At 40.5% G+C, this 124,469-nt stretch overlaps 4 protein-coding genes and 1 long non-coding RNA gene across 19 annotated transcripts in view; 2 read left to right on the top strand and 3 right to left on the bottom strand.

The window, feature by feature from the left end:
• The first annotated feature begins 5,451 nt into the window (after positions 1–5,451).
• On the top strand, positions 5,452–69,211 carry LOC111253257 (uncharacterized). 7 transcript variants are annotated; one of them, XM_086992479.1, is made up of 32 exons: positions 5,452–6,182; positions 22,823–22,945; positions 28,273–28,378; positions 29,769–29,864; positions 31,499–31,555; positions 31,714–31,890; positions 32,657–32,827; positions 33,891–34,089; positions 34,812–34,936; positions 36,453–36,625; positions 37,443–37,579; positions 38,643–38,943; positions 39,250–39,479; positions 41,465–41,648; positions 42,528–42,659; positions 45,959–46,138; positions 47,032–47,303; positions 47,760–48,156; positions 48,436–48,560; positions 48,866–49,036; positions 49,179–49,895; positions 50,120–50,306; positions 50,753–50,894; positions 51,076–51,393; positions 51,535–51,622; positions 52,218–52,291; positions 57,233–57,907; positions 59,031–59,104; positions 61,356–61,580; positions 61,724–61,937; positions 62,569–62,729; positions 63,401–69,211. In XM_086992479.1, the coding sequence occupies exons 1-32, from the start codon at positions 6,180–6,182 to the stop codon at positions 63,686–63,688; spliced, it is 6,522 nt and encodes a 2,173-aa protein (XP_086848605.1). In that variant the 5' UTR covers positions 5,452–6,179; the 3' UTR covers positions 63,689–69,211. The 7 variants fall into 7 exon arrangements, with proteins under 7 accessions (XP_086848605.1, XP_086848608.1, XP_086848607.1 ...); XM_086992482.1 differs by having other exon boundaries at positions 51,076–51,417; positions 57,413–57,907; XM_086992481.1 differs by having other exon boundaries at positions 51,076–51,417; positions 57,410–57,907.
• Positions 61,919–66,950, bottom strand: LOC147754987 (uncharacterized). Its single transcript, XR_015329933.1, has 3 exons — positions 66,819–66,950; positions 62,556–62,795; positions 61,919–62,067 (listed from the first exon to the last, which is right to left on the bottom strand). It is a non-coding gene; the product is annotated as an uncharacterized LOC147754987 (long non-coding RNA).
• Positions 69,212–83,987: 14,776 nt separating the features above from the next.
• LOC111252365 (uncharacterized) lies at positions 83,988–120,500 on the top strand. 2 transcript variants are annotated; one of them, XM_022810105.2, is made up of 12 exons: positions 83,988–85,179; positions 95,290–95,436; positions 96,490–96,614; positions 99,517–99,705; positions 99,848–100,045; positions 100,790–101,035; positions 105,700–105,848; positions 116,769–116,850; positions 117,176–117,283; positions 117,855–118,004; positions 118,366–118,490; positions 118,734–120,500. In XM_022810105.2, exons 1-12 carry the CDS (start codon positions 84,870–84,872, stop codon positions 118,822–118,824), a joined length of 1,920 nt encoding a protein of 639 aa, XP_022665840.1. In that variant the 5' UTR covers positions 83,988–84,869; the 3' UTR covers positions 118,825–120,500. The 2 variants fall into 2 exon arrangements, with proteins under 2 accessions (XP_022665840.1, XP_086849606.1); XM_086993480.1 differs by lacking the exon at positions 83,988–85,179 and adding an exon at positions 87,275–87,689.
• Maf1 (repressor of RNA polymerase III transcription Maf1) lies at positions 106,349–114,051 on the bottom strand. The gene is made up of 5 exons (XM_022810121.2): positions 113,334–114,051; positions 109,505–109,850; positions 109,052–109,308; positions 108,656–108,850; positions 106,349–108,396 (listed from the first exon to the last, which is right to left on the bottom strand). The coding sequence occupies exons 1-4, from the start codon at positions 113,414–113,416 to the stop codon at positions 108,757–108,759; spliced, it is 780 nt and encodes a 259-aa protein (XP_022665856.1). The 5' UTR covers positions 113,417–114,051; the 3' UTR covers positions 106,349–108,396; positions 108,656–108,756.
• A 723-nt stretch (positions 120,501–121,223) lies between the features above and the next one.
• LOC111252366 (lysine-specific demethylase 8-like) overlaps positions 121,224–124,469 on the bottom strand; it is a 19,262-nt gene continuing 16,016 nt past the window's right edge. For 6 of the 8 annotated variants that reach the window (XR_015330546.1, XR_015330541.1, XR_015330545.1 and 3 more), the window contains one exon: positions 124,136–124,469. This exon is cut by the window's right edge. The gene's annotated coding sequence lies outside the window, so the exon portion shown is untranslated. Of the gene's footprint in view, positions 121,363–124,135 lie in introns of those variants that run through there. The other 2 variants (XR_015330544.1, XR_015330547.1) reach the window with 1 other exon arrangement.

The raw sequence follows: 124,469 nt of genomic DNA, 5'->3' as shown, positions 1-124,469 counted from the left end.
TATATATGGTAATACTCTAGTTGCAGTAGAGGATGCCGAGATAATTACAAAATAATTATGAAGTTTCACATTATATCAAGCGTCTTATTTGCCACCAAATTAGTCCTGAAGGTTCTGCTTACGTACTGAGGCACGTTAAGTACCATTAATTTTTTCTTTTCTCGCTAATAATAATATATTGGGGTAATCTTCCATTTTCGTCATACAATGCGCGCTGCTAAAGCAGGTAAGCCTATTCGCAACACGTCCATCTCGTTTAGGCACCCATAGAATTCAACCAAGCTGCTACTTTAGTTAAGAAAAAGCATAATAGCGAAAATACATATATAATTTATAATGTATATATAGACATGTATATATACACTCAACGAGCATCAATTTTAATGTCATCCGAGGTCTGAGGAAGGTGTTCTAAGGAGCCTACACGTGGTCCTGTCGTCCGTAATGTATCACATATTTTGCAGAAGATCACATCTGTTCCTAAGGAGCAATCAACGCTCTTGTAGTTTTGTTGTGTTGTCTTTTTATAATTGTTCTTAAGCACCAGAAAGATTGGAAGTTTTCAGTAATCGAAGGCACAAGGTGGCGTGTGCTGTGTGGAAGTACTGTAGGATCAGTATATTACTCCGTCCTCAATTTCTGCAGTCAGATATTTTAAGGGTTTTTTTTAAGGCAGAATCGCTCTGTACTAAATAATCTGATTTGACATTAATAATAACGGTAATTATACAGAGGTAAACAGAGTTTTACATGGAATCAATGTATACGCCTCCAATACGTTATGAAGCAATCTACGCTTATGTTAAGTCGCATTTAGGAATTAAAAATTCATTTAATAGCGGCTAGTGTAGGGTATATCTATAACTGTAGAGTGCTTAGTTGATTATTGCGTTTCACCTGATTTCTGATCAATCTGGTTTGTAGCTACTAACATATATATATATATATATATATATACAAATAAAGCAAGATAATCCCTCGTATTCAAATTTTAGCGGGCCATATATTTGTGTTATTCTACCGGGACCAGTCTAAACAGAGTAATGTCGCGATTCGCGTAACAAGGAATAATTACGAAATGTGATAAATAAACATCCTTGGATTCATTAAGGACCACTTTAGCTATAATCTGACAAAGTCGATTTTAAGCGATATATGCGCATAGCAAGGAGTCTTGCTTAGGCCAGGTAGTAAAGATGTACATGCCACAATAGCACCCTTAAGGCCGTATTTAAGACCCGGAGTAATAACTACTCGTGACAATGGAAGCAATTGTGTACGTAAACAGGACGTTAACACATGTAGATTATTCAAGGCCAGACTAAGCGTTCATTCGATATGGCGCTGGGTACAATAGCGCGTGCTGAAACCTAGTGACGCAAGCCAAGGATTTCTAAAATTCATATATTGAACGATGATCGACGCTTATCCGCATCGTGTGTTTTCCGATCTGGTAGGACTTATCAGGTTACTTAAATGGCCCTCGATTCAACTAAGTTCTGAAGAAACGTTTACATACGATGTATTGTCATCAGTGAGTAATTAAGAATAATTGAATATTCTGGAGAATTACGACCCGATATGGGAATGAGGGACAATATCAGTGCGAGTACTAGTGCATGTTTGCTTCTGATAGCCTTGCACCGTAATAATGGATACTTCGTATCTAAAGGAAGTTCATCCGTCGCTAGGAGGATTGCTTTTTACGTTCGTGTATGTGTCTTTACTTAAGTACAATTGGCCCTGGCCAACGCTATACATTGTACTGAATAGCGTTGGCCAGGGATCCCTAATCTTTCTCAGCCAGAGCTAAAGCCGTCCAGGCCACCGTGCCATCGCGAACGTTAGGTCAGTCAAGACTTTTCTACGACTGTGTAACAAGTTAGGTAGAGTTCCTGCAGGCAGCCTTTGACACTCTCCTGGAAAAGTTCTTTCCAAATAGTTCAACTGAAGCCTTACCTGAACCCGATTGCGGATGCCTTGAGCAAATTTTTTTTTACTTACAAACACACTAACTGTCTGATCTAATTCTAAATTCAACAATTTATATTGTGTGATGTTATTTGTATGTTAACGCATTGTTGGCCGTTAACGGTAATCGAAAGGTACGATAAGCGGATTGAAAATGGCCAAGGTACAGTTAGGCACAAACACGATCAATGCGAACACAGGCTGTATGATTAAATAAAGTGATTCGTTTGGTGTTATTGCGTTAAAATAACACTGATACATGTAAATAAAAAGGGAAGTAGATGAGACGCTTTTCAGGCTACATCAGGAAAGCGTGAGACGAGGAAGCGCTGCGTGGCATTATGGCAGGTCCTCCGTGTCGACGAAAAGGCAAAGATCAACCTCACACTTCCAATAATAGAAGGTTTTGTATTCCAGAAGCCGGAAAATTTGGGTGTCAATATGGCATCAGTCTGTTCAGATTTTCTAAACGGGAAATCTATCCATTAACAATAGTAAGTAGTTTTTCACTCTAACCCGTAAGTTTATGTTTCAGCTGTATATAAAAGAAAAACAATTTTACTAGCGCATAAAGCTATAGTGAGAACATAAGAATTCGGTCTATGAACTCCTGAATGTCCAAAGTGGCCTCACCCAGTAGAACGGTTTCGAGTAGTCTTCAAACGTTTTTCTAGACATCTCTTCCATCTATTTGAATGTCTCAGCAACAAATGAATCGGAATTGATTGTTATATACGTACCAACGGAAAATTAATATCTTACAGAACAAGACTTTTACCTAATTTTTTTTCCGTTTGCGTCACTTAACATACGCACCACCGTTTTTAAGGAAAATATTTATTCAATTAGAGAAATCACAAACTAGCATCCTGAAAAACATTTTAATGGCGCGTAATTTGAATAAGGGTATAACAACGACAACAAGAATAAGAGCACATAATAAGAAGCCCGCCGCTAAAACAAGGTGTATTTTTTGCTTCATTTTCGAGTAAATTTTATGTAGTCACAACTAAATAACGAGCAGAAGGCGGCTTGAAGCTGTCGATTCGTTTGCTGTATTGAAGGATTATCCTTTCTTAGCGCATAGTCGACCTGTGCCATATTCATGACGCGGAACAGCCCGATAAACCGATGCTGATCGACATCGCGCATCGCTATAAGTGGGTCTTAACTAAACAGCTCTCCAGGGCCGATTTACGACCTTTGCCATTTTATTTGTTCGAATTCAACGTAGCGGCGATCCTGAGCCATCGCTATAGCAGATAGCTCGACGGTATTCGGGCGTGGAATGATTTAAATAGACTTACGTTTGCGGGTAAAATGATCATCTCTGAATTCGTCTAATAGAACCTCGTTGAGCTTTACGTAAATCGTCTATAACGTATACATTTCTTTACTGTAACAACAGACCGAATTCATTTAACGTCAAACAATCAATGATGAGCAACAACAGGGTCCATCATTGATCTCCTATCATATTTGCAGGAAGTTGACAGGCGTTATAATCAACAATTGTATGTAAAATTGCACAAGTTGAAAGTTTTTCTCAGACGTCCTTTTTCGGTCGGCATCATTTAGTAGTTACAGCTGACAATCCTAGGTATGGAACAATACTATCAGATTTTACTTCTTGAGCTCAAGTAAACGATCAACTATAAATTTCAACACAACACTAAGTAAGCTTTATGTTGCAGTGTTGACTGGTTGGGCCGCAAGTACGCAAGCGTTTACCTAGGAACAAAATTCTTCGCAAATATTAACTCAGCCAAACGATATAATCTTTTCATACTCTCAAAAAACACAACCATTTCGAAGTTCAAAGAAAAAAAATAAAGTTTTCGTTTTTTGAATCCAGCTTACGATTTGTAAAAAGAACCCCTCGGCGATCTGTGAATTCCGTCGATGGCGGACGATATGCTCCGTTCTACACCTTGCTGTTAACCAAAGTCGACTCGTCCGAAGACCAACATAATATGGCATATGAAAAGGTGGCTATCCGGCAATTGTCATTGCTATCCTTTCAACATCCGATTTAGGTAAATCTTGCTTTCATAATAACATCGTGGTAAATGACGTACGAAGCTAAGCGTCTGATCGCGCCAGAATAAATAGGTCTAGCCAGCGCCTTACCAGGTGTTGTACCTCGTCCATAAAATGGGCGCAGACGCACTTTGCAGATGATTCCCTTCGCCATAGATAGACAAAATTTACCCAATGTACCTGCTAGCACCCACGACGTGGCAAACAAACAGGTTCGTATTCGCAGCCTCGTACGGCCTTAAGTAGGACCGCGTGGCCTCTCAAAACTGGGTCATCGCTGGGGTTGTTTCTGCGCAACCCCCTTTGTAACGATAGATGTTCCATGGTGCACCGGCCTGGACTGGAGAGGGTGCCCCGGGCACGACGTACGTGACGCCTTATCGAGTTTGGTGTTTATGATTAGAGTAAACGGCCTGGTTGCAGTGCATTTCGACCGTATATGATACGTTAACGCTGTGAGAGACCTCGTTCTTACCGTTATAGGCTGTTTTAGGGTCGATAGCCAAATCTCTAACTGTAGACAATCCTTCCATGTTTCGTCACCCCCTCTAGCTAAGCGTATCACTGAGGTACGGATCTAGTTATTCGTCTTGAAAAGGTAACGCTTGACAGAGTATCTATTATAAAGTTAAGCTTGAGTTGCATTAGGTCTAGCGGGAAACAGATCAGCTTGATCCAAAGGAATAATCTCTTAGTACAAGCAGCGGGCGAAGCACACTCTAGGGTGCAGCCAGACCAAGGCACGACCTTCATCAAATTAGGTTTTCTTTTTTGTTTTATCTTTTGCTTCACCACAGGGGCTAAATCGGTCGATCTAACGTTAGAAACTGATCAAAGATTAGATTAAAAAAATTTAGCGATAATCTCTCTTTAGTGTGCTTAGAAATGATGGCACGGTACGCTCAGGTGGTCCGGTCGCCTCTACCTAACTCCTTTATAGGTTCCAAGCCTTAAGTGACAATGAAGATTCTTATCCGTTGGATGTGTGTATATTTTCGAGACGCATTAATGATGAATTAACGAAAAACGAAAAAAACTTTCCTTGTAACCCTACTTTGTAATGACGCTTACTACTAGCAGAGCTTTTGCGGCATCATGTGCCTATCAAAGCACGTATATATCACAAAAAAACCACTGACGAATTTTCAGGGAGCAAGCGTTTTTCACCAAGACGCAATGCAATTATTGAATATGTTTGTTTTGGCAGTATCGCCCCTTCCGGAATCGCTGCACTCCTGTGCCCGCGCTTCACAGAAAAGGACCCCAGAGCAATTTATCGTATAGGATTAGAATAAAGGGGGATCCGTGTGCAGCGAGCCCCAGGGGAGTCACGCTGGATGATTGCCCCGGTAGCCATAGCAACGCGTGTCGGCTAGCTGTGCCACATCCGTCGTACGCACCGCCAATAGAGACCTATTATTGGAGCTGGCAAACCGTGGTCTAGCCTGCGTTTCAGCTGGCGCTGGACCTCACTGGCCAACGCTCAAACTGTGGACAACACGAACATGATGTCTGTTCCAAACGGTCGCTGCGCGACAAACACAGAACCAAGAGCTTCGACAAGCAGCGCTATTCTGTTGAGCAGAGGTGTGCTTCGCTCTGAACACGTGGATCGCTGTTGCGGATTTTACTGGTTGGTCAAGCAGTCGTTATCAATAGAAAAGACGCAGAAACCAACAAAAACTATCAATAATATCAACGATTTCGTGTTAGTTGGCTAATCGGATAACATTTTAAAGGCATGCGTATTTGTAAAAGCACATCCAGCAAAACGGTGACTGTAATGCTGAAAAAATAGTGCAGCAGCAGCAATTGAACTTCTGTGAAGTGGTAGCTATGAGGACCCAGCGTAGGGGTAACTTGGTTTCTTTACAATGCTACACTTGGGCGCTTAGCAACATTGAGTAGTTCGTAATCAACGGTGGATTTTATACGCAGTAATAGAGTTGTGATTTTATTGGAAATATACTGCCGATTATGCGGTCGGGTATTGTGAGTTGACGCTATCGGTCACTGGGGGTCACTCCTAGTGGACACTGAACCCATGGTAATATAGTAACAGCCTTGTCACTTCGAAAAGCAAATACGTCGCAGTACCTTCGGGAACAGACAGCAGGGTGTTAGCACGCCACGTCATCGTGCCGCAATAACCGAACCAGACGTATGAGATGGTACGTATCTTATGTAGGTATATGGACAATGTTTTCCGTTTAGCGTTTTCTCCAATATGAGATGAAGCTACGTTACGCACAGAAAGCAATGTTGAAGTAACGCAATATGAACTCAGTCAATGAGCTGATGTTATATTCGTAGCTAGAGTCACTTGACAACGGAACGACAAAAAAGATGGCAGCTAAAGGTGCTAATTCAAGTCAGTGCTCAAGCTTGTCTACGCCTGCGAAGATCTGATTAATAGCCGAGCATCAACGCGAATGGCACGGCAACTTGGTGTTTATGTGACACAGTCGACATTTTATAGTTCGGGTTCCTCCTGAATCAGGAATTTGAGGAACATGGGTGACTTCCTTTTTCTCCGTGGCCACAAATCGGGTACCCACTTTTTGCAAGAGTAAAAGGGCATTTGTTAGCACGTAAGAAAACATTTATTGCGAGTTGTTTTTGAAAAAAACGTCTATTTCGTAAATCCGATATTTCTGTCTCGCGTTTCGCGCCTGCGCGTTTCAACTGTGCTATCAGTGTTACATTGTTGAGAGAGCAAATATTAAAGTAATTTGTAACGGTCGTATTAGAATAATCTATTTTACCCAGGGAATAGAAAATTGGTTTATACGTTTTTATTTTTTGGCATACATCTACCTAACTGAACCGTTTCCACTAATTACTGTGTAAACTAGATGCTGTGACACCGAAGCAATGTGTTCTCATTCTTGTCACGTTTCTCTCCCTCTACATACAAACACAACTATAATATAAGATGATAAAAAAAAAACCGTATCCGAATCCTATCCAGTTACTCTTCCCGAATATTAGAAGCCTGCTGCTGGGCCTTCCGCACCGCGACCCGCCGACCTGACATCCCAACGCTCGTCATAATACACCATAACACCGAGCATATCTTCTGATTGCGGCGACTAGCAATTAAGCTTGAATCAGATGCGGCATCTCGCCACTCTCGTCGTTTGAATCTTTTCAAAACAAGTACGCGTCTACCTGAGCCGAAAGCAAAAGTTCAGGTGATCGCGAATTGAACGATCGCCACGACAGCGACGTCACTGATCGCTCGACGTGATCTCACCTCTATGCACAGGATATCCAGATCGAAGACATGTCGTCTTGTGAGTCGCGAGACTCAATCAACAATCGCTCTTATTCCGGCATGACCTCAGAAGGTCATCAGTCAGCTTTGCAAATTAAACAATATGCAGCCACAGAGCCCATGCCGATGAATTAAGAAAGCCTATAGCCAATCGCCAAACGGAAATTAATCCCAAACACGACGCCAAGCGAGGATCACCGCCGTCTTCCCTAACCGGTTTAACGTTCTCCGCCATTAGCGCCTTGGGCGTATCATCGAAACACGACGACTTTTTTTAAACAAATCTGCTAAGAAAATGTTTGTATTGGCATTCCCAAACAGTATTGCGAATCACCACTCGTGATCCTGAAATCCCTTTCATGCTGGATAATGGTATTTAGTGTAGACTGTTCGCCCACCGGGACTTTTCTCCTTTGTCGATAGAATATACAGCCGCTTTCAGCCAGAGCGCAACTACCAAGCACCTTTTCAGCTTTTGATAATAATTATAATGTAGTTTTTTTTATTAACGATCTTGTAAGTACAAAATCGCATTAATTTGGACGTGTCTAACCATATTGGAACTGGCGACCTTTTCCAAATTAGACCAAGCCCCGGCGCTATCCTCGCGGAATAGAATAGCGTAAGTAGTGCTTGCACTTGTCGGTAAAAACATATTCACCTAGCATACTATCTGACCCATCCGTTTAACGTTCGGCCTGTTCTAGGCAGGTTTGCCCTTTGCGATCTTCATGGGGAAACGCCGTTTTGATGTCGATCTACTGCAGATATAATCGTTTCCCCGCAAATTCAGAAGGCTTTTTTGCCCCCCTCCGAAAGCTACCGCCTTCTCTTAGATATGTTTCGATGGTCTAGGCGTCCCGCACATCCATTTTGAGTTGGACAAAATGCAGCCGACGGAACCTCTCTGTTCCAGTTCCACCTACTAGCTCTCGAACGGCATCATTTGCAAAGTGGAAACTATCAGCGGACCGTAGTGGTTTTGAGCTGTTTCAAATGGTGTTCAAAATTTGTGCCTACTCCATGCTAGTGTTTGAAGTAGTGTATCTTTCGAAAGCGAGTATATTTGTCGATGAAACACGAATTGCTTGGCATATCCGTGAGTCAGCTCTAATAAAATACAAAACTGTATAAATCTGCGTACGCTACTAAAACTGATCTCTGTGCATTAATTTTCCTGCTCTTGTAGAGGTCGCTTGATGTCTACACACGCTAGACATTGATTCTTTTCATTCGTGACCTCTAGGCCTTCCCGGTTCTGTCTTTTCGCAGCCTTATTCAACAGACAGTAGTACTAGTTTAGTGTCGCAGCTTCCAGAAGCTCAGCTTTTTTTCGCCAGGTTCGTCTTCAGAATATGCTGGTTTTTTTTTTTATCTCTGTGCCTGGTAAGCATTGTTCCGCGAGTCTGTACAATCTGTGACTTTTCAACCGACATCGTTTAACCATTATCAGCAGCTCTTGCTCTGCACAAAATGTAGCTTTTCATTTATGGCACATATAAAGTGTATTTAAAAAAGTATTTACTGTTCCTACCTCGGTAGCGATGATATTTAGTGCAGCTGCCCCAGAGCCTGCAGATTTGTAGCGCTGAGCGCCGCTAGCTGTCAGGCCAATCGGCTCATCGAGCCAATCGCGATTACTCGGGGTACGCTGGACGGTTCGTAAGTCTACTGCCTACTTGTGGTTCAAGATCGACCCGGCACCGTAATTCGCCGTGAACACGTACGTTCTTGAAGTTTGTTTTTTTTGTTGTGGTAAAGTGAACCAAAAGAAAGAAAAAGCAATTTACTTTTTGTCTGCTGTCTATGCTTTTCATTAGAGAGAGCCTTAACGTTTGGCAACGTCTTGCATTACCACAAGCATAGCAAGACCTATCCTTCAAATTCGTGCGTTGCTCTTCTTGTTTATAAGAAAGACCGGTTGATGTCCTCGGCGGGAACCGATATCGAGCTGGTATTGTCAGTACAAGGTTTCTCTCAGCTCGATGCCCTTGTGAGATCGCTCAATCGTCTCGGCTTCGACCTAGATTTTCCTAGGACACCCTTTGAGTCTCGGCTCCCTAGATCTGCTCGAAGGCAGACCAACTCTTCTAACTTTGAGACCATCAGTTACGATCATTGCCGCTTTGATTCGTCTCAGGCATCACGGCCTGTATGTGGCCGACATTTATCCTGTCGTTAGTTAATCGACGAGTAGGTTAACGTGTTCACTTCGCTCTTAGGGCGTTGCTCATTCTGTTTTTGTCAGTAATAGAAATGCATGTTATTATATATATATATATATATATATAAACCCAAAATTGGCTATGTTACATATATTAGAAAATAATTATAATATGATCTACAATGTCATATACTTAATAGAAGGCAAAGACAAAGACAGCTCAATTGCATTTGTAGCTGAATCGGAAGAATTAAGATTCTTGGCAGTTTGACCTGCGAGACAGTGACGTGCGTATCCTACTAAGAGCGATTTATGATTATATATACAGAAACCATAAATCGTAGCTTTTCCGTACTTCTTCGTCGAGTCGAGTTCGGTCATCAGGTCGGAAGACGTAATTAGCTTGGAAGTTTCTGGTATACTTATTTTTTCAAAGATTTTTTCCTAAGAGAGCTGCTTCGTCGATAGTTACGTACGTACGTACGTACGTACGTACGTACGCAGTTCCCATTGAAGAATGTTTGTAATGGTGTTATCATTAAGCCTTAAAACAGGCACTTACATTTTTCAAATGAACCGGTCAAATACCGCCTATCTGATTGCACGGGTGTCTCCTCGTTGCCGCAGTTCTTTGGGTGTTGTGTAGAAGCAAAAGTTGCGTCAAAATCAATTCTATCTGAAATGTCAACGCCGTTCACACCCTCCAGCAACTACTTACAAAGTACGGCCACGCTTTCACTGTGGACAAGCACGTTGGTTCGAAGTCCCGACTTTCTTTTTCAAAAAAGAAAAAACTCCAAAACCCAGTTTGCCAGCAAAAAAAGGACAGTTTTTTACGAGAAAGGCATCGATACATCAATCGTAAGCGGGATGTGTTTTGCATGACAGTGACCTGGTTAAACAACGAACCTGAGGCTTCAAAAAGTCATATATTGCATGTACACGTATAGAAGAATACAGAGTTAAGTATTAAACCGGCACGTGCAGCAAGGCTTGTGGGGGTGGCAGTTAGAAAGCAGGCTCCTCAAGTAGCCGTGCGCATACAATACATCCGCCTTATTAACAAAAAAATCACGTTTCATAATCGCTTCCGCTGTTATTTTTTTCGAACTAGACAAAGCCAACATGTTCGTTAAAATTCAGCCGGGCCCATGACGACCAGTACGAACTGCTGCCAGAGTCTTTGTATTTTTGATAGAGAAACATGTATAGACTCAGAACCATAGATTGGTATTAGTGGCGTAATACTTTACTAATAATAATTTACATAATAATGATAATAGTGATAATTTCTTAGAATTTTCCTTGGAATATATTTTAGGAAAACGAAAATTCGGCTAAAAGTTGCCATCGAAGATATTTACTACTAACACTCGTATGAAGCTCACCTAGAAAGCACTACGCTAAGATTCAATACGTTTTTGCCCGGTTTACCAAAATATGTTAATTCAGATATAACAATGCCTATTGTACGACTTACTTGAACTTACCAGTGCCCGATGGTCTATTAAGGTCCATATATAAGGTCTTATAACATATTTACAAAGAAAAACTATTTGTAATTGAGGTCAATGCTGCTCGCTTCCACAGATGAAATCCTGTTTGTCCAGCTGTTCACCGTTTGTATTGAATCCCAGTGAAATAGGTGAAGAAAAACAAAAACTAATATTAGTAACATTATTGAATGATCATGTTTAAATGTTCCCTATAGTAGCTCTTAAAATTAAACAATGTATCTATCTAACTGATGATCGTTTGGGAATGATTTGGGTGATTGACGCGTATTTCTTAATACGCTACCATCATAACGTTAACCATACGGCCATTGTTGACTGAAAGTTCGTCTTATAAATTGATTACTATAGTACATTGTTACCGTGTTGCTTCCTTATTTCTGTTGAAGCAAAGCCCTGATAAAGTAAGCAGCAAAGCTCGTCTGAGGTAACGCTTAATAGCTTGAGTATAAATAGACGTATAAAACAAAGAACCCAGCTGTTGAGGTTGGACCGCTCTTTCCGAAACCTTCAGATGATTAGCTGAAACGGATCATCATACGCATAGCATCGTAAACAATATCTTCTTTTCGAAGCTAAGTACGTCCCGGCATAAGACGCCAACTTCGGCGACTTATAATTGTGTGATATTCAGTGCTTAGGTATGTAACCTTTTAAGTAAAACGATGTGCTCAATCAATATATGTAAGATCTTAATGAAGCTACACAAACTTCATACGATCATTATTGTCGTGTACACATACTCGCATCATCTGAAGGAATAAATATAACCTCTACACTTTATCGACCTGATGTCCGGCCTCGTGTACGCGATCTGTCAGGTCGCGAAGAGGCTCCCCCATGATACGAAAGGTCAGTCACCTTTCGAATCAAAGAGATATTGGGAAGCACATATACGATTCATTGGCTCGACCCCCGTTATCTATACACATAAATTCCATGCGATTTATTAAACAGCACGTAATTATCCGCAAACGACACAATTTTAATTGCTAATTGTTACGGTGAAAGCACATAATTGAAACCTTCCAGTTTTTCTGATCTGACACACGCCTACGGAACTACCATCGGTTCCTTGAAATGCTAACCTCGCGCAGGAAATGGCTAAATAACAGATTCCAAACCAACGGGACCATGGCTCCGATCCTGACTAGTACGTTAAGGTCCATAATTTTGCTTTCGCGGACCTACACCCGCTGTACGAGATGGTCTCATAAAATGGCGAAAATTGAATTCCCAAAAGGCAATTCAACGAGTGCGGCCCTTACTATACACTTAGCGAAATAGTTTCAAACATTTCAGCTACCACCGGAAAAAAACATTCTATAATATTACACCATCGTGGAGCACTTCAGCAAACTAACCTGATCTCCAAATTGGAGCCACATTGAAAAGCTTATAGCCTGCACAATACGGCGACTTGTCACCATTTTGTTTGAAACATTTTCTGGATTTCAGACAGGAACGTACGTAGGTAAGACGTGTGTGATATCGCAAACAACGGCCGACAGTTTGACCGGTGGCACGCGCATCTGTAACTCCTGTATCTTAACTATAACACCAGACATGCTAGCTGATCGACGCTGTACACGACTGCATTGAAATATATTAGTTTTTCATTTTTATTACCACTAATAAAAATTAACAACTTTATTATATGATGTAATGCACCAGTCTGAACAGGTTCAGACATCATAGTTACATTTTGCTTAATTATTACATATAATAATTATAACCTTCATTGCCTAACCTCAAAAACATCGACTGGATATTAGCCTATTTAATAAAAGCAGCATTTTAGGAAACTTCCTGTAAACCGCAGCGTATTAGGTGCACAGCAGTCAGCGAATCCAGGATGACACAATTAGTACTATACAAGCTGGTGGTAGGAAAGTATCTGTTACATAATCTTCCGGGCAAAAACTTGTACAAATCGTATCCAAATAGGGCCAATTTAAAATATTACTCGCACTTCGGAAAATGCGTCACCCAAAATTTTATTCGCCTCCTACTCCGACGGCCTGTTCCTGTTCGTGGACTTTCGGGCCATTTTCGGTTTAAATTATGTTTAAGGGCAACGTCCTAAATGCACCGTTCGAGACGCTGTATGCTGTTTACTTGAAAAATACAGATTATAACTATGCAGAGCGCAGGATATCTAACCACAGCTGACCGTCATCAAAGTGATTTGCTAGATTCAAGCGAACTCTTTTTTCGGGGGGGGGGGGGGGGGGTAATTCGATTAAACTTACCGATCAATTGCGAATAACTTAACAAAAAGTTTCAAGCAATACACAGACACTTGGTATGAGGGTATAAATAGGCCAGAAAAGTAGGTCCCGCATGCACTGAATCTACAAGCAATAGCTTCGCTTATCAAATCCTATAGTTTTCGTACCAACCGTTTATTTGGATCTTTCATTCCAGTCGGGCAAGGCTTCGTATTGAAAGAACGAACAGCTTTTTAATCCTATTGGATAAACCATACAGGTGTTTCCTCATAGAACAGTTGGTGTTTATTTAAAATTATGCGAACGCTACCGAGCTACCTGCTCGATTTCAAACGAGCTTCTTCCAGCAATAATTACTCTAGCGATAATATGATTGACCTACGTGTACTAAATTCGTATTTAAAATCGTTACGTATAAGAAGATTCTCTTAACAAGCTCGTCTTCCTCTACAAAGCATCTGCGTTTATTATAAACGATATTACTAATTGTGAAAGCTTTCAATATGTAATATAAAAAGCCGGGATTACTGGGGTCATCCGCTCCATCGCTGTTTTTCTAATAACAACGACCTGTGCCTCTGTTTCCTTCCCTCTGTGCCTGTTCCACTACCAGTGGGACAATGGCGTGCACCGCCGCTGGCTTACCGATGCTCATTGCTGTTCGTTTGCTAAATGACACGAGAAGTTGTCGTAATCAGAATCCTGTAATCACCTGGAATATCTCATGGTCGGTCCCACTGGTTAGACGCGGCGTCTCTGTCAAAGAAGAAGGTGCGCGCCCCATACCGCTCGAGGGCCTAACCGGCCATCAGGGCCTAACCGGCCATCAGGGCCAAGCTATCCTCGGTCACGCGAAACAACATGAAACCAGAAAACCTTCGTGTATACGATGTACGATGAACACATAAGAGCACATGCACACACACAGGCGCTCCTATGCAAGGGCATTCGTATAGGCCGGTCTCTGGCGTATCTACCAATTCGAAGTAACGCTAGCAGTCGCACTACCAGGAGCGTTAATAAGTGCGCCGCAAACCTCAGAGAGAGAGAGGGAGAGGGGGAGGGCCAAGGGGAGCAAGTGTGGTGCAAACTGAAGTTGTACCTACTTGATGAATAGGGCAATGGTTCTGAGCGGTGTTTACAACTATTCTATTGTGTTGCAATGCAAGTATAGAACATTATCATAATGGTCTGAAGATGTTCAGAGCAGGAAGTCGTCGCCTACGAAAATTATTGTTATGTATATCTGTTACAAAGTTCGTATAGAAATGGCGTCGTCACCGACGCAAACAGAATAAAATAATGAAGTTGTTACTAGATAAGGATTGTACTATCGCCTACGTAAAGCAACAATATAGCACAACAAGTGGTCAGCGATTCCCTTACTTCGTTCACGTTATGGTTTAGTAAAACAGCGAAGATTTAAATGAAAATTGATGAGTCACCTACTGAGTACCCGAAAAAAGGCCAGGCATTGCGAAATGTCATGAAGCTTTTTCTCGACTCTTAGGGAAAAGTCAAATATGTCCAAAGGATGAAGCTTTTTCAACAAGACTGGCGATGATCAATGGTGAGCCAAAAAGCGCTCCTTTTTAATGGACTTTGGCTGACGGTCCGTTTCGGGTTGTGCAATTGGCTGTTCACCTATATCAATCCGCAGATTTTTCTAATTCGTGTTCAACTACGGATAGTTAGTTCTCTCACAAATGCACGTTATTTCTGAGATTCTAAAACGATCGTATTAGATCAATAAGTATATATGCCATAATCACGGACCTGCCTAGCGCTTGTGTCTATCTTGAATCATCTACTACTTCAAGCACGATCTGTTCATTGTTAAGTGACGGAGCGGAAATTTTTTTCTATCCGAGTCAGATAAAGGTGCCCACCAGCATACCATTATAATTAGATATGCATATACGAGACGCTGAAAGTCCGCCACAAAGAGTAACGTTATTGTCGAACTGGCATATTCCAAAAGTTGCTTCGTGTTCTTTGGACCAAAAAAAGATCATATTAAAGACCTACCCATCCGACATTGCACAAAAGGAAACGTTCAGATGACGATTAGACCAATGCCTCAGCGCTTTCTACGTGTCGTATTTGATCGCTTCGAAACGATACTGTGCGGATGATTGGCGATAGCCGCCGACGGAAAATCGGATCTTTTAGTTATTACTTGGCTATTGGCCCGCTGCCGTTCGCCCAATTGTGTCTTCCTTGATTCAGCTGTGATTTTCGGTAGGCCACAGTTTTGATGGGAAGCACGGCAAAGCACTGGCAGAGACACGAGCTTAATTTGGCCAGTGTCCTGTCTGGCTGGTTTACCTTAAATAGCAAGTCCGACTGCTACCCACTAGTGATAAATGCTCGTATACTACCAAAAACATATAGTCAGCCCAACACATATAGCAGAGAATTCGAGCTAATGTTTCGTATGTAGATCTCCTATACGGAGAGCAAATATCAGTTCAGAACCGTGGGATTTAAGCCAGCGTTTGTGAGCTCCGTCAGTCCCCATTAAATTCAAACCTTTCTCGCATCGTTGAAGCTTCGTTCTTAAAATGACCAAAATCAAAGGTCCATCAACCGTAGCCACCATGTTGCCCGTTATGGAGTTTCCAACAACCATTGAATTATTCCGTAAATAATATTGCTGAAACATGGTTACATCATTTTTTTTTGTCTATTTATTTATTTACTTACTGTAATGGTCACAATTCGAGCCGAGACTCCGTGTTGATCAAGGCTCAGCCACTTTCACCGGTAAGAAGCCGGTAGATCGATGTAACCAAAGGCTGTAGCTTCTATCGACTCTGAAAGTTATGCCGGCTAGTTTAGCATTATTTTTGTTGATCCTCTATGGGGTTATTGATTAGTATCTAGTAATAGAGCATGTAAATAATCGCCTTTTCAATTTCCTTGACGTTTAACCGCGCGTGCAAAAAGCATCATCACATAAAGCTTAAACGCGTTGACGTCAAACCAGGGGGTCTATTCCGCCGCTGTTCTACATACGCTGGTATCATAGTACCACTGGCGTCTGATACGGCATAGCAGTCAGCCATGTTGCCATCAGAACAATCTGTAAATGGTATAGCAACGAAAATTTAAAATAGTGAAGTTTTTTTTTCCATTCTTTCCAAGGCGCATAGCTGCTTCAAAAGGATAATTATAAGATTTAAGATAATTAAGTAAGTTACCCGTATCGATCTAAACTGGGACAGTTTCTGTTATCTTGTTTCTAATACTGCATCTAGAAAAGAACTTATTTTAAATATAGCCCTAGGGACTAATCTTAAAAATTTACTTCAACGGGCAATCGATATTTTTTCTATTCGAAACGAAATTATTACCCTCTGTGCAAAAAAAAATCCAGATTTTTATAGCCGTATTTATGATTTCTAGCCCATGGAAATCCTCCTTAAACGTTTCAAAAGCCGCGTGAAAACCGACAACAACGTAGACTGCCGATTCAAAGAAAAAAAAAAAAGCATTACTCTCAAACCAAATTTTCGTCTTAGGTGAGGTTTTTTAGCGCGACTGAACGATAACTCATGTTTGATCGAACTGCGAAAGCCATGCGCTGCTCTCCGTCACAACGAGTGTGTTTATTCGTTCCACGAAAAGTCCGGTACCGAAAATACCGGATTAACGCACGCTCGCTACGGAAATCAATCCAAATTTAGCTTATATATATATATATTTTTTTGTGAGCATACGCCTGGTGCAAGAATCTGTCTTAACTACTGTATTATAAACAATGATAAGTAACACTTATTACACAACAACAAACATTATTGAACTCGTAAAGATAGCATAAAATGTTACTCGATTGCAAGGTTAGTTAATGTACGTAAAAGCACGTTCTTGCTTGCGTATTCTAGCGAAAATAGTGTTCCTAGTAACGTACGAGCCAACTAGCCTAGATCAAACGGTCTGCACCAAATTCACTCCCCCTACAAAGTTACGGTGGCAAGGGTAGGGGCCAAACATACAGCCCTCTCTTCCCATATTGGTGTTTTTTTCTTGTAGAAAAGAAAAGGAAGCAGAAAATGGTTTTTCTACGTGTGGTGATTATACGCAGCAAATTCGATCGTGGCACCGTGACAAGTGTAAAGAGTTGTTACAATCGAAACGACTCCTCTGGCCACAAAAAGGGTTTTCTTTTTTTTCGCGAAATGGGTACTTTTCATTTTGTCTTTTTCTTTCTTTCTTTTGAACAGTAGAAATAAGTAGCATTTTGAATTTAACAGAATCGAAGCGATTTGCCGAATCTCAATTTCGAACGAGCAGTTACGCTGAACTGCTATACAATCTCAAACACTAACAGTTAGAACGAAGGGTAGATAGGTGATTTTGAAAAAATGCAAATTTTCATATGCCTACGTTAGTGAAGTTCGATCTGTCTGAGTGAGACGAGTGTCTCCTGATTACTCCGAGTACGTAAAGGTACGTTTTTGAACGTGGCTCAAATTTCACGCCCGATCTTCTTAGCTTCGGAATAATTTTTCTTCTAACGCAGTTCTACGGTAACGGCTAGGTTAAGACAGCTCCATCGTAGTCAGTAGTCTGTAGCTCGACCTCGACCTATCGGCAGAAACAATTAGCAAACCTTTCAGTTTTCCGTCATCGTAAATAATACTTATCTAAAATGAGATCATAATCTTCCTTAGTTTGCAACTGCAGTTCCTGAATAACATTCTTCTTTACTTCTTCTATTATTCTATACTTCCAACTATTATTATTATTCTTGCTGCTTGCCTTTGATATATCAAAAGGGTGAATAGCCCCTCTCTTAGTGATAATAATGACAGGGGCTATTCACCCCCTTGCTATATTAAAAGTGAGCACTAGGCGACTAGTTAACGTAATGAAGCGGACAAAAGAACAATGAGATGCTTGCGGATAAGTGGCCCACCAAAGCGGGGGTACGTACAAATATTTGGGACATCGGCACCAAACTGCAGCCATAGCTATGATGTGGTGCACGGACAAGCGACAGGATGTTTCTGGGGGCAAAAATATCCACATAACAAAAATTGTAGTGGCCGAAACGTCTCTGAAGACCCGCCCCAAGGCAATTGACCCTAAAAACTAGGACGAGCAACCGCTAGTGACCCCGCTAGTGACCTAGAAAAACAGCGGCTAACTCATGGGCCAAAAGTTAGATCCACGGCTGACGTTTGGATCAAACGTCTGGGCACGTATCTGAATACAAATGAGTATATTTTAGTCAGGTAGGTATTAGTTTGGTTTCATTAAATTATATATATATATATATATATATATATATATATATAATTTTTTTTCTAAATCTAGCTTCCTGTGATATTCGACCTGGCCGCATGTTATGATACGATGTTTTTGTCAGTTTTTGCCCTGTCAGAACAGGGCATTTTAGAAAATACTACATAAAACGATATTGCATATTAAAGACTAACCAACGACTGGTTCGATGTGAGAAGGCACCTTTTTAAAACGTAATTACCAGATTACTCTACGCGCTTTATTTTACTACCCGATAAATTTTCGACATAAAATGCAGCTTTTGACAAGCTTCAGCTGCCGATAACCGTCAGTGCGTATCTGTCAGATGCTGTGTTTTTCATAACGCTTTATACCAAAGGACAATTATAATACTAAAGATTGTATTGGATTTATAGGTGTGGCAGACCCTGTGAACAGACTCTTGTAGAACAGCGCATCTTACTCGCAGGCCAACTGACGCCATTTCCCACCATTGTGGACAACGCTGCCTGTTGCCTGGCAGATATTTATGTGTTAATTATCCGCAGAGTCAATTGTCATTTGTTCCACGGGAGTACCCCGTGGAACTCCCCTTAAAAGCTCGTTTCGCCAAACTTTCGTACACATAGCTTGGTGTCATTGCTTGCTCGCCGCATAAACATATTGATGGTGCAGTTTATAATAAATATAGGAAAAGAGAAAAATTTGACTCGGATAGAATAGCAGATCCGTTGTACGAAGGATTACTAAAACGGTAAATTTTGCAAATTTTCTTATGTGAAACACGGAAATGTGTGAGCTAGACACGATTTATTATTATTTTTTTTTTTATTTAAGAAGCACGCTACGGAATAGCACATTAATAAATAGAAGAACGAACTGGGAATGACCTTCGACCGCAGAGCTGCGTTGGTTTCTATTTATATACTCGTTCGACGTTACGTGCGCTGTATGTAGTACACGTGTAGCAAAGAGCGGATCTTCGACGTGAGTCTATAACGTGTTGATAGGACTTTAGGACATATTTTAGCGCTGGCTCGTCGTAGAATTCAGCTTAAATATCATAGCAGTCGGCCAAAGGCATGGATTTATTCGTATATCTGTATGGGGTTACCACTGTGGATGCGATTGCGGCACCTGTTTATGATGTACGCAACGATACGATTTCATCCGTACGAGAAAATGAAGTACATCTTCCTGAGCTCTGTTTGATCTCGCTGACGGTAGATTACATTGGAGTTCCGAATATGTACTGCCCCCTCTAGTCCATAGGTTCTCTGCACATCTCTAACTGCATTCACTTATGAAACCTCGATCAGTCAGTTGTAATTACGAAATATTCAATCTGCCCAGACTAATATTTCTCAAGGAGCTCGCAATACGAAACAAGTTGGTCAATATGTTCAAGGATTCCGATCAACGGTAGAAAACACGACAAAATTTAGCTTTTACTCTGTTAATAAAATATCATCACATTGTATCATACTAAAAATATGGCTATCCTTAGTTTGTTAAGTCTATGACGAGGAAATGGCCTCTGTGTGGGTATCTCGCAGCTACGAAATCCAGCAAGCTCAGTCAGAGCTCAATAACTCACCATTGTTGTGGCGGGCACATAGAGCCAAATTTACTGTTAATAGCATTACGAACGGAATATGACAGCGATGGAACTTGAGCCGAAAACTCCGGCTTTTGCAAGCTGAGAGGCACGGCGATCTGGGCGCGTTGCCCCATATTTGCGCTCATATGCGACCTTTTTTAGCATTAGACAGCTCCGGCACTCACTCGTTAAGCGCTATTTCGGACGGCTCACTCGGAGCACAAAACAACGAAGAGTCTCTGCGTCCTCATTTGAACCTAAGCCACTGCATATCCTATAAATTTAGCAGGTAGACACGTCGCCCACTGTGTTATATCGCATCCTTCCGGCGCTAAATGTCTTCAATTTTTGAAATTGTATTGTAGAATAATAATAATTCATGCATGGACGCCCTAACAATTGGACAAGGCCGCGCCGATGCTACAGTGACACTTTAGGTTTTCACAAATACCGTGATACGGAAGAAACGGCTTCAAAAAATGATAGAATTCAGATAAAATGAACACTTACTGTACAGCAGCAGCATATATGTCAGATAGGTTGCTATAAAATAGAGCTAAATAAAATTTGACAGTATTAAACAAAGGAAAGCGTTTGGCACCCGGTTACCGATGCGATGGTTCACTGAATTCCATAACATTAAATAGCCTGCTGTTACATACACGCGATGATCCACTAGGCTTATGAATAATATAACCTCTTAAAGCCTAACCCTAGTAGTGCAGACGTTGTAATACGAATATGAGAATATCGTATCAGGGCTTGGCGGAAGGCGGATAGTCCTCTGAGGACAGACATCTCAAACTATTGGCAGGAGACGTGGGCGGACTATAAACAAAGTATGGTTGGTGAATACCACAAAATAGCTTGTTGCAGATGGATGATGATGTGACACTTTACCGATACATATTGCAAAGAACATTCTATATGTAGGATTTGCCATATCAAGATAAGCGAAATTTAGACTTCTATAACACGTGAGTATCCATCAAAAATCAGTACGAACATATACATTACATTGATACGCTCTCTCTACAAAGCGACGACGGCTCTAAATGTCTTTCGCATACCCTAAACGCTCCTGGAGACCCCACAAAAAACAGGCTGAAGTTAAATTTGTTGTTTAACTATCGACTTCATAACTTCGTGTGTGACTTCGGCTAAGACATCACGCATGCTGCACCTGACGATGCTGAATATGTATCAACAGGGATTGTCATGTACAAATATACTTCGTCTATTTAAGTAAACTATCTACCGAAAAAATAATGCCAATACGAAGCGAGCTTTATTTAATTACGCATTTCGGTCGGGGCCGTAAGGGTCAGTCTTCAATGTATGGTTACAAATAAATAAGTTGACTAGATAAAATGCCATCCAGCAAAATTTGGCGTTTATCCCATGGGTGAAATAAAGGCCACACCACAAAATACATCATTCGAATAGCTTCATTTGTCAAAGTCGTTTGCTCAGATCGATGCACCCATATCTTGTAGGCTTGTCTAGTTTTCAGAATACTCTATACACTATGCCATTTAGCTGAGCCTTTTTTTTTTCTTGTAAAAGTTATTGTAGTACGCGCTGCAGAAGTTGTATTGCGGATTTGACACCGGAGTGAATCGCTGATAGCAGCCAGGCCCTCCATACGCTTTGGTTTAGGCTACGCATATATCATATGCGTTGACATTTAGGTTTCCAGAAGCTTTTACTTGGACAACGATAACCGTCGACTATAGACTATCTAGCTTCTAGATCTACCTACATAGTTAATAATGATGATCATTAGCCAAAGTTTTTTAGTTTCTTTTTTTTTTTTTTTGTTTTAAGTTACTGAATCGGGTGGGTACTTGTTGTGGTAATGAATTATAGTTAGACACGGTGCAAGGAGCAGGTTGAACCCAAGCAAAAGTGAACACCCGATGCACTTTTCTGATATCTTCTGTCATAGGTATACTACGCGACCTATGTGTGAAAAAAGTTACTTCTGCCAATGAAAATATATTTGGAATTACTGGGCTAAAGGAAATCCATATTTTGCTATTAGTTTCGATAGCAGTTTTTCTTACACGACATTCTGACTGAAACTTCTTCTTCTTTCAAAAAAAAATTGTTTTTATTATAAGGTATGGCAGTCCTGTTTACAGACACGGAGCCGCACTATTGAGTACACCCCATTGACACCTTTGAACGAGATAATATTTGCTTCTGAAATATCGACGACGGCTTAATAAAGTATAAATGTAAATTTCGTCCTGTTTTTGAACAAAGAAAAAAAAAGCTAGTTTGGGTAGAAGCTAGCTGGAATATATAAATGTTTCGTGAACAATTTTTACAATTAGCCGTTTCTACGGTGATGATGGTTCTACAAAGTTTCGCAAGGACATGCTACTGCGGACTGGTCACTTGAGGTAGCTACCTCATAGTTTGCTTTACCTCTTTTAAAACGTCGTCGAATTTTTATTATTTATTCATTTTTAAATCTAATCAGCTATAGTTAAAATAACATTCAATAAAATTTAATAATCAATAAAATGGCATCTGAAGTCTGCAAGATATATATTGACGACAACTATTTGGTAGTAGCGTCCGCTTTTTCTAGCAATGTATTCGTAAGGAGCTTGTAATACTTATTACACAGTGATAGTGCGTAAGCTAAGAATAAGGGCTGATTAGAATTATAGCCTAGGAAACGCTGACGGCCTATCGGATATATCGTGGAAACCTTTCCATATAAGAACGCTAGCAAATAACGAAGCATTTTTATTGATTTTTCAGGATCGCAGTGCACGACTTGGCGGTGGGACCTCCGTTAGCTCGGTGAACTCCGGAGTAACCCCGCTCATGATTTCATGCCAAAATGCTAATGAGCTGGAGGTAAAGGCCATCTTACAACGCAAGGTTCGAACCCAAATACACGTACGAATATATAACATTATACAAACGTATCTTTCTTTACCACTTACAGCTTCAAGATATTTCACCCGTGAGTTGATTATGTCAGTCGCCAGATCGCATAGTAATAGACAGGGGGAGTATAAACTAACTATCTTTTGTACATTGATTCACATAGGGTAAGATGCAGTAGCTCGTAAAGATTTACGAAGACTGCGCAATAATACTAATACGTATCTCTTTCTAGAAGCTAACGGCTAACGGCAGAAATCACTATTTAGTAATTATAATCAAGACATAAAAGCAGGGAGCGTTCAGTGAAATTTTTCTGGCTTTTTAGGAAAAAAGAAAAACGGCTACGGATGACTTACCTTGATATGTATGGAATTTGACTAATAATACCATAATAATGAGCAAATATGGTGAAAGGAAACGCCAAATTTTGATCAGGAGCCACGTTCCTAGTAAAACTCTAACTAATCTCATAAGCTCTAAACAAAATGACACACGCATATAATAGTTGAAGAAAAATTGTGTGAAAGTGTCGTACAGAGCTCTCTAGGCAGAGCTGTCGGGACAGCGTTACACAATATCTAACGTAACTCTTGGCCAACGAAGACAATGAAGGGTAGTTCTGCGTAACAATGCTCGATGTAAAGGGAACACTGTTTATCTCCAGACGTTCATTTTTCTTTAGTGAAGAATGTTCCTTATAGATCGTGTTTTGAAGAACTTCGGCCATTCAAATTATATTGAATAGTCAGGCCTAATTAATTAATCGTTTGCATATAACTCTTCAGACGAGAAGCTACGCTAACAAAAACAACGTCAACGTTATATCTGCACAGGGATATGTAAGCTCAGAAGCTCTTTAAGGAGAAACTCTAATGCACCTTACACGCTTTAAATGCCAGTCTCCTTAGGCTCGAAGCGAAAATCTGTGCTGTCGCCAGTTAATACGAGGCTATATAGAGAGCGTTAGTAGAACAAGCGAAGCCCCATTCAGCATCTCCGTACCTTTCGGTGGGAGCCTGACTGTAAGGCGCCTATGATCAAGGCATTAGCCTCGAACTATCCAAAAAACGATATGGCCGTGTCCGTGATAACGCGTTCACCTTGCCACATGTCCTTTTTGGATTCAATGAAGAAAAGAAAACAATCAATATAGCAAGTCCTCATTATGGTCGATTCAACTACGCCGATTGTACGGGCACTAAAGCCTGTTTGTAGAAACATGGATCATGCACATTCATTCAAGGTTCTTCAGACACACACACACACCCTAAGTCACTTATAGTTCTAGTCTTATATAGAGATATAGGTGGCCACACTTTCACCAAGTCTTTTAGGGTATGCGAGGCGCTCAACTATCACCTAACTACAAGAAAAACAACGACACAGGCTATTACTTTCGACAGATGGCTTGCCAAAGTATGAATCTTTATTTTTATCCACTTCTGTATTTACTCATGCACTTTTAATGGTCTCCAGTTGTCTAAAACAAAGAGGTTGCGCAAATGTTTGCTTCATTGAGGAACTCTCGAAGCGACTTTTATTTAAATAAATAAAAAGATTATTTTAATTTTTTTTTTTTTAATGCAAGACGATTAACTAGGTCGCCTGTTCTTACCAATAACTGTTTTGCGTTGGCAAAAATACGAATCTTCTGGCAAATACGTACTTAGCATTTTCTAGCCAATTTTCCATAACGGGAGTATATTTTAATATTGGTATATTACATATATTTACATAGGTACAAAAATATGTTTTAAGGATTTGCATTGCCTTATTGCTAGCGGTACAATTCTACACGTTTTTTTTTTCAAAGAGGCTTTACCTTTTGGCCGAATGTCAGTTGCACAGATTTTTCTTCGGAAAAATCGTGGACGTTTTCAGTGTCTCTATAAGGGCATTCCCTCCGGGGGTGATCTCATTTCTAAACAACGTATTGTTCTTCGTGCTGTTCGAGAACTTGAAGTCTTGTATTGTACTTAGATGTTTTTTCCTTCTATGGGTGTGTGAAGTGCGAGTAGGATGCTCTGAACATGGGATCATTGTATTGCCAAAAACTGCTGTTTCAAGGAGCGAATTTTGCGATGAGTCAGTCATTGCCCCCTGGTGACAACAATAAGTGTCCAAAACTGTGTGCTATGCCTTCTCGATAGTTTGAATTTCACGGTTTATCGATGGCGACGATTTGCTAACGCATATTTACGTAGTGTTCAAGTATCATATATATGCAAACATATGAAAGCGACTCAATTCCATAGCAGTATATACCGACCGAGAACCTTGGGAAAGTAGGGTAAAACTTAAGTTTATTGAGTTGCAAGCTTCGTAGTAGGCTTCAGCAGCCATTTCCGAAGCCTTGCAAAAAAAAGAATGCCTGTAAGTTAGTCTGTTGAGCCGATGGGGCGAAATGGCCACACGGGTAAAAGCCGGTACCTGCGTTCGGAAATACCACCAATCCTTTGCAAGTACGCTTTTCCTAAATTGACGAACAATTTTTTAATAATGGAGCTAACGAATGGGAAAAATCGTGACTGGTACGGAATAGCAGAGCCTCGCTCAAATACTGAACAAGTCTCTGCCTTAGCTAAATTTTTGGTTTTATTTTAAAAAGAAGTGACTTTTTTAGTACCAAAAACTCTAGTACAATTCTACCAAAATATGCCTTAACACATCCTGCATTGTAACCTTCTTTAGGTAGCTAATTAGACTAAAAAAGGCTCCAACTGTGAATAACTAATCAAATCAGTTTTTATCTTTACCCGCACACAAACGTGTGCGCAGTGTTTTTATCATCTAGCCTGGCTCATATTTAGGTAATTCAACTAGCGGCGCTATGTGCGACGTGCTCTCAAGAATCTTTCGGCTGTTTACAGATTCGAAGTTAATAGGCAACAATCTTAGCGCAAGGCTATCGTTGGTGGCCAAAATGTATAAAGCCTGTCAAAAAAATGTCCGCGCAAGTTTTTTTTTTGGCATTTATTTGCAACTTGAATTAATTGCCAACCAAGATAAACGGCACCAAGGGGACAGTATTCATGGCTAAACCCCTAATGATTCATCCCTATGAAGCGGCATCTGGGACGTGTTCAGTCAAGATCGTTCGAACCGTTCCATCGTTTTCCACGCTGCTCTTCTTCGTAAAGAGTCTCACAAACTACCTCTCAGTACTGTAGTTGCTAGCTTGCTTACAACTAGTATGTGTTTGTAATTTCTATAGCTGCGAAGAATTTGTGTTTCGTGAGCTGTAGCGTCCTTAATCGACAGTACGACCTAGTCTCACATGCAACGATTGCGTCGTTTACTGTCGTCCACGGCGTTCCGTGCCTGCTCCCTCCTTCAACCAACAGCCAGATGCAGCAAACGGTCAACGCCCAGCATCTTACGGTGTTCTATACTCGACCTGATAAATGAGCAGGAGTTGTCCGACTCAGCTAGATTTTGTTATTCCAGGAGCAAACAGGTATCCGACCAGCTTACTCTGTGACTAATCGCCATCGTTGCTGCTGGAAAGGAGCCGTAAGAAAAACGCACTCTCGATTTCTTCATTCATGTCTGCTAGGACGCCTTAATGTCCGCGGAGCCTTATAATAAGATCTAGCATGTCGCCTGTTTCGGAAGTGTGATCGCCAGAGCAGTTCCTTGCGTCTTTTACAACTCAGATAACATATACTCGGGTGTCGCAACTGCAGGTAACGAAAGACAACGCTTGTCAGTTTCTCCCATTTTTTGCGCTGCTGCGAAATCACTAGCAGTTTCCTAAGGCAAGGGGCGGGCGAAGGCGGCTGGGAGGTCGATCACAAGGTTTACTTTGGCTTGCTCTCGGCAAACTTGGCGTTACTGACGACTAAAGAGAAATGACCTTGTGACACTGCCGCTCAACAAACACGACAGCGGCGCCGCTGACGTTCCTCTCGTAGAGGATAGATGGAAGGCTGCGTAAAACGTTCATGACTACGCCGACACATTATGGTAATATCGCGTAAAGTAACGAAGTTGAAACAGGATATTCATGGAGACGTTGTGCCAGGGTTATAGCTACGAGAATATTGTAGATGAGAAGGCAAACCAATTAAGGCTAAGTTATACGCTACAGCAGCTGGTGGTCATACACTTGTTTCTATTTGGTAAATATGCCAAATATATCGAATTATCCTCACCAACACCGATCTTTGTACCTAATATCCGTGGCCCACATTTTAAACTAATTTCCGCGCACATCCTCAAAGGGCATCGGGCGTGCTCCGTTTACTCAGTTGCTCTCATGGGATGATTTACATGTGGAACACTTCACACTGAGGTATTAGAGAATATTCCAATTGAAGTATTGAACATCTACCGCTGATACTGGAGTACCATATTTAATCTGTAAAATTGTGACCCTTCAAGCATTCCGTACAGCCGATGTCATAGTAATTTCAGCTACATCTGCGCCCACTCGCAGACCCAAGTTTATCAGAGTCCCAGGGTTCTACAGTACACAATTCGAGTCACGTTATCAAAGCCGGTCAATTTAATTAATTGAAGCTGTCCCGGCAGTTCGCTCAGCAGTAAACAGTGCCTCTGTATTGTCTGCTAATCTCAAAGCATCAGGCGCTAACGTAGAAAAGCAAGCAGGACTGGCGTAATGTTACTGTAAGTATTTTTCATTCTCTGCCGTATCTCAGCGTACACCTTAGCCTGATCCTGGTATATATTGACGCTATTACACTTTTAATCTTCTATTGTAAGTTAGAAGTGGTCGGGTGTAACACGTTCGGGAAATCTAAACTCCATCAAAGAGATTATTTTGTTTTTTTTTTTTGTTTCCTGATAAGAAAAAGGTCTAAGACGTCCTCAATGGTATCCTTATAATATAGCGACGTATCCAAGAGCCTCTACTAAATATAAGGGACAACCTAGTCATTTTTGCGTCGTGATTTTTAAAGCTATGGGACGGGATTTCACTTCGTCAATGTGTCAAAAAACTACGTATTTTAGCTGATCTTTAGCAAACATTTGTTTCGAAGCACGGGGAAAATTTGAAGATCAGCAGACAGTTATTACTATGGCAAGAGATAGTTGGTTAATTGTTTGCCCCCTACGACCGTCTCATATCGCCGTGTTGAATGAGCATAGTAATCTAGTGGCATAATTAACTAGGCCAATTTTGTTAATTTACAGTTACGAAGAAAATCTATGAAACTTCATGAGGAATTCTCATCTCGACCAAAAGGAACTGACATTTACCGCTATTACAAAAGTGAGCGCTGATTGAAGTCGTTTACAAAGGTCACTATCCAGTTGTCTAACTAATGACATTATGTTTATGTGTCAATTTCTAGTCGGAAGCAGCATCCGTACGAGATAGGACAGGCAAAACGGCGCTTCATTATTGTGCCGAAAATCTTACCACTGCGTGCGCAGAGCTTCTTCTACATTATGATCCAGGTAAAGAAAAATTGCTGGAATTGTAAGTTTGAAATTGTCATTAATTAAATTCGGTATCTCTTGGCGACACAAGGATTGCTCTCTGAGATGGGAGAAGCCTCCAAGGTCGCTCAGCTTTACGTCTGTGTCGTGCCTTGACGTATGTCGAGATGGGCACTTCTTTGTATCCAATATCCGTAATTTCAATCATGTAGTTACCTACCGCAGCAGTTTTTTTGACCTATTGAGAGCTAACCCTGAAAGCCTCCGTGCGAATGAATTTCAGCTAATTCTGACTAAAATATAGTTGCGTGTTACGGTTCCACTACTTGTTGAGCGTTTTCGTTATAATAAGGCTATGAAAAAGTGGTAGATCGTTTTGCGTCAGTGGTACATTGTAATTTTCGCATAAGTTAGCTAATGACAGGTCTCCTCAATGCGCCTAACCACAAATAACCTTCATTTGCTCAAAGTAAAGAAAAAAACACGGTCTCACTCGAATCGTACATTACGTTTGATTTCCGCACACGTTGAATTTGTTCACACACGAAGTAGACAGCACCCCCTGACATCAAGGTATCGCATAAACAAATGTATTCAAACCAGATCTGACTACCCTTAGACAGTTCCCATGTGTACGCCGTCGAAATTTTCCAATCAAGCTTACCTACGCATCTGCGTCCATAATACGAATCTGACACGTGTGGCAGTAAAGTAGAATTTCTCAAATCGTTCGAGCGAAGTGATGTTCCTATCTATTCGTATGTTTTTTTTCCCTGTTCACCCAGGCCCTCTTCATTGTTACTACCAAATCTCCATGGTTATTTTTCTCCAAAAATTATTTACTACTTTTTCGCTGCTTCCTTCGATTGTTAGCCTTATAAATGAACAAAATCTTCTGTAAGGTCAAATCTGAAACCGAATGTTTCGTGAATTGAAATTAATTTTTTTCCGTTTCGTGTGATGTCTATGGCAATTGCTGCTGGCGTCCACACGAACACAGACCCCTATATATCGCAGTATGCGAGACGCTATGGGCAGTTCCTCTACACCTGCGTAAAGATGTCACCTGAATTAGTAATAACGCCACGTGTTTTACAGAGTTCGAGATAAATGAACTATGTAGGACTTCAATACTGGAATACGTGTATACGAACTATTGAAAACTGTTCGACCTATAATACGTTGTTCGCTCAGTGCATGGATCAGAAGTAGGGGATCGAAGCGGAACTAAGCTTTCCCCACCTGACAAATTATTTAGATCCTGTCGTTCTGTGATCTATATGCTGTTTGTTCTTCATTACGACTGTGAACTTGACAGAGGAAACCTCGTAAACTATAGATCGTACAGAATAGAGATGTAATTACAACTTAATTCTAATTAATGTTGTGTTGTTCCTTCTTATGTTAGGGTTACTGAATGTTCAGGATGAAGACGGTTATACGGCCCTGCACTTCGCCGTAATCAGTGGGAACAGAACGATCACGATGTACCTTATTGACAAAGGTTAGCAGGGAAGCAAACCACAACGCTTGTTTACTGTGGCTTGCGACCAGAGGATGATACAGGGGCATCGCATATTTTTTCCTGGCATCCTTCAATTTCATTCAAGTTAGAAGTCGTTAGCATAACGCCGTTGACATTTAGCAGGCACTCATGTAAAAGAACAGCTTTCCCTGTCTTTCTATACGGCGTATAATCGATCACTATCACATACCCTGAGGTCTAAGCAATATGACTGATATTTATCTAGTAAGTGTTAGCTATGTAAGTGTTTTTTCCGAGTTCAAAGGATTGTCAAAACTAGGCTGTAACTACAACACTGTTTTTCAACTAGACGTTATTATTCGATATGTACTACATGAGAGCACTATTGTGCAGCACGAGAGTAACAGTTAACCAGCATCACTGAGATGTAACCGAACCTAAAAGAACCAAAGCAGTACAAAAAAAGGTGTAGCTGACCCTATTTTTCTGTGTTCTACTTTCGAATTATGATTCTCGGGGTTTGCTGCCTGCTATTATCATCCTTCGCTCCCCCCCGAGTTTTTGGTCACTACGAAAAAGTCCGCCGTCTCGGCCAAATGAAACGCTACCTATCCTAAGCTGACTCTCGATACCAATCATAGCAAATCATAACAACTCGCACACCAAATAGTACACGGGCTTTTACCTTTTTGGTCCTCTCCGGAAGCCCAATTGAATGAACAGAATAGAATCAATTTTCAAAGAGCGGTTTGCAAAAGTGAGCGAGTTCTACAGCGGAATAGATATAGTTGTCATCTCTACTGATAAACGATAAGTTTTAATTACTTGTACGCTGCCCAAAGGCAGCTTTTTCGTGCATTGATCCTATTGTCGTCACGTCAAGTACGCACATTCATCGTATCCCCAATACGCCGCTTGATCTAACATTGAGATCACCGGTGTAGGACACTGGGTTCTCCACCGCAAAAGAACTCTAAGGCTTGTTTGGGCTGAACCGAAGGAGCAAATGCTAGAAATATGAACCTACGCTGAAGCGGGCCGCTGGTCTTTTTTTTTTCGCTAAAAATAGACCTCGAAAAAGTATCTTAGAGCGTTTGGCAGCAACTCTAGCCTAATTCCCCACGCACCGTTGCAGTTACTTTACCGTAACAGCAGGTCGGTCGGTTTCAAACTTCTATATATGGCTGTACACTGCTAATAGACATTAACTTAAAATGTACGTAGCCATGCTCAATCGCTATGATGCCGAAGTAGCAACGTCTCTGTTCAGTAGACTGAGTTATATGTCAGGTGGAACTTTTCGCTGAAAGAAATAAGCCGCAATGCCAAGCATTTGAAACATTAACTTTGTACAAATTGTTAATAACTTAACAACTAGAGCAAAATAGTAGGAGAAGTTATCAAGCGAGAAATTGTCTCGTTTATCTTATCTAGCTACGATTCAAAATCACCGCCTCATCGTATACAGATTTATTCTATAAGTACAATACGTTACACAACTTACGTGCCCAATACTTACGTAGCTAACACTTATTTGTAAATCCCTAACGCAAAGCAATTGAAGATAGTATGTTACATAGTTATAGCCGATTGGATCGTTCCAATGGACTCGGCTTCATAAAATCTATAATATATCATTGTGATTCATTAAGGAGCTGATATCAACTGCGTCGACAATGAGCGGCATACGTGTATTCACTGGGCGACGGGTACGTAATCAACAGCATTACTTAGAACAGTGTGCTTAACATCAATGGCGATATTTTTCAATATTTCAATAGTGTACCTTGCGACCTGATTACCCATGAACGGTAACCGATGGTTGCGTGTTTTGCCCTATCCTAACCTGCGTCATTTACGTGCTCAGTGTGCGGTGAGCTGGAATTGTTGAATATGCTCGTCGAACTGGGTGCTGATCCATCTACAGCGGACGTCAATGGTGCACATCCGATTCATTACGCGGCTCAAATGTGCGCGCCAAACTCCGAAATGGCAAACGATGTCCGCGCATCTCTACACGTCTTACGTAAGCTTATCTCGCTTGGTAAGTGAGCATCCGGCATCTGAGGGAGCGAAGAAATTGTATCAGGATACCACAGGCTATAATGTAAATCTGGTGTCTAAATTATAGAAGCTTCCACCAAAAGCAATCATACATCATCCATTGGAAACCCAGTCAGTTACCTTTGTCAATAAATACATACAATTTCTAATGGCGATTTTTCGAACGAACGAATAACTATGAGTGTGGGCGTTAAGATTTAGTCTCTATGACTTATAAATGTAATTTCAATATTACGAGGGCCTGCTATAGTAAAAGCATGAACATAATTAGTACGTATATATTATCGATGATGACAAAAATGCCGGCCAGAAATACGAACGCGAAGTTCAGGTTTCCGCCTCGTGATTTTGGCAGTCGCCAGACCTATGACGCGCTCACTGATTGGACTGGAAATATATCTGTGCTTTTTCCAATCTAACTTCTCATAGGAGATAACGCACATGTGTGCGCGATGACGAGAACACAACATGAACCGACCCTTTCATGTAATTATATCCCGTTAATTTCTAGCACTTATCCTATGGCACAGATATCTTTATTTAGCATCCGAACTATGGCAGGTCGCTTAACGCATTGATACTTTGCTACCTGCTCATTAGAAACAAATGACAGAGCTCGGGAAGATGTTCCAGATCTAGTTTAGCTGTGGCCTGGATTAGTTAAATCCCACCTAACGTTTCTCTACGTTTACTCTTCTTTACTGTTCGTCTGGATGCGCGCACACATTCGCTTTGTCCTGTGGCAGGAGTGAGTGTATCCGCTGAAGACGCCGACGGTCGTGGCCCCCTGCTCTGGGCTGCGTCAGGTGAGACGCTTCCGTCGAAGACGTATTGTGCCAGCGCCTCAGCAGACGCGATTCTAGAGCTAATCAATGCCGGCGCCGATGTGCATTCGGCCGACAAGGACGGCCTTACTGGTTAGTAATTAGGACAGGAAGACGATCTATTAGTCATATTTACATTCGGTAAACACGTATAGATGAAAATAGTATCGGGCGTCTCAGGCTACTTTTACAGACGTGCTTTAGCAATACGCTTTCTTTAAGAGTTAGATATTTAGGGTCGGAATTGCGTATGGTCTAATCGTCTCGTTGATCAGCGTGTAAAAATCATTTAAGAAATAAATAGTCTTAAATAGTCGATCCCTTAAAGCGTCACCCACGCGCGATCCTGTTTATCTTATTGCCGCAATTAAACACTGATATGTAGATGCAGTTGGACGTCGCGCTAGGCGGTAGTCAGTTGTGCGTATTAGACTTCTCACAATAAAACCGCATCGGCGGACTTTATGCATCAAGGTAGTTCCTGCGGGTCTATCCTGTTTTGTTCCTGTGAAGACACTGCCCCAGGACATCGGAGTGAACTTTCTGAGCTGTTAAGTTCGCGGTGTGTCGAATACGTTTACCCCTTCCGTAACTAGTAAACAATTCACTAGACACGGTTGGTTTCATCAACGACGATAGCGTTTCAACTGATTAGGTTGACAGTTGAAGAGGATTTCATACATGACTAAGTTCTGGCACGGTGATTCGAATCTAACTTTATTGCGCTTGAAGTTTAAAAATATAGGCCCAGAGCCACGAGTTACGCCGTAAACGCGAATCACAAAGAAACTTAAATGTCACGCGCAGCGATTCTGGGCCCAGTGGGCTCGTCGAGTAATACACATAGGAGTAAATTAATAAATCGCCGTGTTATATAATGCAGACAGACCGCAAGACAGCCTATTGTAGAGTGAAATTTCCTGCTGAAAATAGGACACTGTTTTTATGAATTCTAGAAAAAAAAAAACAAAAAACCAAAAGATGCACATTTTATGTAAGACGAATGTCAGCAGCCAAAGCATTTGGAGCTAAGCGCGCCTTAAACTCCTCCTCTTATAATAGTTATCTTAGATTCTTTAGAGCCTTATATGCCCTGTTGTGCTTATCGTGATAGTTGTCGTCATAAGCTTGAATTGTCACGCTTCCTCATTTGCAGCTCTCCATTGTGCGGCGAGCCGCGGTCAGGCCGAATGCTGCGAGACGCTGTTGGCCCTCTGTTCAGCAGCTGTTGATGTTCCAGACCTGAACGGTTGTTCTCCACTCTTCTACGCCGTTAGTTTAGGACATGCTGATTGCGCAGCCCTTCTTCTCAAACACGGCGCACAGCCTAATCTGCAAGACAAGAAAGGCAGAACGTAAGATTTTTCAAAAAATATTACTTTATGTATATATAAGGGTGGGGATGCAGCAACCCATGCTGAGTTGGTTTGCTTAAAGAATAATTACGGCTATTATTTTTAATATCCAAAGACCATTATTATCGGAGATAGGTTTTACCAACAATTTAAAACGAGCGAGGAAAAGTGTCGAGAATTCGCGTTTCTGTTACATTTAAGCTGAAGTTTAATAGCTCTGTCCTCTGAGTCCGTTTGTCGTCTATCGTATACGGCTTGTATTCAGTTTGTTGGATTTTTTGTACTTCAAAGAAATCAAAGTGGAATAAATTATCGTATAATGGTATTAAAAACAGCCCTCTCTGTAATGAAGCTGCGTATTCAGGTACTCATGCTTCATAGCCCTGATAGCATCCCTGGTTGAACTTGAACAGATATCGATACTTCACCACAACGCTGTATACTGTACAATAATTAGTGAATTAGAATCTTTTAAGCTCATTCAAAAGATCAGTTTGATTTGTACTATGGAATTCAACTCCACTTCTAGAGCCAAGTAACAAGTATTTGTTAGAAAGGCAATGTATTTTAAAAGCGTGCGTAGATATAAAATTTTCAACGAACAATAGTTGTTTGATTTTTATTGCTACTGTCGACTATATTTGCTGCATCGATTTACTAACGCTATTTAGCTTTACTTCACCCTCTTCGTCTGCTCTAACCTTCATTTATTTACCTCGTAGAGCATCACACTGCGGTGCATCGAAGGGACAACTCGAAACGCTCAAGATACTCTTCCATAATGGCGCCAACTTATGGATACGCAATGCGAAGGGCGATCTGCCATTGCATGACGCTGTTTATTCAGGTACAGATGAAAATGTTAAGCTGATTCAACAAACTGTGACGAAATGTCGTATTGAAGATAAAGAAAAAAAAAATGCACAATTTATGAAAGTTTGCAAGTATTCCTATATAGATGTATAGCAAAATGTAACTACGCTTGTCATTGAAAAGTTCTGTTTCACTGATGTGCGAACTGATGTTATATATACATGTATACATTTGTTGAGGTTTGCGCAACTTCACGAATACCTCGAAGCGTTACATATTCCTGTACCTAGGTTTGAAACCAGGCGTAAGCACACGGTTTGTGTTTTGCTGGCAAGGTCCAGCAGCCGTCTAAGGTAGCGCTTGACAAGGACAGTAGCATCAGAGATAAACGTTCAAGTTTTTATTTTATTGTGGCAACCATACAAATTATTTCGGTACGCGAACCTTTCTTTTGGGTAGCTAATAGATATAACAGAAATTATTGACAGCCAAAGAGAAAAAGAAATTTCGCGACGACCCACAAAGCTGCTTTCAATAACCAGCGGCCATCGTGCTGCTATCGTTGTTTACGCTATCCAGCCATAGTTGGGCTTGCGTAACGAGTTCACTGGCGAAGAAACATTTCTCCATATGTCCGATTTCGCCCTGCCCCAGGCGCCAGCCCTTTTTCCCCTCTAACTCTATACATATATTTATAAGGTTACGTCCTAACGCAGGGGAAGGCTGGCCGCCAACTCAAAATCCTCAGTCGATCCTTCCTGGGAGAGCTACCCGGTTTCCATAAAAAAATAGTTTTCGCCGAGCTGATCTTATTCACAATTAGTCTTCGTGGACCAGTCAAGTTCTTACTTGAATACAAATTTACATAGCGATTTAAGCGATTCTAGTTCTGGTAACGTGCATTAGCGCAGCAGACTGGTGAGTTAAAAAGTGCATGTCGGTGGTGAAGCACGCACAACGGTAGATATTCAATATACGCCTACGTGGCGGGGAACAGTGCACGCTCTGAGACCCTGGTCGATTACAGGAGCTGAATCTCGTTAAGGCTTCGGGTGACCGAGAAACTTTTACTCACCGTCAACTTCACTCTAATCCACCCCTATAGTCACACAAGTTAGTTTAGAGACTAAGTACAATCGCGTTCCTGCCCATTTAGCCCAAACTGAAAATTTGAACCTCATTTATAATACATCGTCGGCTCTCATATATACGTATTTGCACTAGCATAGAATAGTAGATATTAAGTGAATAACATATAGTAAAGAAGTTGGTATCCTGTATGTCATGTCGAAGAACTGTACCCCCTCCCCCCCACCCCACCCACCCAGAACTGCATTCAGCTGTAAATATTTTCTGTTTTGAGTACATAAGCTAATAGTCAAGCAGTAATAGTTTGCAGAAGCATCGCATAATCCAAAACATTCTCAGAGGCTCAAACAGGATTCAGTCAGCGGGCTACAGGATCACAACACATTTCGGTGCACGTATAGACGCGCGTTGAACTAAGATATGTAACCTCGTAGTGACTCGTGCACTCTAATTTTTTGCAGGTCGTCGCGAATTAGTCCATTGGATGCTCGACCATCAAGCGTCATCTGTCAATGCGGCCAATTCTAGTGGCAAGACGGCGTTACATATCGCTGCGCTTGGCGACTCCATCGAGATGTGCAAAGTCCTCATGGACTTCCGCGCCACCGTGAATCCTGTTATGAGGACTAATAAGGTATACTAAATCCTCCTACTACTACCGTGATTATGAATATTTTACCACAAGCTGGCAACACTGAAAACAATGCGGAGTTTACGTGAACGAAACTATTGCAAAGACGCAATTAGTGTAACGTTAATAATATTGAACCTGTCGCCTGAGTTCCTGAACCTGCACTAGAATAGCGTTCGATGATTTTTCGAGTCAGGATCAAGATGTTCCGAAATCCTAGGTAGGTAGCTGTCCGAGATTGTATAGTGGGAGTAATGCTAGATTGTTTTCGTAATAATTCTGCATATTATGAAGTAAATGTTGGCCGTGCCTTTTGTCTTAACTCCGTATTTAGCTGTTACTGAAAACGTACAAATCTTGCTCTTATGCTAGATGCTGATGAAGATATGATACTAAAATAGAGATGTACTTGTTATTTTAGCAATTTCCAAAGAATTTTATTCTATTAAGTTACTACTACTACTACTACTATAAAGTTACGTGGAGTAAGTTGGTTACAAAACTAGTCGTTTCAGTACTCGGAGAAGTCACGGATTGTCTCAGTCGGTAGCCTATAGACCTGACTTTGAAACGCTCTAATTTGTTAGGAAATTACGCGGAGCGATGGAAGCTGCGTATTTTGCTTTACCAGTTCTACTAGCTACTAGAGTTCGATTTCCGTTATTTACCATAGGTTTACTCTAGTTGAACACTTTATTAGCCAAGATGATCTAAGATATATTCAGATAGAATATAACATACAAAGTGGATTTTCTTTGCAGTAGAATTCTCTTGAATTTCTTCAAGTTCCTGCTCTAACTCTGTTATATCTCGTTTACAGAGTGTCCTCATGACTCCACTTGATGCGGCCCTATCACGGGGGAACTCATCCGTGGCCAAATATCTTGTCCTTCATGGAGCCTTGCCTTTTTCCAAGATCACCGATGTTCATGATGTGGACAGCTGGTTACAACATAAGTAAGTTCGAGTTACGCGTGGATGATTTGCTCACACAGCCAGACTTATTAGTAATATGAATTTCAAATACCGGACCTATTCTTGATGAGAAACGTCAAAGCAAATCAGCATCTTTATACATCTCTTATGGAGTATAGTTTAGACATACCCAGCAAACAAAATCAATACCAGCATACATCTAAACCTCTCCGTATGCTTCGAACTAAAGTTATACATATATAATAAGCAGTTTTGTCATCCTCTATTAGCATCTTTCAAATAAAATTAGCTGGTTATTATACTGGAAAAATCGACTTTGGCAGGACGAATGATGAGAGCTCTGCTGTTTCGGGTTGAACCTACTCGAATTGGCCATGCTGTATAGCCCGCCCACTACGTTTATATATAGGTAGAAACAGCAAAAGTTATTTTTTTACTGTTATTCGTTTTGCCTTCAGCGAAGATTCCTTGCTGGCTTCATCTGCACCAGCATGAGCCAACGACCTACGAGTGGGGATGGAGGACGTCTTTCTTATTATTCATGAGAATCTGCGTGCAGTAGTAGCACCACAAGAGGCTCTTCCGTTGGGCAAGACTTGGCCGACACTCGGTCCTTTTTTTTTTCTATTCGTAAAAATAGGCGCAAAGCTCTGGGTGCAGCGAAAGCTTCATTTCATTTTAGCTGGCTAGACAAAATTGTGTTTGTCAGATCATAGAGGACTCAAACTAGGGCTGTACATGACGCGCGAGCAAATATGAACGGCTGCCAATCGATCTATTCTTGCAGTACACGCTAGATGTTCGGTTTACATTTTATATATATATATATATTATTATTATTGTTTATGTGAATTGTTCGATTATTTACATATCAGAAGAATAATAAGTTTTTTGACTAGAGGATTCCGCCTTCTTCCGTGGACCATCTCGTTTGTTTAGTCTGCCTTTACCTACGTACTTAACAGCAAGTACGCACTTATTAATACTATGAATACGATTGGTAGACGTTAAAAGGTACGAATAATTTTTGATCCTCTATCTAGACGATCTGTGATAACTCTCAATAATTTTATTCTGATCGCAGTTTTATCCAGAGCGATCCTGACGATAGTGGGGACAAAGACAATACCTCAGCTGTTCATGATAGCACATTGCCCCCGGGAAACGTCCCGCGAGAGAGTCAATTTGGTCCACGCACCGGCGCAAGCGGTGCAGTTCATAATCGGCCACGTTTGGGAGCTACGCAGAGTGATGAAAGGGGCACCTTTGTGGGAACCACTGGAGGTGGCAAATCTGTCCTGGATGCTTCTCTAGCTGGGCATACTGACTCGGGTTATTATGACACATCCAAGGATAACAATAACCCGAACGTTACCAACGTACAGGTACGACTGAAGATAATTAATTATTCTATGACACTTCAGTGCAGTGAAATCGATTCTGAATCAAAGCTTCAAATAAGTTCCGCAAAAAAATATTCACGTTGTATATAAAACGCGTTATATATATTATAAACAGAATCAAAATGGTATAATAAAGCATTGAGACCCGCTCAAATCACTATTCGGTGTATTGAAATAATTATAGCACTACCAAATACTGTTCCTATTATATAAGCATGAGCAATGTCAGCGCTTTTTAGTCTCGTGCAATATCTTCACAACATTCAATCGGTTTCTTTTGTATTTAAGGTTCTATTAAACTCGCCACAGTTTGTCCGGAAGGCGGATCAGCTGGCTCAACAGCAGCAGCAAACACAACAGGTACTCGTCTCAAAGAGTATCCAAGACCCTGTTGGAGTCGGTGGCCGAAATATCATCACGAATGTGTACCTTGGCGGAATAGGTCCTGGAATAGTCGACTATCTGCCCGTACCGGGTAACCCCGACGACGAAGCGTCGATTGTCACCAGCGCTAAAATGTAATTTCTATTTACTAAATTAGACAACAATTGGCAAACCAGGGTTTTTGTTACTTGTTTCATGCGTGTTTGAAATGATGTTTGTGAAAAATACCTTAATGTTGTGTGGAAAGATGAACATTTGCCAAGGCTTAATAGAGTATGTTGTTTCACGGAAAACGGCGCAAGTTATAGCTGCTAGACAACAGATGTACTCTCGTGTCATACGAGATTAGACCTAAGTTATAAGAAGGTCTTCAAACGAAAGCAGACTCTGTCTAATGGGCGGGGATGGCGCACGAGCTTGCGAATGAAATACGTAAGCTAAGCAAAATGCGCTTCGGTGAGTCAGGGGCGTCTTCTTACGCCCAGATCGTACAACATGGACCTGGTAGGCCGCAGTAGGTCTGCCATATATGTGACATGAGAAAGAGGGAACCGTGGCATTGTTGTCACTCAAAGCAATGACTTACGTTCCACTGTGGGAATCTGCTGAGTCTGACTTGAAACATTTGCCTAAGTAAAGATTTTACTGAGAACCTACCGTCTTCGAAGCTACCCGTGGCGTTGAGGGATGAAGCTATTGAAGACGAGCTTCGAAACGATATTGGATTATAAAATATACTTACATAATGCACAGTGTTCTATAAGCTTGCTTATATTGCGTTTCTGAAACATGCGTCTCTTCTTCAGGGCCAAAACTGACAATCGATCAGTGAAAAGATTGATTAGAGTAATATCTCTAATTGAGGGTAGTTAGGAAAAAAAAACAAGATTTCATTCAATACAGACAAACTTGTTGCAACGCTGTTGTAATGACCTGAAATCAATTTGATCTCGTAGATTAATTGGCTAAAATGGTCTAGAAAAACACTGATCAATAGACGGAGGCAAACATTCGAACATTTCCATAAGGTCGCACACTTACCAATCTGACTCTACCTAAAAGCCTTAGAAATGCTAATTTCCAACAAATAAATTTTTTGTCAACTATCGCTAATCTGGTAACATGGCCATATCTGAACCACGTTTGTTCATTGCTGCTTATGCGTCTTGAGATCGATTTTACGCATTTGATTAACAATTAAAAAAAAACGTATAAAAAAAATACGTCTCCGCCCTGCATTCACTAAAGACATGTTCAAAAATCCATGTATCATAGCAACTATAATAACTAACATACAAACTAAGGAAGGCGATGCACAATAGAGAAGCCTCAATACCAGCCATTTTTAACCAGCAAACGTCGATCAAGGATGTCAACTTCGAATCCGATCAAGGGCCGGTTTGTCTGCGCAGTTTGTTCCCATATTGGCCAGATGAAGCGGATTTTTATAAATATTGACAACACGAATACTGATTTTGTTTAGGAGTAAACAGCAGAGAAAAGCATTCAAAATGAAATATAAAATATATTGAAACCCTTTTCAATTGTAACGCATCTTGTTTGGTTTCCATTTTCCACGTTTACCTTAATGGGGCCTTGATCAACCAACGACAAGCGTCCATGGGAAAATCGGGTATGTATTATATCCGTGTGTGAGTTCCTCGGTCATTTACTTTTCTGTGGCCGAAGAACTTCACAGAAGGCTGAATCGGTTATTACTCGTTACGGTTTTCAGAGACTGTTTACATAGGACTCGCTAGTACCTTGAAGCAGGTCTTGTCGCTTTTGCTTTGGAATACCTGTCCGATGTGGAACTTGATATTAACAGGACGTTTAAATATATAGCATCCACCATGTACGTGTAACTGGTTGCTGTGCCATGTTTCAATATCAGTTTTCTTAAAAATAAACAAAATCACTTGGAGCATTTGAAAACGTATCACGATCGCTAACATTTCGTGCGAATATAAAGATTTCCTAAATATGAACATGCCGCGTCCGAAGATCACTATGTCCATTGCAATCGGAAGCCGCATCCCAATGAAGAAGTAATTTTCTTCAGCATCGTTGGTAGTAATTTTAGCCAAACCGTTTTCATTTTGGCGCCTTTCTCTTTCAGCAACGTTGTACAAGATGAGAACGAAAACAATGTTCTACTGACATCGAATATTGGGTCTGGTGTAGACCCCGTGGACGGAAGCAACCTACAGGTATACCCTGACGATGAAACTGATGCTTCAAGGACGGACAGCCGAGCGCGGAAGATGTCGACGGCGGAAACTGTGGACGTTGCTATAACAGGTGTAAGGGAATCAATATTGTTTGCCGTTAATGTTGAATCTCTTGAAGTAACACAAATGAGACATCAACGAAGTTTAGTTGAAAAAAACAGTTCGATGATATGCTTGCTTGTACATCAGAATCAGCTTGTCGCAATCGTTACGTACACAGAGCATGGAGCAAAGCGATAACATCGTATAGGAATTCGTCTCAATGACAAGATTAAAATATGTTTGTAGAACTCATCAGCGTCGAATAAAGCCAAATATGATCGTGACTAGGGATGGGGAGTTTACTGCAATATGGTTGCCTATTGGCAGATGTATGAGATTAAGAAAGAAGACAGAATTTTGGTCATTCACAGATAAAAATTGATCTTCCTTCTTCAAGTAGCTGAGCTAATTTCATATGCTAACCTATATAAAGCATCGCACCTTACATGTCGATGCTAATCGACGGTAAAATTGTTCACAGTACGAGAGAAAATGGTTGAAAAGCTACTCAACGGGCTATCCACATGCTGAGCCATTATGAGTTAGCCTGTGCTTTGAGATGTACATTCGATATTTTACTGTGCCATAGGCCCATGAAGTGGGTTCGGAAAAAGGCTAGAGCTGTAAGCAGATTTCAAATGGTATGCGATCCTTACCGTGTCTTCATTCATCATTTCAAATTGCGGATAGCATCATATCATTGAAAAATTATAAATGCATCTTTTCTAATGCATTGGATGAATAAGCTTATCATAATCAATCAGCGTCGTTTTGTATGTACCTGTCACATCCTGAAAAAACAAGCGTGCTTCTTCGTACTGTTTTGTGTTTGCTGATAACCACTGTTCAGTAGTATTTTCACTATTTAGTGCAGTTTCATTGCCCTTGACCTATCTGTTTGGCTATTAGTTAGAGGCTAGTGAGGGTCTGAGTGGAGGAGGTGGACCTCCGCCACCGCGGGCAACTTCATCGCCTAAAGGACAGCAGCAGACATCGGGGCAACAGCCGCTGGATGAACTCGACACAGTCGAGGCAGTTCAGGTTTGTCCTTCTAATACATTGTCCTTTTTTAAGCTATCTTCGTACGCACTTTACTGTTGTCCATCCAATTACGTGTGTGTGCAAAGCACAAAGTGTAAACATATACAAACGATAGCTGTATAAACGGCAGCTTTTCGTCGTTCTCACTCATGTCGAATGCGATAAAGTTCACCGTTCACTATATTTGATATTAACACTATATTTTTTCTTATTATTATTATAAACGTAAGTATATTTGTGTAACGCCAATCTACGCTTGGTGTGCGGTGTCAGTGTTAAACATGGTCACCACCGACGTGTACCCGTCCATGTGCGATAGTTGCATTTTTCCCTTAGGCAAAAGGTGAACTTAGAAGTGCGTTCAGTTTCAATGAAGTTGAGATAGGCATCAACAAACGAGTCAGCTTAAACTTACTCAAGCTACGATTGCGGGCGATCTTAGAGCGCCAGAAGGTGAGACGCGAACGTACTAGCTGTTTCCGTTCATACTGTTGATAATAATTAAGCAAGAGATGTTACTTAGATGAGGTTCGACGATTACTGAAGCACTTGTGAGACAATGGAGATAACGAAACTTGTTTAGCTAGGTTAACAGGCGTATGGTACACGTACGTAGAGCGTACGGCACCTAAACTGGGACAGCCTTTGGCAGCGTGCTCGTCATACTAGACACAGATACCAGAAGCCAGTCCTTTCTAGAACAAGAAAGCGGACTTGGCGGAAAATCATGCGTCGTTTTTGCAATGCAATCTCTCCTCGCTGAAGAAACACCATCCAGTATTAAAAAAAAATATACATCCTTGCCTGAAATGCACTGTCTTCGTTAATGGTAACGAGAGTTCTAAAAAGTCCGGGAAAATCTTCCATGAAAAATTCGGAAAGATACTGGATAGAGTTTAGATTCAGAGGGCTAAAGATCACTGAAACCGTTCTAAAGCAATTGTTGAAACATCTGAATTTTTTTTTGTACAAAAACTAATGGCCACTTTCTAGAGAGAGAGTTTTATCGTTTAGATAAACCCCAATGGTTAGTTTTTTTTTTGGTACTTTTTGCATGGCCATTAATGGAACTGTTGCATTTCTAGATCTTTTAGTCCGTTATCACGCCTAAAGGGAATTCTCTATAGCAGCGTGCGAACTGCATTTCCATCAGTTTAAATTTACCTATATTTCTCGGTACATGGTAATCATTGGAAAGTTACTTGCGGATTAAAAAGAGAATATTTAAAAGACTACTGAGCAGTATCGAGCTGAAGTTGTAATCGCGGTACATGGTGGTTATATTAAATATACATGATTATGAGGAGTGACACTTTTCGTAATTGTATGCAAAAAAATTTAGCTAAATTTTTTTTCTGCTTTAGATACGGTACAAACAAAAAAAAATTTTTAAAAATCCTAATTTAGATGCCGTATCCTGTACATGTATGATAGAACATCTATATCAGAATGAGTCGTTTCTTAATCTGTCTTTAAATGAACGAAATGTTTTGTATGTGTTAGAGGTGTCACTCCTAAAGGTCACGTGTATCTAATTAAATCACCTCTATTCATCGTTTCTACATTATACGTAACTTAAATAATTTTAAAAATATTCTCCCTTAAATTCAGAACTAACTCCGACTAGTATAAGCCGTGGATCTGCTTGAACTTGTTTAAGCATCGCTCAAATACACTGTCTATGCAAAGCTCCGCACGAATTAAATTCTGAGCGGATAGGGCACCAAGGGTCCTAAAAATGCATAAACAAAGAGGTGCAGAAGATCTCAAGAAGAGCCAACCATTAGGGTTTTTCTGGACGATCAAGTTGGCAATCAATATTCTGCTTATCAAAACGGCCGTTCGATTCTATATAAAGGTCCAGATGTGGATTTTTAAGCCCTTTGCGAAGCTTCGGGCTCTTTTCCTGGAAATTTTGCTCAGATCTTTTAAAGGCTTTTAAAGGTTTTTATAACTGGCAACAAAACAGGCTGTCAATTTCGGAAAAAAAAGGTTTTTAATAACCGTTTGGTTTCGTCTGGAACGAAAAAGATGGATAACTACCACTATTCGCTGAAATTCCAGAAACGATGTACTGTTCTAATGAGTTTTTAGTTGTTATATCAAAATATGGCTCTTTTCGGGTATCTAGGATAAAGAACAATGCGTATCCGCGAAGATAAGCAGTTTGCCAAAACTTGTCCGAATTTGGATCCTCCCAAATTTGAATATAGAAATTGGATTAAATGGCAATACCAACTAGAAAATCTAGTTTCCAAGTTCGTTGTATAGGATTTAAAATACCGCGCGCTAGAGTGGCTCAACTAAAGTTCGGGATCGTCGGCACAGATTACTTGCTCCCAGCGCAAAAAAGTGTGTCTATATCGTATTCGGACCTATACCACAACGCACCCCTAATACTACCACGCAAATGCGTCACCCACTACGCTATCACGGAAACATCTGCCAGCTGAGACACCCGAAAAAAGGACCCTATCAGATATTAAGCAAAGCTTAGCGGTTCCGAAAGCCGCCTGCGCGTAACGTCCTCTTGTTTATATATATATATATATATATATATCTATATAGGTCTAAACAATAGCATGTATATATTGTGAGGCAAAAATTTAGGTCCGGAAAAGTTTCCTTAGGGGACAGCAGACTTTGCTTGTAATTTCAATAGCGCTCCAACGTTTTAGCTCAAGTTCGACGTTTTTAAGATAAATATTTATAGAAATGTTTTCTTAACCTTTTATTTTCAGATACATACTATTATGTACATACGCATAATTGAACGGGGGTTACCTATAAAACTAGACAATTTAAGTTTGTTCTCTGCAGGATTATGTAACCACAACCCGTCGTACTCGCTTCTCGCCGTAGTTACTTCATTTAATTGATTATTTTCAATGTATATTATATAATAAAATGAATAAGTAAGTTTTAATGCCGAATCAATATTTACTCAGTAAGTGGCACAGTTTACACACCAAAATCGTCTATCTGAGCTACGGCTCTTTCGGCATTGGCACAAGGAACAATTCAATCTCTGCACCTATATGAGATACAATTCACTGGGTGCAGGAAAAGCCTAAACTAGAGACTAAACGAGACTTTATAGACAATACGTTATTCAGTATATTTTCATAGACATTCATTACAAATATTTCAACATAGAAATATTTATTACTATATTACATCCTAACAGTTAACGGAAAGCGCTCAGATCGATCGAAGACAAATACAGATCTTCCAAATTACTCATGTAGGTACAGTCTTTATGAGCGTGGTTCGTTACTTCGGCCTTGTTCCCTTTGCAGGAGCCTGCCTTTGCTCGAAAAGTCATGGATGCTGAGTTGCTGCCCGGCGTTGATTATTTCCTCATCGGCGAAACAGTTTCTGACACTGCTGTTTCGGCGATGCCCTTCGTAGAATTGAGAGATTCAAGTACAAGCCCTATTGCATGGCTCAATACGCAAATTGAAACTATCGCGACGTCGGTAAGAGATTATCGAATAGTGATAGAGTATGAGGTCAGACTTTTGTTTTTGTTAGGAAATTTTACGGGTAGAAAAGGCGTCATAGCACTTTCTCAAGTGCCTACTTAGTAATCCTAGCTATATCGTTCGAACGGTAGCCATGTGTAAAACTTAGTAAAGCTACAACAATACAATATATGCAACAACCTACCGCGCACAAACTATGTTAAGCCTTTATTGTTTTCGTAAGTTTTACCGCTCGTTAGTACAATTATTTCCGTATATTTTCTGCTACATTAATGGATATCAAACGGACAATCAATTAACCTAGTGAGGAAAACATGTTAAATGTAAACTTCTTTGAATTGTAATCGTATCTACCCATATCAGTATTTTTTCTGAGCTACCGCATTCCGTCGCAGAAATGTTACATACGTATATTATAAGAAGTAACATGGCGTAGAAAGCCGAAATTTTCCTTATAGGTTTCGAAATAGTCTTTCTTTTACTTCTTTAGAAATGTTCCGTGATTTAGAAATAGATTTGATAAATGTACGGGTTTATTGCAGTGTAATGTTCATACATTATGCTGATCCATACACAAATTTGTGCTGGTGGAACCTAATGTTAGGTTACGCAACGATACAAAAATCGAGTTTAGGTAGCTTGGTTGGACGCTCCATTTGAAAAGGTGACGTACTAGAGCGAAAGGCGAAGGCTCGAGTAAGCGAATCAGGCTCATCTTCCACCATGACACTTTTGATAATTATGTCCGTAGTCATCATTATGGATGTTATTACACCTTGACCTATAGGCTCCTAAATGACTTCTTACACCAAAAATGTCGTCAAAACAGGTGTAATACATGGGTATGATGTGTATTGAATATTTTGTTCTGCGTTTCCGTTTCATAGGACGTAGCTGTCGGCGGCGCGGATGATGCTGCCGTCCTTGACACCGAGGATACGGCCTCCTCCCCCATGGCCACTCTCGCACACGAATCACAGGGCGTCCAAACAATACCACCACCCCCAACTGAGGACACGCCTTGTAGTCCCATTGTTATCTCACCCCTTGAGAGACATGCGGACATGACTGACGGAGAAGCAATGACCGACCTAACTATGGATGCTATTAATGATACCGTGAGTGGTGCTTCTACCTCCGACAGGCCGAAACCAATCAGGTTAGTTATAACAAACATCGACCTTGTTCGTATCAGGTTCAATTTTTGGCTTTAAAAAGGTACGCAGTGAATATATACAAATTGTCGAAATCATCATTCTTCCGCTAGCAAATGTAAATAAGTGCCGACCATATTGGTATAGTTAAGAAATTTTGTTATATGCATATATTATGTGACGTGCACTTAAAGCAGATAGCACGCGGTACACTTAGTGCTGCCAACATTCATTGCCCGATACACACAACTTAAAATATTCCAAACTATCAGCATCGTTCATCAATCGTCTATAGTCCATCGGAGTTTCGATGCGGATTCGGGCGTCTATTGGGTGAGCCGTTTTGCAGCACACATCAAAAATTAATGGCAAGATACAGTTATTATATGGTACAGTTTATCGCAACCCATCGATGCAAACTTGTACAGTGTGCCTCATTGATTATTACTATGATTCTGCAGTACGTCAACGGCCGTGGGCACGCCGGTAGAATGTGTTGATGCCCACGTCGGCAGCTCGCGTCCAGTATCGAGAAAGACCATAAAGTTTGATCGATCCACTAGTCCGATTAAGATAGCAGCCTATAGCACTCCTCCAAGTGAACACGCTAACGAACGGGAAGAATCTGATCCCCGATCAAGGTCCGACCGAAATCTACAGGAAAATAGTCGTCCTTCGGATGATGCCGCTGCTGCGACAGGAGACGCAGATGCTGAAAGTCGCACTTCAAGTTCAGTTGATCTGGGCGTCGAGCTGGACGCGGGTACACCTGTTTCATTAGGAGAGCAACCAATGCCTGACATCACCAGAGGTGATATTACCAGCGACATGGTAGCCGACATCGAGAGACAGCTGATTGTGAGTGCTAGCGCAGACTGTTTGGACGAAAAAGCGTAGTTGAAGCAATATTCCGTTATTACTTCATTCTACTAATAATACATACTTCTATATTATTCTTGCAACTTCTAACACCATATCATACGTTTAATGAAATCTACGAGAAAGTACGTCGTATTAAAAACAATTTACGTTTCCTCGAATTCAGTTACCTGAAATTTATGGGACTACCAAATTTTCTTACACTAATACAATTATTAATTACATTGTATTACAAACATTAATTTCTATCAATTTCAGCGGACCGAAACGAATCTTGGAAGTCCACATAGTGCTATGCCCGAAAGCAATCAAAGCTCGGAAATACAACGAAAATATGCGAACGCTATGGCCGCCGTAGGTGAACAGTTACCCCAATATCACAGGTAGGATTTTTCATTATAATGTAGTGAAATATTAATTATTCATGAATTATAGCATACACTACTAAAACTGTTATCGTGAGCAGACCATATACGTTTTCTTACCTTATTAAAATTATTTATTATATTATCGATGAGAACCCGTTTTTTTTCCTATAATATTAGACTTCGCAGATTTTTTCGATGGCTGTATTCTACAGTAATATAAGCTTATGAGGCGTACATTGCTACAGCAGTCATCTACCTCGAAATAACATATACACAGATTTCCTCCAGTGCTTCGCTTTCTGCTTCGGCTTGCATGTTAGGCCAGGTACAATGGCCGATGATTCTGACCTCACCCGGCCTCGAAAGGTGCAGCGAAAACAACCACATCATCTCGAACACCACCTCGACTCCCTCGCCGGAGCAGGATTTCGAGGGCATACCCAAAATGTCAACGAAGATATCGTCAAGACGGTTGGCGATAGCATTCGCAGGTAAGCGCGTTTTAAATCTGTTAACTTTTATTTTTGAGTGAAATCCTATCAAAAATCGAAAAAACCCACAGGCAAATGACTACCTGCCGTCAGCAGTCAACTACTTTCAACAGAAGCGTGCCACGATTGTTTTCTCGCAAAGGTACCGACTCGAGCATAAGCTGTTCAGCGAACTCCAAGAATTGAAACGGCACCAGATCCGTTCCAAGCAGACAAATGAAAACGTTCTGGTAAAGCGAATGGTTGATCATTTTCGCTTGGAGGTTCTGGCGCCCGGTATGCGTGACTATGCTGGCTCTTACACCTTCCGAGAGTTCGAACGTTACCTCTATGGACAACTGCGAGATGTAGCAACAGCGGCTGATCCGGAGACGGCTGGCGGGTCATCGGCTCCCTCTTCAACCGCCTCTCCACTTGACCCGTCATTTGGTCACGTAACAACCGCAGGCTCAAGTGGCCCTTCATCCTTTCAGACAGTTACGCTTCCACCGCCGCCGTCGACGTCAACGGCGCTGTCACGACCAGTGGGTGTGGCGAGTCAAAGGACTCCATCCCCAAGCAAGCAGGCAATCGGCCGAAAGGCGAACGTTAACAATATGAAACCAGCCGAAAGACGCATATTGGACGACACTCCTGTAAAATTGCCGGGCGAACGTGAGGCCGTGAGTGGTGCTAAGGGGCTCAGTACCACTGGCGCTCAAAAACGAGTGTTACCCAGAATTGGAAACCGGGAAGAGGGTCAAGCGGGGATACAACTCGGTGGAGGTGGAGAGGAACGACTTTTTGAAGAAGGACCTATGCCTTCGCGTACGAGACGTGCTATAGGCCTGCGGCCGCCCACGAAGCCGACACTTCCAAGGTGACACATTTCAAACCACATTTGACATGTCGGAAATTTGTTGAAAAAGCTCAATATATATATCGAGTTGAGAGAAAGGCTTAGCGCAGGCTTGCTGTGCTAACTTCACTTTTGCATGCATTATCACAGAACAAGCCTGGCTTACTCTAACAACGTGAGACATTGCGCGGGAATTCTTATACAATACAAAATACATATAGTAATTGAGCATATAATAATTAAAGGCATCGATCGCCATCGGTGGGGAAACACGGTACTGCCGAATCTAGTATCGAAGGTGCCGAAGACAAAGACCGAGTTCAGCAAAGTATGCGCGAACAAGAGCGTGATATTAGCAACAGTGAACACCAGACAGGGGTGTCGAGCTCCTTTAAAGACGTCTCGACTCCCAAAAAAGATGTTGTAACTAAAGTGAGTTACCACGCTGTTTCTTAATGAATCGACAGCGCCTTGGCTGCTTCTACTTCATTGTTTACTTGTTTGTATAAATATTTCTTATGCTTAATGTTTGAATGGTAGATCTTTAAAAACCATTTTTGTAAAAAAAACTTCCTTTGAACCTGATAAGTTCTCAGATACGAGTATTTGGTTTCCATTTAGTTCAAATATTTACCCTAGTGTTCCTAAAAAAAATCACGAGATTTACATTGATAAAATGTCAACACGCCCTTAAAACTGAGGCCTTCAGACGATTGTGAGGCTCTTACTGTAGGTAACTTGCTATCCAATACACAAATATGGCAAGATAGCTAACTAAATAAATATTTCGAGTTGTACGTCCTATACAGCTTTGGTAGCAAGGTAACTGGAAACTACCGGTGAACGATATTCTGATGTATTTTTTTCTTCTGAAATAGGAAAGTGCTGTCCCTCTAAGTGACAGAGGGGTAACTTTCGGCTTAGCAGATCAACCAGTAAGATCACAAAAGATCACGCTCGTCGACAAAATGTCAGGAAGGCTGCAGCAGACTTCGACTACAACTAAGCTGTCGGAAAAAGGTGCATTTAAATTTACATGCCACTCTGAAAAACGACTGTGCTAAGGGCAAACCTTATAGGGGTCTTTCTTGCCAACTAGTTTGTTATATTGTAATATACAGTGCAAGAATGACTAGTAGTTGGCAGTGTGATGTTCAGGTTATCACACCACAAATACCAACTTATTTGCTTTGACTATTAGGCGGGGAAACGGAGACTTTTGACACCGCTGTCAAGGACGGCAAAGAAGTTAGCAAGGATAAAAGTACACGAAAACGTCGAGCAGAGTTGCCCTCACGTAAAGCCCGAAGCCTTAGTCGGAAACGAAGTCCGGGTGAAGGTGAACCCCAGTTTGCCACTGCTACCGGACCAAATCGAGGTAGCGACACACCGAAAGCGCGAAGCGAGGAACGGGACCGGCGACCGTTTTCGTACCTAAAAAAGAACGGAGGAAAGCAAAGCTATAGCAGCAAAAAGATTGCAGATGAACATAAACAACCCACGATACAGCCGCTCCGAAGTAAGACATTGTCTGCAGCACCAGGTTAGAACCAAAGCTTGCATATCTTGTATAGAATCGAAACTGGTATAAAAACACATGTCCTTTCAAATTCTGTCTATGCGGTATTAACCCTTGAACATGTAATCTTTTTCTTTAAAGGACAACACGTCAAAGACTCAATTGGAGCAACGTCCTTTCCAAGTGGAATGGAAAATGTCGCCGGGGGTAAAAATCTTCCACCTTCGGGGTACGAGACCCTTTATAATCTCAGCTCCGCTTGATCGACACTGTCTCGACTATTAGCATTAGAACAAACACCCGAAACTAATCAATGTACATTTGTTCAGATTCTCTTGGTAGAAGACAGACTTGTGTTCCAGTTCATTCAATCATGTTTACATCTCTAACGAACAACACTTTTTGTTTTTTTTTTTTTTTTTTTTTTGTATCCATTCCCGTGTCGCGTTGTTAACATTGAAATATTTACGAAAGAGTAACCACTAACAAATGCCATTTGCGCGACGCTCGTCTTCTTGTTCGATTTTAATATGTAGCTAGGGTGACGACGCATCTGTTTGACTGGTGGATAGTTTTGTATCAGTGTGAAGAACTGACGATATCCAGTAAACAGTAATTGTTATGTGAGTTATTATGAGATAAAACGGTATCGTCACAGTCGGCCTCTTGTTACTTACTAATCGAAAACACTTCTATGCCTTTTGGATCTCCCACTGCCACGCGGTTTGATTGAACAGTGTTTACCCTTTAGCCCGGCACTAAATAGTTAGTTGGGTCGGTTCTTACAAAAGTTCTTACTGCAATTTACCTACAATTGCTTACAGTGCTGCGTTGAAAGCGCCCAAACAGGAAGTTTCATCTTCAAATGAGTCCGACCCTGCCGGAGCTGATTCTAATGGTATGTCTAATTATTTTGTCTGTATAATTTGTCTCTTTGGCTATCGTAAGCCATCAGTAAAATTTTACATAGGCAACTTTATAACTCGAAAGGTAAGAAAACGTTGGACGTAATTCGTTCAAGCTTAGAAATAAGATAAGCTATAACGCTCTACGCTTCAATTACCTGCGATAGCGCGTACTCGTCGAAACTTTAGTTATATCGACTAAAACATATATTGACGACACAGAAACATAGTGTTTTATGTACATGCAAGCTGATATTTGGGTTAGCCTGATACTATAATTCCGTCACATGGGCAAGCAGAATCAACTGGCCCCATTGATAAGACAAGAAGCTTCGGACCTGGCCAATCGAACGGATCATGTTTGGTTAGGCCGATGGTTCCTTGCGAAGAGTCAAATACAAGCTTCACCTATTAGACGATGTCCTATTAGCTGTAATAGGAGAGAATGCAGTTTCAAACAATCACGGAAAGGGCTCTCTTATCGGTAGGTTGTGAAAGTTGCCTTTTTGAAGTCCTCTTAGTGGCTTCTCGACAGAGAAGGGGTTTTGAAATGCCAGAAGCGCATTGTGACTCTAAGCAGGTTTTGTGCACGTGAACCGGTCTGTTAAATTCAAAAGGTCGCGATAAAGTCATACCATTATCACCAAGTAATCAGATTGCCCGCTTTTAATTGTCCTACCTAAATATTCATGAGTCCCTTGAAGAACTCGATATAACGGACTCGATTTATTTTTGACTAGTGTCTCGTATTAGTAGACGTTACGTCATTACGTCCGTTGCATATACTACTATTACGTTATGCTTGAGCCTACCCGACACTGTCACCGAACACAATTTTTCTACAGAACGACACCATGCATTTATCTGGTTCTTCTCTGTCTGGCAATAGCTATTTAATCATACCTCGTCCGTGCAACCGGGCAACCGTGTGGTCCGCGTAGGTTTTTGTTGAGTGAAGCTTCCTAAATTGCACGTGGAATACACCTCATCAATTTTCAACTGGCCTGCAGTCAATATACAAAACCCATTTTCTACCCAGTCTCCGTAATTTTAATATTCGGGTTACGCCTCCGTAACATGTTATATGTGAAATTCCACTTTTGGCCGATAGAGCCCTTAGATTTCAAGTTCTGCTTTTGTGAAAAGCCTTTTCGATTACTGCAATGCATTCTTATCTGTTGAGTTCCTATGTGTATGTTTACCTCCTCACTGGTCTTCAATACTCCAGGCTCCATTGTTGAAATGTTTACACCTGCGCTTTTACTGCGCTTTTGTTTTCGCGCCTTTTTGTCTGATGTCTTCACCAATCTTCAATATACTTCCGCACCGCTGTGGCCTTTGGAGGAACAAACTTGTTTGCTGAGTGGTAATGTTTGAAACTACAAGGTGTTTTTTCTTTTGAACTCATTTCCTCTGGACTTTACTTTGATCAATTTTCACCAACAAATTTCTAGACAGGGGTATTTACCAGCCAGTTGCGCTTCCTAGCGGCGCGTAGCTAAAATATTACTTAATCTCTAAATCTGTCGGATACAGTTCGATATTACGGCCACAAACAACCGTCCTGTATCAAAGTTGATTTGGTTAACTTTTGAGTACGCTGGACTACAAGCTGCCCTTCGATCTAATTCTGCAGCAAGGCTTGAAAACTTCAAGGTGTCGAACTGGCATTATTTATTTAACCACCCGCGAGTAAGTTTTTTTTTAGCTTGAAGATTTGACAAACTACTAACTTGGCAATTCTTGGTTTTGTGTAGTACAATGTAGAGTTTCCCAGATAAAGAGAGAGATAACAAGTTTATATAAAACTTGCGTATTTCCCTCTTTGATTATAATGGAATCCGTTTGTTTACTTCTGCTAACAACTAATACTCTGGGGTAGCGGATTTGTACGATTCAAAAAGGCCGCTCAACGTAGATGGATTAGGCTAATATTTTTAGGGTTAGTGTTGTTTTGCACTGGGATGAGCTAGCCTTAATATGGGCCGAAGCCGACACATTCTTACCTTTCTGCACGAGTCACTTTCTTAGACACCTATTATGCTATGCGGTTCCACTAAATACGACATAAGCTAGGGTTAGACGTGTAGTTCACGATAGCCCGGAACATTATCTACATGTTCCGGGCGATCGTGAACGAGACGCAATACTGGTAAGGCTGCTACGCTACACAGGTGGCTGTGTCCACTTTGTGCTTCAATTGAATACGTGCAAGGAAACTGTGCTACAGCTGCGCTCCGTCCTAAAGTTTCCTGAAGGTTGATCGGTGACCAACCCATGAAGTGTGTACTGTCCATTTGGGTTGGTAGATCTACAAAACACCATTCCAAGCCGCTTAAAAAAGTCATCCGGACTGTTCTAGCTATGCTAAATTCTTACAGGGGGTATACTTCTTGGACTATCCATAGATTCTGTACCACAGAATAGCATTAAAGATGTACGACACGCTCGCATCATTATTGATCCTAGCCAACGACCACAAGGCGAATGCGAAGAATATATAACACGCAGGCGGCGCACAAGATGAAAGTTATGACAATGAGTCCTATGAGAAAAAGGATATAACTGTTATTAGGGGATTAGGGGGTTTACCTTATATAAAGTCTCATATTAAGCTCGTGAACCGTAATGCGCATAAGTTGAGTGTAAGATTTGTGCGTTTTTCTATTTATTATTGTCAAAAGCAGATCATAAAATATTTCTTCAGGTAGCAGGATACGTGGAGTGTGTTAGCGGATTTGAATCGATCTTTTAAATTATAGACTAGCGAGGTTTTTGGAATATTCCAATAGGAAGGCGGCATCCATCACTACAGCAGACTAACTAATTACTGCCGCAATAGGATGATAGAACATGATGTTCTAACTGGAAACCTGCAACGGGTACAGAGAGGTCATCCAACACAGCCTCACGAGAACTCAAACAGAATAACTGTAAAAGTGTAGGTAAATTGTCGGGTACTGCTTTCTACTACGTTGAATATAACCCGTGTCTAAAATTAAAGCAGACTAATAACGTAACTGCACGGTGGCAATGGGGCTGTTAAAACATCGCAACGTAAGAGCGCGATACGTAGAGAAAAGTCACTGCGGGGGTAACTATTGCTAATAGAACTAGGGGGAAAGATTTAATGTAATGGGAGAACGCAAAGGGTACTACAGGATTTCAGCAGATTTGGAAATGAATGATGTCGGTCTGCAACAGGTTTTGTTATGGCAAATGTCCCACAAACCAAAATCCATTTATATTAGAACAGTTTGCATTAGGCTGGCTGTTCTATCAACGATTCAATTTCGCTGAATCTCCAGCAGAACGGCCAGTCCAGCTTAGCCCACATGAAATTTATTTCACGGTGCGGAACGAAGCCCATCGGGCTTCTGGGCTACATTACAAAGTCTATGTATCTGTTTGTGGGTTTATTTGGCGAACCCAAATCGATCTCTTGGAGTGATTAGATTTAATTTTGATTTGAAGCAAATCGCCAGAGATTGATTTTTTTTTGAGAAGAGCTGCCCGCAAGATATAGCCAGTTGCATGAATACGTTCTTCTGAAGAGTTCAGTTTCTTTTTCCTTATAGATCATGCTATCAATTTGAAAATACTGGTCGCTTTTTACGATTTCATTGAAAACCGTTAAGAATCTGTGAAAGACTTGTATTGAAAAATTGTGTGTCAAAGTTGTACCGAATGGGCCAAAAATTTGATCATTGCATAGTTTTTGAAAAAATATGTGACTTTTTACTTTTTTTTTATTTGTAACTTAGTGGTAAATCAATAAATTATTTTTTATCATTCGCCAAAAAATTCGCAATTGATGAAATATGAAATATTTCGATTTATTTTTCAGATGTGCCTCCACTTTTCTGGGATGGGCAGTTTTTTCCCCCACAAAGTCGCGTAATGCCAATTGATTAATCTGCAAAATTATTGATAAAATCCTTTATAGATGTTAGATTTGGAACTTGTATGGTCTGTGGTAGATTATATTTAAGTGGGATTTTGGGCAAAAGAATGTTCTCCTAATAAGCTGGCTGTTTACGTAGAGGTCCTTGTAGGGGGATTGTTTTTCGTAGTACCTAAGGCCCTTGCCGGGCTCGGTCAAAGAGCTATCTATACACGTTGCTATACGTATATATCAGTTGTAAACAAACGTCGTTCGAAGTAAATGATGCTTCACGTACGGGGAACGGCGGGAATCTTTCGGTCACCAACTGATAAGTAGCCAGCGAACTGGGTAAAATTGGAATACATGTCTTCGTGCCTAAAGTGGGCGTTTCGGTGTGAAATAAGCAGAAAGCCGAATGTTACATTTATTACACGAATCAAATCTGCCCATATTAGAACAGGCTGTATATGTACTCATATAAAAATAAAGTGATAACGTGAAGCCAACTAACTAACTGCATGATCTTCCGCTGTGCGTGGCATATCCTATTGGCTCAGGATCTAACTAAAAACTATAAAATGTGTGAAAAAGTAATACAGAATAACAATTATTATTCTCACTGACTCCGGATGTTTTCACTATGTAACAACAAACATTACACAGGAAGTTTATATAATAAAAACTACAATAACTCGATGTAGGCTGTTGATTTATTAATATTCACATAGAGATTAGATGTAAAACATCAACGAATACGCTATGTTGAACATTAGTCGATTTCATCTGAGGATCTGACGGAGATAACGTGAAATCGTTACCTTTCCGGATCGAATATCATGGATTATATACATATGATCTGCATCTGGTTGGAATGATTCTAGTAATTAAGATGATGACATGGGTTGAGTTATCTTGAAACTGTATGTTGCGTGGCCTGTTGTACGGATGTCGCGTCACTATCCAATAATAAATTGACCAAGAATCATACAAACGTTCTGCTGCATACTAAGTTTGAAATCCATGTTCGACTTCCATGGCCGACGAAAAGCTCGCGGTTTCCTTATAGATATCGCTGTCTTTTTACTGCCTCGGTACCCACGAGTGCGACCCACCTTTTTCCGTCAAAACCTGGCACGCTTTAGACCTGATGCACCCGCTGTACTGTTGTTTGATGCTTATGCCACACCCAAAACTTCTACAGTGAGATTAGCACATGGTGTCACAGCAGGTAAATCGCCACCTAGATCATCAAAGTCCCCGCGCCGTCGTCAGGTTATAACCAGATCATCCCGTGAATCGCCGAGGTCATCAGCCATGTTTCCGTATATGGTGTCTGGGGACAAGAACGTTGATCCAGAAGAACGAAGCAAGGCAGATCAAGAAAGCGATAGTAAAACCTGCCGTGCCTCCGCGGACGAAAAACATATTGTTGATGATAAAACTGTGTCGGTGCTTAATGGCAAAATGGTCACCGAAACAGCTGTCTCTGGGACAGTAAAAGGCGTCAGCTCTGCTAAAGCGGCGAGGGACTCTCGGCAAAGCCCGACGATGTCCAAAGCTAAGATTGTTACGTCAACTCAAACAGAAGAGTGCAAAGAACGAATTACAGAAGTTCACGTTAAAGAAGTAGAAACCTTCAGCAGTGTAAAGACCCATGAACAGACCCGCGAAGAAATTGTCACTGTAGAGTGGAAGCCTCAGGGGCTCGGTCGCTCGAAACCATGTAAGTAACTGACCATAAGTTCCATTCTTAAATTAGTTACCGTATCTGTACGATATCTAGAATAGTAAGCAGACGTGCTAGCCAGGGCTAAAATTTGTATGGAATATTATTTAACACAGCGAAATGTACATAACCTTCAAGAATTAGAAACGTATGCAAGTAAATAAACATTGTACTTTATAGTTTCACCATAGTTGTAACGGACCTTTAGCAGTTCTGTAACTTCTCTGCAAATCCATTTAGTATGAGATTTACCTGTTGTTTTTCTGTTCGCTATCGTAAATGAAAATCCCAATTGGCCTTTGTTTCAAGGTGGCAAAAGGTGGTGCGATACGAACAAACTGCCGTGTACAGTCTAGCTTGATCAGAACATCCTTTAAGGTAACGATGCTTTGGCCTTTTTATCTTTTCCAAAAATGTCGCAAAAAAACTCGGATCTGCACAGGCGTCACTCTAGACTACCTCTGAGTCTACAGATTCGATACAACTGTAGCCCTTGGACCCATACGGTGAAGCAATCGGACGCTGAGTCAGTTTAAACCCGAAAAAAAAGTACTTAAACGGCAGCTTTACGAAATTATTTAGATCTATTCTATCTCTATTGTAGACGAATACGTAGCAAAAGGAATATACCCAATGAACTCGCATATACTGTCCGCAACTGGACCAAGATATAGAAACCTTTTAAGACAATTTCTTAGCGTTATTGAGCAAGGTCATAGAACAACTGGCGATCAATTCATGCAGAAGTGCAATACCGATCTAGCAGCTGTGGGCTCTCGCACCACCTTCACCGTCTAATTCTCACAGTCGTATTAATGTATTCACTCTTTCTTGGACAATTGCTGTTTTGACCGTTGGGGCTAGAAATTCGGAAAGCACATAACAATTTTATTTCGTATGAAAATATTTGAATGAAGATTTAACTTACCGTTGCAACTTCAGTGGCATAGATGTAAGTTAGGACTGTCCAATATTAACCAGTTGAAAAGGCGAAGCACTGAGCGTAACAGATAGAACTATGAGTACAACGGCTGGTTGAAGAAGAGTGACTTTTTTGACAAAATATCCCACCTAATTTTATACGTGTTGTTATTGTTGTCGATTTTTGTCGCGATTCCAGCCGACATCGAACGGACTGTTAACAGGGAACAGGGAAATAATGAAAAAACATCAAGTACTGAACACGAACCTCATGTAAGACCTTTACTTTAGTTAGAATAAATGTTTCCACACACTTCATATGTACATGACACTCTGCTAGCTACGGCCTCGACCGTTGCGAGCCTATCGTCTTTCTCGTTCGCATAATATAATGATCCGTCACTCAGATGATCTCTTCCGCCTTTTTGCTACGTGGTCCAACGGAAGTTGCTGTAGATAGAGACGAAAGAGACGAGAGATTGGTGACGAATACCCTTTCGTTGGTCTTCGCCATCGCATATTATCCAACAGCTTACCTAGCGTAAGGTGTTTTCATCTCGAGTCGCTTGCAGTGGTCCGTTGCAGGCTACTCAAGACTTATATTAGGCTAACAACGTCTCGGTTAAGTACAACGATTATGTAGATATTATATGGGATTATATATAGCCAACAAATAAGGTCGTTAAGTCGTCGAAATTAAGTTCGATCGTTTCGTTCAAGGGATCAGGAGGGGTTTGCAGGAACGCTCTGAAGCAATATGTAATTTCATTTAATGCCTGAAGCTGTACTTAGGGCAAACGTAGTTGGTCTAATATAAATCTAGAGTGCCATTCACTTCTTATCCATTTGTCCTGTATGGCATGGCGATTGGTTAGGAACTATGCTAAGTCTGCGCGTCTGTGGATTCATTTAAGCTTGCAAACCATTGTTATTAGAATAATTGATACGGGGGTTTAAGCAAAGCAAAGCAAAGGATTTGGGAATCGTTTTAATTTTTTTCGACTTTTCCGAAATACTCGCACGTACTTGTTTTCAGTGGTAACTTATGATTGCTTATTCTGGAAATTCTATTATTAGGAAAATCCAATTCGAAATTTGCGTCCAGCCGACAAATAAAAATTTGCTAGAGCGAAATACATCTAATTTCTATCAGAGCGAGCGGCAAACTAATTTTCAACGTCGCGCGAATTAAATGAGTGCTACAGCCTCATCTGCTTTAGGTCTGTCCCCTGTGACGACGTGTGCAGCCTGGTGGCACGCTACCAGTGCGAACTGGTATGCAGCAAGGAGGAACTGCGTGAATGAAATTCTGTGCTTCTTATCCTAAACTTTTGCGTCACACGAAGAACTTGAGCCGGATGGTGTATTCCATCTAAGGTTTTTTTTAGAATAAAAAAAAATTATTGCGTAATGACAAGGGATCCTACAGTAATTCCCGTCAGCGTACCTGAATTGTTGCACTCAGCTGCGTGTTATTGGTTAAACAGAATGAAAACTATTCTACCAGTTTTTGTATTTACTTGTTTAAGTTAACAATGCTGTACAAGCCTGCTGCAGTATATGTGCGGAATGAATTTTGCCTTTAGTCTTTAGACACAAACCTTAGCAGTGTTTGTTCGGGGCCCCTAGAAATCCACCTCTGCCTTTTACACCCAAACTGCGATAATGCCCATACTCACATACGGCTGTTACGAACCGCATGGGATGCAAGACCGGTTTTTATCGTCGTATTCAACGGGGCTAGAATTTGCACCATCAGCACTCACCTTCAATGTTACAACCTATCTAGCTAAAAGACATGCGTGAGCTGACGATTTCGGGTGACAAATCATTGGCACTCAATATAAAGCATATATATTCAAATTAAGGATGGGCACATTATATCATGGTACATTTGTATCGATGAGGTTAATTCAAGGGGCGGTACTGCTACACCCTATGACGTTGCTGTCGTGACATTTGTCATTTTGCGAACAAATGCATCAGTATAACTTTTTTCGAAAAAAATATGTGGTACTCTAAAGGACTCCGATAAACACAAACCTCAGGTAGTCATGGGTTTTGTATTTGAGTTAGCTGTAGTTGGGTTCGAAATGTTTTGCACAGGTCAGCATAATGTGAGCACGAATGTCTCACGAATTCGATAAGGAAATTGAAAAAAAAATATAGAGTAACATATTTTACTAAGTTATCTTTATAGTTATCGCCATTAGACCGGGTTGGTGCTGACAGAGATAGAGTCAAGAAACCCTCAGATAAGGATTTGTAAGATAAAAAAACATGAATATTTCAAACATTCGGTGGCCTACTCAATCCAGTCCTGTCATTTGGAAATTATCCCGGTTATATCTGGTATCGAGCTCCAAATCTCAGCAGCTGGATTTCTAAAATTCAAAACACCTATTACAAATCCAACTTGAAGGGTTAATCTTTCAAAAATCAAGGCTTTACAATTATTTCGCAAAATTTTTATTCTTTAACCCACATTTATACGTACTGCTAGAATCTCGAATCAAACTTAAAGGTGCAGCTGCGTCGGACGGCAGCCAAGGTTGAAAGCACGTCCTGTGCCATAGGTGACGATGTAACTCATCCTCAAAAAGTCGATATCTCGAAGGAGCGCGATCAGTTGAGTAGGTCGCCCGGTTCGACAGCTACCTCTCCAGGCCTTGGTCCAACAATAACCAGTTCAGCCCGTCGGAAACGAGCTCAGTGGAACAAAAGTGGAGAAATTACTATCATGCCGATGGTACGCACCGGTTACAATGCTATACTTAGTTTGTACTCTTTCATCTAACGTGTTATAAAATCAAGTCAAAGAGTATTATCAACGGAAAAACGCATATAGCCTTTTAATTAGCAAACAAAACTATTAATATTTGCATGTATTAGGGTTCCGACGAACTTGAAAGTCTGGAGCACCAGGAAGCCGTCGATGGTGCGGCTGCTGGACTCAGTGGCGGCCCCGCGGAAACGCTCGATGCGGCGAAATCAATTGGAGAAGCAGCAGTAGGTGAACGTAACAGCGACACGAAATCCAAAGAATCTTGCAAGATACGATCATCTGAGAGTCGCTCCTCAGCAAAGATCGTTCGTGGTATCCTTGGTGAGTGTGGCCATTCGCTATGAAAAGGCTTCCATAAGTACGACGCTCGTAGAACTTCGTAATTTTTCGCAGAGCGAAATCTCTGATTTTCAAACTGCTTGCTTTTAGCGCCATGTATAAATAGGTTTCACTGAGATCAATAAAACAATGTGGATTCGATAGTGGCCACGTTAGTAACTTACATTTAGCACAGCCGATATAAAGTTAGCACGTACGCGTGGTGTCTTGGTGGACGATTAAGTTAAATATTTATTATTTACATTCAATCTACGGACAGCTTTCAAACACGTACTTCAACCGTGCCCAACCATAATGACTGATCCTGAGAAAAGATTTTGTTTCTAGAACTAAGCGTAGAAATGCTCAAAGTTCTTTTAAACATGACCGCCAATGGTCGATTTAATGTCAATCCTTTTATCCAATAAAAGCAATTTAGATTGTGTCAAATTTGCTGCACAACGAGATGCATATGATGCTTAAGAATGCATCTATTATTCTTCTGTGTCAAACGTCTCCTGTTTAAAATTTCAGCGGACTTCTCGCAAAAATCTATTTACGTATTATATAATGCTCCACACATAATATGGTTCCTATGCTACAAAACTTATTTTGGCTTACTATGTGCTTCCAGGCGATGACGTCAATCCCGATGATTTAGTAACGCTTGAGATGGTCCCCAGCAATAGTGAAAGCGGAGCGTCTCAGAGTGGCGCTGCCAGTCAAAGGCATAAATCTCTCGTTCGAACCATTAAAGTCAGGGACATTCTTGAAGCCGCCGACAACGAAGACCTCGTAAGATATCAACTAGTCGAGCTACCGACATTTCTTTCCGTATCTTAAAGTTCGTTTTTGTCAACACTGAAAGTTGGCACGTTTGTGGCAGAACTTGAGCAGTTATTATCAAATCATAACATGGCAAATTCTCGTAGTGTCTACGAGCTATCCGAAGCTGTCGGCAGGATGCATTATATCTATCAATAGAAACATTATATAGCCATTTGTGATAATTCACATTTCCTTCACTTAGTCTATCCACAAATGCATCTGTCTTAAAAATAGTCCATCGTCCGATAACGGAAATATGGCCCGCTCGCTCTTAGCGGTGCCGCCAACATAAGATGCGATCCGTATCGGTCACAGCACGTTATAATCCTTCTTAGGCGGTTTTATAATCCAGCACGGTGATCATTCGTTTCCAGCTAGTATCAAGAACACGTTGGCCTTTCTTGCTAACGTCCATAAGCACTAATACGTTTATGTTGCTTTTTTGTTCTTACAAGAAATATGACGTTTGCAACAGTCGGTCGTAATCCTGAATTCAGCCTATCCAGTTACAGTGGCTGAAAACACTAAGGACTAACATACGAATACAACAAGGAATAACATACTGTTATAAGTAACAATTTTTGGAGAAAACCGATACTATATATATATATATACATATATATGTATATTACTTGTAGGTTATCCGACAGGCAGAACTGCGAGCTTCTAATGTCCCCACTCCGCCGTCCTCCACGACGCCGGTAGGATCCTCAGGCTCGGATGAAGAGATGGTCGAATTTATTGTTCGACACGGCCGAGAAAAGAATATCTTTTGGCTACCGGCGTCTAGGATTACGCAGGACCGAAAATGGCAGGTCACGTTCGTTGTGGCAAAAACTACAGGAAACAATAACAATAATAGTACGAACACTGGTCCCTCTACCGTAGAGAAAACACCTGTTGCAGTCACTGCCAAGACAACGTAGATAAATTATAACCATGAAATTGTGCCCGACTTAGGCGTAATAGCTGGTCTCATTGTCTGTAGCATTGAAACAGCATCGTTTAAACCACTTGAGGAAATATCATTGGCTGATGAATTGGTAATAACTTATTTCCTAATTAAAATCATGATATTTGATTATGGAATAAGACCTAACTACCGACGCTAAATATTTAGGCATTGAAGTTGACCTTCCACGCTGAACTATTTTTTTTTTGTATATGTTTAAAAACGAGTAAAATCACGCATACGAGATGAATAGGCAACGTAGTTCATAGCAAGATTATTCAAGGACACATAGAACTGTTTGAGGCCTAGTCTGAGGTACTGAAACAAGAAGATCATCGGACAGTGTAGACTGTGCGGCAGCTATCGCAAAAGTTTTTGTGTAAGAGCACGCCTTATTACATAAAACATTCATTGTATTTATTCTAGAAGCTGACTGCAGCACCGTGTAACGATTAGCCGCGGTCCCGCCTGGGAAAACAAAATACATACTAGTTTTATTGGTTCCTTTTTTCTTAAGCATGAATCATTGCTTATCCGTGAGACGGTACATCTATGGCCACAATTGCACGTATGTGTTCGTAGTCCTTCATGCAAAGCATAATTTTCTTCCGCAGATGGCGTGTGTGCATTCGCAAGCCGCTAAATAAGCTTTTTATGTAGGAAAATAAACCCAGTCAACCATGTACCAGCGCAAATAACCGTTTGGTGACTCAATCTATTGGGTTGTAGGAAAGATTTTGCTAGTTAGATTGAAGTAACGTGTCCCAGGTTAATATCCCCGGATCGACATCAATGTCGTTTAAAGCTGAGATCTGATAGTACTAGACGAGCTAGCGTATTAGAATACTAAAAAGAATATTCAGACTAAGTAAAACGCCTCGCAGACAAGTCAGGTTTCTACAAAAACTTGTTACGCTTTAGAGTTTACTATGACAAAGGCAAAATGCTACTTAGATCAGTATAAAAAATTTTTGGAAAAAAAATTTGGGACGTTATGGCCAAGTTGCGTCACCGAAAAAATAAACAGTCTAAAGATGTCTCTGTCGCTTTCTTTCTGGGAGTTTTCATGTGAAAGATGTCTCTTGTAGTGGTTGGCAAGTTGCGGAAAAAGTTGACTAAACACTATCGTTTGACTAAATATCCACCACCTTTTTACAGCTTTTAGACCATTTAAAAAAAAATGGCTACAAAAAGAAGCACATTAATTGATGCAAGAGTATTTACCTGCTCGTACTTCTGCCTCCGATAGCCTACAAAAGCCAACCAAGCTGACCAGTGTCTAAAGGTATTGATCACAGATGATGGAAAGTAGATCACATATGTGCAAAAAAATGTGTGCTCCAGGGCCTCTGGCAAAGCTTGGACTGACGCCGGTGATCCTGATAGAAGTGATGGGTGAAGCTGTTTTTGGTGGCCTAATGCGACGATTGGTTTGGATCTCTGCTATCAACGACTAACAAAATTACAACAAGCTATTGAAAACAAATCAAGTGAAGCTAGTAAACAGAAAAAAACATGCCATCCGATAATTAAGGGAATTTGCATAGAAAATTCTGAAGTACCGGCTGTATAGCCCGGATCTTGTACTATCAGACTATCATCTGTTCCGCTGTCTGCAGAACCTCCTTAATGGGTTAGTTTTAATTCCAATAATGGGATCCAAAAATTACAATCATACGGCCAAAACTTACACATGATGTACCGAAGAGGTGTTAGAAAATTTAGTTCAGTACTATTGCAGCACTCACTCTGGTCACGCCATTACGGCTAACCATGCCTCCCACTAAGTACAACTTGAGTACGGTCAGGTAACTTGAGTTAACGTCATTCAAGCATTGCTGTTCGTCTGTAATAGGTGCAAGGACGCAACGCCAAAAACAACCGGAAATATATTTCGATGTAATGACGGCAGCATATGCAAAAACAATCGTTGAGCTACTTTCAAGTAGCCAAAGTTATCATTAATTATTCTTGGTTCTCATTTGAATTTTGGTCGAACGCATCTTTGAACTGATAAAGCAAAACTCATTTGAATCGCCCCCATTAAGAACCTTGTAAATAAGTAAAACATATTTTACAGTTAGGACTTATTCCTCCCTGGATTCTGAACTATGGTAGAAATAGGACAAAATATCCATGCGAAATTTCTGCTGAAAACCATTCAGCTTTGTTCAATGTTCGAACTTCCTTCCCTGTTTTGTATTTTATTTATTTACCACGTGCATATCAGGCCTTCCAGCTTTAAGTCAAATATATATTTACTATATGTGCGCAGTATGTGTGGCAATTATCGGGAAAGCCATCCTATTTAACTGTTATCCAGACAGACCGAATAATGTTATAAAGACTGACCACATTTGATGGGCAGTAGAGTAATGATTTTAACGATTCAGAAAAGCTAAAATCCCAACGTTCCCTATAGCCCGGCCTTCCTAGCATTAAATACCATGTAGAATCGGAGTACGCGTTATGGCCTAATTCTGCCTAATATTGCACGAACATATTTAGGCAAGAAAGTAGTCCCATAGACTAGATATATCACTAAAAGTAAACATAAAAATAGACTGATAACGCTTTCATTCTTTCCCGGCACCCTGAAGAATCCATCTAAAGATATCACAAAGCTGCATAATTATTCGGTCTCAATGTAAATGTACGTCGCATATGTTTGGGTATTACCCTTGTGCTGTGTCGGCCGGGTACGAAGCAATAGGTCAAAACATTTCGTTCCTAAAGGTAGAATTGCGGCCGAGAGAACGTCGAATCGATATTATGGAACTGGCGTCAGGCCAAATAAAATGACAGTAGTAGTAATCAAATGAAAGATAAACTTCTGTTTAGGTAGATGCATCAATTTGGCAGGCACGACAGATTTATGAAAACGTAAGTGGAGCATAAGTAGGACTTTACGTCTCTTAAAATGTATGTATCCTTGATGCTTACGCAAGTCGCATAATGTATCTAGGCGACGTGTGGCGAGAATCGAGCCCGTTATGTGGGGTTAATACGACCGTTAATCAGTTTCGACTTTCGCCTAGGTTGTCGGTGACATTGATAACTGAACTGAGGTTCTTTGAAGAACTGAACTTTAATGAAATACGTACGTGTGGAGAGGACGGGCTCACAAGAAATACGCAATGTAGTCAATTAAAGCACGTAGACCTAGGTTAGACAGTGCCATCTGAAGGTTTACCTATTACAATGGCTCGAATCAATAGGGTTTGGCAGCAAACCTACGTTGAATCTCGACCTGAATTTAACCGTCGAGTGTAGCCAATTTATACACGCTCAAACTCACCGGTAGACGCAGAATCTTTAATATTACCTAATTACGCCACCTCATCGCTATTACTAGCATTACTGTTATTAGTAAATGATTTTGCACATTGACGATAGTATATGATAAAAGCAATCGTTTCTTTACAATATATGTATATATATATATATATATATATATATATATATATATACACATATATAAAATGCGGTCATCTCGGCATTGCAGTCTGAATGATTACAAAATGACACTGCCAGAGAATCTTGACAAATATAATAACATAGAGAAAACATCTATTTAGAGTATTGAAATATACTCGGCTTTAATCGTGTCCCATCGGTGCATAATAGTAGTTTAGAAAAAAACGTCTATGCTTTTATCCTTTTTTGCCGAACAATGCTCCTAGAATAGATCAAAATAAGAAAACAAGAATGAGACGTTCGTGCGCTTTCACAGACTCAGCTTCTGAGCCCGATACAGCGCTGGCTGAAATCAGAACTTCTACTAACTAAATTACAGTTCATTTTTCAGGCTCCATTGGCTTAGAGCTGATGGCCTCAAATCTGTTTTCGTTGTAGAAGCAATGGAAGTACACATATCCAACAAAACAGTTTTCATGTACTATTCAAGATATGTCACTGTATGCAGTTTTGTGCTTCTGCGTTCTATCGTATCATAAAGTCTGATCAATTCTTCATCGATATTGAGCCAATGTAGCCCTAGTGAGGGTAATATTGTACAGGCTTTACTACAGTGTGGGTAAATTCTTACCCCGTAGCATGTTTTCGTGCCTCACGTCTGCTACCGGAGCCGTTAGGCACTAGCTCAGGCGTTCGGCTTTTAACGTTTTGGCCTGGACTCGAACTTAGGCCCCCACATGTCTTTTAAGTTTAGCGGACAAACACACTACCTACAGAGTTAGCTAAAACGAACTTTTTTGTACGATCATCTGTTCATCAGGCACGACATACGAATCACTTCTAATTAGTTTATTCATGCTATATCGAGTAAATGGAGTCGAGTGATTCAGAAATCGATGCACTAACGGATATCTGTACTGAATATCTGTTGATGTACGATACGCCAAATGCAAATTGTTACAGACTTATCCATGTCAGGAGTATCATTGTCGATGTGGCCATAAATTACTACCATTATCTTCTCGCACTGTACCCTAAAATGATAGTAGATTTTTGTCATCGGCGCCAGGAGGTATGTGTCGATCATTTTGTAATCATTCGCAAAGGCTATCAAAAAATACATTTATAAGTTGTTCACATACTACTAGATTCAAAGTTAATTCATGTTGTTTTTGTTATGCGTCGTCTGCTACCCTATGTGGCGTTTTTCCTGTTTCGGTTTTTCTAATATCTAGTATTATCTATCAGTTTAAATGGGTTCCTCTATTGATCCTTCTAGTATTTCAAACGGGCACCCAATTATAAACAACATAGATAACCTATCCATTGTTTACCCGGTGACATTTTGTCATCCCGAAATCGTCACGGTGCATAGTTTATTCATCTAACGACACCATTTGTCCCTCTGTAATGCTAATAAGCACCTTATATCAACAAGCAAGCTATACAACATGGATCTAGCATGATTGTTCCAGTTTTGTAGAGATCTCTTTTTTTAACTATAACATAACATATACATAACGTTTCCTCAAGATTAATTTTTGTCAGGCATAGTAATAAGGACTTCGGAAATATACGCGTGTATATGTAAATACGAATACAGCCGTGCACAAGGCAGGTGCTCCGTAGCTGCATGTTCATAGAGTTGACAGCGAAACTATTAATGCCATAAGCACCTACAAAATCGACTTTGAAACGCTACAAGCAGCGTGCATGATATATACATATCATGCATGCTGCCTATAGACACAAGATACAAGAGATGGAGCTGCACACGAAGTAAAGATTCTCCAATCGATTTCAGCCTCAATCAAAACACAGACAACAGAATGAGGATGTTTCTTTCATAGCACGTAAATTAGTCGACCAATATGGAGACGTGGTAATTGTACGAGTGACAAACATCAATAGTAACCATAGCATTATGTGTTTCTAGTTGAACAACGCCACCCATAGTGTAATGATGAAAAAAGACAGAATAAAAACAATGCTTAACATACGATGTTAATCGAATGTGCCTTGTAATCTCGAAGTATTGTATATGTATAATATAAAGAGTGGCCTTGAAAACATCGTCAAAGTTGTTTATCATATTGTCTCATACAAATTTTTGACTACTGTAAGTGCAATAAGTATGGCAACTGGCTGGAAGGGAGTTGTTTTCCCGTCTGGAGATATGCTCTACCGCGTCGGCGAACGAATATACGAAGCAGAGACAATGGCACTCTCCAGCGTCGTCAAAAGGAAGTTTTTTCTCCCATCGCTTGTCACTTACAATCTGGAACTTGCACTCCGATCGACCTCTTTCGTAATTAAATTCTAGGTACCTGAATGGTCTGCTCAATGCTCTGCCTCTTCAGTAGCGGCGAAGCAGACGACAGCGACCTCCAGCGCTCCACCACGGCCGCGCAGTGGACAAAAAACGCCCTCTAGCGTCGTCGTTTCTTTGCGGCGATTGACAAACTGACGACAACAACGGCGCCAACAATTGCGCTATCTAACGATACTCCTGCGCTCGGAAACGGCGTACTTTAAAGTTTTCACAAAGGCACTTCTAATTCCAGCAGGCAAGCAAGACGGAAGGCCTTACATGTGCCTAGCTAGCACGTCACATTTTGGCTGTCTATCGGCGGCGACACCGCTATCATCAAAGCAAAATAAATGTTCCGTCGATTCGCGCCTCGTGTAATTGTGTCGCAAAATCGTAGAGCTTGCGCAAAAGATTACTGCAGTATTGTAGAAATCCTGCTTTTATGACCCAATGTAAACTTGAATATAAAAAACTACTGAAATTATCTTTTAGTTCGAATCAAACGATTTTGATCGATCTAAATTAAGTGCCAGAATGCACTTTAAATAATGTCTAAATCGTTAACGTTCAAGGTGTCATAGCTTTCAAATCAGTTTGATTTGAAAGTGATAGATTCATAACTATGGTTCGCTATGGCCGTCAGCCAATCGACACGAAAAGTTCTGCCTCAAAATTGTACGATGCTGACCCGATGTTATTCCAATGTTATTCCTAAATGTTATTCCAAGTTGAAAGTTCGGTTCTACTGTTGTTCTACTGTTTAGGGTTGACTATTCATTTTATAAAGAAATTGCCGTTTCGATTTGAAAGATCTTAATCGCAAAAACACTGAAATGAAGAAGAGCAGCAATCAACCCAACATAACCGCAATGAACGTTGGCCAAAATAACAATTAAAAGCCTTTCAACTTCCATTTATATTTCCCAAATGTTGATACTGCGCTGCTGGCAAAACGTAGCATGTCCCTTAACGAGCAAGCTGGCAGTATGCAGTTTTTCGATTGCCGGATGAGCAAATATAGCCGACATCATGACGATATTCCCCCAATTGAAAATAACATTCTAGCTACTTGACGCAAAGAAGAGGGGAGTGGAAAATGAGAAAATATAACATCAAGAGAACATGTTTTAATCAGAGGATGATCGCCAATGAACATCTTCCAACACCGTAACAAGCGGGACCATATTTTGGGACAGCTTTTGAAGAAATATAAATAACACCAAAGGAAAAACACACACACATATATATATATATATATATATATGAGTGTGTATGTTTTTCCAATTTTCTTTTCACGGGTATAGAGAAGGATGTAAAACACCTGTAACTCAGGTACCGCAAGGACCGTTAGGTTAGGGACATTCAGGTGAATGTCCAGCTGGTTTGTATGTTGCTATTTTACTCGCATACTCAATCACTGTAAAAGCTCTAAAGATGTCGTCCTGCAACGATCAATTGCCAGTAACAATTCGTTTTGACAACACGCTACTTCACGTAGCCGCAAAATGCAATGATATTTCTGACAATAGCTTTCCGAATTGGAAAAGAAACTTGGCGTTGAACAATTTACACGATTTAACTGTACTCATACCCATCACAAATTTCGAGTCGTTACAAAAAATTGTTAGCATGAACAAAAGACAACGAAAAAATCAGCCACAACTTTTTTACTTTTTAGTACTTAAAAAAAAATAGATGCACTTATCGCAGAGTCAAATACAATACGTAGGTAACGAAGTGTTATTTTTCAAACGTTTTGTGAACTCAGGCGATCTTCCATGACTCTGTATTAGATAATCAAACGTTGTTTCCAGCTGTATCTACGGACCTCTTTCGGTTCTTCGGTGGTGATAATAGCATTAAGAGTCGTGAACGCGCCACTGCCAAAAGCGGCTACGGTCCTGCTTACCAGCTATATGTCAACTCCTTCAACTATGACAAATTAATGCAAAATAGCGGTAGCCGCGACAGTAATTCTTCAAGGAATTATCGAAGAAACCTTTGATGGGTGGGTTTTGCAGAAGTTCAACTCCCTCAACTAGCATCGATATTTCCTTAAAACAAAAAAAAGAACGACTAATACATCAACTGAATATATATAGATGGACGAAACGTTACTGCTGATAATAAGTAATGAAGAACAAAATGAACGAACTGTAAATGGCTTAGAACATGTAATATGGTCGTTAATATTCCACCGTTTAAAGTTTCCTAAGTCTTTCTCCCCTCAAACGCGTTTTGAACATGACTACAAAGCCATTATATTATGAGCAGCTTTTTATATTTTTCGGCAGACTAATCAAATTAACTTACTATGTAGTTGCTGTTACTCCCCGCGACCTTTTTCTATCTACCTCTTAACCAACTGAATTATTCCTTCTTGCCAAAAATTTTCGAGTATGAAGATGAAGAAGCGGCTCAGCTAGATTTTAAAACTCTCTTCACTTCCAAATGTGCGACTGACAACTTAATTTGCTAGTAACTTGCAACAATGATATTCTATCGCAAGGGCTCAAAAAAGATCACACTCAAAATACTCTTAAAACGGGGCGTGCGTAATCTTTGATATGCACGGTTTGCCACTGCCACGGAGACGGATGCTTTTGCCTCGTCTATTGAGTATTTTATGCTGGATGACATCGTTCACTCGACGCAATATGGTGATATTAAGGTTTTCGCTGACTGCCTGGCTCATCTTCTTGAGTGTAGAAGACTTCTCCAGCCTTACCGATGCAAAACATAGTCTCCTTGGGGTGTACCTTCCGATGGTAGAGACTCTTTCCGTCGATTTACGCCAATGCAGAAATACCACATTTCGTTACTGATCATAACTCTGTGTGGAAACCTGTCACTGTAATTGCATAGTAATCTGTAGCGAACGAGATGTTGACAGGCAACGGAAAATCGTGTTTCTCTACCATGTTCAGTCAGTTTACATGGCACAAAGGACATATTTTTTTTTCAGTACATCCTATAAGTTCATACACAAGGCAAAATGATAAAAAACGCTCAGGTGATCAGAATACTTGCTTCCTATAATAATCAAAGTCGTAGGGTAGTTACAGACGTTGTACTTTCCCTAAAAGACCAATATCGAGTTATTCATGTATTCTCAAAATAGCATGTCTGCGTAGTATGAGACATTTTAGTTACGCCATGGTCTCCTTCACGAGGATATCAAGTTTGGGAAAAATGATAGTAAAATCGGACAAAATAGGGGCCCATAACATAGTTATAAATGCCGGCACACTAGCGGCGCGGCGACGAGATGCGATTCCTATTACGATGAGGCCATCTGGCAACTGGTCAGTAGCAGACCAGCTGGCAGGTTGAGTTTGTAGCCTGAGGTAGTTTTGACCCTGTAGAGAGACCCCGGACTAGTGCTTTATATTCACTTGTATTACGCAACGACTAGTTGGTGTATTGCGTAATAGCGCAGTGCCGACTTGTCACTTATTGAAGTAAACTCACTGAACTAAAGGACACCTGAGGCGGTTTAGATTTAAAACGGGGAGAGGAGGCACTTCGTTTCATTTTGGCAGGCATTAATCCTCTAAGGTAACGCTGAATTAAATCAACACTGGACATAAAACATTTATAGGTAGGTAAAGATGTGGATGACAGAAAAACACCACACGATTACATTAGGGTTTCGGTGATATGATACGTGGCTGGTGACGTTATTGACATTGAGTTCTATTGTAGGACAATGCGTAGATGTCACAAGATTAGGTAGGAGTAAGAGGACGGGCCCGCTTGTGTCACACAGAAAAAGACCGTTGATATATGATTTCCAGTTATGGAATGCTAACGGTCTAAGGAATAACAATTCTACTAGAACAATAAGATAACAACTAAAAAAGTAATACTTTGAGGCATTAATGTATTGTACGAAGACATATTATAAAAGATTCGCGATTATTTAGCGTAAATGTATTTCTGTGCACACTTTGTTCCTTTTGAAATAGTCCTGAAAAGTTGTGACGTGATGTATTGACTATGCTACGAAAGAAAAGTGCCCATCTGCACTGCGGCGAGTTTTTCGAATTTCATATTTTGAAAATGTTGCATAGTATAACGCTTACAATTTTCTTTGGATAATTTTGCTTATGTAGTGTTTTAGAAAACTTCACAATGTATTTGCCGGGTTAAGAGCCCAGAAGTTGTTGTTCCGCTGAATAGATTCGCTCTAAAAAGATCGTCGTTTAATAAGTATTTCTAAGCGTGATGTTTCGAAATACGGGCTACTCTGTATTCTGCATCTATACAAATATCTTACAGATTCTATTCAGAGATAGAATACCTGCTTAGTTCAACTGGAGCGTGTTTTTGCTGCATTCCTTTGATTCAATTTTATTTTTTTAGTCAATACCAGTTTGTGCCGTTAATTTAACCGTTTTGTTTGACGTGGCTCGGTTTCCTGGCCAGCCAGTGTCGCGACTTTGTTGAACTGATTATGCACAAACGATTTCACTGTGAGCCATAAGGGTTATACGCCTAAAGTTGCACACCCACATACGCGCATATAAACTCGAGTCAAAAAGTTACTTTGCAATACGCCAATGATAGGCAAGTCAAGTATTTTAATTATCCGTCATCACTGATATGAAGTAATATTATCCTTGAAGTATTAATTGTTTCAAAATGTGTTGTACGTTGTATTTGTATAATAAATGTCTTTATAGTAACAACGTACAATGACAGTGCCGGTACCAAGGACGTTGATGAGTACGTTGAGGGCTCGCAAACGAGGGGGGAAAGGAGTGTTGTGTTAGTGGAACTCCAGAACCAAAATCATGCTGAACGCAAAGACACATAACTCTTTGTTAGTATACCATGGCTGTAAATACTCGTTTGAAAAGATGCGCTGATTCTAATTCGATAGGGTTTAGACTCGAATATATTTCCTAAGGTAAGCCTCAAGATGCTTCAGTTGAGTACATGGTATGGCTACAAGGAATGGGACATGTGTGCAACTACAGATTCAATATACAGTAAAGTCTTTTAACTCTACCTATGGTCTATGTTTTTCCGAAGGGCGTCAGGTGAGACTAAGGAAATCTAATGTCATAGCGTCATCCATTTGTGTCGAATTGCTTTGATATTACTGATCTACGGAGGCTAGATCGATAATAAATGAGGGGTATTAGCATTTTTTTTTTGATATACCGTAAACGGGCATTGATTAACACGAGTAGCAGTCTCAAGTCATACTTTGGGCAAAATATTCTAGAAATAGGAACGATAAAATATATTGCCCTTTATTCAATATTCAGCCTGCTTGAAATACGTATTTTTGGATCTAGACTTCATTCAGAATGAAATTCACGTTCAACAGCAAAAAGTAGGTTTCGCTAAATTTGAAAAAATGTTTACATAATAAATATAAAGATTTGAAGGGAGAAAGAGCTGAATACATTTATTAATATTAATAATATTGGTTCTTTTTTGGACGGCTTCGATTGTTAACGCTACAATTAACTAAATAAACCTAATGAAACGCTAAAAATAAACGAAATGTGCTTATAATCAATTAAAAGTATTGTACTGAATGTTTTAGTGTAAAAAGCATAGCAAATATTTGGCATCAGTATGTGGAATAAATATACGAGTAAATTAGGCAGACACCTCTGTTTCTGTATTTGCGAGGATGCAGCGACCAATGTATGACTTTAATTATTGACTAAGCCATATGTCATAATATATATAGTTATGAATAATAATTCGTAAGATAGATTTGAACTGAATGTGGTAGCAAAATTAACAATTTGTGCTAGACTCTCAATAGTCTTGTTTGGAATGAAAGGATACAACAACTTCAATAATTACGCTTATACTACCAGAGATAGCTGAGCTGTGTATTTGCTTTAACCATTTGCAATTTTAGTTTGTACTTGAAAAATGTTTGGTTTTCACAATTTATCCGGAACGCTAAAAATTTTCATGTGGGATCCATCGCAATTGTCGCATTACATTAGGTTAACTGGAAAGTAATAACGTTTATTTATCCGACAATAACGCAACGTCTTAGCATATTATGATTTTGCTATTACTTCTGAATTTACTAAGTTTTCAGGTCCAATGTTACTCAGCCCATTTTTGACCACTTCTTCCTTATTAAATATACCATTATGGAACAAAGGTAATCCATCGCCGCGCAGTGTAAACACTATGGTGGGCTTTTTGCCTTTTTATTTCCGGCAAAATGCAATAAAGGAACTTCCATCACACTAGACCATCACAGAGATCGATTTACCGCACATACAAATAATGACAAATACACAGCGGGTCTTGAGATGATATATGAAAATAAAGAAATAGTGGACTCGTAAAGAGGAAAGTGAACATTGCAATGAACTACTGTTATTTTTGGCAACATATAAACTAATGGATACGTCCGTGTGCGAAAAAAATGACACCTTTGTAGAAGTGTGTGTAAGCGAATGTTAGGTTGGTCCGGCTTCATACGTACGGAGCGCCTTGCCACGGCTCGATCAAGTTCAGTCGAAATTATGCATAAATGTTCATATGTTAGCTTTATAACGATTGTGTTTCTCTGTAATGTGTCTATGGTTAAATTAAATCTCTACAGCAATAAACCGTTCTCACCAAAAACCAATGTAATAATAATACTGTCATACACATAAAAACCAAGCTTGCAAAGTGTGTCTTCTGTAACAAAGGCTTAAACGTAACTTCTTCAAAGGCCGGAAAGCAGTATAGCAATAAATAAGAAAGGCATCTAGATGTGATGCATATCTGTAAATGCTATCTGGCTTAAAGATTTCTTTTCTCGAAAGTACGTCGCTTAGCCCTTTATGCTGCATGAACGCTTAAATGGTAGTTCGTATAAAAGTATTCAGTTGCATTTAATTACATATTCATAGCCAGCAAAGACGACAGTTCTGAACATCGTATACGGTGCCGAAACACCGCGGTGTTTTTTCCGGATAAAGTTCGGACGACGCAGTTTCATTCAAAAGTTTTTCCCAGTTCGGGTGACACATTAAATGTGGTTGAAAGCTCTGGCTTAGTGGTAAGCTTGGCAAAGAATCATCGGTCTGGCAAGACACGGGAGTTAAATAAAAACGCGACCGAATATCCGAACGTCTGGACGGTGATGCGGTGAAATCCGTCAGCGGTGTACTGAGCTCAGTATGTAAGATGGTATTACCCTGTATTTCTAATAACATATATATTTAATCGCTTGGGCCTGGCAGTTAAACGGCGAGCGAAAAGGTATTATATAACCACAGTCAGTCAAATACAAAAATTATATTATATAACTTTCACATCGATTTCACTTGTCCACTCTACTGTATTTTTTTTGGTTTGCATGTCATCATGTTATACAGTTGTCTCAACAGCAATTTGTTTGGCTACTTGTTGTGAGTGATGATCGATCCAAGCTGTTATCGTTGGCGGTACTGTTTAACTGCATTTCCCGGAAGAATCGTCACAAGTCTTCGAAGTTGATTACGATGTACAGCATGCAACCCGACTAGACTTCGCGTATTGCGATTTAAGAAGCTCTATATAATTTATGCTCACCTTGGCTTATAAGCTGGTGGCTGGTTCTGCAGACCTACCTTCGATGCTGCCAACAGTTCGCCAACTAGGACTGCAATTGCAGAAGTATGCCTCAGCTCAAGGCCGGCTTCCTTTCTGCTTACGCTTATTCTGCTCTCAAGTGGCAAATAGCCTGAGAGCCGCTTCGATAAGCTTTATGGCGCTTGAGAACGTCAGCATTTCGACCTCTGCGGTCCGAAAAGACAAAACATGCCCTTGACTACCGTAAAGCAGTCAACTTTTTAACCTGCCATGAGCATACTTCTCACCAGTGACTAGAAAGGATTCGCAATTTGATGCGCTGTTATCATTGACACACGTCAATCTTACAATCGGATGATGCCAACGCAACATGAAGCTAGAAGCCGCGCCGACGAACCCGTAAGGATTAAGTGGGTTTTTTTCGGCTATCGCGAGGTGAGACTAAGACACAGTATTTTCTTGGCTATTCAAAACACAGAACTGTTGTTTTAAGATTTAGTGTGGCCTGGTGCTCGGTCGTTGTACACGCGGGTAGTGAACTTTGAAGTAGTCCCGTCCTTAAGTCCGAGAATATGGCGCGTGGAATGACGACTTGCGGAACCATGTGGAACAGACGCACGTTCGATAGCTGTCGGCCGCCCCCTTCTCTGGTCTTTTAGCGTATTACACTGAGGGCCAGTATCAGGGCATTACATGAGGCCAGGTTAGTCCCCGTAACGAAGTTCGCAAAAATATAGGTGTTGTTGTATTGGATGAGAAGTCCATATAACCGTGAACGAATTCTAGCTTTTTCAATATACATATATGTATATATATATATATATATATATATTGAGAAGCTAAGTGAAACCAAAGAATATGCTATAAAGAGTGTGCGTAAGAACATGTTTTTTCTTTGCGTTTGCAATGCTCGAACTTTTCTGTGTAAGTATATTACGTTAATTTTTTCTGAAGCAATATGTTAGACCTACTATATGTATGCTTAGATTGCATTCGTCGCCTTCCCAACTGGCTCGTTCTTGTCATAGATTTTGATGTAACAATGTAGCCTTTAGATTGTTCTAAATAAATTGATCTTAAATCTTGACTGGCGCAGTCTATTGAAGTAAAAGGTCAGGTTTAAATTTTGTATCCCGAATTATGGGATTTTTCTGCTCATTTATAGCTACGAATCACGAATAAGGCCCATTTATTTTAAGTTGCCTTTCTCTCGCAATATTTAAGTAGTCCATGCGTATGCTGTACCACAAAGATATATCGAAACGCATTTATTTTGCAAAAACCTGAAATTCAGGCAAGCTAATAGAAAGGTGCATTTCTAACTGAAGAGACAAACGTGGCGCTGGTTATCATCTAGTACTAAAAAAGCCCCGCGTCCATTTTCGCATACTGTTTGGACCCAAAGGGTACCAAGGGCCCTCGAATATTTCCACGGGTCTTCTACGAGAACTCTGCTTTTTTGAAAACCACACTCTAGTATCATGAATCTGTGAGACTCACTCTTTTGCCTGCTCGGTGCTAGCCGTACAAAAACGAGCAGCCTGTGCATAAAAGTAGAATTCATAACGACCTATCCATGAGTAATAAAATGACATACTTTCTATTAGGCAAGGAACATTTAATTGCGAAAGCTCTTGAGGGGGAAAATTTAAAGTTTTAAATTGTAAAAAAAAAAAATATAAAAAGAAAGGTAGTTTATTTGCATCCTCGTTTCTTCGTTTTTTTTTCGCTCACTTTGTCTTAGAAATATGGATACAACTACCACAAAAGCTGGTGCGGGGTTGGCCAGCATTTTCCAGCACCACTAGATAGCAGTTACCGATCCCTTTTGGGAGTCTCACTTAAGATACCGGCAAATGAATTTGCTTCAATCTTTTTCAGCGGCTCAACGCTACAAGATATTGAATTTTCGAGCGCACGGAAAGAAAAGGAAGGCATGTGTTGTCTTTGCCGCTGTAGTTTCACTGTAGAATCGGTAAATTCCCTAAATTTTTCATTTCTCACAAGCGAAGATACCGAGTGAACTTTTAAAACAAACTGGCCGGGTCAATATCACAAAAATATCTAACAATTTCATAATATAAGAAGTACACGAAAAAAAAAAAAGAATACTACTCATTAGATAATAGGTATTTACTGGTACGTATGTTATTACAACTAATATGAATTATTATTATTATTATTGAGGACAAGTATTTTAAGTTGAAGCGGTTTCGAAACTTCCATTCTCATTCAAATTTGATGTCGAGAACACGACTCATTTGCATAAATGACCAGCTTATGCAAAGAGCGTACACCAAGCATCACTCGTACCATTTACGTTTGGATATGTTTCCGCATAGAATACTTCTTTTTAACTTGACTGATTTAAAAAAAAAAACCGTGTTAACCTCTGTTACTTTCTGAGAGTTAAAGGCGGTGTATTTCAGGCTGTGGCGGCCAGGACACTTACGGCCGCAGTTATTCTGGAAATCGGTAGCTTGCGGTCTACGCAGCTAACGACCGCTATCGTCAGCGAACATGTTCAGCTTTAGAACTCGCGATGACTTCTTCCCATTCCAGTACACCGTTTTTTTCAACACTTCGAACAGCCCGATACGATTATAAAAGAGTATCGATACGAAACGTAGCTAAGGGTCCTAACATTGTGGATGAATACAGAAGCTTCTATTATGCCTTATAGTATGTTCGCAGACCTACGCTACGTATTCGCATCGTATGCGAACGCCTATTTGTGCGTAGATAGAATAATTTCGAGGAGTTTGAAACTAAATTTCGTTGGCAAGTGGTTAAATCGGTCTTCTTGTACACTATGAAGGCCGTTTTGAATAGCCCGTGGAATATGTGGCTACAAGAGAAACAGCGGTGGACTCTTCATCTAAAAAATGTTATATTTTGTGTTTGGAGGGCCTGATTTACTGCGAAATGCCTCCTGCAGACCCAGGCACGTTTATTTGCTTCACTTGTCCCGAGTCAACTAGATTAATTTTGAGAAATAGCTTATAGAGAGAAATAGAGACAACGCGAAGTCACACATTTCAAACATCGTCAAAACAGCCATTCTAGACCCTTAAATGAGAGGTTTGATTGCACTCTGCGTATCCTCCGTACCATGCGCTGACGAACTTTCATTTTTTGTGTTCTCTGAGCAATTACGTTTATGGCTTTATCTTCGACAGTAACCAAAATCTCAAAAGCGAACTTTTCTATTCAATAAAACTTAGCTTCCATCCTAATATTTGGATGTGCTCAAAAGGGTGGAAAGAAGCTAATACGTGAGTAATACATTGTACACGCTCCATTCACTACTAAAAATCTGACAGTACCCTTGTTACAATGCCTTGAGGAGTTACGTTCGCTTTCATGCCATAGTTACTTCCATGTGCACTAGCTGCTCTGTACATATGCGGTTCATCTGTATATATGCGGGATTTATTGGGCCGCGCGCCTGAGAGTGTGCATTAGAAACCAAGCCAATCTTATCTCTCTAGGCCTCATCAATTGAATCTATTTGAATAAACAGTATTCGGCTTGCCATTGAGCGTCTCTGGACTAAAATCAGATACTGCTCACTCACACAATTCTTTTAGAATGGCTATATTGCTACTGAAATAACTTTCACCTTATCTTTACTAATTTTTGCAAACACTATAGTAATATCTTAAGTAAATTAGGGTTAATATAACCCTAATTTACGTAACCACTACCCCTGCGATCCCTTGTGACGGCGATCCGAGGCCTTGTATTTGTTGTGACGCCCAGCTAGATAAGTGCTCTTTCAGTACCAATTTAGCATACCGGTATTCCATTACACGGCGAACTCTGCGTGCTTCGTTTGGCATCTTCCATAAGTCCTTGGACTAAATACTTCACTTAATTAAAGAAAAATGAAATTCAAGTAAAAGCGAAAAACTACTCGGATAAATATTGTACAGCGCAGCGCTACGCCATTTTTCACGAACTTAATGATTATCTATTTCGTTTGTTGATATACAGGCATTTTCCATAGTAGCGTGAGGGATGTAATCCACTATTTCGTAAGAATAACGCATAAGATGTTCATTATGTTCTATTCCTGGTCTTGGGTCGATATTTGCTTTAATACTACTTGCCTTAAATCAGCTTTTTCTGCTTGAAATTCATATGACCCACCCCCTAAGCTCATTACGTTTTTTTTTATTGTTTATAAATTTCATTGATGTTACTGCTCTTCGACCAGAATAATTCTGGATAAACAGTTTTTTTATTTCGATTTATTATCAACTGAATATAGTGACGTGGTGACTTTCTATCGTATTCTGTATGGAGGAACTTACTACTGGCCCACACTTTTTCTTCACGCGGATGAATGACTATGTTCTGCCCTCAAGCATTCTACGACACATCAAGTCTGTAGTCGCAATTATTAATATTTGACATAACATATGACGCTATAGGCAGACACTGCTGTCTCTTTTGGTCCTATTCGCCTTTTTAGACAAGCTCTTGAAATAAACATTTTATCGTAGGCAGATGTGCGGGAACACTACCGCATTCATTGGCCTACGGAAAAGCTGGTTGTTAACTAGGGCCGTGAAGAACTAGAGACAATTACACGGCGACGTATTACTCGATGTATATGAGTATCTAGTAATATCTCCATTGCTATGACAATCTCGTTTTTTTTACAACCCTTTCGTAGCCGGTTATGAGAATTCAAGGTCTGGGGGGTTTTGGCCAGATGTGTCATTTAGCGGTATGGTGAGGTGCCCAGAAGATAGATGAAACAGTTCTTCTAACAATATACGTTTACGGTTATTGTTGCATATGCTTTCAACTTTTTACGGGAAGTCAGTGGAATCTAGTAAAATGACTGATATCGCCAACTATTTATTTAGAAGTGGAAGGGTCAATTTCGTATTCGTGTTCGCATAAAGGCATTCGTTATTTCGACCGTTATAAACGCTATCAACTTTATCATCATTTCAATGTTTGGCTCGAATTATATAAAAGGCACACGTAACACAACACGCTTTATTATTTCTACGAACGGTGGCTTAATAGCGCTCTTCAGCAATAGACCATTGTTACCTAGCGGACGTCCGTCACCACCAGGTGTACCCAATCATCTGGAGTCATAGACTTGAATTACTACAAAACAAAAAGCAGGCATAAAGTTCCAACATAATTCAGATTTCCATCAATTCAGTTGAATTTCATTTGGTGTGACAGGTAATTCTTATTGAATTTAGGAACATGCAAGGCAATGTAGGTTCGAACTCAGGCGTAGGCGCACATGATGACAGGAAACAGCCATCTAAAGTTGGATATGATGTTGATGATTTATTAGCGAGTCGCCTTATATTTATATAGAACCAGCAAACGATCTTTCTCAGCATTTTGAAGCAGCTGTACGTATTGTTAATTTAATTGTATATAGACATCTCAACAGCACCTCGCACGGTGTCCTTTTAAAACTAATTTCCTTGTGATACTCCTCCTGTTGTCTACAATTTAAGTTAACGGATCAGTAATGCGGTCTCAAATAATCATCTGATAATTTCCACCAGGTTCGATTCTAGGCTTGTTTATACTTATTCTTTATATAAAAGATGGGGGAATAGGACGTTTATATAAATGTTCCATTTTCCCCACATCGAATCCCGTATATATATATATATATATATATATATATATATATCATTTGTTTTAAGGTATAAAACAAATGCGCACATTGTTCCCTAACGCAGATACGCACGGCTTTCATACTACATTAGATTACGTTAAATAGCGCTAGACACGTTCGGCCATTTCAAACAGGGAATGTAGTCCACGATGCTCCATAAACATCGCGGCGAGTAGCATTCAACAGCGCACCTATCAATCACTCTCATCGTTCATCATCAAAATGTGTCGGCTTGACGTTTGGGCAAGCGTCAGACTGGGCTAATTATCTTCTTTAAATTAGATCCAAACTACTGTGTTTGCATCCCAATGTTATCTAGATTTTGAATTTTGCCAATACGCACGTCTGTACGTTCCGTTCTTAAACTAAAGTACACTGTTATGGTCTGGAGCAAGACATTTTCTAAGCACTGAGATATTGTATCAAGGGCCAAGCGTCAAACTGTTCGAATTGTTGTTGTTGGTGTTGTTTTTGTTATATTATTAAATTAATTAAATTACAAAATATCACCTTTACTCTTTTACAGGTGACCCAAATCAATATCGAATAGTTTATTGCCGTTTTTGTTTTCCAAGGCGCCGTTAAAAGTTCTCGCCTAACTTTCATTTTCACTAATCTGTCAGGTGTGAACGTGACAGCGTTATGTTATCAACTGCTAGGAATTCTTTATCCATTCTCAGTATCACATTGTTTCCTCCATTATCATCGATGTAGTTCTATTTCGTAATTTTTGCTTACAGGACGATTCTAGGGTAAGCCTCTTCAACTCAATGTCCATATCATACAACATCTACCTGACACGCCCCGTCCTACCCCCACCCCACCCAACTCAGCATACGTGTTCCGCCGGCTGATTCGTCCGCTAACCAGCCGGCGTTAAACCTTGAGAAAGGATATTCTAGCTAGACCTGTGAGAAATCGGAGGAAGGTTAAATATTCTACTCCTCCCAGACTCTTTTTGTTTGCGGCACCCTCGCGCGAAAACCTCCCACGCGGGAAATCTTACCACTACTAAGCCAGCTGGGCGTTGCAAGTAGCTGGTTCCTCCATTCGGCTATCAGATAGGAGAATTTCCGCTACTGTCATAACTCGCCCTGTTGTTACACTGCCAAGTATCTTCCCCTAACACCAACACGTCCCACAGCCCATAGATTTAATCTTTTCTTTTCCTTCAGTCGGCGTTAGGGACAGTCTCTGCGGTGGTCTCTGCCCTTTCTTCACCATCCTCCTCGATCTCACTCCCTTTCCACTCCGGGCCCCATTATCAGTGGCTTTCAACTCCTATCGGGGTCCTTTACCGCCTCCTGAACTCCTCTATACCAGTACAAATATCACCCGTGGGTTGGGTGGTTTCGAATTCGTTCTGCCCAAGATGGCGGAGGTTGTTCGTTCCATAATCCTTTATCGATGTGTGTGTGTTCTAATGAAAACAACGAATGGTTATCCGAGAGTGGATCCAGCACGCGTTCGGTAACGTGTTTACCGCACGATTCAAAGCTTCGCACCGAATGTGTTCGCATCCTCACAGTGATCACTCACCCGTGATAACCAGCCGCCCTTGAAAGGATAATATCGTTTCATGCCGGGATACACAAAGAGAGTGTGTGCGCGCGCAATATCATGTAGCAGTGTTCGTTATCTTGTTCCACCTCCTGGATAGTACTAGTTAGTTATCTATCGTTTCTTTTGTCGTGTATAACGTCAAATGCCAAGGTAGCAAAGTAGCCATACAACGTCTACCTGTGTGATCGGTGAACTGATTTTCGAACATCATAATACTTCAGTGTTCCTTCTATTTCTGTCCGTTTTTCGTCATCATTGTACTTTTCTCTAATTCCTTTCGGTGTTGTTGTACTCCGTGGTGCCCGATGCTAGCGTACTGAAACGGGTGTGAACTGGCGAAAGCGAACGAAAGCATTAACTTCTTTTCACTACGGCGCCATCCGTGCCGTTTCCGGGGACCAGTCGTTCGCGGTGGGCTTCGGCGCCACACCGTGGAGGGCCACGGGTCCCCGCCACCGTCAGTACCTCCTTTCTGAGGTACGGGGAAGCTCGGTACGTCACCTCCCGTACAAAGTGAAGCCAGCCGGAATTTAAACGTAGGTCTGTGCTTCGTTATAAGTACCGCCCGATCTGGGCAGTACGTAGGTGCTGGTAACGAATACGGCACAACTACAAAACCCGGGTAGCTCGCAGAGTGCAGGCGACAAGATGACCTGTACAAAAGCGACGACACGAGGACTGTCGCTCGATCTCAGTTCGCCGTTTAGCCCGCACGTATCGGATCTACGCAGCCCGGAGGATATAAATTTAAACCTTTACAACTTCGACAAAGTAGACGCTCTCAATTGCCCATATGTCTTAACGAGTCCACGCTCGCTTGAAGCCTGTGCCAACCTCGGAATCAAACCGGTCGAGCTTTTGTCTAAAAGCTTCGAAGAGTTTCGCGACGAACTGCCCAGTTATACGCCGTTCGAAGAAGTCAAACACCTCTATAAATTATTCGAAATTCAGAGAACGAGTGAGTATATATATATATATATATATATATATACATACATACAGAATGTTTGTCAGGGGGATTTTAGTCCTGTATCTTTACGTATATGTAATACGCTTGAGGTGTATATCGATGCTACGACGTTGTAAGCCACGTACCACGTAGGAACCGAACCCCTATCTTAGTAAACAGAGAATAGAATGGGTCAAGAGCAGTGCTCAACGGCAGTACTGGACGTAGCGTTCGAAGCGTTCACTAGGCCAGAAAAAGGACAAAACTGTTATAGGCTCATGGTTATTTGAAAAAAACATTACTTTCGACAACATCGCTACAACGTTCCTGTCAGTTTATATCGCAAACAGACGTTATCTTAATGAAATGAATAACACGATGCTGAAACGTAAGCTTGGATGTTCGAACGTGTTCATGGTTCAGCTATGATAGTCCAGTGAGAATCAACAATAAGCTTAAAGGAAAAATCCCCATAATACTTAAAGCGATAAGCCACTTCAAAGATCAGGTGTTCTATCTTCATATAACAATCCATTAACATTTTGTTGATTGTACAAACAGCAGTAAATGTTAATGAAATCCGTGCGTCGCTAACGTTAGTCATCGGTGAAATTTTTGGCGGCCAATTCTTTCATTTGATCCGTAAAAACATGTTGAAACGCGCCTCCAGTGTTTAATAAAATACAAACGTTATTATTCATTTAAGCCAGATATGTTTATTCTGGTTTCTTGATTATAACGAAATATTTTACATTGCACATTACCTGTAAGTGTACCATATCTGATGGAGGGAGTTCGCTATGTTGACACAGTGTCTCGACAATTGTTGTGCTCCGACTGAATTTTTTACGTTTTATGCTTCGTCCTGTCGTTAGGTATTACTTGAAACAACTGGCTCTTCCGACGAGATGTCCGATTCCGTTGTCGAGCCTAGGCAGCCACAGGTTCGAATTTAGTTGATAAACATGTTAGCGCTACACAAACATGGGGACTTGAATGGGCTACTGATAGATATCGCCGATTGCTTTCAGTTACATTATCACATTATATTACGTCTCAGTGGTCATTTTTGTGTATACTCAATTCAAGGTACTGTAGTTTTCCTTTGTATATTTTATGTCCTATCTAAACCTTTTTCGTGGCTGTGCATAAGCCAGTTGACACGATAACACAGGCTTGCGTTTGCATTCTGAGTTACTATTTTTTACACATAAAACATGTTAAAATTGTAGTAACGACCGTCGGAGTTAGAAGAAGAGGTCCCTTAGACCTCTAGTATCTGGAGTTTACGTTTGTACCTCAGAGGTTAACGGTGGAGAATATTTCAAATATTATACAATGAGATGGAACTGGTGAAATCTATCAGGAAGGAGCACCTCACAGCCAGCCACTCGTCCTGCGTCCATATAACCGTAGGCATATATTTGAACTATCATACATTTATGTTGTCGATTACAACTCGGCCACACTTATCCAACGGAGTGTACTTATAAACTAGCCGGGATCATCCTGCGCATGATTTTACGTAGCGCTGTGTAGATCCTTTTCGTAATTTCTATGGACATGCACCACGATTCCGTTGCTTCTAGCAGGCGGCATGGCCTTCGACGTTGCTGAGGTTGCCTTACATTACTCCGTGGTGGCAGACCCAGTCGAGCTTAGTTGAGCCTCCCATCGTCGTTGCTAAAGTAGCGTACGTGGCGATTGTCGCTATTCGCCTCCTGCAAACAATATTTCTCTGCATATCATCATGCTGAAGACTTTTGTCTGCACCTGGATGACCTTGATGACACTTAGAAATCATGAAAGCCTCGGCTGCTTGCAAAAGCACGGGTCGTAATTTCCTTGCGCCGAAGCAGTGGAGGATGGCTTACCTGATCAAGAAGCCGCTCATTGTTCAACCTTCTTACAGTACACTAATCTCTGGCGCACTTCGGTAGCTCGGCAGTTAATGCGCCGTAAGATCGGCATCTCCGTGAAGGTTCGTGGTGAGGGAGCTGGTAGGATGACCAGATTGAACCACTGGTTTGGTGGTGCTTAAACAAGAAAGTTCGCTTGGGACGTTTCCGCCAGCAAATGTTCTACTGCTCCGACAGATAATCTCGCGCCGCCTAGAACAATATAACAGCGCCGCAGTAAGAAGGTAGTGAAAAGTGCTGATCTCGTGGTTCGACGAATGCTACCTCGAAGTACATTAAGGTCAAGTTTCACACCCAGCTCATCTAGCAGATACCGCTTGCTAGTCACGAATTCACTAAACGTTTAGCCTGCCTCTCTGTAGCAATTCAAGAACTCTTCGGCAAGCCGGCCTCCTCTGGAAGGAAGCGTTTGAACAGTTCCCTCTTAAAGCTCTCTCACGCCTCCCTTGCATCGAAAATGCTGCCATGCTTCATCATAGTGGTAGCGGTGGGATATTTGGCAAGAAGGGTCAACATCGCAAAAAACAGCTCGAACACAAGTGATTGGAAGTCGTCTCTTCCGGAGGTCAACACAAGGAAGCCCAAGCGATGGATTGAAAAGTACGAGTGGCTCGCGAAGAAACAACAATGGTCAACGGACCAGGTCGCAGTGTATAACCATTTGCAGGAAGTGATTCGCACTTGGTTTGGTTTGAAGATAAGTGCAATATATAAACCGAACTTCGATTTTTTTGTTTATACGGTTATGATCGGAAAATTTTGCAGTATTCTATCGCTTGGCTATCGACTCAAAGTAAACCTAAAAATTACTTAGGTGTATTGCTAATAGCATCTAAGCTGAAACATTCAGCTTTCCCCAAATATGACTAAGATCGCCAATGGAGCCAGCGGATTCTAAAACGACTATTACTATTCTATGAACGCACACAACAAATGAACGGTTTAAGTGTTACGTTCCATACTGCTTTAAATAAGTTCTCCTGGGGAAAGTGGGTTCCCTGCACAAAACAGAGTGCGTCTGGTCTCAAACCGCAGGTCCTTGGGGCGTATTCAAATCGAAACTATCAAACAGCGCCTGATACACGCATATAAAAATAGGGATTCCGCCTAATTTTAGTTATTCATGTCTGCATTAGCTGTAGTGCATGGGAAATGAGCCGTCTCTCATTGCCCAAATTTATAATAAATTCATATGTGCGTTATAGGTTGAAAACTCGGAAGCCGAAGGTTTCACGCTTTCTTCTCTAGGTTCGTAAAATGTGGCGACCTCTAGAAATGCATTTTGATATACCTCCGTACCTGCTAAATGAACGTAACGAATGGCTCCCTCAAGGGTCGTGTTAATATATTTTTAAACCCGACTTCTTGCTGTGTGCGCAGACTAGAGGCTAACCAGGCTTTCAGTACCTTATTCTAAGGAATCCACTATTAGGTAACATTTGATGGAAGAACAATTAGATAGGGTTAGGCATAGTTTTTACCGGTAGAGAATCGCTTTTATTTGAAACAGGCTCTCAGAAGATCAGTAATAAAATTTCAGCCACGAAACAGTTTACAATGTATAGCACTCGATATTTGCAATTCAATGTAGCCGCAACATTGTGGATTAGGAGGTTTTACAGGAAACCAAAAAATGTTTTTTCGTCCAGGGCAACCTTAGCTAGGGTTAATAACCCCCAGCAGCATAAAACTGACGTGTTTATCCTGAGATTCTTACAATACCAATAAGCGGACACGTAGGCACCATACATGAGGGACTACTGGCTTTCATAAGTCAACAATCTGTAGTTTTTTTGTACACGATTTTTTTCTCTGTAAAAGATGTGTGCTAGTTTACATTTTCTGCACTAGTTGTGCTTGCCCCTATATTTGACTCATAATATTTTTCCGCTTTTCGCGTTCGTCTTTCATCTTTGCCACCACAACAGAGTCGCATGTTAATAGATTTGCCATTTATGCATAAGCTCTTCACAGACTCGTAGGGAGAGGTCGATGCGATTTGAATCTGCAACTTTTTTTTAACAAGCTGGCCTATAACACCGCATTTATTAGCGCCTATGCCTCCGCAGAACAGGGGAAGAGCAGCCATATTGCTGCAACAAGCGTGAGGCCGCCGGAAGTAGTCTTTTAACTTAGATAACTGCGAATCGTAGCTTAGAACTGGCTGCGTTTTAGATATCTGGCAGTTGTTTTCTCCCGGAGCTATTTGCTCAAACATAGTTGATATTAACATTATCGCATTGTTACTGCATGTTTAAAAGTGTCCACACCTAAATAAAATGCTAAAGGTTTTAGTCTCAAAAGTACACAAACAGGCCAAGGGCGCATTGACATTTGCGACGTTAGAGAGATTTGCCGGAGCGTCAAAGTGGGTAGTTCTTCAAGGATTTTTGCTGTTACGGAAAAGGTTACGTTTCACTTAGTCATCATTCTCTACAGTGTTTTATTCTGGCACAATATAGGCCTGATTTGATTTTTTTACATTCAAACTACACAGTGTTAAAGCGTACTACGCTACGTAGCTACGAGGAGCGCGGTAGTGAACCTCATCCCTTCCGTGCGTATCTAAAACACTTCAGAGCTACAAATCCCGAGGGTTGTTAGCCAAAGACAATACAAAATCGTGTTCAGAAGGCCATATTTCGATCTAGATTTCGCCAAAAGCCCTCCTTTAGTTTCTAACTGTAGTTGCAGGCGTCTACAAACGGATTATTTTCACTTCGCACAATTTTCCTCTTTGTTTTTTTTTCAAATAACCTACAGTTGTGATACGTGGATACCAAAGTTTGACGCGACCAGATTATGCGTTCATGAAACGAAATAGGCGTAGCAGAACGCGCGCGCGCGCGCCGTATTTGAATCGTCAAAACCAAGGGTCATGCATCAGTTTCCGCAACAATGAATTAATTTGTGGCTGGTATAGTACCTCTACGTATGCTTTAGACAAGCATCCTACAAAGTAGAATATTACCTTATACTATGCAAAAAGTGCAGGATTAATATGCTCCCTATGCACATTATAGAGTTCGTCAGTACTCAAGAAAGCGGCAGGGAAGTGACTGCTCATTGTTGGCACTCCTGGTTGTAAGCCGGTAAAATAATTAATAGCTAAAAGAATGATAATAGAATCTTCGTATGTAGAACGCTTCTGCCAGCAGAGGCTCTCCTTCTGTCTTAAAGAAGAACACAAGAAGCATATGAAAAAAAATTAGAAAAGTAACTCTTTCCGTCACGTTGCTTCTTCCATGCGGCTGGTGTCGTTTGGTTGCATCGAAGGATTCCACTTTGTCGGGGTACCTTAAAAACGTTTATCTTCATGATGAATCTATGCAAGGTCACACTTTTCTAGTGTCATCTGTTTCTATCACATTTCCTCGCGTTTATGCCTATCCAGCCAACAACCGATCGAGGTAACATTCTTTACGAAGCGTCCACGCCAAGAGGCAACGACTGTTTTAATGCACCGCGTTTTTTCCACTTTGACATCAGTAAACAGTAAGCTTGCTAATGCAGAAGGCCGAAAAATTACCTTCACCATTAAATTTGGTACACCAAAAATACTTCGGTTACATTCGGGTGAAAAACTTGCCCATAGAGAAATTTAGCCACGAGCCTTTTTCTTTCGGACGTTTGGAATCGTACATCAGCACGTACCGTTTATATAATTCTTCTCTTACATGCTAAACGACAGCCACACACGAACCTTACACCGAAATACCTTTTCCAAAGGTTTCCCAAAAGTTTTACGTTCGATGCTGCTTTTGCTTTACCCCTTTGCCAGCAGAAGACAAAGTGTACCTACGCCCGGTTCCGAACCTGGGCAACCTCACTAGGTGTTTTATATATATATATATATAACTATATTTAACAAGCAAACACGTTATTACTAGACCATCACGGGAAGCGCAGGACGTTCTCAGCAAAGTACTAAACGAAAATAGCTTTTGTGTCCAGAGATTCCAAAAGGCCGTGACGCCCGTAGCCAAATTGATGTTCTACTGATGGTAGGTTAGGCTCTCAGAAATCTATAAATAAGCCACCTTCTCCAACTAAAACCTTATATGAATTAATTGGCCCAAAGAGCTAAAAAGACTTCGAAGTGAAAAGGTTGTGTTATTAGCATTTTCGCGCCACCTTTGCGATACAGAAATAACATCCTGAGGAGTCATAGCACGTTGATCGTAGTATACAACACAATTCGTGCTGAATAAAGGTGAGGTACAAACATATCCGCCTTTGGGGGACCTCGCAAAGTTCGTCCGTTGCCACCATGTTCGCAACACCATACGCGCAAGGCTCATCGGAAGGTTGGTAAAACCGTGTTGTTTCTAGGATAAACACTTGATTACGTGAAAAGTTCGTATGAATACGATATTGCTAGATAGCTCTAATTCTGGTTACAAAACACTAACAAACCCTGTGTACGTACTACATTATCCCTTTCATTGTCAGGGAATGAGGCAAAAAGAAATAAGATGCTCTACAGCCAACCAGGTTTCTGAGATGGTTATAAATGTGGTCTGGGACAAAATGCAAGATCTTTTTTATAAAACCCTTTTTCCAAGATGATATATATTAAGACTGTACATTGCTTAATCGAAACACAACACTAGCTATGACAGTTAACAGAAATAAATAAATAATTAAAACGAATAACATATTCGTAGTGTCAAAATTAACCAGACATACGATTAACAACAGCCAAGAAGACATAAGAAGAGTAACAACAATTAACAGAAGAATAATTTACAAAAATAAGCGTTAACATACAATAATTGACCATTATTTCATGTTATCTGTAAGTAAACATCACTAAAGCTCCAGTCTTTATATAGAAACATTTTTTGACTCATACAGTCAGCGCGTCCGCATATGAATCAAGGAAATTTTGAATGCTAAGCGCTGAAAAATACTCCCATTCTGTACAGGTGTATATATATATATATATATATATAGAGAGAGAGAGAGAGAGAGAGAAACACTATAACATATAGTTTCACGGAGCAGGACGCAAGTAAATCCCTTTTTCAAATGAGTTTATTTCAATTAAACTGGCCGGATGTAGAAGATCTACGCGATGCTATATCAGGGGGGATCGCTGTGTACATGTTTTTGCTACAGCAAAAGCATTTGGAAGATAATTTCCAATATGTAATGTTGAATGCGCTTGAAATTGCCATCTCATCAACTTCGTTTGTCAGAAAGAATCCTAGGAGACCACATAAGGACGGGTTTTTAGGTAACGCCAAAATAGGCCACGAGGTCTTTTTCCTAATTAGAAACAATCTTCACTCGTAGCCAAACGTTTCATTAGCTCACATAAATTTTCGTTTTTGCATCGTGGTTCTAAAGAAATGCCACATATTGGTCTTAGGATTTGATAAAGAAAGAGGACAACCTGAAGTAGCCCTTGAAGAACCTTTTGGCGAAATCGTAAGGGTTTAATTATTCAAACAGAAATATGTTCCCAAGCACTAAATACGAAACTAATTAATACGAAAAAAAAGGGCGCACTTAAGATGCTTAAAAGATCCCTTAATTACTCAGCCTCAATAACCTCTAACCGAATACAACCTTCTTGTTAATAGTAGCCAGTTAACGGGAATCATTGTCATCAATCAGTTGAAAAGGAGACACGAAGTAAGTCTCATTAGTTGTCCCATGAAACGTGAAGAAAAAAGAGTCCGTTAGGTCCGTACTAGTAAAATATTGCTTAACTTTGCTTCAGGGAACTAGCTCGTATCATATAAATAATATTATAAGATTATCTGCGAAAAATTCACACAAAAAATTTACATGGCTCAAACTGCCAATGTGTTTGAAGGTTTGCTTCACATGATTGCTGCAGAAAAGCCTGCGTCAATATCTTCCTAAATTGTACCACTCATGGTGCACTAAGAGACGGTTTAATTTTTGAAGAGTATAAATATCTGCATGGAATCACTGTCTCACCTCACGTTTGAAATCAGTTAATTATGAGTCGCTGATCACCTGATGACATTTTCATGGCTCTAAAAATCCTACGGCAATTTTCGGATTATAGTAATTTTCAACATTTCAATCAGACCGCGCAGATACCGCCAGGAACTCAGAGCGTGAGAGAACCCGTCACTGTTTGTCTCAAGCGAACGTCGTACAGCAGGTCTCGAACGAGGGACTTAGATTTTACGGCAAGAGACGTATCTGTTAAAGCAACAATGTTTATATACAACGCAACACGTATAACGTGAAATACTATTTTACGTGGCACGTACTGTGCAAAGAACTCCTAAATAACCATTGGCTTTGATTTCACTTCAGCAGCCAACTAGCATAGCTAGAAGAATAGATCTGAGTCATCGCGAGTCCTCTGTTACAACTTTAAAAGGTGCAGATGCCGAATACACCTAGTGTATAACCCAGCATTGGTTCCTTAGTAAAGCTTTCTGGCCACTGAAATCCTCCTCTTCGATTTTCCACCAGATTCCTGATGTTGTTTTCGCAATATTCCACTTATACCGTGGTGCGCAAGACAAGAGTTCACTTCGGTATGCTGTGGTGGTAACGTGCGTGCCATCAAACTTAGGGCACGTTAAGTAATATAGGCCGAAAGAAGCTGGACATATACGCACCTTGGTTTCCCAATAAAGATTCGAGTTATCCAAATAAGATTCGAGATAAGGGTCAAATATATAGTCGAAATGTTTTCCTTGTTGGGTGCCTCGCTTGAGAATCGCTTGTGTTGTGTCCCACCTGATCGGTTTTAAAAGCACGGAAATTTTTTTTTTCGTTTATTATCGAGTGAAGTTTAATAGAGTTTCACTCAAGAGTTGGATGCTCTTAACAACTCGTGGCTAAATTTGCTGCCGAATGTGGCGGCCCCGACGTACAAGGTAGCGTCCATCAATATCCTTTTTTAATGAGATCCCTAGAATCTATGAGGCATACGCGGCCCGTTTCCTGTCTCTTACCTCGTCGCTTGCAGGTATTGGTATCTCACTAGTCGGCATAAAGACATATTTCTATTCGAATAATATGAATCTAAATTTGTGGCCCACAAAATAATACCTTCGGACCAACTTGTACAACCGTATAATTTATTAGAATTTATATTGCGGAAAATTTTAGACAAGCTCTTCTATTAAGTACACTTAAGTGGAAAAAAACCGTTCCTTCTTTTTGGATTTAAGGGTAAGGCAAAGACACAGATAATTGTTAAATTAAATAGCAGACTAAAGAAGTCGAACTGCACTTTCGGTAAGCATTAACTTTGGCGTCGTGAGCTCATGAAACGCTAGAAGCTTTCTAAATGTACGAATAACTTCCCTTTTCTCTGTCACAAAATCACAAATGCTATCCTCGCTGGTACGACAAGCGCTCTTTTCTGGTGCCTTTCGCTTCCCTTTCGCTTCGTGCCCTTGACAGCCCCAGCTTCTAAATAATAATAAAAAATTCTAAAGAGAATATTACATATTGGTAACATTCTCTAGCAATTAGTAGTTACATCCGCACAAATCAGTAATTCAATGACAAGATTTTCTTCTTGCTCTGTTCACTTTGGGATTGTATACCCAGTACATATATTAAACTTTACTCACTAGTTTAACGCGTACAACTTAACTTGAAATAAAAGCGGGACAAAATTTTCCCCGTTGCACGTTACCATTATGCCCCTGGACAGTGTAGACAGCGTTTCGTGTATTACGTCTGGCACATAAAAAAGAAATCTCTTAGCTTGCTCAACTAAGATCTATGCAATGGGGACGAAAACATTGGAGATATTGAGAGGGATCAATTTTGGTTCCGTGAACACTGCTCTCGCTTAGCGACTTAATTTCTGCACACGGTACGAATGTGGCACGAGCTCTATACGCTTACATAACGGCCTTCCATTAATACATTCATTTTCATTTATCCAGAAATGAAATAATTTCGGCTTCGTCATCCTTTAACGCACCTGTTTCTTAATCAGTGGTCGGCTGCTTGTCCGCCATTTTCTTTTCTCTGTACAAGGTTCCCTGCATGTGTTTCCTGAATGCGCACAAAATCTGACTTACCAAACATATGTCTGAATAATTCGACTAAGTTTCCCGTTCCTACATTTTCTCTCTTCTAACACCTACTTAGGCTTATATAAGCAGTGCAAAGTGAAGAAAAATAACTTTACAGAAATTTTCATTGTTACGGGGTTTCAAATTCATTTGTTTTGGGCTTTTCACAGAGAAACTGGAACGATGTCGAAAGGAGCGTGAATATATCCTGAACATGGAACGGCTGAAGAGGCACCGATCACAGTCTGTATCTCCTGGGCGACGACGAAATCGGGTAGATATGCCTATCCTCGAGGTTGTCCTTTCCGGGAGCTCCGGTAAGCTGCATTCCTTCTCGTTCAATTGGTCAATTTTGCTTATTGCAAATTAAGTTTAAGATAAATTTTCCTTCTTGTTCCACTACCGAGTCGTAACCCGATTATTCAATGATCACAGTTTGTCGTTGAGCACAATGTGTAGAAATGTCACACACGGTCACTTACTGGTGGGTATCTTCTAGGGCCTAATTCTGTAGCAGAAATTGGCCGGTAGGATCTTAGGTGGCGGTAAAAGCAAATGAGAATTCCGAAGATACGAATGCCTTTCATTGGCCTTAATGCAGATAGGTAACATACCTCTTGAGCATACCGACTTGGCTGATTATTTGGTAAGGATTAATGATCAACTGTAAAGATGCACACCTTTTATTTTTCTAAAATACCTCAAAAATTTATGCTATAGAAGTGAATGATGCCGAAATGTGCTCAATGTGGAAGTTGTGCATTTTATGAGAACCATCTATCAGTGCCAGGGACATCCAAAGTCGGGAGTTTTGACTTGAATAATATCTTTGCGTAAGTGCAGTATAAAAACTGGTAACTTCAAATAGTTTTTTTTTACCCACTTATGATTTTCCGTCCATTTTGCCCTGTGACAGGGGTACTAATGTAAGGCCCTGAAGTAAGAATGCAGCAGTATTGTCATGTGTCCTACTAAAACGCAAAACCGGTAGCTTCCTCTCTCTGTTTATCTATATTATAGATGAAGTGCGGTCTCAGGTGTGCAACATCCTCCAGCGTAAATATAGTGCTCAATTGTTCCCATTGTTATAAACAAGTACTGCGGAAAAACGAAGTTTTAATCAGTTTTAAAAATTTGCGGGCAAAAACTAATACATTTCGTAGAACGAATCCCACCATTTTATTACCGTTGAGGTCCGCTTTCCATAGTAGAGAATTAACCAAATGTGTGTGTGGGTGTTCTAATATCTCAAATTATCAGTATTATACATGTTAGAAGTATATTAATATCGCAAAGTTACTATTCATTTCACTAACGTTCTGTTTTTGTTCTCTCGTGTTGTGGGTGACAACAATTTATCGGCGAGTTAGATGAGGAAAAGGAAAGTAGTGCGTCACATACAGAAGCCCAAACCCCTGAGACGCCTCCGCAGGTTTCTACCCCTGGGGGTGACTCCCACACGACGGCGGAAAGCTTGGATCACGACATTTTGAGTGTGAGTATTAATCTAGTTTATTCTTTTTTATACCAACAACATAAATATATCTGCAATATACATAATTATAGAAACGAGTTGTGGGATGTAATCGAGCAGTGATATGGCTGGAGGGTTTAAAACAAAAAAATATTTTTCGTTTGCGGTCGAAGTATCTATTTTTATTGAGTAGTGTTGTCAGCGTTTAACAAAAAAAACTGCAATTTTTGTTAATTTCCTATACTGACCACCGTTTTACTGGTAAACTTGAATGGACTGCCTGAATTTATTCACCTATACCACTATCACCACGGAAGGCATGCATCCTTTCTTTAATTTACCGGGTATTACATGCTTGTCTAAGAATTCAATTTTCGTTTCCAAAGCCTGCAATTTCTACCGAGAACTTGTTTCTATAACAATTTTTCAAGTTAAGACTCTTCAAATTGAAAAATTTTCAAATTTTTATTTGTGCAAACTAAATATCTGGTAATTCTTCCTATACAGTTTTTGCTATGAACGAATCAAGCAGTTGGACCCTATACGAACGCTAGGATAATATTGTCGCCATCTTTCTGCATGACTGAATTTCGTAAAAAATGCTAATAAATCAACCAAACGTCGTTGAATGTTCACTTAAAATACAAGATAAGCTAGATAGCTATAGAGGTACGGGGCAGAAGTCGTTGTTATTAAATATCCGCTTTTTTAAAAAAAAATCTTCCAATTTCGACAGCTTAGAATCAGAGTTAGACACGTCGACTACACTGTCTCGTGTATATGAATTATTTTACATTACTCTGATTACCCATCATGACCATTCCAATTACTTACAAAACCACAAAGTTGTTAAATTTAAAAAAAATAAAATTTTAGTTCGCTTAATATGCTTATAGTATTTATCAAGTCGGTACCTGAGTAATGACCGTTTTTTTCAATGTGTTTACTTCTACATAAGACTGTTACAAACGACTTCAGTTACACTTGTTTATCTTTACATACCTGTGCCAGCGCTCTGGCAGTTACAGAACCGTCATTTACTTACAGTTTGTAAAACCCGAAGTTAGTGGATGGTGGAATACGCTTTCCTACTAGTTGCCCATTTTAGGCAAGGACAGCTCCGTAAGCACACGGACGGGAGAATGAACGGGTTGAAGCCAGTGTTGAATATTTCTTTGCTTGGTACAAAAAGTAATTGAGGCGTGGCGATAAGGGTTCCTTGTCTAATGTGTTAATCAACATTTTTCACACATTTTTGCAACTTTGTGATCTTTGTATAACAAATTCTTGACTACTGAGCGTTGATCTCCGAGAAGAAATCTTTTTCCCTCTGAACCCATATCTTTTTGAAATTAAGCCGGGTTTCATTTATAAGTTTCTAGAAGACTGGAGACAAGAGAATTTCGTCTGCCAAGGGCGCATAATTCAAAAGCTAGTTCGTTTTGCAGTCCACCGGAATGGCTTATTATGGTTATTATAGATAGTGATAGTGGCAGCAACCTATTTAACTTGACCTCTATACGCAAGTATCTGTAAGCTAATTCTCTATTAGTCACATCGAATGTATAAGTTGCAACATGCTCTCCGTTAATGCCGATGTTTACAAATATTCTATATGTGCTTCAACAACGCTATCGACGAAACATGTTTTTAGGAATTTATTAGTAGTATAATGCATGTCAGGGTGTTCTTGGTTATTGCAGAGTATGGGATTTAAATGACCTACCTTATTAGATTAAATCAGCATCATTACCATGAAGGTAATTAAGTAGTAAACCGTACGGGCTATCGTCTTAGTTAACCTTTCATTGGTAATACGCCATCGTGTATCGCATTAAATCAACAGGTTTCCAAGAAGTGCTCTAGTAAGCAAAAGCACTGTCTGTTGTCACTAAATTAACCGCACTACGGAGGTTAACAAGGATTCTTATGATGCCATGATACTGAAAATGATACAATTAAGCAACTTTTCCTCTCGTACATAAATATTGCCTTGTAGTCTTTCAGTCCCCCCTTAGGAACTTAATTTAGCCTGGGCTTATTATTTATATATATATATATATATATATATATATATATTTATACGGGATACCGATGTTCACAACTCCTGAATAATGTCGAAGCTCCGAAACTCAACCTAATCGGCTCCCACTGTTCAAACAATTAAATACACCTACTATTAAAACTTTAAATAACAAACAGGAAGACGAAACCTCGACGAAAGATTTATTCACAAACAAGTTAGTTTTTAAAAAATAAATTCAATAATTAATATTGATAGATTCATGTAGCTGGAAACATATTGAACTCACTTCTACGTTAGCCATGATTGCTGTTAACGAATTAGTTGGGATGTAGTATACATTGTTTTTATTCTTATCCGAGATCAATGATGAGACCTGAAGAAGCTCAGTCCCACTTAAACAACTTCCTAAAACAAAAACGTTGTTTCAATAAAGCTTCGGGGATAGCACTGTAAGATGATTGATTATTCTTAATGGTTTTCCCTATCCTTCAACAGAAAGTTATTAATCCATCATTCAACCACGCTATTTTTGCATGATTCGAGAGCTAACTGTAGGCAAACGAAAAGGCTTGTCTAGCTATACCGATTCATTGATTAGAAGAAATGTCGATTTTTTAAACACAAAACATTCGGTCGTTAAAATTACATGGATTATTGTATTGATCGCCCGGAAATATTTTCCCATTATCTTTTCCTGTATCCTCCTACAGTTTTTGCGCATGGTCTTTTTTTATTTCATCTCTATGCATATGATCCAGCGCAGACAACCAAATTGCACCAGCGGAATTTTTAGCCAAATACACCGCGAATCGCTTAACTACGTGTGTGACTAAAATGTGAAAGTAAAAATTTCCCGCGGTTTGCGATTACAAAATTTCTACTGCAACTATGATGCAGGTGGAGGACGAGATGGTGAACCGGCCAAGTGGAAGTCTTCCACGTAGTAAAAGTACCCCAGCATCACCGTTCCATAAAGCACAAAGTCTACAAGTGGGTTGTCTTCTTCCGTTAGCTTCGTCAAAGATCATCTCCCGTCTCGACGATAGCAATCTGACCCGCTCGACTAAAGTTAAATTACCCCCTAAAGTAAGTCATGTATATATACATTATTCTCATACCATATAGCGGTAAACATAATCGCTAGAAGCTTCACGTATATGTACATATATTTTCTGGTAAAACCGAATGACACTAACAACAAGGTTGTTGACGACGTTACCCCGTGAAGGATATTCGTCTACTTGAAATGATGGTGAAACGACGAGAGGCCGAACTAGAGGCAGAAGAACGCCGGCGACGAGCACATGAAGAATGGGAGCGCGAGCGGGAAGAGCTTCGGCGAAGACGAGAAGAAGCTCTCAAAACAAGAAGCCTCAAACGGGTCAAAGACAAGGGCAAAGCTGATCAACAAAATAGCACTACTGATGTAAGTTCAAGCGACAGCGTAATAATGAATAACGTTGCGTCTCATAGCGTTAGCCGAAACAAGCAAAGCTACTACGATAACGTCAGTTCGCTGACTGTCGGATGAAATGGCTCGTTTATATATGCTATGTCGTATTAATTTAGGTTACTACACATTGAAATCACGGGACAAATAAAAGAGTAACAAATACGCTGCAGTACACTAAATGAGATACACCTACGATATAGCTAGCATATGTATGATAAAAGTTCGACACTATGATCAGGGTTTGCAATGGCGACTTATCAGCCCGAATTGATACTGCCTACTTAGCTGGATAGACTACGACAAAGGGCGAACACAATGCTAACAAAACGGTAACTTACGGCGTGGCAGACGGATGTCGTCTTTGCTGAGCGCAAGAGAGGTTATTGTGGTTGCTGGTGCAAGTATCCTAAAGCATATCAAATGGAAATGTATTTTGTCCTTCTGTTTGTTTTCCAACGATATCGTTGTTGCTATGGTAGGTACGTGTATTTCCAGATCGTTTAGAAGGTCGCCTGATGTGGATAAACGGACTGATTGTGTCTTCATTCAAAGAAACGGGGGCCTGTGATTGGCGGTAAAAGTTGAATGAACCATGGCATTGTGTCAATATTACATGCCATGTCTGCTAAAACGTTTTTCTGTCTGCCATTAAATTACGATCCTTCAGCTTTTTTAAAACTTATAGCGTAAACATGTTTTCATATTTCGATTTTTCAGAAACGCATGTACAAATCGCAGCCGACGACACCCGATTGGGTCGCTAGCGAATGCACTTCATCAAGAACCTCAAGGGAAAACCTGGCCCAAGGGAGCAAGAACGATGCCAAAGGAGATACGGTTATGGGCCGAGGCCAACGAAAGACGCCTCCGCGACCTGGCGAGCTAAGTGAGCGTATCGCAAAGATGCATTTGCAGTTACAGTTGCAACACAATCCCTCAGGACGACAGGGTCCTACAAAAAGCGTGAGTTTCAGATGTTGATTTTTTATTGTTTTTCTAGAGATAGCCCACATGACGCGTCATCACATTGTTGTAAATAATACTCAGGGGGGATAATGATGAATCGCCGTTCAAACATTGCTCCCTCTAGGAGTGTTTGTGTATAAAAGCTTGTAGGCTACGTCGCTTTCGATTTTCCGCAAATTTTTGCGTTATGTAGAGTAATGCAATACGACGGAGTTAATAACTGTTCATTTTTGTAATTACGTTTTCGAGCGGTACCGCCCGTGTTTTATCCGATTAGTGAACTTAACGGATAGGTAGTAGTTATTGAATATGTCCTATATAATTTTCATTTAATTAATAACGTGCTTAAGTACACAAGTACTGATTTTTCTATAACGCGAATTTTCTAGTAAAATCCGATTCGAGTCGGCAGTGTTTAAAATTAACACTCAGTTCGAATATATAGCAATAAAAGGTCGCCACGATTTCGCATGTCTGTCCAAAGGACCCATGCGGGTCTAAAATATCACCTTACCTTAAACAACATTTGAAAAAATTCCGTGAGCCTCATATGCTTTTACAGATTTAGGTTGTTTTGGTTCAGCTTCAGCCGAAGTCGAATTTCCTTATTTGAAGGCTGTTTACCGCATATCTTCCAGACCTGCTGAATCCATGCGATTTCCACACGCTGGTGGACACTGTATGAGGTGTAAGTCAGCACCATGACCGACCGTCTGCTCGCCTGAAATAAATGCGCTCCACCACCTGTTCTTGCGCGATAGTCGAAGTTAGATTGGCTTTTATAACGTTTTCCAACTAATGCTGATGTTACATCACTTTCGAAATGGTTTGCTTTTATATTGTCCCTCCCGCTAAACCCATTGCTTCGGTCGTTCTTCCGCGATACGTGGAACGCCCTTTCCGCTCCCCGATTAGCTAACTGACCTGGCGTGTGTTGGACACGAATGCTGAATCCGATACAGCGGCCGCCATTGGAACTCGTTGTGGACGCAATCAGAAATTACAAGCGGCAGGCTGAATGTTGGCATCACGACCTGATACATGGAGCGAAATGAGAACTTATGCCGAAAAAAATGTGCGCAAGACTAAACGTGAGCAGACAGATTTTGAATGTGGTCGTTTTAAGCTTAGACTATCTGGTAAATACACGTTTCCATAGGACAACGCAATTCTACGAAAGGAAAATTGAAAATAAGGCAAGTATATCGCTCGAATGCCCTTAACTACACGATGGGAACTTGATGAGCTGAGCACACAGACCAGAATATCGCTGGCCTTGAAGATTACCAATCGACCCTCTGTAGCTCCTCCGTAAAAGTTTGCCGTTTAATTAAATGTTTTGTAATTGAGTTAGGGGGAAACTGTTTCGTGCAACGTTCAAGCACCCCACTAAAATCAAAACGATAAAAACTGATTCTTGTTGTCGATGTCTACGAGTATCAAGATATACTTCAAACTGGTGATCGCCACCTTGTCAATACGAGACAAATAGTTTGTGCTCAGGCGCCTCGACAAGGCGTATTCACTGCGTTTAGGAGAGGACGTCAAGGACGCTTTGTTCAAGTTATTCAATTAAATGATCTGCGTGCCTCACTCATGATACATGTTGTTAGCGTGAAATAGCCTTTCACAATAGCAAGTTCCTCTTTTTAATCACAGAGTTCACAAACAGGATCTTACTAATTCGTCTTTACCTTTCTTATCTAACCCTACTAAACAGAAACCCTAAAAACACTTAGCCTGAGATTTCAAGCCATCAAGGTTTTCTAACACAGAGCTTGGGTCTCCCTTTACCTAACGCACAACTCGCCACTACAGCTGGCGTTGACAATACATGAGGAGTACGTGAAGGCTGATGACCATTGAATCGCTTATTTTACAACGAAAGGATTCATAAGTGCCCCTTCTGTCACGAATCGTTCATTGCACTTGGATCGACCCTTGTACTATGAAACTCTGGATCATGGCTGGAGGGCGACATGTAAGCTGAAGACACGTCCCTATCGCAGCTGTACGCTACGACAAGCACACAAACACAGGTTTAAAACGTATGAAATTGTAGTCAAACATTCCTGCCAGTACGTAGCTAGTAGAAACTTTCAATTTCGATTTCTTTTTCTCTCAGAACATCCAGAAATCTGATGAAAAATATTCAACCGTGCATCGAGATACTTCTCTGGCTCCTCTCTGACTGTCCTTGTCAACTAACGCGTAGTTTCTCACATGATTGGTAAATGGCTAAGAGTGACCGATTTGAGGAGCCGCTTATTTTTATATGACTATTAACTTAAGCACCATATCATTTATTTGGAATTGGGAATTGTAATGTCTGCGGCAATTTTTATGTTATGTTAGCAAGTATTCTGTTTTATTGGATGCCACCGTATTAAAAGTAACTGTCACCGGAAATCATTGCAAACTTGTAAAAAAATTTTCCGTTTTCATTACCAATATGATTAGAGTCTATGATCATTGAAGTCTCTAAATGGGCCCTTATGTTTTTAGTTTTCGGAGATAATAACCGAAAGCAGTGTTCACGTTGCCTCTTGAATGAACAGATTTCGTCCATTACTAGGCAATTCGATATATCTGTTCCCATCCTTTATCTGTTTCCTCACAGTGGACATGACACTTCGGTCTTTCGCGGTGGCATGACTCGTTTTATCTTCAAAAGCATCAACTGAGGCGGATAAAAACTATAAGTAGCCAGCGATTATGTCTTCAGTGGCCCTGTAAGCATGTCTGAGAAGAAGTTTTCTATGAAGCTTAGTAGCCACGTTAATGCTAGTAGTGCTCGATTGCTTTGTGGACTAGAACAGCATAGCCGGAACTATATATATAGAGCTGACTAAGGTTTTATGATTATAATAACTATCTAATGAATTTAATAAAATTTTAATAAAATAAATAGAATATATTCATTAGATAGTTTAACATTAGTGAATCTCATGAGTTCTGCTTCACGCACAGGCGTATTTTATGTGACCTGAACAATTGACGTAACTGACAGGCCAAATTACGCCTGTTGCCGAGCTTTGAGGAACTTAAGGCTCATCTGTTATCGACCTACATTCGAATTCCGTTAAGGAGCGGCTAAACTAAATGCTGTTGACTTCTTGCGCAACAGATGAACCCATAGACATAGCGACTGACTCCAACCTGGTACAGAGTAGTTAGGTACTGCGCATGTACAGATGATGTATTGTGGGAAAACGTAGCTCAGTTGTCTCGAGAAGCCGCGGCAGACAGCTCAGTCGATGACGCTAACGCCTCGAAGAAACAAGATAAAACAAAACTCGCATGCACCCGTACACACACATCGTTTTATCGTTGCCCGGAACCTTCGCAGAGGCAAAGTGTTGTTATTTCTCTTGTTGGTCGATCTAATGTAATGGCCAAGAACCTAATTGTTTGTGTCGTTGCTGAAACGTAGTAAAAAAATGTTTCGACTTACTTCAATTTAGGCTAAGAACTAACTGTTCGACAAGCTATTAGAGCTCGAAGTAAAATTCAAGCATCATAACCACGAATACAAAGGTTGCATGTCTTTTTTTATTATTATATAATATTTTGCCCGTAGAAAACATTTTCAGCATTTCCTTGTTTTAATAAATTTCAATTTCTTGTTTTCAATAAGAAAATGGTGTGTCTTCCGCATCAACACCATTTCGCCGTTTGCCGACCAAAGCCGTATTGCCACTCGCAGCAAGCACCGCTCAAAATTAGTTGGCGAAATTTTAAAATAGCATTTTGTAACTAAAGGATGCACCCCGTTTTGATGAGGACTAAGTTTACCGTAACACTTCTGGAAAATAATTCATGAAATGGATAGAAAAAGCAGGCTTAGTCGTATACCTACCGACAGGCACTTTATGGGATTTAGCCAAAAATGACGAACTTGGCGCTGAACTGAATGAAAATCACAAAGAACCATGGCTTTTCTTAACCTCTCAACGTTTTTCCTGATGTCAGACAACACGCAGCCACAATGATAGGTTTTAGTACACAATCGTGACTAGTATATGAGGAGTATCTTCACGTCGATATAAAGTAAGAAAATACGTAGCCCGCGAGAAACGCCCGAACCTAAAGGAGTTAACTCTAAATCCAGCAAGGAACTACGACTTGACACTGCACCTGAATATCTTGCCCGGTATCGAGAATCAAATAGCCGCAATGACCAATTTTTGCATAGAGTTTTGACTGGCGATGAAAGTTGATGTCTTAATGTTAACATGAACCAGAAATAGCGTCTAGAAAAAAGCTGAACTAGCTTTCTCTCTTTTTTAGTTTTTTTTTTTATTTCGCGTTTGGACATGATTTACTGTGAAATGCTTCCTGCAAAGCAGACGATCGGTCGGCAGCCTCCATATCCTTATACACTGATCAAGAACGTCTAAAGCTGTTTGGAGAGCTTCGAAGTGAAACCTGCTATTTTCTAGCAGTACGGCATACATATTTTATGGTGACCGGAGTAACAAATGTGCAGTTACGTACTCAGTAAAAGGGGGCGCGGGAGGCTTTTCGCAACCCAAAGTACATCAGGCCTTCATGTCGAATGGAGAAGTATTGAGTTCGGTGAGGTGCCACTCTGACCAAATTTCTTTGTTGGCTGTTTTTTTCTACTCACCGAGCTATGTTTTGTTTTCGGGATTCGGTAGGCTACTGACGAGCGGTTGCGAGCCGCTGGTGAGCGCGTACGAAATCGGGTGCAGGAGTTAGAGGCGAAGATTCGGGAAAAGGAAGAGCGAGCTCAGGAGAGAGTTCGAATTCGACGGAACGAACGTGAACAGGAAATGCAGCGAAGCTCGTGAGTATTTACGCCCACGACGATTCGAAGATTTTTTTTTGCAAAACGATTCAGAAATTAATACCGTGGATAGAAAGATCCATCAGGTTGAATAATTCTGGCCAATTTTGTTAGAAAATGCTCTTGAACCTAATAATAATTGTTATTACTACTATTACTGTTTGTATTGGCGGAAAGATGTGCTTAAGCTGTTCTCATATCATTTATCAGCGGTTATCCATCTACACATGTGTACACTTCTTCGGGCAAAATATATTTCGAAATAATTCCATTGTCAAATAGACCCTAGTTTGTCGATCTCTAGTTATGACCCCTTTTCAGTAAACCTACATAATAATAGGCAGTCAAAGCTTCTTTTTACCAGGGCGATTCTCGCTACACAAATTCCATTAGTTTCACGCAGCTTTCCCTCTATCTGTTTAGCTAGCGCCAGCCACATTGCAAGAAATCTTGAAATATTACAAAAAAAACTTTGATTTGAAAGAACGACTACAAGTATCTTAGTAGAGTCGTCATTGTTATATCACCTTTATTCTCGTCCGTTCTATCGTATTCCGTCGTTCGCTTACATCCAAATATCCGATGTATAATCGCGTATGTATATCTATGATGTAGATGTCGCATTGTACATACCGCTTACCTGCCCATCATACTCGGGTTCATCCTAAACTTACATTTTCTTTACTATCTAACACATATAATACAGAAATGTGTACAAGTTCAAATCGCTGAGCTGGGTCCAGGGCTTCAAAAACTGAGCCCCATTCCCATTTGCTACTTCATGCCAGTTCAAAGACTGCCGTTCCTATCTTACTACTTCGTATCACTTCTTTCACTCCACACTCTCTTTCACTCTCTTTCCTGATCGCAATTACAAATCTTGTCGTTCACAAGACTTCCTCAATGAAGCTTGAAGCAATGTACAATAATCTGAAGTCACTTCCCTGACTGTGCAATCGTTTCATGAGGCCTGTTTCGTAACGATAATACTACTAATAATAATACTAATAGCCAGTCCTTTCCTTTCCGCTTTTGTAACCACCAAACAAACGGGCATATTAACCAAACCGGAGGGCATTGTAGTTAATAATTTGGAAGAAGCAAATATTTTTACAATGATGTCGAATAAGTGAGAATTTTTTTTTCTGCCAATGAAAAAATTGTGGATTTGTTGTGACCATAAGTACCATTTGTTGACTGTTTGTCTAGTTCAAATCATCAAGGAGTGCGCTTAACTTCCCTACACACTTTTTGACCGCTCGTCCTAACAATGTTTTCATTGTTATCGCTTGTAGAAGGCTATAAACCATCACAATCGGTTTATTGCGTTGCATGTCTCATTACCATGACAAGTGATTTCATTCGAAACTATGACTTCCATATTGTATCCCCATGTTTTTCACTTCCCGCGTCTCCCGTAATTCGAGCATCGCGACCCGCTCATGAAGATCGCAAAGGTTTACCGGTACAACAGCGCCTCATCAAGGGCATCGGGGTCAGGACATAGGTCCTGCGTTGTTCCGTTTATGATAGAAATGGAATCAACAAAGCCTTCTTGACTTAGCCACCAGATCCGGTCTCTTTTCGCTCTTTCGTAATAGCATTATAAATGTTTCTGTTTGAAACTGTTAAGTCTGGGCACCGACGGGATTCGAACCCGCGTCTTCTGTGTTTTCTTCTGGTTTGCGTGCACCTGGCGTACCTCCCTGTACTACAAGGTTGGCTGTAACGCTTGTAGTTACCAAGGCGAAGCAGGCCACAGTGTCCGCTGTCTCAGTTCTGCTAACGACAGACGCCTTCGTCCAGTCGGCCACGGCACCTCAGGCTATTATTGAATGAGTCGGAATGTTCGCATCAGGTGGGGAGTGAATTACACGTTTGCTACAATATAGATTGGCCATCATCCATCCAGCTAGAGTTAGTTAGTTGGCATTACTACTTATTGCTATCAGCCATTTTCGTCATCGAATGGCAATACGTAATAATCGAGTATAACTGTAACACGATCAAACTTTATCTATAACGCAAAACATATGCAAAGCTTTGCAGCACGAAAAGCACCTAAATTAAAAGATTAAACCCCATGGTAATACGACGCTATTATGATCTTGACGGATGCCCCGTATCACTCAACAGAGCCCATCGACTTCCCCATATCATTTCAAAGAGATCAGGACTATATGCTCATCGTATTTAAATAAAACAGTCAAAGAAAAGAAACAAAAGTTTGTATCAGATGATTTTCGTGACTATCTCCACGGTTTCCACTTGACTCCTCGACAGATAATGGTACGCTATATAGAATCAAATGACTCGTTCGTTAAAAACAGCTGTTTGTGAATCAAATAGCTACTCTGCAAATAAAGCAAGCATAAAACAAGCCATGGAGACCTTGTTGACGTAGCAATCTAACCGATCCGATTTGGCCGCGAAGTGGCATGCTGACGTTGGCCTCCTATCACGCTTTTAATGAGTCGTTACTTTCTTTTGTGTTTCGTGCGCTTGCGTGCACAACGAAGTCCAATGAGGATTCCGATCCTGCTTCCGCCTACATGAAGATATATCGTTATGTAATAGATGAGCGTCTAAAGCCGCCTATGGCAGCAATGTCTCAGCGCCGGTTTGCTTACGTTTACCAGTGATAACCAGTTCTACAATGTTCTATATAGTATAGCGCAACGTACGCCTATAGACATTGAACGATTGTTATACGAATTCTATGTTTAGATGCATATACTTTGTGCAAAATATTATAAATTAGTCCTAGCCACCGCATTTCTAATTATAGTCGATTAGAGACGACTTGCCAATATGATGACTGATCTTCCAATTCCCGTTGGGAGGCGTAGTTGCATAGCTTCGACGGCCGGTTTTAATAATTAACGAGGATTTCGTATTACTGCTGTGATTAGTAGACGCTGGCATCCAGGTCATCAACAGGATCGAGAAACTCCATATCTAATGAATCGTCCTCGAAGCACTGGTTGCGTGTATCCTCGGCTCTACAATAAAAATTAGAAGGTTAAACTATCAAAGCCTGACTACCATATGCGTCCCTCCCACTGCCGGTAGTAGAATAAGTGGAAACGACGTTACCCTATGCATAGTCGACATTTTTTCTCCTAGCAAAAAGGAAGAAGATAACTATCCATGTCCAGGTAGATTCAACTGGAATATATGACTACTTATTCTCCAGTACTTACGTTGAGTTCGTCAGCGAGGCGTGACAAGTGAAAAACGCTACCCTTTTGAGGCGGCGATTGTAAAAGAAATAGTTAAATGACCATAATGTCCCTTCTTCGCCGTACGGATCCGAATCGAAATCAGGCTTATACGAATAGATCACGCATTCGTTGAGCTTCACCTCGGCATCCAGCGCTGACCAAAGTTGATTCCGTAGCGGCAATGAGTACGCATTCGCTGCGCTCGCCATAAGCTGACTATCGACTGCGTTCATAACCTTCACAACACCCGAGGGATGCGCATGAAAAGTAATCCAGATCGCAACGTCCCATCAATACGTCGTTACGAAATAGAAAGAGAACTCGGAGACACGGCGACCTAAAGCAAGCTGATACGTCTCAGTTACATACTAGACATAAGGACTGACTATTGATTTGATTGACTCGAACGAAACGCCTCGTTTGTCAACTCACCCATTCGAGGCTGGGCTCTTTGCTGAACTCCTCGCTTTTCGCTTGCGAAAAGTCGTAATCGGGTAGGAAGAACGCGTTTAATGTCGCAATGAGATGAAATAGCGTCTTCCGCGAGATTGTGTCACAAAACGGCCCGTCCTCTGAGCTAGATTCGACCGACGATGGTGAAAAGGCTACCACCATTGGGGGCGCATTACTAATGCTATTCTTTCCAAAACTAGTCGAATAACCCTGGGGTGGCGATAACGCCTCGAGACTATCCGGACCTGTGCCGCATTCGACGCCACATAACGATCTGAACAGCTTCTTCTCCTGACTGGTACTTTTACATGAGTAACTCTCGATGCTGCAATCACAGATATCATAGCAACACACAAAGGCACATACTGGCGATGTGCAGGACCGAATATCCCACCCTTACAGAATTATTATAGCAGCATCCCAATGCGGAATCACGACACAAATGTCGAATTGACAGCTACAAGGAGATGCGGTCTGTGGGTGTAGCGTTAACCGCTAACCTCATTTTGGCGCAATGGCAGCTTTCCCGCTACGGTAGAAAGTTTTCGTTCTTCATTTTCGCTAGCAAAAAAAAACTACTTGGCTTTGATGTTTTTATACCTATTTTGGAAAGCCTGCTCGCCGCCGCGTTCGCAGCATAATCATGAGAGTGTATTCTTTATTTTTATGAGTGAACGGTGACTATGGCCGTCATAGTCATCATTCGCCTCGTATCAGCTAAAGGCCAAGCTATTTGCGCCCTTTTATAAGCAGCAAAATCGCCCATTTTTCCATTGACGTTGTTTTCCCGAAAGGTGCAAGCTAAATTTAGATCTTCTGCCAGTAGGTTTCCTCATTCCTTCTCCTCCTTGTTCGTACGCTCGACACAATCAGTAAAACCACTGTTAATGCACCTAATAGAAACCCTGACCTTGATGTGCTGTCCAAACTTTTCTCGACCTACGCACGGTTTTAGACTTAAAAGTTTACTTCGAATGTTTTCGCACAGCAGTCCTAGGCAGACTTGAACGTCGTGTGCCTCTGCCGTTTGTATTCTAAAAGCTATTTCTCAAACTCTGCCTGACATAAGGGGCACTGCGATCCTAGAATGGAAACAGCCGAAAGTATTACTAGGGCGCGTTATGTGGTGATTTTTAGGGCCAATCGTGACGCTACTGTTATGCGCTAGTTCTTGCGCCTAGTCTTTTAAGGTACGCAAGATCACCCAAATCGTAAGCTATACAATGAAGTGGCTGTTTAAAAAGGGTCGTATGTAATACATGAAGTTAAGTCTAAAAGAACTTAAATGGGATTCGATGCATTAGACCTATGATCTTTGTAGAACAACGGATGAGCGAGACAAGAATAAAAAACAGCCAACTTCCATACGAATTTATACAGTGATCCAGATACTGGCTTTTATATAAGCGCTGTAGAGGCGCAACTCTGTTAAATGAGCGAATACAGTTTTAGCAAACAAAGATATGTCGTCCCCAGGGTTTTCTAGCCAACCAAAGCTAAGTCGTCTACATTATCATTGCCTTGGACGGACTTCTGTCCATGAGCGTAATAATCTGTCAGATCGACGATAGATAGCCATTTGCCAAACACTACAGAAATACAAACAAGTCCGCTTCTTCACAGCATCGCACCAACTAGCTTGCCGCGTTTGACAGCGGACATTCGATGCACTAATAATCATTGTTATGAATTTTGCGTCGCTTTTCTTTCGTGCTAATTGTTGTTGTTGTTGTTGCACACTAGCGTGACACAGCATTCACGGCAACTGGGCAGACCCAGCATCTACACAGTAAAAACGTAGTTGAAAACCAAGCCACCATCTATCTATCCATCCGCTACCAGCGGCGGGTAGAACCGACTAGAAGATAATCCGGTTAAAGAAAAGCGTTAAACTGTGTAAAAGTAAAGCAAAAGACATGCGTCACGCTAGAATAGTATGTTTGTGTGCTAATTATATATCATACTTAATGTACCGGCAACAAAACGGGAAAAAGTAACGGGAAGTCAACTGGTTTGTCTAACAGTAACGACACTTGAAAGCTCCATGAAACAGTCACAGATAAACATCGGCATAGTTTGAGAGTCGATATTATGTACATGTGCTGTTTTCAGCTACTAGATACAGACGTCGGAAATGGCGCGCGGCAGAGGGCTGTTTCCGTCACCCAAAAACCAAGTGTTTATCGTCGTCAGGTGTGTTGTCGTCGTCATCATCGTCTTTGTCGATCTCCGAGTGCAATGACGTCTGCCAGTTGTCGTTTTTCATTGTAATATCTCTTCTTTGGCGGACAACAACAAAACAGTAGCTCAATTTCAAAGCCTGAATATCGTTGATTGCTGAGCGATTGTGTTCTGCTCAGGGGTAAATATAAACTTATGGTGATGCTGCCGATTCGACCTGATCGAAAAATAGGCCGCTGTCAGTGAGTCTAAAAAGATTTAGCTCCCGCAATGATAGACGGGTATGGAGTATGTGGAGGCTGCTCAATTGTAGTTGGAGATAGTTTGACAAGAAGACGGGGAAAAGCAGGGGGACACCAAAAGGGGATGCGCAATGTCTGGCTAGAAATTGCATCGTCCTATAACAATCTGATAGATCTGATAGATCTGACAATTTGGCAGTAGCTATTTTTGTGGGTGGGTCGAGATCTGTTTCATATACTTATATTATCAAAGACGCGGTTAACTACAAATTCGTCTAGCACAATTCGAATTACCACCATTAAATAACCACTTCTCTAATACAAAGATGTCTACAGATTGAGCTGATACCTTTTGCACTTTATTCAAACTTTATAGAATACGATGACCCTCTACACCCTTAGCGCATCCTTAAAGTTCTATAGCAATAGCCAAGATTTATACTTTATGAATGGAAGCAAAAGGGCCGCTCAGCAAAAAATCACTGCCGTAGATGAACTACCGTATCGACATGTTTACAAAAGTTGTCAACAAACTTTTTCTCAGTAACAAACGGCAATAGCTAATTACAGCGCCTTTACTTGGTAATATATTAAAGCAAAAAGGCGTTAACATTTGCTGGGCAAAACAACAGCTTAATGTATGTATATAAGATTTTTGCTTAGCAGTCAAACGTTTTGCTGTTACGAACGCATCAAGTGAAACTTCCGTGTGCTAGGGATATTACGACGATGAGGACAGAACGGAAATTATAACTCAGTTCAATGTCCGGACGAATTTTGCAATAGCTCTTTAGATCTTATTACCCAGTAAGTACGTCTGTTATTTGGAATTACGTAGGAACATATTTGATTAATCAGCGAAAATTAGCTATCAAACAATTTTAAAAAACAGACCACTAGGCTTGTTTCCTTTTGTCGAAACAGCTTTCACGTGAAACGTCCACATTTATAATTTTAGTTTATGTAAAACAGAGCCTACACTGCACAACTGGGGTGTTACGACAGGTTAACGATACCATCGTTCTCAAATGACTGCCTTTCTAGTGTAGTTTTTACAAGAAATTTCACGCTACAAATGAGCATTGCCTAGTGCTATGAGAATGTTCTGCGTTAGCGGGGGTGTTAGGCTTAGCGATGCAAGAAATAGTAGTCCAACCGGCATAGTTATCCACTGGCTAGTCCTTCTTAGAAATGCATGAAGCTGCCGCAAAGCGATAACAGTTACTTTTTGCCCCCACCCTCCTCCCGTTGATTACGTGTGTACTAAGTAAATACTAGTTCCGACTGGGTCAGGAGATCGATACGTTTTCCATCGTAGACTATCCGTCATTTCGACCATCGTCATTATTATCACCATCAGCACCGAGATCACCAGCTGAACTTACCGTCCCAGAATGCGGCAGTCACCACATTCAAGGGTGAGATCCGAATTAAGCGCCTCGAAAAGCGAACTCTGCAGCAACTTCATCGTCTCTGTATTGCCTGACCGATAAATGCTACTCTTGAATTTCTAGCTGGCGGTTTTATTTTCGCCCAACAGTGTAGACTACAATTGCTTGTACAATTTAATGGCGGTTTATCGCTATTGAGTTTTTTTAACAAAGGCTCACGCAGCGCAATCTCTGGCAGGATCACCGCCTTCGATCGCATTGACGTCTGAGGGGCACTCAACAAAAAAAGCGGGGTGAACTAAACGTTTTTTCGCCTCTGCTATGTCAACACAGGACAAAGCGTAAAGTGAAAATGATGATTTCGGCCGTAAAAACAACCGCTGTCTAAATCTGAAGGAAAACGCAGGTCGTAGTCAAATTCACCAGTAGGAATAACACTTTGCACTGGTTGTTTTTTTAGTATTAGTTTCGTCCAACTAGCAATTAGCCGTTATTATCGCAAGCCAGCAATAACGTGAGCTATAACGGTGTATCCGAACACATTTAAACACTTCGACTGCTGCGACGATAACAAAAGATACAACTAGACGGGGGCGTTACGGACAAGGGAATAGGCCAGGCACGGAAGCTTCGCTCAGCTGCGGGCCGTCACTATGCTTCAAACTTCACGAAATCGATACGAAAGCATAATGGCGCAGCTTTAAAAGCTGCGGCGGGGCTCGTCTGGGTAACAATAAGTGCAGACGCCGCTGCCGCTGCGAAGGGTGCAGTGGCGCTAGTGAGCCCGCCCGCGCTACGCCGATTGGTCCCTGGGAGAAGATCAAAAGAGAAATAGTACAGAACATCGAACAGGCGTAGCGGGTGTATTTGAATTTGATGAAATAGACAAAGCAAGTGTTTGTTGTTGATTTAGAATTTTTAATGTTTAATTGTCGTACTTTTCCAACAATAAACGTAGACTAGAATATAATATAGCTTTCGGTGTAACTTTGTGCTGAATTTCGACGAACTCTCATTTAGCGTGAATTCTTTAAATAGCAGATCGACGTTTGTAGGATTACTGATTGCAGTGGTCTCAGTGTATTTGACAAGTCTGCAAATAGAACTTTGAATATGCAAAAAGTACATACTGCACTTAATTTTGCTTGTTTTTTCGTACTTTTTAATGATAAACAGATCAGAGAAATAATTTGCATAATTAGTACAACAGAGAGAGCATAACTGAGAGTTTGCACTCAATCGATCTTCCACAAACCAGTTTAGAAATCGTGTCAGCCTATGGTATTGTTACCTATGGTACGCTTACTGGTCGATGTGACTTCATAAAAAAAGTATATTATAAAATATACCGTCAAGTATTGTCATCTCTAAACATCCTCAAGGTCTTAATTTTTAAACCTATCTTGCACAGATAGGTTTAAAGAGAGAGAGAGAGAGTTCACAGAAAACTTCGTCATTGTTTCCTTCAATGGCTTGTGGAAATACCCAGGTGGTCAAAAGATACTGTAGTTTATAAAACTTATATATATATAAAGTAATGACTGTAACTTGATCCCCAAAAATTATAACTGTCCTAATATTCAAGACGATTAATGTTTTATTAGTATGATAGTAATTTATCACCTTATTATAATTACATTACTAGTATCAATTATATTATTATTACACTAATGAAAGATTGAAAGAGTCTATTTCACAGCCTACATTAGCAGGCCATGTGGTTCATAGTTTACAAACGCGTAGAAAATTCACGAAAGCAAGCCCAAACGCTAAAAATTTGTTTTTCAAGGTTTGGCCTATCTCTGGGGTTAGGCGGTCTATTTCCGGAGCTACTCATTCTTGTCTGCTTTAATTAACATCGAGATAGCACTTCGCATCATCGATGACAATTTCGTGCAGAAGGCCTATGATTACGGTTGCCGGGCGAGATGTAATGAGGGAGAGGCAATGATGCGATGTTCACTTAATTGAGGGAGCACCTATGCCCTCTATTTTCGAGTGAAACCCATAGGTCTAACGTGCTTGTCAATATTCACATGGCCGTAGTTCATTTTTTCGCGAACGTACAAATCATTTTCTGGCTGCCGCAAAGAGTTGCCTTTCAAAGGTACCTTTCAGTCGACTTCCAAATGGGTTGCGTAAAGTGTTAGTCTTGAATCTTGACGAGGTCAGATTAGCATCAAGCTCAACAAGGTCTTCATTCAATCCAAGTGCGCTATCTTGGCTGTGGTTTCTTTAGCACAGTGGAAATGTCATTAATCCACCCATGGGAGGCACTAATTAGATGACGAGGCGTTTGGCCCACGCTTCAAGGAATCTCTTCACGTTGCATCGGCCGGAAATCACATTGTGTCATAATCAATTATTGGACTTCACAACGCTTTGTTTCATTTAGACAGTCGGATTCCCTTAGTTTGTGCCAGTTCTGAAATAGCTGATAATTTCTACTCGCATCAGCATAAACCGAAACAGCTAACAATGTCCATAAACGTAACTTCGGTCATCATCCAGACAGACGCGAAGTCCGCCCGGCGACAACACAATGTTGTAAATACTTCTATTATCAGCCTGACAAAAGCCATCCCTAATCCCAAAGTTACAGAACTATTTTGCCGACTTCTCTTACCTACGTGAATCTAAACACTAAAGGCTTCGCATCTGCTAAAACTATGAGTACGGACTCACGCTAAAATTTTTAAGGACCAAGGGAAGCAACTACATTACTCTAATATCAGCCCTTACCCACATCTTTACATTTACTTCATTCCATGAGAACCAGTGACTTTCTCTCGAATGCGTTGCAAGTTCTAGTTGTTAAATGCCAATCTGGAAACTTCAAAATCCAATTTTCAGCGGTCCTCACACAGTTATAGATTGTTCGCTCTTCACGGCAAAAATATGTCGTGCTGTTTCAGCAGCTGTTTGCTTTCGGAAAAGGGCGAACTCAAATAGAAATGCAGAATGTTCATATAGGTGGCGATGCAGCCTATATTTATTATTTTAAAGCTTCAATTTCCTTTACATAAGAAGCAATTAAAAGTCGTAAATTTTTTGTGATGGTGGCAATATTTTTACACATAAGCATTTCAAAACCCATCCTTGCAAACATATAGAAAATGTACAACCAAGGCTAAATTAAATGAACTATATAATCTCTACCGAAATCGCAAGCTCAAAACCTCTTGAAACGAAATTTGTTCATTTTTTAGGTTTACCTACTAGGTTTATATATATATATATATATATATATATATATATATATATATATTGAATGAATATAAGGTTGCTAAAGTAACGCATAGTAACTGAGAGAAAAACAATTATCACCATGCCTTAATTAACAACCAGATACAACCACTGTTAATAATAAACAATACACATGTATTAGTAGCAAAATATTTGCGATGTGTGTCCCGTCTTTTTTTGCAGAGAGCAACATCACGGACGAATCATTGTGGCGAGGAAGAATCAAAAAGAACTCGATGCAGCTCTCGATATGTGGCGATGCAAGGTACAGCATAATGCTCGTTCTCATTTGACATTCAACCGTATGCACACGTCAAGCTGTTTATATGGGCTAAAACAAACGATTTTTATGCTTCTGAGGAGCTTTCACTCCACATTAACATTTGAAACGTTAATTTTGATGTGTATAACCACCAATTTAGAACTATGAGGGTTCGGATGGGAGTCGCGCGGCTGATGCGTGAGACCGTTAGGTCGCGCGATCTTTAAGAATTCAATAATGCGACATAGCTCTCACTAACTCAATCTGCCCTTCTGTGATTTTGACTATGGTCGTGCTTTCACAACCTAATTCTACTTCTTATGCTCAGGTCAGCGAATACCAAGTTGCGTCAAACGCGCGGGCGCAAGAGAGGGTTAAAGAACTTCTAGAAGAAAAAAAACGGCGTGCACAAAGGGATCGCGAGGGTCGAGAAAAGGTATGGCTAGCAGGATTTTTTTTTTCTTGCCGATGCTCCGAAGGACCTCATGACTTTCGGCTTCAGTGACTCTTTGGATATTCGTACGAAAGCCAATGAGGTAGGCGCGTTTGCTCTTTTAGCCATGCAACCTTTACGGCGTAATATCAATAGTGGACTACGCCACCTACCCATGTTAGTGGTACGACGGAGCTGAATGGAACGTTACATTGCGTGCAAATTTCAGTCACGATGTAATGAAAGCTATAGGAATTCCCTTGCATAGAACGTGTTAAAAGCGCCGAAATGCCCATCTTATCACTAGATAATGCCCATGTTGAGTGCTCCCCCTTGATCAGTTGAAGGCTAAAGTTAAAAGTGCTCTGTCGCAATTGTTTACTAAAGTAATTTTTTCAAACGTGTCTTAATTAATACTCATACGCACCCTATTTCCGAGAAAACTGATACCAGCAATTTCACAATAACTGGGTAAAGTTTTTTTCCTTTTCAAAGGTTGGAACTAGAAAAAAACCTAAAAAAGTTTATGGATTACTAATGATCTACATCCAAATAACAAATCGGCCCATTACAGAGCTTCCGCAAAGGCCTGGAGCGAGTGACTGTGTTAGAGGGTGAAAGGTTAACACAAATGATCCAACGACTTCGCCAAAAGGAGGAGCGAGCTCGACAGTTTACCACAGAAAAACAGGCGTTTATTGACCAGTCACGGGCACTAGCCAAAGTACGTTGTGCACAGTCTTAAGCATCACTATTAACATATTTGTAAACTATGAAAATTTATTAAGAATAATTAATTGTGACGGCATAGCGATACTTAATTCTATTAAATATTTGTGTAGTTACAATGAAGTGGAATGCAAAAAAGATCTTTTTGGTAATATGTTTCCAGTTTCATTCAAGGTCATTACTGGAATTTAGTATTATAAGCCAATATAGCTCTATTTGCGTTGGGTGACAAAATATCTATTACATTTCGGTAAGGTTTATGAAAATAAGAAGTTTAAAAAACTTCTCTACAGCCTACCTAGGTCCAGACACCAGGTAGCTGTTTCGCTTAAAAATATTTGGCCTTTTTTATCTAGGCATCATCGGACCTTCGTGAACAATTAAAGCTAAAGACACAACTAGTCGGGCACGCAGGAAGTCAACATGGAAGCCATGGTCGCGACAAGGTTCCTAGACGGCGGCGCGGGAGCAGTTCTACAAGGTACGAAGTAGTGAAAAAAGAGTGGGTCGCTTGATTTAAGTACATTATTAGGGTACAGATATACATATGTATATATATATATTACATGAGATGTATCTGAAATCCGCATTCGAAGCTTTTTTTGAACTAAGCACATTCCTTTCTCCAAAAATAGAGCCATTAGATCCAACTCATAACGTCGGTAGGTTTCCTAAACTGCTGTTTAGTTTCAAAGATTGAATAGTTGCAGTCGGTTCTTTTCAGATCGGGCACTTCTACATGCGACTCCACGTCGCGCAGTCAAGTAACGACGGAAGCACGGCCTCTGGCGGCGCCTGCCGACACCGATTCATGAACCGTCAATGGTTTATCCCTGTAGTACCAACACGGAAAATACGTTCAGCTCACGCCATCGGGGCCTGACACCAATGCGAACAGCCCAGTCATTGAGCTGCGAAACGAATCGTGCCGCTGTTGGCCTACCGTGCTTAGTACATCGCTACTCGGGCTATAGAGAACGACGTGTTTTAGCTTTCGTCGTCTGCTATCTGTAGAATGCTGTACAAGCTGATACTCAGCAGCGGCTGTCTTAAGAGCGCCCACTTCGTACCAACAACCGCTGCGGGATAAGCACGGATAAAGAAAATCGCAGTGAACTATGCCATAGAAGTGTTACAAGCATGTATCAACTTCCCTAGTGATTGTCCAACGCGATGAATCATCTAGCTCAACAAAAAAAAAAAACGAAGCAAACGGGAGAAGGCTGAAGAGTACTGACAGAGATTAAAACAAATGAGAATCAATTTACTCAGTCCTATACAGCCAGCCATAGTATTAAGGACTGAGGACTCTTTGACAACCCTGATTGTTGCTTTAGTTAAGAATTTAAAAGTACTAACTAATGACAAACTAAAAGGTAAACTAGCGAGAAAAAAAATAACGTAAAATGAATAATTAGAAAAATAAACAAAGCATAAAGTTTATGATTTATATTGCAACCACCTACAAACACAAACAAACATACATTTAAAGAGATAGATGAAAACAAGTTTATAACCACCTATAATCTAAAAACGATTACGAATAGGCAATAGCTACTTGGCATTTTTAACATGTGTATAGGTATAATTATGGAATTATTAAGAATTATAATGACAGCTATTATGATACTGAAAATATGGATGCATAGAAATTTTAGGATAAAAGGGGACAGCGAAACCCAACGGAAAGGTTATGTAATTACGCGTGATGATAACGTCCTAAACGATGCGTTCTAAACGAGTGCCATTGAAAAGGAGAGGTGGAAAAGACGAACGCGTATGGATTCATTGTTGTTAATATTGTTTTGAATACTTTAGTCGTTGACGAGTAATTACTGAGTAGAGGCCAAGAAGCTAAGAAAACAAGTCAACAACAATAACAAAACAGAGATAATATATAGAGCAATTCGGTTTCATCCCGAAAGAAAAGTAATCTTTGGCCAGAAAAAAAGCAATGATGCCCAACTAAAGGGCAATAACGATTCTTCAATTATATGCGATGGAGGAAAAGAATGGTGATGAAGTAGATACAATATGGATGTCAATCGGCAGTCTAGCATGCATTTGTTTCGGGACCTTCAATACGTGAGTTTAATGCCATAGTAGATCCAAAATAGAACTACTGGAATGATCAACGCATCATGGAAACCACAATGAATGGTAACAGTAACATAAGGTTACTTCAAGGTTTTCACCAACATTAAGGCCGTATCTGCACGTCTGTGTGGGGTACAATTGATGACTCGTTATTAAAATTAAATGCTGAATATGTGTATATCTAAATAAATCGTTATTAGCTTAGGAACTCCCTTATTAATAATATTTTTTAGGATCAATCAGCTTTCAACAATTTACATAATGGGAAAGAGCTACGAGAATTCACTTTTCTAAATGGAAACATAGCGAAGGTCCCATCTGACGACGAGATTCACATGCAAGCGTATATAATATGTATTGTCTTAAAGTGATGAATATAAACAGCATTACTTAAGTCCGTTCAAATACTGTTTATTTTAAAATTAAACAACTGTTATATACGGAGCAGTTTCTAGGCTTCAGAGCGACGTGCATAGTGCAGACTTAACTGTCATACAGGTATTGCTTTAGGGCTGAGTGCATTTTATAAGAGCTCTTAAAAATATATCCCTTTGAAACTTGGTTCAACGTCGGCTTCAACTTCGAAGACGCAACAAAGGCTGCAAAAATACAAGTTGAACCGTTTTCCCCTTGGTCGTTTTCCCATGTGACTTTCGTTCACTTACGTAGCCTCTTCTACAAACAGCTACGAATTTTTTCCACTATTTAAAACTGTACTTTTCGAAAGATTTACATCTAGGGCAGCATATCGAATGATCGCTGCGCTGGTATATTCGCTACAAGAAAATGGCGTCCTGTAGCTTGAAAAGCAAGAGAATCAATGTTAGTCCATATACCCGAAATTAATATACGGCTAGATGCAATTAGGCTTACCTTTCTAGTCTATTTCTAAATACGCTTAGAATGAAAGGAAGGCACGACTTGTCGGAATAGCTCTATTTCTTTCGTCTTATAACACAAGTAACTTGCGTCGATCGCTCCGGCAGGCCGTGAGTGGTGAGACCTATTTGCCAAATGAATTTTTTGATCGTCTCTAGTTGATGAGCTATATAGTAGATCCGTCGTCCGACAATGCGGTCAACCTATTACCATGGTAACATTGTCAGTCGTGCGCTTATCTCTATTATCCTTCAAAGCCATAAAAGCGATAATAACAGTGATAGTATGACAAAAAAATATTCCGCCCAGTAACAGCAACAGAAACCCAGCAACTGCGAAAGCAATCCTCGCTGCATCGGTATTACATAAACACCAGACTGAAAACAAACATCAGAGTTGCAAAAAAAGCTAATGATTTTCAGCTAGTAACAAAACGGATCTCACTACGATTAGGCTTAGAATAGACAAAGAGTAAACGGTATGAAATGACGACGATCATGCCTTGAGCCACTGGGGGTGTTGCAAGAAAGCGAATCTGTTCTGAATTTTAAGCAGCTTTACGTCATATTTCATTTACTGCTTGTATTGTCGCAAACAGCAAAGTTTATTGCTGAGAAGTGCGGTGTAAATGGCATTAGTCAAGCTATTTGTTATCATAAAATAACGTGCGACATCCACGGTAACATTTGATAAACAGACAGGGATGACATGGCAAGTTAAAGATAAAAATTGAAGCCATATAATATTAACCATTTATATATATATGGTCACCCCGTTTGGGTAAAGTGTGCAACTGGGCCCATTGGTTATACCCGGAGAAATACAAAAGCAGATCTCGAATAACTACGTATAGATGGATTCCACTGGGGAAAGTCGACAGAGAGCATTGTTGTTTTCTCTTCTAATATTTATTTTATCTTATCGTTAATGATAGAGAAAAGCAAGAAGAAAACTTGACAATGTATCTGAGGTATAATAAGCGCATTTTTAAATTGCCATTAGATAGATTTGACATGGTTTTAAAAATCAGTTAACATTTTGACTGCGTCTGGTCCACAGAGCAGCACACGTGCCGGCCGCCCAGGTCGACATAAATCCTCAGCGTACAATTGCTCAACGTAAACTTACAAGAATACGAATTGCAATTCCATATTTTGTATTGCGTAACTCGAGAGCATTTGATTAATATGTCGACTTAATCTCCACGTGCCAACAAATGGCGCTATGGAGTGCTCTAATTGGGTGTGAAATGGGTATTTTAGTATTCGACCTTGGCCTGCCCGCCCGCTTTATGCCATTTCTGTCTCAAGACGACGATCCTTTTAATAAAACGTCCATATTGTCTGCTGCACAGCAGACGAAGTTTGCCATTGCTGTTTTTCTCACCAATCTGCTTGACGAACCCCGGCCGGTCTATACGTACACAGACGTATGTAAACGACAGGAAATGGCGATAGAGAGATGACGAAGTATGCCTCATGTGTGCAGCTAATCTAGGGAACAGCAAAGTCACACCGATGACTGGCGAGGAGGGAGAATGGTTAAAAAGCAACAATGAGATATCTTACTATTCATTAGCAAAATCTCATTAAATATCATAAAGAGTGAATTAAAGGCGGCGCTTTTAGCCAAAGAGAAGGCGATCGCCGGAGTACGCGGAGGCGCAGGGAGCTTCCGTCCGACCTCGCAGGAATTGCTGACTCTCGAGCGTCTGCTTAGTTAAGGTAGGGGTTAAAACCCGCTCGGCCCATTTAGCTCGGGTCTTATTTAACTTGATTAATAAAAGTGATGATATTCATCAAAAATGATTAAAATGACCTCTAAACGTGTTTTGAAGAATAAAATTGTATATAAGTTATATCAGAGAGAAAAAATATATTTGTGCCGAACGTAATTAACTAATTACATATACTTAGAAATCGACATGATAATGCTAATATCACAACACAGCATTTGCATTAATGACATCATGAAAATGGTGACGTTGGAATATTTAATACGTATTTGAGCTTCTATGTTATGAAGATAAACACGTCGTCTGCTAATTAGCACGTGCAGCTAATCAACTAGAGGCAACAACAAAACTAATACCGAATCGCAACCGTGCTCGTGCTCAAAACATACAGCTACTAGCCAAAAGGTGATTGTTCTTTTCGAAATTAAACGAACACTATTAGGGCCAGGAAAATACGTATTTAACAACTTAAGTAGCTGTGCCCAACTTTCTTTAGTTTGCTTCTTCGCATACTGTGCAATATGCAGAAATATGGAAATGCAGTTTCTTGTTGAAATCTCGATGACCACGCAAGTGGTGATGATCACGTCCAACCAATACAAGCTATTTCTGCCAATGATAAAGCATTCGTTTAAGTAAGGCAAAATGCGCCACCATCCTATCTACACCGCGGGTATATATATATCAGTGTCCATAAATAGGGGCATACACACAAAACAGCAACAACTGTGGCTAATAAAAATCAATCTAAGAAAACTGCACCAGCAGAAGTATCTAATAAAACCGGAAGAGAGCATTATCAGTAATTGCAGGCTACTGAGAGTGACGGACGATAATAAGACGTTTCGGAGTGAGATAGAAACGAAACTTCAATAACGCCCGATTAGAAACAAGGGAAGGAGAAGGAGGGCCAAACACATGTAAATGGGTTCACCGCTATGGCGATGAGGATAGCGGCTACATAGAATAATAGTTAAACGGAAATGGTGGTGATAACGCCGATTTTAGAATCGCAAAAAGTCCAATCATTTGTGGAGCTGCGCAGTTTTCTAGATAAATCGAGAGGGGTGACGTAGCGAAGAGATCAACGCTGATGATGACAACAAAGCTGCATGCATTTCTATTAACATCATTGCCATCATTATTATTATTGCTACTGATAGATTTTAAAAATAAAAAAAATTACTAATACGCTAATATTAAGTTGGTGTCTTTAGTCATATACAATGTATTTGTACGTAAACGTATTCTACACAATTAAAAGAGATCTTTCTAAATAGACATTGATAGGCAGATAAAAATTGTCGAATGATAATTAACGAGTTTTGAGTCATTGTAAATTACGTTGTATAACGGGCCCGTTGTAGAGCTGTTGTTTTGAAAAAAAGGTCATAGGGAGAGAAAACAGAAATACATTGATCAAATGCCAATGTTGGTTTATTTTAAAACCGTATATTTATACACATACTGTATGAATGAAGCAATAGTTTGGTAATTTGTATACATGCGTTTCAGCGGAACGCAAATGCACTAATGTGCATTTTCCCAGGATGATACGATCTCCAGACATCTTACCCACGGAAATTAGTCCCTCTAACCTACATTGTTCTATATTTCTTCGGCATAAAGTCCGGTTATTTGTACATAGCACGTAGTCCATCTCGGGCATTTTATAGTGACATGGTATATCAATGACATTGTAATGTTGTAAGGGGCAAACATTTTTCGGCAGTGTGAAAAAGTCACTTT

This window comes from Varroa destructor, unplaced genomic scaffold (genome assembly GCF_002443255.2).
Source record: "Varroa destructor unplaced genomic scaffold, Vdes_3.0 BEIS01000006.1, whole genome shotgun sequence".
NCBI classification, from domain to species: domain Eukaryota; kingdom Metazoa; phylum Arthropoda; class Arachnida; order Mesostigmata; family Varroidae; genus Varroa; species Varroa destructor.
Note: the sequence above shows the minus strand (reverse complement) of the source record. Positions and strands in the feature narration are given on the sequence as shown.

Bases quoted from the DNA above. Each gene is read 5' to 3' on its own strand.
- LOC111252365 (XM_022810105.2), top strand. From the start codon at position 84,870: ATGACCTGTACAAAAGCGACGACACGAGGACTGTCGCTCGATCTCAGT. The intron at 100,046-100,789 runs GTAAGTTCAAGC...TCGATTTTTCAG, and splicing joins AACAAAATAGCACTACTGAT to AAACGCATGTACAAATCGCA. The intron at 118,491-118,733 runs GTACGAAGTAGT...GGTTCTTTTCAG, and splicing joins CGCGGGAGCAGTTCTACAAG to ATCGGGCACTTCTACATGCG.
- LOC111253257 (XM_022812404.2), top strand. The intron at 22,946-28,272 runs GTTCGAACCCAA...GTCAATTTCTAG, and splicing joins AGGCCATCTTACAACGCAAG to TCGGAAGCAGCATCCGTACG. The intron at 37,580-38,642 runs GTAAGTTCGAGT...TTCTGATCGCAG, and splicing joins GACAGCTGGTTACAACATAA to TTTTATCCAGAGCGATCCTG.
- Maf1 (XM_022810121.2), bottom strand. From the start codon at position 113,416: ATGAAGTTGCTGCAGAGTTCGCTTTTCGAGGCGCTTAATTCGGATCTC. The intron at 109,851-113,333 runs GTAAGTTCAGCT...CTGTGATTGCAG, and splicing joins GACTGCCGCATTCTGGGACG to CATCGAGAGTTACTCATGTA. The intron at 109,309-109,504 runs GTGAGTTGACAA...GGTGTTGTGAAG, and splicing joins AAGAGCCCAGCCTCGAATGG to GTTATGAACGCAGTCGATAG.